The 144179-nt window shown below is 32.5% G+C and overlaps 6 protein-coding genes, 1 long non-coding RNA gene, 1 other non-coding gene and 2 pseudogenes across 8 annotated transcripts; 4 read left to right on the top strand and 6 right to left on the bottom strand.

Moving 5' to 3' along the window:
* The first annotated feature begins 34168 nt into the window (after positions 1 to 34168).
* On the top strand, positions 34169 to 35162 carry LOC144378355 (olfactory receptor 6C76-like; annotated as a pseudogene).
* An 8079-nt stretch (positions 35163 to 43241) lies between these two features.
* Positions 43242 to 44177, top strand: LOC144365056 (olfactory receptor 6C76-like). Its single transcript, XM_078015838.1, has one exon. It carries the CDS (start codon positions 43242 to 43244, stop codon positions 44175 to 44177), a length of 936 nt encoding a protein of 311 aa, XP_077871964.1.
* A 6172-nt stretch (positions 44178 to 50349) lies between these two features.
* Positions 50350 to 50454, bottom strand: LOC120888732 (U6 spliceosomal RNA). The gene has a single exon (XR_005732425.1). It is a non-coding gene; the product is annotated as a U6 spliceosomal RNA (small nuclear RNA).
* Positions 50455 to 53451: 2997 nt separating this feature from the next.
* Positions 53452 to 114338, bottom strand: LOC144378354 (uncharacterized). Its single transcript, XR_013440032.1, has 3 exons — positions 114250 to 114338; positions 86023 to 86102; positions 53452 to 53893 (listed from the first exon to the last, which is right to left on the bottom strand). It is a non-coding gene; the product is annotated as an uncharacterized LOC144378354 (long non-coding RNA).
* LOC144378353 (olfactory receptor 6C2-like) lies at positions 69919 to 70888 on the top strand. The gene has a single exon (XM_078052376.1). The coding sequence runs from the start codon at positions 69947 to 69949 to the stop codon at positions 70886 to 70888; it is 942 nt and encodes a 313-aa protein (XP_077908502.1). The 5' UTR covers positions 69919 to 69946.
* On the bottom strand, positions 75108 to 81671 carry LOC101971896 (olfactory receptor 6C70). Its single transcript, XM_005342436.5, is given in 3 exon segments — positions 75108 to 75564; positions 75567 to 76158; positions 81664 to 81671. Coding segments are annotated over 3 exon segments (948 nt in total). The 3' UTR covers positions 75108 to 75216.
* LOC106145566 (olfactory receptor 6C2) lies at positions 94133 to 95068 on the top strand. The gene has a single exon (XM_078052375.1). It carries the CDS (start codon positions 94133 to 94135, stop codon positions 95066 to 95068), a length of 936 nt encoding a protein of 311 aa, XP_077908501.1.
* Positions 111323 to 112258, bottom strand: LOC144378352 (olfactory receptor 6C2-like). The gene has a single exon (XM_078052374.1). The coding sequence runs from the start codon at positions 112256 to 112258 to the stop codon at positions 111323 to 111325; it is 936 nt and encodes a 311-aa protein (XP_077908500.1).
* Positions 114339 to 126289: 11951 nt separating the features above from the next.
* On the bottom strand, positions 126290 to 127225 carry LOC144378351 (olfactory receptor 6C2-like). The gene has a single exon (XM_078052373.1). The coding sequence runs from the start codon at positions 127223 to 127225 to the stop codon at positions 126290 to 126292; it is 936 nt and encodes a 311-aa protein (XP_077908499.1).
* Positions 127226 to 135842: 8617 nt separating this feature from the next.
* On the bottom strand, positions 135843 to 137396 carry LOC144365055 (olfactory receptor 6C2-like; annotated as a pseudogene).
* Between the last annotated feature and the right edge of the window lie 6783 nt (positions 137397 to 144179).

The following is a 144179-nucleotide window of genomic DNA, read 5'->3' as shown; positions in this document are numbered from 1 at the left end:
GTCCTGTGATTTGAAACCTAATTCTGATAATTTTCCGGTTGCCTTCAAATTTTTTTCTTGATTGTTTTTTGTTTCCTTTTGATTCAAGTTCTCATAATTTGCATACATTTTTGCTTAATTAATTATAATTCTGTAGTATTTAGGTAAAATTGTCCTGAGATTTACTTACAGAGTATTAATGGATTTTGTATTTGATTTTCTGCTAATTTTATTTTTATTTATTTAATGCATTTAAAAAATTTAAACAGTGATCCAGATAAACACTACTTAATGTATGAACATGAACGGGTGCCCATTGCAGTCTGTGAGAAAGAACCCAGCTCCATCATTGCTTTTGCTCTCAGGTATTGTTCTTGGGACTTTTTCCCCAATGGTTATATCTGTGTATTTTATGTATGTCTATAATCCTATTTGGGAGATTGTTCACATAAAGCATAACAAAATGATTAATAAAAATACTTTTTGTTTCAAAAAAAAAAAAAACAAACAAAAACAAATCATGTCTCAATAATAACCCTGACTGTTAATGGCCTAAACTCACCAATCAAAAGACATAGGCTAGCAGATTAGATTTTTAAAAGGACTCAACTATATGCTGCCTCCGGGAGACTTATTTCATAGAAAAAGACATACACATACTGAATGTGCAAGGTTGGGAAAAATCATACTGCTCACATAGACTGTGGAAGAAAGCAGGTGTTTCTATCCTCATATCAAAAAGTAGACTTCAAGCCAAGGTTAATCAAAAGGGATAAAGATGGACATTACATACTGCTCAAGGGACCATTCACCAAGACATAACAATTGTAAATATATATGCCCCAAACAATGGAGCATCTATGTTCATCAAATTCTTCTCAAGTTTAAAAGTCAAATTGACCAAAACACAATAATCTTGTGTGGTTTTAACACACCTCTCTCACTATTGAATAGATCTTGTGAACAAAAGCTGAACTAAGAAAGTGTAGAACTCAATAATACAATCAGCAACTTAGTCTTAACTGACACATACAGAATATTTCATCCTTTAACACACGAATATACTTTCTTCTCAGCAGCACATGAATCCTTCTGTAAAATAGACCACATAATATGCCATAAAGCAACTATTAACAAATACAAAAGGTAGAGATACTACCCTGCATTTTATCAGACCATAATCTAATGAAATTAGAAATCAATGACAAAATAAAAAGTAAAAATTACTCCAACACCTGGAGACTAAAAAATATGCTACTAAATGAACAATCAGTTGCAAAAGATATCAAGGAGGAGATTAAAAAATACTTAGAGGAAAATGAGAACACTGACAAAACATATTGAAATCTCAGGGACACTATGAAGGTAGTATTAAGAGGAAAGTTCATTGCTACACAAATAATTCCTTGGAATAGTTGAAAGCTCTGAAAATTACATGCACCTTATAAAATATCAAAATTGTATAAATGCTCATAATTTTATCAGTCTTATTTAATATTGGCAAATGAATACAATGCATTGAATTTTCATAAGTTTTCTTACATTAAAAGCATGGTATTCCACCCTTAATTCTTTTCTATTTATTTATTTATTTATTTATTTATTTATTTTTTATTGTTGGTCGTTCAAAACCTTACACAGTTCTTAATACATCATATTTCACAGTTTGATTCAAGCGGGTTATGAACTCCCAACTTTACCCCGTATACAGATTGCTGTATCACATCAGTTACCCTTCCATTGATTGACATATTGCCTTTCTAGTGTCTGATGTATTCTGCTGTTAGTCCTATTCTCTACTATCCCCCCTCCCCTCCCCTCCCCTCCCCTTTTCTCTCTCTACCTCTTCTACTGTAAATCATTTCTTCCATTTGTATTATCTTGTCTTACCCCTCCATTACATAGTTCTTGATATATCATATTTCACATTTTGATTCAAGTGGGTTATGCACTCCCATTTTACCCCTTATACAGCTTGCAGAATCACATCAGTTACACTTCCATTGCTTAACATATTGCCATCCTAGTGTCTATTGTCACCCTTAATTCTTGATTATAGATCCTCTGCTAGTAGAATTTCTCTAATTATTTTCTCTGGTCTTTGGAGACTTTCTGTAGAAATTTTAATTTTTTTATGTTCTCATGAACCCCTTCTGTACCTCTTGTCGTCTTCCTTCCAACCCCCTCTCACATTGCTTCACAGCTTTAATCAGTAGCAAAAAAGAGTGAGTCTTGGTATTATTATTATTCAAAAAAAATGTTACATTAATAGAAGTTTAAGAAAGAAATAGATACACAATAAACTTAAAACAAGTTTAAAAACAGCATTCATACTTTTTCACCATATAAAAATAATGTGAAATATATTCATAAAATAAAGGTCTCCCATATCAGTAAGTAATTGAAATTCCTTCAATAGAAACCAAAACTTGTTTATTTAATGAGAAGGTAGTTTGTCACATCAGGGTGTTTTGGAAAACTCCTGCTTATAATCACAAACTTTGAGGAGGTAAGAGTGACATTACTAGAGCAGGAGTAATGTAGCTTGAAAGGAAAATAAAAGAAATCTTAGAAAAATATATTTCTTTAAATTTATATATCAAGGAAACATAGTTTCCTTTAGCTGTCTTTTGTTTTAAACTTACTCAGTATAAGAAATTTGGATCAAGTATGTAAGATTGCTTTGCAATGTAAGTAATGTTGGAAAATACCTCTTGTAAGAGAATGATAAAACCTAAGTTTACTGTCCAGGCTGGCACTCAGCATAAAATAGAGAACTGCACCTGAAGGCAGCATTTGATTCAACAACAAACTCAACATTAATAACTAGATGAATGTTTCTTTTAAATTGACTGTATATAAGCCAGGCACTAGAAAACATTGAAAAATAGCCTTGAAAACCTTGTCCTAACTTTCAAGAATTCGCAGAATAATGCAATTTGCAAAAGATTTCAGTACAGTCTAATGGTTGGGGGGAATGTGTATCAGGTTCTAATGGCAAGTGTACAATCAGTATTATACCTAATGTGATGGAAAGAGGGATTTGGGTTGTCATTATAACATGTTACTTAAAATTCTAGTTATAGTGTGTGCATATATGTGTAAGCAAGTGTGTATTTGTCTGCAAGCTTCACAATTCCTTCCAGAAAGATTAATATTAATGAGGCTCTGGGAAGCAAACTGGGCCATGTAAACCAATGCTGAAATGCCATGAAAAACGTGCCTAATGTGCAATGACCAAATCCTGAATGAGGATGCCACAAAGCTAAGAAATCTTTTACCTAATAGAGATAGGTCTCGCATAATTAGGTATTTTCTACTCTGTTGTTATTATCCAATCTTCTTTGTATTAAATATATTTATTATTATTTATTAGGCTGAGAATATAGTTCAATTAGGTCTGAGAATATAACTGAGTTTGTAGAGTGCTTGCCTTGCATCTTGAATGCACAATGCGCTAGGTTCTAATCCCAGCACTACACGAAAAACAAACAAACAAATAAATAAAAACCCTCTATTTATCTAAGACATAGGCTTTTGTACAGGACAACCACCTAATGCCAAAGGGTTCTGGCTCAGTGGTTAGGGAATATTTTATGCATAGAATGAAGTCTCTACAGCTTTCATTAATTGTTAAATATATTTCCAAATCCTTCATATATATTAACTAAATTAATACTCACAAACAACCTTTGAAATTGACTTGTATACAGGAGAAAAAATATTTTTTTCTAGATACAGAAACTGAGCACAGGGAATAATTAATTTTCTGACCTAGAAAATGGAATGGATTCAAAACTTTATAGTCTCAATCTTTTCTACAAAAATATCTATGGCACTATGGGGTGCTTTATCAGTGAACTATCCACAGTCCTTTTTATTTTTTTAATTTTTTTAAATTTTTATACTGGGGACTCAACCCAAGTTCAGTTAGCCACTGAGCCACATCCCTAGGCCATTTTGTTTTTTATTTTGAGACAGGATCTTGGTAAGTGCTGAGGTTGACTTTGAATTTGTGATCCTCCTGTGTGAGCCTGCTGAGTTTCTGGAATTACAGGCATGTGTCAGTAAAATATTCTTTTTAAAAAATGAAAGCATATAAAATTATGATTTTAAAGAATAAATAATTAAAACAAATTTTCTCAAGATATGCTTATATATTTCCTTAAATGAGGATATCCTCAAGTATGAACAATAATAATAACATTTATCATTTTAACTAGAAAGAAAACTAGGTAGAATTGGCACAAAGGTCATACAACAACACTTAGGTCCACCAAAATATTATAAAATTTTGCAAGAGATTCACTTGATATAAACCTCACACTCCAGCCTTCCAGCATACATTGCTTTTTACTTCTTTCTCCCCTCTGTCTCTGACACCTGAGGTCACTCATGGCAATGGCTTCAGTATTTCTGACTTCCAATGGGTTAATACTAGGAGTGGAAAAGCTGATAAGTGGCAGTAAAAGTTGAGAGATAGGTAAGTACAAAGCACTCACTTTATAAAAATAATGCATCTTTCATATTTTTAATAATTCTGAAAATAATTTACTGTTTTATTTGCTTATTATAGTTGCACATAATAGTTGGGTTTATTTTGACAAAGTCATACCTGCAAGAAATTTATTTCATTCCACTTCAGTCCCCAGTGTCCCTTCTCCCTTTCACTCCCCTCATCCCTCCCTCATTCTCCTTCCTCTACTGGTCTTTCTTTCATTCATTTATTTATTTATTATTGATTTATACTTCATAGATATATGCAAAAGTGGAATTCACTGTGGTATATTTATACATGTACATAGTGTAATTTTGTCAAATACTGAACGATCAGTATTTCCTCTCGTTTCCTACTCCTCTTCCCTCTTTCTCTCTATTCCACTGATTTTCCCTTTATCTTTATGACCCCTTACCTTTTTCCCTTAATTAGCTCTAGCTTCTGCATATGAAAAAAACATCCAATTCTTGATTTTCTAAGTCTGGCTTATGTCACTTAGGTTGGTATTGTCCATTTACATTGATTTACTGGCAAATGCCATAGTTTCTTTTTTTTATGGCTGAGTAAATTTCATGTGTTTATAGATCACATTTTCTTAATTTTTTCTATTGTTGATCAGGGCTGCTTCTATACATGGTATTGTGAATTGCACTGTTAAAAAAACTGATGTGACAATACCGCTATAGTATGCTGATTTTAGTTCTTTTAGATAAATACCAAGGAGTGGGATAGCTGGGTCATATGATGGCTTCATTCCCAGTCTTTTGAGGAATCCTCATACTGCTTTCCAAAGTAGTTGTACTAATTTGCATCCCCACCAACAAAGTATGAGGGTACCTTTCCCCCCACATCCTCACCAGCATTTATTATTATTTGGATTCTTGATAATTGCCATTCTGACAAGAGTAAGATGAAATCTTCTTGTAGTTTTGATTTTCATTTTCTCAATCACTATAGTTTTTAAATAACTTTTTAAATATGTTGATCATTTGTGTTTCTTCTTTTGAGAAATGTCCATTTAGCTTTTTTTGCCAATTAATTATTTTATTTCATTTTTTGTGTTAAATATAATGAGTTATTTATATATTCTAGATATTAATCCCTTAGCAGAGGAGAATCTGACGAAGATTTTCTCCTATTCTTTAGGCTCTCTATTCATGCTCTTAATCATTTCTTTTGCTATGCAGAAGCCTTTAGCTTGAATTCATTCCACATATTTATTTTTGGTTTTAATTTTTGAGTTTTAGGGATTTTGTTAAGGAATTTGGTTTCTGCACAAATATGTTGCATTGTTAACCCTATGTTCTCTTCTAGGAAGTTGCAGAATTTTTGGTCTAATTCCAAATTAGGTCTTTTATCCACTTTAATTTAACTTTTCTTCAGGGAAAGAGATTGATATCTGATATCTAGTTTCATTCTTCTCTATATGGATACACAGTTTTCCCAGCACCATTTGTGAAACAGGTTATCTTTTCTCCAACATGTGTGTTTGGGCACCTTTGTCAACTGTCAGCAGCATAAGTGTATGGGTTTATTGCTGTGTCTTTAAGTCTATTCAATTGACCTTCATTTATATTTTGATGGCAAATCATAATTTTTTCATTAATATAGTTCTATAGTGTCATTTGAGATTAAGTATTGTGATGCTTCCAGCTACCCACCCTCTTTTCTTGTTCAGGATTGCTTTGACTATTCTAGATCTCTAATTCTTCCAAATGGATTCCAGGAGTGTTTTCCTAGTTCTGTAAAAAATGCAATGGTTATTTTGATGGGGGTTGCATTGCAATGAATCTGTATATTGTTTTAGCAGTATGGCAATTTGGGCAATATTAATTTTGCACATCCAAGAACGTAGAAGATCTTTCCATCATCTAACATCTTCTTAGAGTTTTTCCTCATCGTTCTATAATTTTCATTGTAGAGATCTTTCATCACCTTGGTTAGGTTAGGTGCAATTTTGTTTGTTTGTTTATATGATTTGGAGAGGTGGGTTGTTTATTTTGTTTTGCTTTTTATGTTACTGCAACTGAATAGTTTTCATAATCTTTTTCTTAGGAGAATTACCATTTGTCTATACTTAAGCTATAGATTTATGAATGTTGTATTGTATTCTGCTACTTGGAAAATTTATTAGCTCTAGAATCTTCTGGAAGAATTTATTTTTTTGGAGGTGGTGGTTCTAGATACAGGATCATGTAGTCAGCAAACAGAGAAGTTGACTTCATTTACTATTTGTAGCCATTTAATTCCCTTCTCTTGTCTGATTGCTCTGACGAGAGTTTCAGGAAATACACTGAATAGGATTTGGAAGATTGGACAACCTTGTCATGTTCCTGATTTTAGAAAACATTTTTTCAGTATAAAGGTGCTTTGGGTTTTTCATATATAGCCTATACAAAGTTGAGTTAAGTTTCTTCTCTCCCTAGATTCTCCAGAATTTAAAACATAAATGGGTGCTGGATTTTACCAAAGGTCTTTTCTGCAACTATTTATGTGATTGTATAATTCTTGTCCTTTTAAAAAGGAGATGTCTACACAGATAGGAGCAGTACAAAAGCGATTTTATTTGGAAAAAACTGTTGAAGGAACATTTCTGAAATGTTAAATATAATAACTGGAATAAGAAAACTCTGGCTACAAACCCTTGCCAAATATTGCAATCTTTGTAAAACTCAGCATTTTTACCTTTATAAATGCATTTTATTCATACATAAGCATTAGACAGACAGATTAATGTAATTCAGTATGATTTTCTATACATGCATATAGTTTGAGTTGACCACCTTTCTTCCATTCTCCCCCTCAAGCCCCACTATTTCCACTTTCCAATCAGTAGAAATCAGTAAATCAGTATTCTACTTTCAGGTTCACTTTTTTTTTTTTTTTTTTTTTTTTTTTTTTTTTTTTACTTTCCACATATGAGAGAGAACATGTGATACATGACTTTCTGTGTCTGGATTATTTCACTTAACATATGTCCTCCAGTTCCATCTATTTTGCTGCAAAGATTTTATATTTCTTCATGGCTGAATACTGCTCCATTATAAATATGCCACATTTTCTTTGTCCATTCATCTATAGATGAGCACCTAGGTTAAATCTATATTCACTCTGTGAATAGCACCACAAAAACAAGGGTACATGGGTATTTCTTTGGTATGCTGACCTCATTTCCCTTAATTATACCCCCAGGAGAGGAAAAGCTGGATCATCTAGTAGTTCTGTTTTAAGTTTTTGAGAACCACCCTGCTGTTCTCCCTAGTGGCATTATTAATTTACATTCTGACTTAAAATGTATTTGAGTCCTTTCTCCACATATTCACTAGAATATCTGTGGGGCAGGGATTTTTTATCTGCTTCTTTTGTTAAAAATAACCATTTTAATGGTGTGAGGTGGCATCTCATTGAAGTTTTAATTCAAAACTATTTCTTAATATGCCATAACTAAGGTTTTTCACTATAAACAGGAGGAAATTAAAGGATAATTGTCATTCTTAGGTGGCTTTCCATTTCCTCTGATGATGGAAATGATAGAATATTTAAGAATAATCCAGATCCAAACATGGATATTTATTAATTCTCATGTTCTTTTTCTTTGTGCTTTCTTCTCTAGGTTTGACAAAAGGAAAAGTAAGCAAAAAAAAAAAAAAAAGAAAGAAAGAAAGAAAAAGAAAAAGAAAGAAACCACAAAGAAGTAAAAAGTTTATCCTATGGGACTGTCACATGATCCCAGACTCCAGGAGGTAATATTCATCTTTTTCTTCCTCACCTACATGCTCGGCATCACTGGGAACCTGACCATCATCACCCTTACCCTGCTGGATCCCCATCTTCAGATTCCCATGTATTTATTTTTTTCAGGAATTTTTCTCTATTGGTAGTTTCATTCACAACTATCAGTATACCCAAGTTCCTAGGTACCATTATTCCAAGAGATAAAACCATTTGCTTTAATGGTTATATAGCTCAGTTATTTTTTGTCATTTTTTTGGGAGTCATAGAATTATGCCACCTGGCTGCCATGTCCTATGGTCACTGCATTGCCATCTGCAAGCCTGTGCATTACATGACCATCATCAATCACTAGTCTGCACAATGATTTTCTTTGCTTGCTGCCTTGTCTCATTCTTATTTGTCCTCCTTGTGCTCATGTTGCTGCTACAGCTTGATTATTGTAGGTCTAATATCATTGGTCATTTTACCTATAATTATTTCTGCTTATTCCACTTTCTTGTTCAAACATAAGAATCCTAGAGGTGATGGTGTTTGCTTATGCTCAGTTTACTCTAATGGTCACTTTGGCATTGATATTCTGTCCTACATATATATCATCAGAATGATTTTGAAGATTCCTTTTACTTGTCAGAGGACAAAGGCTTTTTCCATGTGTTCTTCCCACATGATTGTCATTTCCATCATTATGACAGCTGCATTTTTATATACATTAAACCCTCAGCAAGAGAGAGAGTGTCTTTGAGTAAGGAAGTGGCTGTACTAAAACTCTCAGGGCTTCCTATGTTGAATCCTTTTATTACAGCCTAAGGAATCAACAGGTCTAGCAAGGCTTCATGAACATGGCAAGGAAGATTGTGTTTTTCAAAAGTAGATGAAAAGATCTGGTGTCTTGAGGTAAAGGCATATTGATGGGTAATTAAAATATGAAAGAATAAAATTTGAGTATCTAATTCAAATCAGTGTTGCCCTCCATCTCATTCTTGTACATTCATTCTTTTTTTCCCTAACAGTTTAGGTGCACATTTGTTTAATATATTTTCACCCAAATAGAATCAGTTTTTTTCTGTTTTGCTGATATGCCACTCTTCCAACAGTTTTTTATTATATCTTCTTAAATAATAATTATTTTACAAAAAATGTATTTTATGTTGTGCTCAGGAAAAAAACATTATCCTCAGATATAGGAAGTTTGTTTTAATTACTATATATTGAAAATATAATTTTGTGATCTTTTACTTTTTACAAAAAGTTTCTTGAGAGTTTTGCAATTTCTCTAGGAAATACTTTAAATGTTATATAATTGAATTTAATGTAATTACTTTTTTCATTTAAAAGCTGGGATTTAACTGGAAATATTATTCAGTTATACTACTTCTTGACATTTATTCAAAGACTTAAAATTCGCATTCTATAGCTATATAATATATATATATATATATATATATATATATATATATATATATATACCCATACTTATTGTAGTGCAATTCACAATAGCATGTTATGAAACCAGCCTTGGTGTCTAGGATGTCAAATTATGAAACAAGCCTCAATGTCTAGATGAGTGTATAAAGATCATCTGGTATAAATACATAGTTTCATTTATTTAGCCAAAGAGAAAAAAGAAATGATCTCATTTGCAGGAAAACTGATAGAGAACATTATGTTAAGCAAAATAAGCCAGACTAAAAAAAGTTAAGTATCTTGATTCTCTCATATGTAGAAGCTAGAAAGAGAGAGAGAGAGAGAGAGAGAAAAAGAAAGCAATCTCATGAAAATAGAATAGAGGTTTGTAGGGCAGAAGAATGAGATGAGAGGATAAAAGTGGGAAGAGTAAGAAAGAGATACTTGGGAATTAAACTCATGAAATCATGTATGTGTAGCAGTATGACCCTGTCACAAGGAATCTTGCTATCTGTGTAAATACTAAACACCAATAATAATATAAAAGGGGCTGGGAACATGTCTCCATGATAGAACAGTTACCTTTGTTGAGGTTTTATTAATTTTGTATAGTATTTTCATCATTAACAAAATTAAATTTTTACTTATCTGTTTATAATACATTGTCTCTATATAACTTATGTGGATAGATGTCTGTAATTTTTCTCAGCTGCCATTTCAAATACATCTAAAACAGTTCTTGATATAAACTTTGTATTAAATAAAGAAACAAGTAAAAACAAACATTTTATTGTTTATATACAGAGGGAAACTAAAGACAGATTACTAAAAATAATGGAAATGAAAAAAGCAATATACTATTTGTGATTTAGAACAGGTATAGCCTTAAGTCATAGTTGGAATGGAAATTTTTCTTCACTAGTAGCCATTTTACAGGTATACATCCACTTGTTCCTGTTATCAAGAATCTTACAATTAGCCATATACAAGATTTTACACTGACTCATGTACTGTAGTTCGTAATGTATTGTGTAGTCAAGCATTTCAAAAGACAAAGTATCTGGTGCTTGAATGAGTCTTGCAATAAAACTAGATAATTTAGGTGTTTGTGTTCCATGTGACTTTTCAGCAAAGTACCCATATGAAGAGAAGATATATAAAAAATAAGAGGATACAATAACTTATTTTGCAAACAATGTTGTTACCCTGAATCATTCATCAAAATACTTAATAATGGACTCATGAAAAATTTGGGCATGAGAGATAAGATTAAATTTAAATATGAGTTACCCAGAGGACAAACTGCCAATAGCAGAGACCAGTGCTCATACAGCTCATATGCTAGAGGAAGAAACCAGAAACCTGACAGAAAATTATTTTTACACACACCCCACACTGCCTTCATGAAGGAGCTTACCATTTGCACTCAATGGAAGAGATACTTATTCAAAATATGCATTTGTTTTTGTTTCTCACAGTGCTTTTGCCAGCAACACCATCTTTAGTTTACCATTTTCTTTCATTACTGTCACAAGGAGCTAAATAAAATTGATACAGAGAAAGGAACTCATTTTACACTATAAGAGATTAGGCAGAGCTATGATGACTATTTTTCCTCATTTGTGAGAAATATGGCTTCTAATTCAACAACTGGAGAGACTAGGACATATCTAGGATCACCAAGGATCTTTCTGATAAGAACACACATAATGATAAATTAGAATCAAACAAATGTGGCAGATAGAGTGAGCATCTATGCAAGAAAGGGCATGATTACTCAAGAAGGAGCTATAGGTCACCACACAACCTCCAACAAAATAACTGGTTAAAGAAAAATAGTTATATATATATAACTATATATATAATATATATATATTACTCAAGTTATTGATTTTGATCATTGATAAATTTCCATGATGTACACAGAGTTTAATACAGGTGTTCTTCTATTTGATAGTTTCTTTCTTCCCTGTACACTCTGTATTTCTTACCTCTTTTTTTTAATCATAGCAATCTTTATGTATATATATATATATATATATATATATATATATATATATATTTATACACACACACATATATGTGTGTGTGTGTGTATGTATACTTATTTTTAGTTGTAGTTGGACACAATACCTTTATTTTAATTATTTATTTTTTATGTGGTGATAAATATCAAACCCAGGGCCTCACACGTGCCAGACAAGCGCTCTACCAATGAGTCACAATCCCAGCCCTAATCATAGAAATCTTATGTATTAAATAATTTCATGTCTCCCATAGAAACAATAATCAATCCAAATTTTGATTGAGTTTTATTTAGTTGATACATGGAGCCCTGAGTTAAATATCAACTAAATAAAACTCTAACAATAATGATGTAAAAGGAGTCTTTTCAGTTAAAACCAGTGTATAATAACGTGGGGAGGAATATTGTTTGCATTGGACTTGGATAAGTAACTCTGAGATTTTTATGTAATATAAAAATTCTTACTCATTTCAGTAAGAGTAAAAAATTAGATTTAATTCAACACTTAACAAATATACCAAATAATTACTAAATGAATCAATGGTAGTAATGATAATCATGACCAGATTTCTATTTTATCAGTCAGAGAAACTGTAAAAGATTAAAGGTAATCTTATATCTTTTATGATGTAGAATAATGGAGATTGTTTTAGGCCATTCTAAACCATCACAGTGAGTGCTTAATTTTTCCCTAAAATAGAAAAAGTAATGCCTTCACAGTTTTGTCTGTTGCTAGAGTGTTAATCTCTATTACTCTGTTCTTTTGTTTCTTCTCCTTGTGAAATCACAGATTATGAAGAAAATGGATATTATTCTAAGCCTTCCTAAAATTTGATTTCAGACCACTATCATCCAAGTATTTCATTTGAAATTGAACACTAATTTGGACTATTATTTAACACATATGGTCTGAGAACACCAGTCTCCATGGTACCTTTTGTTTATCTATTCAACTAATCCATGTGAGTTCATTGTAACTAAGGAAGACAAAATTAAGGCCCACCTGAATAACATTGCTTCTGCACAGAAGGTCACATCATTCATCTTGTCCATCAGGCTTGGGAAGACACTCCAATTAGCCTTCACTTTAACCTAACTCATGTCAAGTATCAAGATAATACTTGTTTAAGTGGCATGGGTAAGATAACCTGGTACCCTCCATCCTTTGAATATTTGGGTCAATGTATGCAAGTGGATTAATGTGTGCTATTCTTTGAACACTGTACGGGGCTCTTGAAATTGACCTTTAATAAATATTTTGGATGATTGGTTACAAATATAAAGTAACAGAGGAAAAGCATATTAAAAAGCTGTTGAAAAATTTTGACATACACATTTTTAGACAAATTAATAAGTCATTAGAAATGTCATTGACTAAACCAGTCATATTTACCAAAAAACTAAGTATATTTTAAGAGTATAATTTTTCTTTAATAAAACATACTTGTATTTATACAACCAATTTCTGTTATACACATTGTATATAATTAAAATGGAACCACACAAATTCTATGAAATATATAAGTGAAAGACAATTTCAAAAATGCTGTCAGTCAATAATATCATGTAATACTTTTTTCATTATAGCATGAATATTTAGTCACTGATAGGAATATATGATTTGTGTGTGTATGTGTCTGTGTTTATGTGTCTAGATATCAGGTTGCAATCATTTATACCATAGTCAATTCCAGAAATTTAAAAATAATGAAATCCAAAATAATAACTTGATAGTTTTTTAAGATAGAGCAGATAAGCTTTATATTTTAGTTTTGCTCAATATGAATTTTATGGAGTGTAGCACCCATCATATAAAAGTAGAAGGCAAAAATCTGTTTATCATATGAGAACAAAGAGAGCAGATAATGAAAAGTTGGAATATATGCCTTCCAGAACATTTATAGATAAAAATTGGGGTAAAATTGATTCGACTATTAAACCAGTTCACTGATCCTGAAGAAATGTTTTTCTGTTCTAGAGCACTGAAAAGTATGGAAAACATAGAAAGAAAAAGAAAAATAGAAGATGTGGGCAATTTGGATACTTAAGAATTTTAAAAATAATCTTATGTGAAAGTATATCTGAAAAAATGAAATAACTTTTAACATGAACAAACAAATTTTGTATAACACAGAGTGCAATGAGATGCAAAAGAAAATAGTTTTTTTCCCCCTCAAATCTTACCTTGAATATTGAACTATCCCATTCATCATTCACAAAAAAAGAAATAATATGGAAAAGTGCTTTGTTGTTTGGAAAAGAAGACAAATAGGAGTGTCTCCAGTTTAGAAAAGTAAAATTGGTGAAAATTTAAATTTAAATATGGCTTTATATAACAGAGGCCATTTTTTTTTAAAAAAATAATAATTTTAGTTGTAAATGGGTTTTTTATTTATTTAATTAATTTATTCATTTTTATGTGGTGCTAAGGATTGAACCAAGGGTCACACTAATGCCATGTAAGCACTCTACCACTGCACAACATCTCCTGCCATACCATTATCTCATACTGGAACTTCCTTAATTCACATTTCCATGAAACATTGATGATGTTCTAGATAATAAAAATACTCAACAAAGCAACATTCATCCACTGAACATTGAATCACTTGAAATTACAACAGGTGATGATTGGCTAAAACAAAATTATAATTATTAAGATCTGTCACTAGGGATCTAACTGGTAGAGCACTTGCCTAGCATGCCTGAGGACCTGGGTTTAATCACCCTTACTGCAAAAAAAAAAAAAAAAAAAAAGTGAGAGAAAGATACAGAGAAAAAAACAAGAGATTATCACCCATGACATCTAAGTAAGAATTATACAACCAGACAATTTTGGAAGAGTTTTAATTAAATGTGTGTCTGTATATGTACACTTACTTGGAAAGGTGAAACAAATAAAGAGATAATTTAATTAGAATATAAAAAGAGGATAGGAGTTATTTTTTAACCTTGCATGACATTTTTTGTCTTCTTTTCTACTTAATTAAATTCCTGTAAGTTAAGAATAAATGCCTTAATGTTTTTTTTCTTTTTTTTTTTTTCATTATTGCTTTACTGATACCAGGGATGAAACCCAGGGGCACTTAACCACTGAGCCACATCTCCAGTCCTTTTTATTTTTTATTTTGAGACAGGGTCTCACTAAGATGCTGAGGCTGACTTTGAACTTGTGATCCTCCTACTGCTGGGACTCTAGGCCTGTGCCACCACATCCATCAATATTTTTCTAAAATAATCTACTTATTTATGTATATATAAAAGTAAACCACATTTGTTGCCGCCGTCATCGTCTCCTCCTCCTCCTCCTCCTCCTCCTCCTCCTTCTTCTTCTTCTCCTTCTCCTTCTCCTTCTCCTTATTCTTCTTCTTCTCCTCCTCCTCCTCCTCCTCCTCCTCCTCCTCCTCCTCCTCCTCCTCCTCCTCCTTCTTCTTCTTTAAGAAGCAACTTGATAACTCAGGAATGGTGGTGGTATTTTCCAGTTCTATGTATCTACTTTCTATATTATATTTATACTTTCATAAAAATTATTTTTCTTTATCTCTAATCCACACAATGCTAAGGGAACTGATTAGGTGCAGTCATTTAATAATGCTATCTTCAACATCTTCCAAAATTAAAACAATTAACACCATTCAGTCTTTGAGGAGAGTGGCAGAAACGTGTGAATAATTGTAAAGAATCTCAAAGAAAGGAGACACAGAGACAAGATGCATCTCAGGGGAGGTGGCAGAGTGCCCCTGTATCCAAGTAGCCACATTTATTCATAACAATAGGTTACATTAGGCAATTTGTACCATAACCACATTATTGTTTAGAATATCAGTAAGGTTGCTTATTCGGCACTTACATTTCATAGTTACAATATGTAATGTTAAGAGGTTTGTGCAGTTCTCAACAAGGTCCATTGTCTGAAGTTACTTTTAGGCAAGTGGCTCCAGGAGAACCAGAGCATGGAAAAGCATTGTAGTTATCAAGCAAGGAAGTTCCTTTATTCCCAGGAATTATGTGCCTAAGATTAAGGTTGAAGCTGATAAGACTCTAGCTTGGAGAGCATTACCATAGAAACTGGGCATCCTATGTCTTTGCACAAAAACTATCCAAGGCACCAAGCATGCTACAGCCATCAGGGACCTCATTCCCAAACACAGAACCCCTAGGGCTCCCCTTTCTTGTTTTTTTTAAGGCCTTTTGGATGATTAATGTGTGTTTCCTTCTTAATGTTGGTGGAGGAAAAAAAAATAGGGTAGATATTGACAAAAGCAAATATAACATAACAATTCCAGTATTAGTAAACGTCCAGCTATGAATAAGTGCTTGACCTAAGCAAAGTTAGTCAATCCAATAAGTCTAAACCTTCATCACCTTGTTGGATCTTATCAATGATATCATTAAAGTAATTTAACTCCATTGAAATAGAATTACCATTATCACTTAAGTTAAAGCAACACATATTATTAAACTCTTGATATCCCTTATGATGTAATAATAACAAATAATCAATTGCAGCCCAATTGTCAAATATGGTTTGATGATGTTGTTTTTGTTCTTCATGAATCATATTAATAGCCATAGAGGTATAATTAATATTATTTGCTATAGCACAGCCCAGTTTTATGCTGGTTTTGAAATCCCCAACAGCTAGTCCAGGGTTACCCACTAAGGACAATGTCAAAGTTTCAAATTTTGTCTTAGAGAGAAGGCTTACTGAATCATCACAGTTTTTATCAAGGGGAATAGCCCTTTTATGAATCCATTATGCAGGATGGTGGCCTGTTAAATCCTGTAGGGATGGTAAGAACTCAGTTAGCCTGTTAAGACAACAATGGGTACCATGAGACATTTTTGTAGGTATATAACAATTTTAGCCAAGTAAACCCAGATAGTATAATGGGTTTTAAAAGTCAAGGAGTCTGACTGTACTGAATTTCCATAGCTGGGGTACAACAACTGAACAACATTATTGTTAAGACCAAACCATTTACAAAGTTCTGTGTGAGTTTAGCAATCAAAGTAGTAACTAAGTTTTCTGGAGTACATTTTAACCCCATTTGAGCCAACAGCTGTTGAGCTAATGTCGTTAATGATTTTGTATTTCCCCAAGTCACTGGAAGTCTAGTAGCTGTGGATCCTCTTTCAGTGTATCTTCTCTTTAGATGATCTTTGTCCTTTTGTTTGGTGATATTCTCTTTATCCACAAACAAAACTTGGGGATCAGATTGTGAAGTCCCTTATGTCCATTTATAATTAATGTCTCATGCATCATGCTGAATCCAAACCGGACACCTTGGCATAGAGATGGCAATTTATTCTTTTCTCCATGTGATCAGAGGCATAGGGTCTTGCCTCTTGGGTCTGGTGGAAAATCATAAATTATATAAATTATAAATTATATAAATGACTGGTGGGAATAAAATATCTATCCAAAGCAGATAATTAATTGTGAGTATAAAGTTTGTATTGCATGTTGAGTGTATTAACTGTAAATAAAACAATATTTAAAGCATTATTAATATGAGGGAGGCTAGATGCCCTTTTTATTTTATATCAAGAGGTAAGTTTTAAGAGTATGATATATTTGTTTAACCAAAGCTTGTCCAGCAGGATATGAGAAATTTTATGATTTAAATATATAGTTTAGTGATTACAAAGTTGTGTAAAAGCATGAGATATATATGTAGGGGGTATATCCATTTTTAAATGACTAGCTTGCTCATGGTGGCAAAACAATGAGAAATGTAAGTAGATACCTTATTAGACCTTTGGGCACTAGTCCAAATGAGCTTAGAATGATTTATCAATAAAAAACATGAAGAAGTGAGTAAGGATGAAAATAAGGGAAATGGGTAACCTCCATTTGTCAAAGTGTATTAGAAAGTGGAACTTGTGGATTTACAGATTTTTACATAGGGTCCTGAAGGATGAGAACAGTTGTTGACTATACCATAAGCCTGTTGAGAAGAGATGGAAAACAGCTCAGTTGGTAGAGCATGGGACCCTTAATCCCAGGGTCATGGGTTCATGCCCCAGGTTGGGAGCCAGTTGTAAACAATCTCAAAGAAAGGAGACACAGAGACAATGTGCAAAGGCGGGAAAGGTGGCAGAGTGGCCCTTTTGTACAAGCAGCCACTATAACAATAGGTTATATTAGGTCATGAGTACCATAACCACATTATTGTTTAGAGTATCAGTAAGGTTGCTTATTCTGCAGTTACATTTCATAGTAAAAATAAGCAATGTTAGGAGGTTTGTGCAGGTCTCAAGAAGGACCATTGTCTGAAGTTACTGTTAAGTGGGCAGCTCCAGGAAAACCAGAGTTTGGTGAAACATTGTAGTTATACAGCAAGCAAGTGTCTTTATTCCCAGGAGTTATGTGCCTAAGATTAAGGTCAAAGCTGATAAGACTCTAATATGGAGGGCATTATCATAGCAACCAGGCAACCTATACCTTTGCACAGAAACTTTCCCAGGCACCAAGCATGCCAAGGTCATAATGTCATCAGGGACCCCGATCCCAAACACAGAAGCCCTACAAATAACAAGGAAGGATTGCTGGGAAGCCCAGAAAATATATCAATTTCTCTATGAACAAGGTTTATTGTTGGACAATAAATGAAACTAATTGCCTTTTAAAGTACTATTTATAGAACACTGGACAAAGCATTATCTGTTTATTAGACTTTAAGTGGCCAAAAATACTATTAGACAAAGCTCTGTAAGAAAAGGATTACTATTAGGAACTATGCATAAGTTAGAAACTGTGTGACTATTTAATGGCATATTTAATTCCCTAAACTTTTCTCTTATTATTTTACACAGGATGTTATTAAAAAGCATTACATGTATTTTATAAAGAAATTATTGTTTATAAAGTTGAGTGGTGTGCTGATTAAGTTTCTAATATTAAGTACTTTGCAATGAGTCATATTTAGTCCAAATGAAGCAAAACTTTATATCATTAACCTGTGCCCACCATCCACAAATTTATTGAAATATTTTTTATTCAATAAGGAAGTAGATGGATGAATGAATGAAGGCTCAGAAAGCTGCTGTCTTTAGAAGGAGTAAATACAGGCCATCCTCAGCAAAAAGTCTTTCTTTCCAGATGCCCATGATCTGCTGCTAACTGTTATTTGCTCTTAGTTTTCATCTTCCAGAACATAGAGATCCACAAGAGTATGTGTGTGTGTGTGTGTGTGTTTAAATATATACATTATGTGTGTATACATATGTTCAAATGTTGCATATAAGTGAATAGATGTGTGTACATGCTTATAACTAGTGTATGCCCTCTAAAGTTTCAAGTGGCATTCCACTCCTGCATCCTAAATATTTAATAGTTGAAAAAAAACAATGTACCAAGGCAAATTTCAAAATACCAATATTCTTATGACCATTATTCAATAAAGAAGGATAAAAGAAAAAATCAAATTCTTCAGTTTCCTAGAAATAAACATACTCTAGTTACAAACAAGTACATAAACATCTATGCATTTAAATATATACATATAAATATGTAAATATTTGCATATAAGTATACACAATGACATTTATATATAATACACATATACATATAAAATCTTAAACACAATAAACTCTAATTTAATCCTTTTATTTGTACTTTTTTATTTTTTAAAAATATTTTACTGGTGAATTACAATCACTCATAATAGTAGGACTCACTGTGATATATTTCTACATACAGTACAATTTAGTCTATTTCATTCCCTCATGTATGCTCCAATCCTTCCTCTCCTCCTTCCCCCTAATCTTCCTCCTCTACACTACTGATCTCCCTTCTATTCTCATGAGATCCTTTTTCTCCTTTTTTCTCTCTAGCTTGCACATGTAAGAGAACATGGAACCCTTGACCTTCTGAATCTGTCTTATTTCAGACAGCATGATGTTCTCCAGTTCCATCCATTTTCTACAAATGACATAATTTCATTTTTCTTTATGGCTGAGTAAAATTCCATTGTGTATACATGCCACATTTTCTCTAGGTAAAAGATTGGAAGCAGCAAAAATATGTGCACACATTGTTTTTAGATGAATGGGAGGTTTCAGTACAATTTGTCGTTAGCTTGTGAAGGGAACAACTCATAGATATATTCTGTGAGTTCAACACTGGCATTACTATAATAACTACACAAATGCTATTCTGTCTCCATGCTGAAATCTAACACTAAAAATTGTTATTTTTTATTTAGAAATAATTGCTAAAATCACTTCTGAAGGCCAACTTGGGTTGTTTTTATTGTAATGAGCAGTCATTGAAGTATGCTAAGCAGATAGAAAAAAAATAACTCTAGTGGCAATGCACAGGACAACTAATAGAAGATCAGAGTTTTGCAATGATCCAAACAAGACCAGTAAATACAGAACTAAGATAGTATGCAAGATGGAAAAACAACTAATAAGAAGTTATTTTCAAGACACTTGAATCTTCCTTGAGGTAATATTGGAACCAAATATAAGAGTCTATGGTGGGATCCAGGAGATTTAAAGGACATGAAGGGATCTGACATAAGAGACATAATTCTTCATGGGCTTCTGAATGGAGATAGGAGATGTCAGCAGAGGAGAAAATAAGTACTACAGATAAGCAGTGAAAATGGCCAATTTGTCACTCTCCACTTTAGAATTAGTGACAAGAAATCTAAGGGTCTCCTAAGCATTTTGAAAAATGATTTCAGGTGAGAAATATTGAGGAATAAATTTAAATACATAAAATTAATACTTCCAATACTGGCTCTTAGCCATAATAAAAGTTAAATTTGTTATTCTCTAAAGACTGAGTCCCATGTTGCAATCTCTCTGCACATTTGGGGAATTCACTATATTCACATTTTTATTGACCTAAAAAAGAATGCTTTATATTAATTGATGGCTTGGTTCAAATGGCATGAGTATTTCAAAATTAATGAGGTTCAGTGGGTGTGGGAAACTGACTAGCATGTGACTGAGTCCACTCCTCTGCTGAACATGATCGTGTCTTGCATTGGCCACACTACTAGATAGCCCCAGTCTTCTAGGGTTCTAGTGTCTGTATTTATTTGCATGGGCATGCCTTCCTACATTCCCATAGGTGGAGCTATGCTCACCTGTTCCTTTGTAATATTACCCCTTGCCCTGTTTAGGATAGAATGTTCCATGGAAATGCCTTTTATGTGTCCCCTTCTCTTACTGTGCCCTTGGGTGTGGCCTACCTAGATGTCAGTCAACCTGTGACAGCAGACATCATGAAACTAGACTCAGCCCCTTGAAACCTGACCTCTTGCCTCATTTGAATAGCTTCTCCTCAAAAAAAGGGGTCAGCTCTTTTTCTCTCTTTCTGGGGACTCTTAAGGTCAGAGGAGCCGTCACAGCACCCCCATAGAAAAAAATATTTCTGTCTCTTGTATGTTTATTTCATGCAGCCCAGTTAGCCCAGTTTCCCTGGAGTGACCCCTGAGTGTTTTAGTTGCAAGCAACTGGCAAGTGAGAAGTGGGGAAAAGGGACTATCAGGAAGCAATGTCCTTTCTCAAGGACTGCTCCACTCACAGGAGTGTAGCTGCTTCTAGATCTCTTTAAAATACTAACCAAACAATTAATCTCTTACATAATGAAAAAGAGTCACAAAATCATCTAAACCAGCATCTACCATGGAGATTACATGCAAAATGCAAATTACATAATCTGAGTACATTAACCTTGGAACAAAATTATGAGGTCAATTCCGTAACTACACAAAGGACAATATTATTCATTTCCAAAGTTTTGTTTTCAATTTGATTGCAATAAACAGAAGCTGAAATGTGAAGGTGAATCAGGAGGATGATGATTCAAAACGTACTAATCCATATTCTTTCATTGAAATTAATACATATATTGCATACATATATATTATTTAATCTTTATAAACACCTTATTATCATCACTATTATTCAGGTAATTAAAATCAATCTTTCCTTTACCATACATTTGCCCATCAAGCACCAACATGGTAGTAAAATGTTTCTGTTGTCACACAGCATCATATAGTCCTTAAGGACCTAAGAATTTAATCTGGAAGGATTAAATTCCAAAAGGCATTACACTCCATAGAGAAGACCTAATCCCAAGGTGAGTTTTCTACACACAAATAATGTGTTCATATCTCTAAGTGAAAAGCAGTAACTTTCCAATTTTCAATTAATCATATGTAAAAATAATTGCAAAATAAAATGACACATTACAGTTTAACTTTACACTTAACTGTGTATTATAAACATAAAACAAAAATTAGATAATTTGGATATGGTGGAAAATAAACATTTTAAAATAAAACTCATGACACTATTTTTATTGTTCAATGAGTATTAGAGAAAGTATACAAAATCAATAATGCAAATTTCTATATAATAAGGAAAAATTATGCATAAATCCAGAATAACATACAAACACCATCAGTAACTGGATTTTCAAGTTTATATATTACCAAATATACCTATCCCCAAAGACTCATCAAGTTTATTGATATTGCTGTAGTTTTCTTATTCACACTATCAAAATTACCTCTTTGTTTTAGCTTTATCTTTTATTTTTGCTCAGGTAATTGTACAAATTTCATCCTTACACAGTTTTATGGAACATAAAAAATTTATGCAGTTATGTATTCACCAGCATGATCGAAATAAAGAACTCTTGCAGAATCCAAAATAAAAATTAAAAAGGGCTGAGGATTTTGCTCAGTTTCAAATAGTCCCTGGGTTCAATCCCCAGTATTCTTCCACCAAAAAAGAGAGAATTTCTGAGGAAAAAGCATAAGTAATCTAAAATACACCAAATTTAAGTAAAAAAGATTCAATTGGATTAAGAGTAAAGGAATGCAAAAGTTAATATTATTCTAAAACTAGTCCAAAAAAGCTGGTGTAGCAGTATAAAATTTACTGAAATTATAGACATTTATAAAATATTGCTAGAAGAGCACTTTTAAGGCAAAAACAAGAAGAATTAAGTAAGTAACAGAAAAAAAGCAAACATTAATGAAATTTATACTTAGGAAAAGAAGGGTAAATTGATAACACTGATAAATACTAATTAAATTGAACAAAATATGCCAAAAAAGGAAGATAAAAGTTAATGAAATAAGAAATCAGTGGTCATCACTACTGACTCAGTAAATATGAAAAGTAATAAAGCTTGATAATGAAAACTTTGTGCCCATAACTTGAAACTGCAGATAAAATGAACTTTTTGATTCCACACAAATACAAGCTGTCACATCCCACAGAGAGAATAATCTGAATAAGTCCATCTGTATTAAAGAAATTGAGTCTTTCATTAAAAGCTTTTCAATACAAAAAAAACTAGGTCCAAAGGATTTTATTGGTGAATTCAATTGGCTAAAGATGAAAACATATGAATTGCCTACAATTTTTCAGAATATAAAAGAAGAACGTACGTCTCATTATTCTATAATAACAGCATTAATCTGATATAAAAACAATGTGAATTCATTGAAAGAAAGGAAGGCTACAAATATCTCTCATGAACATAGTGACAGAATTTCTCAGCAAAATATTAGTAAATCATATCTAACGATATGTAAAGATAATTAAATGCCAAGAATGGATGGAATTTATTCTAGATATTCAAGTCTAGCTCAATTTTTAATGACAATTTTAAATAATCTATCACCAGGCTAAAAATTATCACCAGGTTAAAATACAGTATTGTTACTGGATAGCAAGTGATTTAGAAAGACAATTCTTGAGAGAGAGAGAGAGAGAGAGAGAGAGAGAGAGAGAGAGAGAGAGAGAGAGAGAAACAAAACCAGATTCATCTCAAAGTCTTAGTGATAGAAGGAAATCTTTTATAACTTAATAAGAATATTCACCTAATAAACAGAAAACTAACATTATACTTAATGTGGGTAAACTTGACACTTTTTCACCGAAATGCAGGACCACGATATTCTCTCTCACCTCCTATTCAACATCATCAGCAAAGTATTTAATCAAATAAGGCAAAAAAGAAAAATAAAACACAAGTGTGCCAATTAGAATGCCCTTGACATTTATTGGGTTTATGTTTTAATAAATCTTTTGAAAGTTAAAAATATCATATCAAAAATTCATTTAATACAAATAACCAACTGAACATCACAGCCTTGTCTTGCCTTCTTCAAAAGTACTCAGAACAATTACATTAGCTTACAGTTAGGTAACAAAGCCTCTTTTACACATGATGACCGTGTGATTTTTGTCGCTGACAGGAAGCTATACCTGGGTGCCACTGCCAGAGTCATGAGAGTATCATATTAATTTTGCTAGGTTCTAGGGAATGTATATCACTTTTATGCCTTCATAAAGGTAAAACATTATATGTCTAAACATCACAAGTAAGGAATTATCTATATTTCCATTTACCCTTTTCTTCTTTTTCTGTTATTCTGCCTTCTCTTGGTTTTAATGAACACATTATTTTTCTATTATATACACTCTGTTTATATAATTTATATCATGACATAATTTTTATTTATAAAGATTTCTTCACAGTGTACAATATACATTTTAACTACTCAGCATTTAACATCAAATGCAGGAGGATCATGAGTTTAATGTCAGCCTCAGCAATGGAAAGGCACTATGAAACTCAGTGAGACCATCTGTAGTAAAATATAAAATAGGGCTGGGGATGTGGCTCAGTGGTTGAGTTCCCCTGAGTTCAATCTCTAGTACCCAAAATAATAATAATAATAATAATAATAATAATAATAACAACAACAACAACAATAAACTATTTCTAGTGTACTGTGAGATTCTTGTAACAATATATCACCAAATCCTGTCTTTTATTCACTTTTAAATGTGTTTAAACATGTCACACAGCTTTACTAGCTATGTTTTAAAAAGACAGTTTTCTTTTAGAATAATTAAAATTCAAAACAGTTAATTTTATCTTCATATAATTCAATTACAACTATTTCTTTATAGAGATCCAAATTCTTACTAGTGTCAAGTTCCTTCCAGCTGGAGGGCTTTCCTTAACATTTCTTGTACAGTAGATATTTTGGTAAATAAAAACTTTAGTTTGTATTTGCATGATAAATTATTTTTTCCGCTTTAATGAATATTTTTGCTGTGTATAGAAAATATCTAAGTCAACTTGCCTTTTTTCTTTTGGAACTTAAAGATGTCATGACATTATCTTTTGTCTTTCAGGGTTTCACATGAGCATCTGCCATGATTCTTATCCTTGTTCCTTTGAAACAACTTCTGTCTGGCACCTGGTGCTTCTTCCTTTTGTCTTAGTTGTTGAGCAGCTTTCATGTAATATGCCTACGTCTGTTTTGCTCGACAGTTTTCTTATCCTTGGTATACTCTGAACATTTTAGGTCTGTTATTTTTTGTGTGCCATCAATTTTGGAAAATTATCAGCCATTAATTATTTGAATATTTCTTGAGGACATTTGCATAACCCAGCCAGGAGATGGGCTCTGCTTCAAGCTTGCTATTATTGTGGTTAACTTCAGTAACCACAAGAAAGGCATTACTTAGTAATACTTATATTTGGGGGGGGGGCAGAATATTTCATCAAAGTTATGTTTGGAGGGTGGGTGCAGATATATGCCTCCATTTGGGTTCTTTCTTCTCATTTGACTTTGGCTCTTTTCTTTGCACTGTTTCCAAAATGAATTTTTTTTTGTAGCTCTGTTGGCTGTATTTTACTATTATGACTACTCAAAGGATGCTACTATGCATGGGGTGGGGAGCCAAGAAAGGGGGCACTCTATGGTGTTCTGATTCTCTGATTCTCAGCCTTTAAAAAGGAATGTGAACCTCCATTTTAGCATTTGTCCTTCACAAGTGCTTCTGTCCCCATCCAGGTATAATGTGGTCCTAGCATGTACTTCAATCTCTTTTCCATAAACTCAGATACTTGCTTCTCCAAATCTTCTTTCAAAATTACAGAGATTTCTACTGAAACAATCAGCCTTAGTATTTGACAACTCATGAATGAAAAAGATTGTGTGTGTGTGTGTGTGTGTGTGTGTGTGTTTTTAACAACAAAAAATAATGAAAGGACATGATGTGATAAGCCGGAAAATGGATGGAATAAGAGAGTCATATCATGTGAAATAAGCCAAATACAAAAATTAAAGATCTCATGATTTCCTCTCATATGTGGAAGCTAGAGAGGAAAAAAAAGAAAAAATGGAGATCTCATGAAAATATAAGGAAAACTAGTAGGATAGAAGCAAAACAATGGGAGGAGGGAGGAGTGGAGGGTAAATGCAGGTACTGGGGAATGAAATTGATCAAATTATGTTATGTGCATGAATGAATATGCCTCAATACACTATTATTCCATAATATGGCATAATATACTATTATGTATAATTATTATGTACCAATAGAAAAATTTTAATATAATCAGTAAACAATCTACAAGAAAATAAGTTCAAAAAATAGGTCTATTTAAAAATGATAAACATTTCAAAGTTCCTCTTTTGTTAATGAAAAAATGTACAGCCAATTTTTTATCCCCATCTATTTTAATGTGAATCAGTGGTATTTTAGAACCTGATCACATATCTTCAAAACATACAGACACACTCATGAAAAGAAGAATAAAACTGCACATAATCGATGAGTACTGGTGGTGACTCATTGGATTCTCATAGATACAATACACACATACACAGGATGGGGGCTGGGGGGCACACACCATGTTGATGATTCTCTTGTTTATTGTTTTCCTTAGTTGTGGAGATCAAATGCATAAAGACATGGGATACCAGTCTATAGTATGAAAAAGTTGTAGCAGGAGCTATATAAAATACCATTACAAGATTATACCTTTATATATTTAACTGAGATAGAAGAGAAGCAAAGAAAAAATGTTTTAAAAAGGTGATAGAAAACGTACAAAAAGTGAGGAGAAAGAAAGTATATGGAAATATTGGTCATCCTAAATGCTCAAAAAATAAGAAAGGAAGAACAAAAACAGAAGGCAAGAGGGAAGAGAAACAGGAAGAGAAGATGGAAGGCAGGTTATTTTCCTGCAACATCACATATTTTAATAAAATATTAATATTGTGTTGCTAATAAAGCAATATTTCTTAGATATTGATAAAATGAAATAAGATAATATTTACAGAGTTACAAGTGAGTTTGTCTATTGTAGAAAACCATGTGTGAGATTTCTAATAAGAATTCATAATGGAATATTTTGATGAACAAAAAATCAAACAAAACATTTAAGTAATAAAGTGATTTGAGCAATTCAAGAAAGAATGCCATGGGGATTCATCAAGTTATTAAAAAGAATACCCAGAAGGACATCAAAGTCTCCTTATGGATGATTTTCATGACTGCCATAAATAAATTAAAGGGATGTGTTATAAAGATAGCTGGTACAGGCTGTAGTTTTCACTAATTTTCAGTAGTATGCTTTTACAAAAGCCAAAGCTCTTATTTCAAAGTTGTAAAGGTACATCTCTTTACTAGATCCCTCAGGGCTTGTATCACTTGCTTTATCTTAGAGAATAAATAAAAGGATTTAGTACAGGTGCAATGGAAACAGCGAGCATTGACACCCCCTTGTTTAAAGATATCCTTTCCTCTGCAGAAGGTTTGATATACATAAAAATACAACTGCCATAAGAGATGGAGACCACAATCAGGTGGGAGGTACAGGTGGAAAAAGCTTTCTTTCTCTCCTGGGCAGAAGGGATCTTCAGAACAGTGGTTATGATTTTGACATAAGAGAACAATACCAGAGCCAGTGTATTCAAGAGGGTGATAATGGCTAAAATAAAATTTGACAACTGTAAGTCATGTGTGTCTGTGCAGGAGAGTTTCAGGATAGGAGAGTAGTCACAGAAAATATGTTCAATAACATTGCCATCTCAGAACACCAGCATCAAACTCACAATAACTCCAGGGGAGATGGCTACCCAGCAGCTATCCAACAGGCAGCAACCAGCAGGTGGCTCACTCTGCTGCTCATAATGGTTGCATAATGAAGGGGTTTGCAGATGGCCACATATCGGTCATAGGACATAGCTGCCAACAGGAAAAACTGTTATACCTACAAGAAGAGTAAAATGTCCCTGTGCCAAACAAGCATCAAGGGAAATAATCTTTTCCTTAGTGACTATGCTGACCAGGTATCTAGGGATGCAGGCAGTTGTCAGTGTGATTTCTAAGAAGGAAAAATTTCTTAGGAAGAAATACATGGGTGTTTTGAGGTGGGGATCCAGCAAGGTCAGAAGGATGATGGTAAGATTTCCTGTAATACTCAAAAGATATGTTAAAAATAGGAAAAGGAAAACTACAATTTCCAAATTTGGGTCATCTGTCAGTCCTATAATAATGAAGTTTGTCACTAATGTGTGGTTTCTCATAGTTGAATTCTGTTAAGATGCCATCTGAACTGTAAGGGGGTGAAGGTGATAAATAATTAAGCAATATTAAGGATACATCAAGTGCAGATTTTGAACTGATAATAAAAAACCTAGCAACTTAGTAGATGTGTATGTGCTTTGTTTTCCTTCGAGAGTTTTCACATTTCATGTAGCACTGAGAACCACAGGCTAATCCCTCTTAGTCTTATCTCCTTTCTGGATACTCATTTTCCTAATTCTCTTTCATATATATATATGAAATACTTACTTTCAACAAATTCCCCAGGGGTTTTCTTTGCTGATGCATTGTGAAAATTTCTGTTTATTATGATCAAATATATATTAGCCATATCTTTACAAATGTATGGCTTTCTAATTTCCTGCTGGAAATATCTGCACACTTTATCTAGTTTTCCTAATATATGCAGACCTAACTCCTACAATCTCACCCATTAAACAGGAAAACATTTTTTAGGTTAATAAGATTAATCCCCTTATTGTTAAAATCATCTTCTGCTCAGTTTCTTTCAGAAAGATGTATATTCTTTGGATATATCTGCATTCCAAAATGTGTAGCTAATAAAAACTGACATTTTGCAATCAATCTTTTCTAAAGGATTATTTCCTGATGATATATGTATGGTTAGTTTTGAGGTTTTTGCTAGTGGCAACTAAAACTTTTTCAAGAAAAAAATAACTTTTATGAATTTTAAGACTAAATACAATATGATTTGCCAAAGTGGTAAATAAATGCACAGTTAAAAATTTACATGGAATTTGCAATATTTTTTCCCAATTCTTCAATAAGTTTCAAAGCATCATTAGCTTTATCTGTATAATAAATAATTTACATTCAGTAATATTAAAATATTAAATCCCTCAGCAGAGAAAATTGAATATGTATCAGTAACATTTTGAATATACATTTTTGAGAATTATTGCTCATGGTGCTACTCTAATAGAAAAATACAACTCTTTCAAATATATTCTTTGAATTTTTCATCATGAGTTACACAAATATTTTTTTTTGTATCTCTAAATCTGAGTTTAACTGACTCAATCTTATAGTCACATATTCAGAATAAATTGGTTTACATGAAAACTCTTTTGTGCACAAAACAACAAAATAGAAGAAATACTTACTTTCAACAAATTCCCCAGGGGTTTTCTTTGCTGATGCATTGTGAAAATTTCTTTTTACTATGATCAAATATATATTAGGCATGTTTTTTTAAAGTCTTAAATAAATTCATTTCTAACCCATACTTTTTTTTACTTCACTTTCAACAAAGACTATGTTCACATTAAAATCCAGAGATATTTAGAAACATACATGAACATTTGTATTTTTCTCTCCAGTCAGCATATGTGCCTCATTTTCAAACACATTATTCTGACTTCTCTAGAAATCAAATGATTAACCTCCAGTTTCAGCCTTACCTAAAACCTAGAAATCTAAGATGTTTGTTTTTATCAAAACTGTACTATTTTCTTATTGATGCTTATTTTAATGTTATTTTTAAAAAGTAGCTACAGTTTCTTATTCTGACTTGAATGAAGCAATTTTCTCTCCACATTGATATACATTATATTTCCACTTTTTATATAAAGAGCATATTTACTCAGAACTGGTATAGTTTCTTGGGGATTCTTATGGGAAAACATACTAATAAGTATTTTTATCATTAACTCTAGAAACAAAATATCAAAGTTAATAATAGCCTTGATGCAGGGTGTCTATAGGGGAAATAGAAATGTTGACTTTAAAATGGAGTCTAATTTCTATTGTGGTATTCAAATGATGTATGGAAAATTAAGTTGTGCCAAGTGTATGGGATATGGGGAGCCTTCTCATTCTCCCTTCCAAAAGAAGAATTCAGAGATGAATGTGTAGCTAGAATGTTGTTCACAATCTTTAATCACTGAAAATTCTAAAATTAACTCATATTATGTGATTTGCTGTGTCAAATGTATTTATCTCTTATAATATCCCTCCAAACTCAAAGTCTAAATTATTTACATGTGAATATGATAGCCAGAAATTAATGGCATAACCAAATTTTAGGAAGTAACTTAAAACAGAAATATAATTAAGCAAGATTTTTTAGTGGACATCCAGATATTTATATAAATGTCCTTTAAATCATGAAGAAGATTTATTCTTTTTTAATTAATTTTTTATTTATATACAACATCCCAATGCATTATATAGATCATAAGTTTAAGGTCAACCTGAGTTATATAGCAAGACTCCATATCATAAAAAATATTAATCACAGAAAATGAAATAAAAGGTATCAATCAAAGACTCAAAGCCCAATGAACATCAAGGGAAACCCATGCTTGGTTTCTCTTCAATGAAGCCAGGTGAAATATAGATCAGGTAAAATTATTGTAAGTTCTAAACCTTCAATATGAGTTTGGGTATCTCCCTGGCTAGTAAGTAAATATAGTTAGTTTACATCTGAATCAATGTTAAAGAGGAGATGTAGTACCTAATGGGGAGATTATGTATTAATACTACACTTGGTATTAATTATATTAATATTATTTAATATTATATTTTTCATAAGTTAGGGTGTATAAAGGAAAAGAGAAATATTGCTGGAACAAATTTTACACAGGGGATTTTTTTCAGGTTAGAAAAGGGAAAAGAGAGAGAGAGAGAGAACAGGAACATGGAGGTAACTCCAAGTTAATATATATCTGGTCACGGAGGAAGTTTGAAAAAAGGAATGTACACATGCATGGACCCTGAGGATGATAATGATAACATGACACTCATGCTATTTCCTTTGTCTCTTGGATTATCTATTCTGGGGAAAGAGGTGGATTCTCAGAACACAGGAGTTGGGAGTAGTTGATAGATGAAATTGGTGCTTTTGAAGTGTGATACTCTATGAATACTTTCAGTTCTTGGGAACTTAGTGCAGGGACCCCACAGAGTTAGCATTCTTATCTGGGAAGATAGAGCACTGTCTATTGTTGCTTACACAGCTAAGTCCTATGATAAAGCTAGCTCTATGAATGAGAACATAAGATGAAACCTGAAACCAATTCCTCTATGAAGTAATGTGCTTTTTCTAGGATCAAGCGACAGACACTCAGAATAAACAAAAAATGGATAAAAGGAATCCCTGTGTTGCCTTACACTTTCTAATTATTCTGTAGTGCTTCTCATTGTCAATGTCTATCAGGGACTTATTGCAAAGGAGATTGGGTATTACAGTTTACAGTGTGTCATAACCAAGATCAAATAAAAAAAAACTAAATAAATGCTGGCTTTGGTGCTGCAATATGATCCATAAAAATTAGGATGTTTTGTTTTCCAATTTTGATATTTTTTCATATTAATAACTATAGATATATATCTATGACCCTTTTGACTGTGAAATATAGAAGACTGTTGTATCATGAGTGAAAACATGTAAGAACCTTTGATTATGCTTTACCATGCTTTCCTTCTTTTAGTTACTCACTTAAACAATCTTAAACAGGTCCTGGATGAGCAAGATATGGAACCAGCTTTAGCCATTATATATTTGACAAGTCAGGAGAGCAATACTTTTAATTCCTTGAAATCTTGATATTAATAAAAAAAGAACACCATCTGTTTTAGTCAACTTTTTCACCACTGTAAACAAAAGACTGATAATAATAATATCAGTAGAAGAAGAGTTTATTTGGGGGCTGAGGGTTTTAGAGGTCTCAGTCCTTAGATAATGTATGTGACAAAGAAAGAAAAAAATAGATACAAACTGATAAGCTCATGAGGGTGTACCTCAAAAGGAAACTGCTCTCATTAAGAGGAAAAATAAGGAACTTAGTGCTCTAGGTTTCCAGGTACTAAAGAGCCAAAAGGAAATTGATGTCAAGCTTGCTGGATCTTAATGCTATTCCTTACAAAGTTTCCACTTGGGAGGTACAGTCAGGGATCTTCTGTAGTAATATCCAATGCCATGTAACTAAGTACTACAAATTCAGCACTTCAAAAGGACACACAGTAGAAATCTCACAGTGTCTGTGAGTAGAAAACCTGCAAGTTCTACAGCACCGCTGCCAAAGCCACCTGTAGCCTGGGTCCCTATGCTGAGGCTCAGCTGGGGATCATGAGTTCATTCCAGGATTACTCAGGCTGTTGCCAGGACATTTATCATGGTTTTGGAATTCCTGAAAGCTTGTTTCTCCAGAGACAGCAATGGAAAGATGCTGGAGAGCAACCAAGCTGGCAAGAATTATATATAAACAACATAATCAAAACATGGACAACAACCACAACAACAACAAAAAAGCTTTGCCATATTATTCTACTGGTGGAGAATACATTCTGAAAGAGCATGACCCCAGGGGTTTCCAGTCTTGGATACTTCAGTAGAGCCCACTTGCCAAGTCTTCTTCAAAAGCACATATTCCCCTACAAGCCCAGTGGAAATGTGGGAAAGAGAAAAGTTCTGAAATATACTAAACCAAACATTTACAAAATATTAGAAAACAAAGGAAGGGTACTTCTATTCTCTCTCTCTCTCTCTCTCTCTTTTTTTTTTTTTTTTTTGGTTAAAAAAGAGAGAAAAAGAGCCTGTCCCGTTTTGAAGTTTCTCTTAAAATAAGATGATCAACCTAAATTACCAATGTTTCTTCTCCATTATCTGCCATGGCAAATCCTGGTAAGCCAAAAACAATTAGAAGAAAAAAAAATTTAAATGAAAAATGTGTGCCAAACATACTGCAATCAAACAATTCAGTAGTTGAAACAATGTCAGAGACCCCAAATTTTCCAAGAGAAATAAGACAGAAAATAAAAAGAGTGCATAAACTGCCTGCTTTACTTCTACTGTGAGCAATACTTGGTGTCTTTTTTTTCCCATTTCATCAGCTCTATGTTCATATTACTCTCAATTGTCATTTTATCTTGCTGATGTGCCTATCTACTTTCTCCTGTCTAAAATAGACACTCAATATGTTTTTATCAATTCATAAAACATTTGAATTGCAAATTAAATATCACAAGACCTTTCCTCTTATTTTCTCAGTTTTTGTTTTTACAGTTCCCATGGCATTGGATTATATGACTTTGTCAGATATTTGTTTCAGCTTGAAAGAAAATGAGATTGACAATAGGAAGTTGAAAATAATTAAAGACTGTCATGTCCTCATTTTTTAGTATTTATTTATTTTGTGTTGTAGTTGGACACAATAGCTTTATTTTATTTATTTATTTTTACTTGGTGTTGAGGATAGATCCGAGGGCCTTGCACTTGCTAACCGAGCTCTCTACTGCTGAACCACAACCCCAGTCATTGTCATATTGACTTCACTGTTAATGCTGGCATTGCAAATCTCTGGCATTTAATGTTGAAGAAACATAATTTCTAAAAGAAGCCTAATTAAAATTACTTTCTTTACTTTAGGGGGCTCTCATTAGTACAATGTTCTCCAGAGACATTTTAATCCTGCTTTCTTTGTTTTTTAAATCAAGAATGAAGTTAGAGGTTCCAAAATTTCCAGTAATATCTAGAAATAGAATGTATTTTGACTGGAGAAAATGGGATACTATTTACACAGACCATGTTTAAAAGTTCAAAACATTAATTAGAATCAATTATCCAGGTTTTTTTGTTTTGTTTTTGTTTGTGTGTGTGCATGTGTGTGTATGTGTGTATGTGTGTGTGTGTGTGTATGTATGTGTATGTCAATAAAAAAGTACTACTGAAGTTAGGAGTGGCTATTTCTCAAGAAAGATATTTAGAATTTTCCTTAGAAAGTTCCATCGAGCACATGTTGCATGATCAAATAAGAATTTTTATTCCTAGAAAAGATAATGTAAGAAAAGCATAGTACCACTTATATATTAGCTAAATAATGGAACATTTGACAATTTGTGTCCAATAAATTTATTACTCAACAATAAATGTAAATGTAGAGACAGAATAAAATATAGCACAGTCATATTAAAATTAAAGATATACATGTATGATGGAATTATAGAAAGTGCGAAACACGCACACACAACCAAAGTCCAAACACACACACACACACAACCAAAGTCCAAAGTGCTTCATATCAAAATGCAAAAAATATTACTTCAAAAAACATATGCAAATATTTGACTCATCTGATTCACATTTTATTGTTTTCCAGATACATTTTTTATCAGGAAAATCTACCTGAAACCACCCGTTGGAAATGAAAAATAAAACATTAGTAACAGACTTCACCCTCCTGGGTCTAACAGATGATTCAGAGCTCCAGTTTGTGACTTTCTTCTTTATATTTCTCACCTATGTGCTGAGTGTTACTGGAAATCTAACTATCATCACCCTTACCCTGCTGGATTCCCACCTGAAGACACCCATGTATTTCTTCCTCAGGAATTTCTCCTTCCTAGAAATTTCATTTACTTCTGTCTGTAACCCTGGGTTTTTGATCAGCATCATAACTGGGGATAAGTCGATTTCCTACAATTCTTGTGCCGCTCAACTCTTTTTATTTATCGTCCTTGGATCAACAGTTTTTCCTCCTGGCCTCTATGTCCTATGATCGCTATGTGGCTATCTGCAAGCCTCTACATTACACTACCATCATGAGTAACAAGATCTGTTACCAGCTCATCATCATCTCTTGGCTGGCTGGTTTCTTCGTCATTTTTCCACCACTGACCATGGGCTTGCAGTTAGATTTCTGTGATTCCAATGTCATTGACCACTTCACCTGTGACTCTTCTCCTTTGCTGCAAATCTCTTGCACAGACACCAGTACTCTAGAGCTCTTGAGTTTTGTTTTAGCTTTGTTCACTCTCTTGATCACTTTGACACTAATAATTCTCTCCTACACTTACATCCTCAGAACAATTCTAAGAATTCCTTCAGCTCAACAAAGAACAAAGGCCTTCTCAACCTGTTCCTCACATATGATTGTTGTCTCCATCTCATATGGAAGCTGCATCTTCATGTATATGAAAATACCTCAGACCTGAAAACTTTCATTACTTTCTGAGTTTGACTATTTTCAGGATGTGGATGGAGCCAAGGCATTATTTGCCATTCTATGACTGGCTTTTATCTTAGTATGTCTTCCAAGTCCAAGTATGTTGCTGCATATGGAAAAAATCTCATTATTAATTAGGTCTGAATAATATCCTAATGTGCATGTGTGTGTGTGTGTGTATATATATATATATATATATATATATATATATATATATATATATATATCACATTTTCTTTGTTTACTAATCTGTAGATGTATATTTGAAGGATTGCTTTCATATCCTTGGTATTGTGAATAACGATGTAGTAAACATAAGCATTTGAAAATCTCTCGAAGATCCTGGTTTCAATTCTTTTGGGTGCATATAAAAAATTTTGGTTTTCTATATCATGTGGTAGTTCTATTTGTGATTGTTTTGAGGAACAATAGTACTGTTCTCTGTATTGGAGGTGCCATTTTATATCTCCATCAACAGTGTACATGAATCTCAATTTCTTCTCTCCTGGCTAACACTTGTTACTTTTAGTTTGGAGGATTGTAGTTTTTACTTTTATTTATATAATCACCATCATAAAAGATGTGATGCTTCACTGTGGTTTTAACTTGCACTTCACTGATATAAGTGATGTTGATAACCTTATACATTTGTATATCATCTTTGGGAAAATAACTATTCAAGTCTTTTTCTAATTTTTTTCAATTGCATTAGTTGTTTTTTCTGTCAAGTCTACGGAGTTTCTTATATTTTGGATATTAATCCCTTACCATGTTTATGTTTTATAATTTTTTTCCATTCCATGGGATGCCTTTTCTTTCTGTTGTTTTCTTAGCTGTGTAGAAGCTTCTCAATTTATAGTGCTGCCAGTTGTCTATTTTGGGTTTTTTACCTGAAGTTTTGGTGTCATTGCTAAGACTAATGTCATGAAGCTTTCCACATATATTTCTTCCTAGGAGTTTTACTGTCTCAGATGTGTGTTTGTATATATGTGTGTGTATCTCTGTGTGTGTGTGTGTGTTGTCTCAGATCTTATTTTTAGTCTTTAGTATTTTTCCAGTTCATTTTTGTGTATAATGTAAGATAAGGCTCCAGTTTCATTCTTTTGCATGAGAATATATCCTTTTTAAATTCTATTTATTGTATGTACTGTCCTTTCCTATTGTGAATTCTTAGCACCATATAAATATCAATTTTCTGTACATGCATGAGATTTTTACTGAGCTCTGTATTCTGCTCAATTAGTTTTTCATGCTTCTCTCTATATAAATGCCATACTGTTTAATTATTGTAGCTTTGTTAGATATTTAGAAATCAGTAAGTGTTACATGTCCAGCTCCATTCTTTTTCTCATGACTGATTTGGCTATTCAGACTCTTAAGGCATTCTATTCGAATTTTAGACATTTTTTTCTTTCAGTAAAAAACTGCTATTGAAATCTTGATACAGATTGCATTGAATGTGTAGATAACTTTGTGTAAAGAACAAGTGAACAAAATTAAAACTTCCAATCCAAACACAAGGAATCCATTTATTGATTTTGTCCTTTATATCATTTTTCACGTTTTAGAGTTTTTACTATGGAAGTATTTTCTCTATTTAAGTTTATTTTAAGTATTTTATTCCCTGTTATTGCAAATTAAAATGTTTTCTTACTAATTTTTCAAATATATGTTATTAGTATGGAGATGCAGCTAATTTTTGTATGTTGGTTTGGTATCTTGTAACTTTACTTGTTCCTTGGTTCTTACAGTGTGTGTCTGTGTATGTGAGTGTGTATTTTTCAATGTTTTTCTCGTAGAAAATCATGTCATCAATACAGAAAGATAATATGATTTCTTTTCCAATTGAATATCTTTCATTTCTTATTTTATCCAATTGCTCTAGCTTTAACTTTCAGTTCCATATTGAATAAAAAACGTGGTGAATATGGGAATATTTGTCATGAATTTGTTCTTTAAGTATCAAGTTTTCCATCACTGAATATGATGTTTGTGGTGGCTTGTTATACACTGTCTTATTACCTTGGGATTAATTCTTTCTAAAGTGTTTTGAGAATTTTTAATCATAAAATAGTAATTTATCCCCAGAATGCTCAACATGGGAAAAATCAATTTTTTAGATAAACTACATTAACAAAATGAAGGATAAAATCACATGACCATCTCAATAGATACAGAAAAACGTTTCAAAATTCAATACTATTTTGTTATAAAAATACAATTCCTTACTTTTTATTCCGTATAGAAAGGCAAGAGATTCATCACCATTGATTTAAATTAAAGGATTGATTGGATAGTGATGATTCACAATCCTTTGAATAGGTGCAAGTTTCTGAATTATCTCTTTGATCCAAGAGGATGAGTTATATGTTTCATAGCAACAGTGTGCTGGTTAAGTGTATGAGTGCTGGAATGAGGTTGCCTGGCTTTGTATGCTGACCTTGTCATTTACAACCTTGACACTTTGAACAAACCATTACCTTCTCTGGAATTCAGATTTGTTCATTTGTTGTTAAGGAGGAAAAATAATTGTATTGAATGCATAGATTACTTTGTTCTGATTTTATGTAGGTAAACATTTAAAATACTGCAAGAAAACAAGTTCTCAGTAATGTTAACAATTATCATTATATTTGGTCCATCTCAGTGTAGCGCTGGTCCCAGCAGACTGTGGGATCAAAGCACTATAGATTGAAACCTCTATAACCAAGGCATTTTATTCTGACCAACACTGAATTTATGCTGATCAACACAAGCTGCAGAATTGGGGCAAACCTATACATGAATCACCTTCTAGTGCTGAAACAATGAACTTGTCAATAACAAGAGTGCAGTAAACCTGGTCTTAGGACATTATCTAGTATTGAAATGGCAGAAATGACTAAAGACTCAAAAAAATAAGCACTTAAAATTCCTAGAAAGAAAGCCCTAAACAAAGACATAATATGAAGATTGGAATAAACACTCAGTTTTTTAATAACATTGAGCAGCAATAAGCATCAAGAACTTTCCAGAAAATACTAATTGTCACAATAAGGTATATGAAGCCAACCAGATAGTAACCAATATAGATGAATTCTTATTATAAATATTATAATATATAATATATATATATATAGAGAGAGTTAGTTTAGGTGGACACAATACCGTTATTTTATATATTTTTATGTGGTGCTAAGAATTGAACTCAGTGCCTCACATATACCAGGTGATTCCTCTACCACTGAAGAGGAGAGCAAGTACAGGATGCTTCATGGCAATCACAGGCCTAGAGCAGAGCTCATCTTGAACTCATGCACACAATAAAAACAACCAACAGACATGACATGACACCTCCTGTTAGTCAGTCACAGGCTCCTGAGCTGACAAACCAGAATCAGCTGGTGGAAGATCCATAGCATCTTGGAGAGTGTCTCCTGTGACCCAGCTCCTCTGGAGGGATCCAAAACCAAGAATGATGAACATCTTCTAAATGTTCCAAATCCTACTAAAATCCAAGCCATTTTCAATGAAAATTTTCTTCACTTTTCAGTGTTTACTATAAATAACACTTCAACTTAATTATACATATTAATACATATTACTCTCTGTCTGGAGAGTTAGTTGTTACCATAATAGCTGACATTGTATCTTCAACACATTTCAATGTATTTTTTCTAATCATTTAAAGCATTAATTAGAATTTTTCTATGCTTTCCCACCCTTGGTTTATTGTTGCTCCTCTTACTCCTAGTCTCCCTCCAACATTATCTACTATTATCTATTATATTACTGCATCAATCCCACCCCATCTATATTTTTCTTCTTTTCAACTTGGTGTGTATTATCCTTTCCCACTTTTTTTCTTTTTTTCTCTCATTTGCCCAGTCTTTCTCTTTTCCCCTTTCAGCCCCTATATAATGCTTTAGAAAATTTTCTATATTTAAAAAATAATGAAAAATCAGTCTTATGTAAAAATGCAGGGAAAACAATGTTTATAGCACCACAATTAACAATAACAAGCTGTGGAACCAACCTAAGTGCTCTTCAACAGATGAATGGGTAATGAAAATGTACGTATACATTGGCGTATTACTCAGGTATAAAAAAGAATGAAATGATGCCATTTGCTGATCAGTGGAAGCTCAATAGAGACAATCATGCTAAGTGAAATAGGCCAGACCCTAAAGTCAAAGGTCAAATGTTTTCTCTGATATGTAGAAACCAGTCCAAAATAAGGGGAAAAAGAAAAAGCAAAGAAAATGAGGGGTTCCATCCCAATAGAAGAAAAATCAATCAATTAGAAGGTGGAATTGAGGAAGACAGAGGAAGAACAGGTAAGGGAAGAACAGTGGGACAAACTGACCTATTTTTCTTATGAATGTAGGGGAATGTACCAGAGTGAATCTCACCATTATGCATATCCACAAGACAATAATTTATAAGCAAAAACTATAAGTAAAGGTAGAAAACTCAGTAGAGGAAAGGGAACAGGGGGAGTGAGAAGAGGGGAAGGGGATATAGTGGGGATTGAATTAGAGCAAATTATATTCCATGCTTTCATGCATGCCATAGTGAGTCCTAGTGTTATGTATAACTAAGGGAATCCAATTAAAAAACACAAGAAAGGGGAAAGATACTTTTTTTTTTTGGTTAAAAAAATTCTGTCCTTCATTGACCATTCTCTGAAAATCAGACAGTCAACCTAAGTCACCAGTATTTCTCCCCCATTTTCATAGATTCATCTGCCAAAGCACATCTGGATAGATTCAATACAATTCTAAGGACAAAAACAATTCAAATTGAGCATATATATCATACATACTGTACTCAAAGAATTCAGCATCTGAAATGATGAAGCAGACCCTAAATTGTCCAATGGAAAAAACACACATAGGAAAACGAAATCAGGATATAAACTAGGCTTACTTGGTTTATAATGTGAAAGGAACTATATATTTTTTATTTTTATTTGTTCTTTTGGATACATATGTCAGTAGAGTATTTTTGCATTATTTATGCAAACATGGAGTATAGAAGTAAATGAGGGCTGGGGCTGGGGCTAAGAGGTTGGAGCACCTGCCTTGCATGTGTGAGGCACTGGGGTTGATCCTCAGTACCACATAAAAATAAATAAATAAAGATATTGTGTTCATCTATAATTAAAAAATTTAAAGAAAATAAGTAAATGATATATGAGGAATTTTTTCAGATATATATATTTCATGAGTTTTATGTTTATATTGTATTCTCAATTTTTATTGTAACTTGCTGATGTGATTATGTACTGACTTTATCTTTCCTGAAATATGTATAAATATTCTTCCTATCAAAAAATAAGAACATAAATAGCACAGTTAATATGTTATGGTTTGGATATGGAGTGTCCCTCTAAAGCTCCTGAATCAATTACAGAAATATTCAGAGATAAAGTGATGAGGTTATGAGAATAGTGAACTAACCAAGCCATCTTAAATTGAATGTATTAACTGTGTACTTACTATATAAGTGGGAGGGGTGTGGTTGGAGAAAGTGGGTCACTGGAGGCATGACTTTTGAGTTTATATTTATCCTCAATGCCTGAGGATGATAGATAGATAGATAGATGATAGATAGATAGATAGATAGATAGATAGATAGATAGACAGACAGACAGACCTATTGGTCTTTTTGTTTGTCATGAGTTTATCAGCTCCCCCACACACTTTCTGCCATGATGCTCAATCTCAGCTCAGACCCACTGCAATGGAATTGACCATCCATGGTCTGAACCTATCAAACAGTCATCCAAAATAAATATCCTATTTTCTAATTGTTTTGATCAGAGCAATGAAATCATAACTAAAAATATTCTATGGCCTCTCCTCTTTCTATTTCCTGCTTTTTTACATGTTCCCATGAAGTGGTATTATATCACAATATCTTTACTTATTTATAATAAATAAATATTACTTTGGCAAGTGTTTGTTTCTGGTTGAAAGAAAATAATATTAACAATATGAAGTCCAAGATAACACAAAACTGTCATTTCTTCCTTGTTGGGGCTAGAATGGTACATTTTTTTGTTATTTCATATTGAGGAAAAAAGCACAATTTCTAAAAGTGCCTAATTAAAATTACTCAGCTTTTCTCTAGGGTGCTGTCATCAGTACCATGCTCTCCAGAGACAGTTTAATTCTCCTCTCCAAAAAGAATCCCCTGTGTCTGTTTGCAGGAGGGGAAAAAGCAGATAAGACTAGCTTGTTTACTTAAAAAAGAATATTTATAAAGCCAAGTTTTCTAAAAGGAAGGTGAGCAAAGCAATAAAAAATACAGCCCATCTTTATTTAAACCATACTTACTGAGGGCCAAGTAAAATGTATTTCAGGGTTCCTAGCACCTAGGGTCAGGACTTTGTTCTTTTTAAAGAAATTTTGGGACACAAGGTATGTCTTGGATCATACAACCTTGGATATTCCTTTACTATTAATCATCTCAACAATTTTAATTCATATTCATAATAGCTTACCTCTTTTCCATTGTTATTGCTCCTTGATTCTTATTCATGAAATGAGCCTTCTCTTGATTAGTTTCAGTTGATTCACAAACAAAATATACACGTTTATCAAGTCTATTTATCTGTAAGTATTACCCCAAAACATGTAAAGAATTCCATTATTTTCTTTCCTGCTTTCTCACCTGCCCTTTTTCTTCCTCTCTCTCTCCCGTTATACCTTCCAATATTCCTTTCTTCCTTCTTTCCTTTCTTCTCTCCCTCCCTCCCCCCTCCCTCTCTCTCCCCCCCCCCTCTCCCTCTCTTATAGCTTTTCTACATTCCATGAAAGCATGATCTCTGGCTCTGAAATCCTTCCCTGTAACCAGTTCTAAACTGTCCATTTTTCTACTGCCATCTCCAATTCCAAACTCATACTTCTACTCGTAAATAATAAGTTGAAACACTTTTACTCAATGACAATTTTGAAAAGCTACCTGAGGTACTCAATTTCAGACTTAACAATGAATTGATTACTTGGGACTGCCCTTAGAGCTTCTGCCACCGCCCAGAATACCAGATTTCTCAAGAGGTCACAAGCTTCTTCCCAGACTATAAACAGCAGAACTTCTTGGATTCTTTGCTCAGGTCTGGTTATAGGACCCTCTGCCAGTACTTGAGGCCATGTCCCAATTCCATTAGGGCCTCTGTGATGTTAGCAATGTGTTTTTAGTGGAGCATTCCTACAAGCAGGTTCACTGTACATAGCAAGCATCATCAGCCCAAATCCATCCATATGCTACATAAGTTTGTCATTATGCAAGAAAATCAGAGACAGGCACAGATTGCGAAGTGAATATAAAGATCTGAAAGCAGAGCATCAAACATTGTCACTCAAGGAAAAGTAACCTAGCATATGGGTTTCAGCATTAAACTACTACCATGTGGGATTATCTCAATGTAAGTGCATTTTTAAATTGCTTGCTTCATTTATGCTTTTTCCTTTCTAATTATTGTATAACCTACATCACTTAACTTTGGCCCCCAGAAACTCATCTATACAGTGATAAATTATTATTGAATTCAAAAAGGAAAAATTTTAATACATTGTAAAATTCTGAGTTTGCTTCTTTAGAATTATGTAAATAATACTTTTCGTTGTCCTGATTCATGTGAAATTATTAATTCTCCATACCAGTAAGAATGACACTGAGTATCATGGAAAATTAAGAAACACACTTCAAAAGGTTTCACGTTCAGAAATTCAGAACATGTGCTAATTGAAACAGTATTTTAACAACAAATATTTTATATTTTAAGATTTTCTTCTTAGTTTTTACATGCATATGGTCAGATATTTAAAGGAAAGTAGGGCACATTTGACAATATAATTTTCTTACGCAGATGCACTTATTGAACCTTTGAAGAGACTAACTTGATATTAAATAAATAGAGATATACACTGCAGGTAACAGACATAGATTATTTGCTTGTGCTTTATGTATATTTTCCAAATTTAGTACATCTTCTTTTTCGAATATATTTGGTTGTGGTTGAACACAGTGCCTTTGTTTATTTATTTCTCTGTGGTGCTGATGATCCATCCCAGTGCTCTACCACTGAGCTACAACCTCAGTCCCCAAAGGTAGTATATCCTCATGATTAATTTAGTGTTTCTTTAGAGGCCTTTTATGTTTTCTAACTCAGAAAATGTGATCAAAAGTCTGTCTTATTAAATAATTGGTTTTTATTTTCATCTTTAGACCTGGAAGAAAGGAACAATAGGAAATGAAAAACCATACATCTGCAACTGAGTTCATTCTTCTGGGATTAACAGATGACCCAAAGCTCAATATTTTCATTTTTCTCTTTCTACTTTTCACCTACATACTGAGCATTACTGGAAACTTAACAATTATCACCCTCACTCTGGTAGACTTACACCTAAAAACACCCATGTATTTCTTCCTCAGGAATTTCGCTTTCCTAGAAATCTCATTCACCACAGTTTCTATTCCTAGATACCTGGTCAGCATAACAACAGGGGATAAGACCATTTCCTATAGTTCTTGTGTGGCCCAGGTGTTTTTCTTCATATTGCTTGGCTCAACAGAATTTTTCCTTTTGACTGCCATGTCCTATGACCGTTATGTGGCTATCTGCAAGCCTCTGCACTACACAACAATAATGAACAGCAGAATCTGCACCCTGCTTGTCCTTGGTTCTTGGCTGGCCGGCTTCCTCATCATCTTTCCACCTGTGATCATGGGACTACAACTGGATTTCTGTGACTCCAACATCATTGACCACTTCACCTGTGACTCCTCTCCTTTGCTCCTGATCTCCTGCACAGACACGTCCTTACTAGAGCTCTTGGCATTTATCCTGGCAATATTCACTAACATTACAACCTTAACATTAGTGATTCTGTCCTATGTGTTCATCATTACGACAATTCTGAGAATCCCCTCTGCTGAGCAAAGGAAAAGGGCCTTTTCCACTTGCTCCTCACACATGATTGTTGTCTCCATTTCTTATGGAAGCTGCATTTTCATGTATGTCAAAACTTCAGCCAAAGAAGGAGAAGCATTGACTAAGGCCATAGCTGTGCTCAATACCTCTGTTGCCCCAATGTTAAATCCTTTTATTTACTCCCTAAGGAACCAGCAGGTAAAACAGTCTTTTAAGAACTTGCTGAAAAAATGCTGGTCAAGTAAATTTTAATGATAAAGAAATGTGGTGCATGAGTATAAATAGAACCTGATATCTAATGCAGTACTAGTATTCTTCCATTTGTCCATTGTCTTCCAAAATCAACTTCTTTTTCCAGAATGTTTTTTTCCTCAGGTTTCTCATTTTGATCTTCATTGGCACAGCTACTGTTTTACATTTATGTGTGCTGCAAATCCTCAGCATGTGTTAATGTCACAAAAATGAGAATGAGAGAACAATGATATTTAGTATTAGTGCTAGAATTTTGATTTAAGTGTCCTTGAAGAACTTTCTTTGAGAGTACCATGTCAAAGCAAAATAAATGTTATTTCAAGCAACCTTGGAAATTATTTTTCCAAGTGCGTAAGTGTTTAAATAAGTTTTTTTTTTTGGTGAGTTAGTGTCTTTGTGCACTTTTATATTTCTCCTCTTGTCTTCTATTATTTTTGTATCATAAATATCATTCTAGGGTTTCAATACATAGGTATTATATCTTCATGATGCATTCCATCTTTCATTGTTATAATGCATGTTGCTTCATGTTTTTGACTTTCATTTCAAGATTATCAAAGGATTATCTTGGTATTTCTGGAAGACTCCTGCTATCTCAACATTAAGCTTCTTTAACAAACTTTTATAATGATTGGTTCTTCACTAATTTTTTTCCATTTAGTTTGCTAACATTGAGCCTTGACTTCATCTTAGACTTCTTTGGAAAGATCCTGTCTTGCCTTTAGTTTCACTGGATCCAATGCCCTCTTTGTCTATTTTTTTGGCTATATATATATATATATATATATATATATATATATATATATATATATATGTAAAATGTGCCCTTTCTCTCACCTTGTTCTCAAAATACCTGATATGCTCATCATATACCAAATTATTTTCCAAGTTTTGTGTGGTTTTACTCTTTTAAAAGATAGGGGTGACTTTGGAGACTTAGGAATGTGGAGGGGGGTTAAGATTATTTAAAATATCCACACTCCTGTAACAGTAAAGTCTAGCTCCTTCAATGCATTTGGAAAGAGGAAAATAATGTTCTGGTAATTTTTTAACAACTAGTTTCTAATAAAAAATGTTCAGACATAAATTTTACAAATGCAAGTTATAAATAATAATAATAAAACATACCTTCATCTTCACTGCAAATTTTATACACCCAGTTCATTTTCACAGAATGTTTTTATCAAATTCCAATCTATGAGGAGAAAATTTTGCAGTTCAACATCAGTTTGACAAAGTCAAATTAAATTATATTTAATCCACTTTTTCCTTTTGATTTATTGTCACTAAGTCTGAGAAGCAATGTCTTATTTAATTAATTTTAAATATAATTTAATTACATTTGTATAATTAATATTAAAATTCATGGCATTGTTTAATAACTTCCTCTCAAGATTTTTAAAATCTTGACATGGTGGCATTACTTCCTTTTTCCAAATTAAGGACAAAAATTCTATGTTAGGTTATTGATTACAATTGCATTTGACATACACCTCTAGGATTTTCATTATGCACATTGTTACAATTTCCCACCTGTCTTTATATTTTTCCATTATATAGCTTTATTTTTATTTTATTATTTTTTGTTTTATTAGTACATTATGTTTGTATATGATAGTGGAGTTCAGAATAACATATTCATAAACACATGTAACACAATTTTTTTCATTGCTTGACTTTAGTACCTAATATTGACTCCCCGTTTTTTACTGTAGTGGTCTTTTTTCTATTTTTATTTTTTTATTGTTACATTGGTTTTATTTTTGTTTTATTGTTTGTTTTCATACATATTGTGAACCCAGGAGAACTTTATCACTAAGCTACATTCTCAGCCCTTTTTATTCTTTGTTTTGAGACAAGGTCTAAATTGCTAAGGCTAACTTTGAACTTGCACTCCTCCTGCCTCAGCTTTCCCATTCGATGGGATTAGAGGCATGTGATTCCAAGTGTCTTTGCTTTTTAATTGGTGAAAAATAGTAATTCATAAAATTGGAATTCATTGTGATATATTCATACATGTACTCAGCACAATTAGGTCAATTTCATTACACAGTTTCTCCTCTTCCCCACCCCTCCTTCCTTCTTCTCAATTCACTTTCTCCATTCAACTGTTCTCACCCCCACCATTTTTCTTACCCTTTATTTCTCTCTTCCACTCACATATGAAAGAAATCATTACACTTTTGACTTTGAGTCTGGCTTATTTAACATAATAGCATGATGATTTCAATTCTGTCCATTTATCGGCAAATGACATAACTACAGACTTCTGTATGTCTGAGTAGAACCCCAGTGTATACATATCACATTTTCGTTATCCATTTATGTCTTGGAAGATACCTGGGCTGTTTCCACCACTTGATGATTATAAACCGTGCTGCTATAAACATTGGAATGCAATTATCACTAAAATATGCTTATTTTAGGTATTTTGGATAAATGCCAAGGTTTGGAACAGCTAAGTGGTATAATGAGTCTATTTCTAGTCTTCTGAGGAATCTCCATACTGCTCTCCAAAGAGTCTGAATTAATTTGCAGTGCCACAAACTGTGTATAAGTGTACCTTATTGTGTACATACTCCTCAGCATTTATTATTATTTATGTTATTGAAGCTTGCCATTCTACCCAGAGCGAGATTAAATCTCAGTGTACTTTTGATTTGCATGGTGCTAATGATGTCGAACATTTCTTCATGTATTTGTTGTCCATTTGCATTTTTTTTCTTTTTAGAAATGTCTGTTGAGTTTATTTGTGCATTTATTGAGTGGGTATTTTTTCTGTTAAGTTTTTTTTCTTCATATATTTTGGATATTAATCCTTTGTCAGAAGAATAGCTGACATTGATTCTCCCCCATTATATAGGTACCCTTTCACACTCTTAATTGTTTACTTTTCTGTGCAGAAGTTTTCAAATTTGATTTCATCCCACTTATTAATTGTTGGTTTTATTTATTGAGCTCTGGGACCTTATTAAGGAAGTCAGTGTCTGTATGTATATGTTGGCATGCTAATCATACATTTTATTCTAAGACCTGCAAAGTTCTTCCTCTACTTTTTATATCTTTGATCCATTTTGAGTTGACTTTTAAACAGGGTGAGAGAGCAGGATCAGGTTTCACTCTTCTAATACAGATATCCAATTTTCCCAGCACCATTTCTTTAAAATGTTGTCTTTCCTCCAATGTATGTTTTTGGTGCTTCTCTGTATCTGTGTAGTATTGTCTCTGTGTTTCTATTTTGTTCCATTGGTCTTCATGTCTGTTTTGATGTCAGTGCCATGCAGTTGGTGGTACTATTTCTCTTCAGTAGAATTGAGACTCAGTACTGTGATGCCACCAGCCTTGTTCTTACTGGTCAGCATTACTTTGGCTCTTCAAGGTCACTTATTCTTCCATATAAATTTTAGAACTGTGTTTTTCAAGTTCCATGAAAAATGTCATTGGTATTTTCATGGGAATTGTATTAGATCTCTGCATTACTTTTGGTACTATGGCCCATTTGAAAACATTATTTATGCCTATCCAAGAACGGGGGGGGGCTTTTCCATCTTCTAATGCCCTCTTCAGTTTCTTTCCTCAGTGATCCACAGTCTTCATTGCACAGGTCTTTTGCTTCTTTGGTTAAATTTATTTTCAGTATTTTGTTTGGGTATTTGTTTTTGTTTGTTTGTTTAGGGTGTTGAGAATGGAATTGTTTTCCTGATTTGTTTCTCAGCAGATTCATTACTGGATTAGTGAAGTATAGGAAAGCTATTGACTTTTGGATTCTGATCTTGTGTCCTGCTACTTTGCTGCTACTTTATCAGCCCTAGAAGAATCCTGGTCAATTTTCTGTATATGTATAGAATCATATCATTTGCAAATAAAGATAATTTGATGTTTTCCTTTCCTATTTGTATCCCTTTAATTTCCTTTTCTTAAATGATTGCTCTGGCCAAAATTTCTAGAACTATTTTTATAGGTTTGGTGAGACTGGACACCTTCATGCTGTTCTTGATTTTAGAGGAAATGCTTTCAGATTTTCCTCATTCTTTATGATGTTTGCTTTAGGTTTGTCATACATGTGCTTTATGATGATGATGTAAGTATCTTCTATCCAAACTTTTTCAGTGTTTTTTAATTAAACATTTCTTTTTTAGTTGTAGGTGGACACAATACCTTTATTTTATTTTTATGTGGTCGAACCCAGCGCCTCATGCATGCTAGGCAGGCATTCTACCTCTGAATCACAATCCCTAATGGAAACCAATGCTAAGTTGTGTCAAAATCTTTTTATGTATCTATTTAGATGATCATGTGGTTTTCAATTTTATTTCTATTTCTGTTATGAATTATATTTACTGATATATATATGAATTATATTTACTGATATATATATATATATGAATTATATTTACTGATATATATATACATATATGTATGTATGTATATATGTATATATGTATGTATGTATATATATATATATATCTCCAAACTTGTATCTCTTGGATGAAACCAACTAGAACATCGTCTACAGTCTTTTTAATGTATTTTTAAATGTGAACCTCTGATATTTTACTAAGGACTCCAGGGTCTACATTAATCAGTGATATTTTTCTGTAATTTTTTCTCTTAATGTGTCTTTATCTTTATTTGGCTTCAGAGTGATACTAACTTTATGAATGAATTTGGGAGTGTTCTTTCTTTTTGTGTTTCACAAAATAATTTGAATATATTAGCATTTATTTCTTCTTTTAAGATCTGGTAAAATCTAGCTGAGAATTCATCTTATCCAAGGCTTTTCTTTGTTGAAAGTCTTTTTAGTCTTGCTTTAATATTATTCCTTGATACTGGTCTTTTTAGGTTTTCTGTATTCTCTTGTTTCAATTTGGGTAGGCCATAGTATCTAGAAATTTGTCTATATCTTCAAGATTTTCTCATTTATTTGAAAATATATTTTCAAATAGTTTCTTTTTCTTTCTTTTTTTTTTTTTTTTTTTTGGTAACAGGGATTGAACTTAGGGACCTTTAACCACTGAGCCACATCCCCAGACTTTTTTGTATTTTGTTTAGAAACAGTGTCTCACAGAGTTGCTTAAGGCCTTGATAAATTGCTGAGGCTGGCTCTGGATGTGTAATCCTACTGCCACAGCTACTATAGCTGCTGGGATTAAAAGAATGAGCTACCTTGCTCAGCTCAAAATACTTGTTTATACCTCTGGATTTCAGTCATGTCTGTACCTTTTTTTTTTTTAATCTTTAGTGTTTTTTGGGGGGGATCTTCTCTTTATTTTGCTTAGTTTGACTAAGGTTTGTTCTTGTTTATCTTTTCAAAGAATTAACTTTTTGTTGCATTGGTCTTTTGAATTTTTTTTATTCTAAATTCCATTAATTTGATCTCTGATTTAATGATTTCCTGTTGTCTATGGGTTTTAGAATTGGTATTTTTAAATTTCTCACATGACCCATTCCTCATCTAAAGGGTATTATTCAGTCTCCACATGGCAAAATGATTTGTTTATTATTGTTTTATCAATTTAAAATTCATCCTATTATGATAGGTTGAATACAAGGAATTATCTCTAATTTTTTTGTATTTTATAAGACTTGATTTGTGCCCCTAAATATGTTCTATTTTTGTGAAGATTCCATGTACAGCTGAGAAAAAAATAAATTCAGTTTTTGAGGGATAAAATAGTATATAGAAGCCTGTTAGATTCATTTTGTTTATATCATTTTTAATGTCTATAGTGTCATTAGTTTTTGTCTGAATAATCTATGTGTTAGAGAGAGAGGTATATGAAAAAATCATCTAGTATTATTGTATTAGAGTATATCTGAGTCTTTAAGTAGTATTTTATTTATGTAACTATGTTTGGGGCATAAGTTTTTAAAATTGTTATATGCCATCATTGGATAGTTCCCTTTACCAATGTAAAGTGACCTTGACTCTTCTGATTAATTTTGGCTTGATGTCTGCTTTTTTGGACAAGAGAGTAGTTACTCTAGCTTACTTTGATTCTCTTTTCATGGCATATCTTTTTTTACCCTTTCAATTTCAACCTGTGGCTGTCTTATGAACAATATATGATTGAGGCCAGTTTTAACCGCCTGTCTTCTAATGGGAGAGTTGAGATCATTGATATTTAGTGTTTTTATAAAAATGATCATTTCCTGCAATTTTATTTCTTTAAAAAGTATGAAACACTTTATGAATTTATATGCCATCCTTTCACAAGGGCTATATTAAACTTCTCTGTGTTTTTGAAAATTTAATATATGTGCTGCCAAAGTGAACATTCACCCATCTTTCTTTAATAATATAGTCTTCCCAATAAACATTTTCAATGGTTTTTGACCTATAGCTAACAACCTTATAATTTAACAGAGTTTTTCTTAAAACAGCAAATTGACTGTTGATAATTTAATCCACTGTACCTTATACTAGTACAAAACTATAAACCTATCATTAATTTGTCTATGAATTTCCTATTGTTGCACAAAACTCACAAAGATATGAAACAAGACATTTTGTAAAAAATTCAAGCAAAAAAGCAAAAGAGAAAATAAGAGATGTGGACAAAGCATGTTATTATGGTTTGGATGTGAGATGTCCCCCAAAAGCTCCTGTGTGAGACAATGCAAGGTTTGGAGGAGAAATAATTGAGCTATAGACTTAATCTAATCACTGAATTAATCAGTGATATGCTTAATTGAGTGGTAATTGGAGGCAGGTGGGGTGTGGCAGGAAAAAGTGGCTAATTGGAGGCATGGTTCTGGGGTATATATTTTTATGTGGCATGTGGAGACACTCACTCTGCTTACTGATTACCATGAGAGTTGGTTCCCTCTGCCAAACTCTTACACCATAATATTCTACCTCACTTTGAGCTCTCAGAAATGGAACTGGCCTTCTGTGGACTAAGACCTCTGAAACCATAAGCTCTTAAATAACATTTTATTCCTCTACAATTGTTCTGGTTGGGTCATTTGAGTCACAGTGGTGAAAAGCTGACTAAAACACATGTAAATGTTAAATTATAGGATAAATGTTAACTTTATACGATCATACATAATTAATATGGATACATAGATACATAGAGGGTAATGGTAGATACTGAAGGTAAATAAAGCAAAATTATAAAATATTATTCAAAACTTACCTGAAGATGGTTGTTCTAAAAGTAAAAAATTGGAAATAATTGAAAATCAATGTAAACCTTTCCTGAGTAAAATTGTAAGAAAATACAATCATTTATAAGTACTGCTGTATTGAGAACCAGAAATTGGGTGGCTCTAGACATTGGATTTTAACCTATTCTTTGTAGTTTTTTGAGATTTTCCTAACTGGAGTTTATTGAATCTCTAACATATGTAAATCCATGTCCTTCCTCAAATTGGGGAATTTTAACAAGTTATTTCTCCAAATAGTCTCTTTGCTCTTTTCTTTCATCCTTCTGGGCTTCCCAAAATGTATACACTGCAAGTCCTATAGGCTCAGTAACTTTTTCTCTGTTCTTTTTTATTTCTGTATCCTCTAAGTACATAATATCAATTTTCCTACCTACATTCAAGATTTTCCCTTTCTCATAGGCACTCAAAGCTGCTTTTGAATTCCTTTGCAAGATTTTTGTTAGCTCTATACTTTGCAAGTTGAAATTTCTATTTGATTTGCTGTTGTAATTTGTCACTATGTTGATATTTTTCATTTATTTATTTTTTTGGTTTTTAATAGTTTTTAATAGTTCATACTTCCCATTCTACCCTACCTTTTATTGGTGAGCAGGGAAGTTGAGAGCCATTTCAACCAACTTTGATTTCAGGCCACTCCAGTCTTTGATGCCAGTACACCAAAGGAGGAAATGTTAAATACATTATTTATTTATTTTCATTTATTTATTTTTCATTTTACCACTTCCTTTATTTGTCCACAGTTACATTCAGCTCTTTGAATACATTGGATATGAAGTACCTATCGAATATGTCCATTCTCTGCATGTTCTGAGGATCTTTTCTTGACAATTTTTCTTGTGTCTTCCCCATTTCCAAACCCCATTGACTAGGCCATACTTTTTTAATTTTTTGGTAAGCTGTTAATGTTATTTTTTAAAAACTGGACATTTTTAATATTTTAATTTGGTTATTCTGGAAATTAAATCCTTTTTTTCTTGCTGAGTTTTCCTGCTATTGTTTGTTGAGGACTGCAGTCATACTGATTTAGAGACTTTACTATTTTTTATAAGACTCCTTCCATTATCAGGTGCAATCACAATGGTCTCTATTTTTTTAATTTTTTTTTATCTCTGTACTCAGACAGTGACACGTTAGAATTTTTTTTAAACATCTGTAGTGTTCTAGCCCCCTAAAAAATAAAGAAAAAATAAGTAGAAATCTTCTGGTCTTATGACCTGACTCAAAGAAAGGGGACTCCTTCAATGCTAAGTCAGGCTGTTTACCACTCTGCCTTAATCTTCAACTACTGCTTTCATGAAGCTCACACAACTGCCACAAGTAAAAGCCTATGTTATTCTAAAGGCTTTTCCAACAAATTCCTGACCCTGGGAAGGTATATTTCAGGCTGGCTTCCATGATATATGAGATGGCCCTTATGAGGTGCTTTTGCCCAAGAAAGTTTTGTCAACTTAAGTCAACTTTAGTCAAAGAAGAGCTAATAGGGTCAATTTAATATAATGCAAGAGAAGAAGGATTTTACTGAATTTCCCCCAAATATAGCATTTTTATTTGATCTTTTTTTCTGTAACTGTAGATCAAGAATTATTTTTAAAATTGTTGACTTGCAGCTCAACAATGTTTTCCAATAAGACATTGAACTTATGTTTTATGGTCATTAACTTTTCAAAGTTGCTACTTCTTTTGATGACTTGTTTCAACTTCTTCAAGCACAATAAAGCCAAGTAGTTGTAATTATTACTCATTTTATTACTATTTATTTAAAAAAAACTCCATTCTGTATATTAACTAAGTAACCAAAAACATGAGAGAGAATTATCAAAACTGAGGTTTTTAAGTAATTGGATATAGATTAATCCTTTCCCTCCCTAACACATTCTGATATGAGCTTTACTTGAGGGGCAGCTGTGTTGCTACTTCTTATTGAATGTGTCTAGTGATATTCTTTATGCAGAATAAGAGCACCAAAAATGTATAAGAAATTTTATATGAGTTGACATTCACTTTTGCTTTTACATGTAGAAGTTTCAGAATTCAGAGCATAGCCATGCCAAAAGAAATATTAGTTGGAGAATTTATTCTTCTGTACTTACAAGTGGCTCAGAGTTATAAGTTGTAATATTCTCTTTTAATAACAATACCAGCTATACACACTACATCCAAGGCAGTTGGTCATCCTGCCAAAAAATAGATTTCTTGGTGGGGGTGGTGTCCCGAGATTCAGGTGCCCATCAGATAATTGCATCTCTTTGGCCTCAGGGATGTGTTAAATATCTCTCCAAAGTAGGTACCTCCCAACAAATTCCCAAAGTTGCGATCAGAGCTTGACCCCAGCCATAGGAAGTTCCCATTTAGAACTCTACTTTGGGAATGCATTGATCTACTCTTTCTAGAAAAAGTTTTCAATTGTTCATACTTCCCATTCTTTAATGGTGAGCAGAGAAGCTGAGAGCCATTTCAACCAACTTTGATTCCAATCCACTCCAGTCTTTGATCCCAGGACACCAAAGGAGGAAATGTTAAGTAATTTGCTGGTCTTGTCATCTCTAAAGGGCACACAATCCAATAAAAATGGAAATAAGAGCAGTAAGGCATATATAACAAATATCTCTCCTTGTCCATACTTTTGGCCACCTCAGTGTACATAATTCTTTCATTTTTCATTAAGAATTTTTGTTCATTCCTATTGCGTTTGCAGATTAGTTCATGCATACGCAAATACATACATGTTTGTTCCTTTTTTAGTTTCATCTTTCTTTTTTGTTTTTAGTATCCTTTTGTTTTTTTGTTCCCTGATAGCTGATGAGTTTTCTCTTTTGCTTTGCATTTAACTGTTGTATGGTTTGGTTTGTCATACTTTCTTTCCTTTTCTCTTCAATAGTTAAAATGTCTTGTTCTTTCTTTCTGTTTCTGTCTCCTCACTTTCTCTCTCTGTGTGTATTATATATAAATGTATTTTTATTATTATTTTTTCTTTACTCTATGGCCTTCAGTATCTTCCCTCTCCTGCTGTTTCTCATTTTACATTAACAATATTCTAAATTTTCTTTGCCTTCTTTCCCTATTTTCTTTTCTCCTAACTGTGTTTTCACTGTTTAAACTATTTAGTTTATATAATTATTTACCCACCTTTCTTTTTTTTGTTATTAGTATTGTGGATGTTGTTGACAACTGATGTTTATATTAATGCACTATCTTGTTCACAACTCTTTGTTGTTCGACCTGGTGTTAATTTCTGACCCTGCCATTCCTGTTTTTGTAGTTATTAGTGTAATAAAGGTCATGACATACGAGTAGTATTTGCTGTAATGCTGTATATTGTTCACTGCTATTGTTATTATAGTTTATTTCCCCTTTTTATAAGGGACTGAGAATTCAGTTCGATGATAAGCTCACATTATGGACACTCTGTTACTGAGGTACACTTCAACCCAGTAAAGAGACATTGAACCTTGATGCACAACATAACCAAATTCAAACTTCAGCAATACTTCAACACAAAAAAATTTAGGAAACAAAAATCCCAAAGCGATGACAAGACCTATATAAGAATGGCTACAGGGGGACATAGGTCCAACTCATAGAATTTTGCTCCTATACCAACAACAGGAAATCACAATACCTTATTTCATATATTTTTATGTGGTGCTGAGAATTGAACTCAGTGCCTCACATGTGCTGGGTGAGCGCTCTATCACTGAGCCCCAGCCCCAGCCCTCATGGATGAATTTAAAAGAATCAGTTGATAGCTTATTAGAAGAGATAAAAGCAATAAGGGAATACACAAACCAATAAGGGACAAATATCCATATATAGGAAACTTAATGATCACCAGACAGACTTAGCTTGACCAAGTCTATTTCAAGATACACTTAAATGAAGTAATGAAATGTGAAAGATAAAGAGAAAAGAAGATTCTTAAGGTGGCAGGAGAAAAGAAACAACACATAAGTGTGTCTCAATTAACATGACAACAGACTTTTTAGCAGAAATATTAGGGGTTGGAAAGAGTGGCATGAGATTTTTAAAACAGTTAAGGGAAAATAAATTATCATTATAATTATCATAAATTATTATTTTGATTTGTACCAATCAAAGCTATTCCTTGAAATGAAAAAGAGGAAAAGGTGTGCTTAGCTAAATGCTGGGAGGATTAGTCACCACCAGAACTCAATGCCAAGAAATGCTAGAGGGAGTTATTTAAAATGAAAGAAAGTGATTGAAGAGTAAGAAGGAAAAATGGAAAGATTTAAAACTCAATAGTGAGAGTAATCATACAGACAAATTCACAATGCCTTAATGTTGTACAGTAGTGTGTATGAAGATGATGAACAAAAGAAGCCAAATAAGTACATTATATGTTTACATGAAAGATGTGAGGTGAGATATTAAAAATTCAAAATATGAGGAGGAGTGGAATACAAATGTACTGTTTTTATTGATATAGCTTCTTTTTTTCTTAGCTTTATAATCATGCTACGTTGTAATCATTTTTAAATAAGTTGTTATACTCAAAGATGTCTTTGTACCCTCAGAGGAAAAACAAAAAAAAAAAAAATCTGTAAACAAAAAATAATAAGCAAGAAATCAAAACACTGTCACAAATGAAGTAAATCACTTAATCAGAAAAGGAGACTGTAAGAAAAGTGGAAAGGATAGGAAGGAACTACACTAAAACCAGAAAAGAAGTTACAAAATGGCTCTAGTAAGTATTTGCATATTGAGACCTCTACAGGGTCAAGGCACACAGCAGGCCTGGTACACCCCTTCCCAGGTGGGGCAGACACTTGCCAGAGCCTGGTCTATAGTGCAGGACCACCCCTTCTGACCAATGAACTACCGTGGGAGCTGAGATCCTGGCCAGAGTGCCCATACCAGCCCACCCAGGATCCAAGATCTCAGTAGACCCAGTTCACCCCTCCCCTGCTGGGGAAGACACTCACCAGAGCCTAGCCAAGGTGCAGGACCACTCTTTCCCACCAGCAGACTACTGCAGTAGGTCAATCCCAGCAGCCCAAATCCACCCACTCCAACTTAAGCAGGACCCAGACCCAGGATGCAGTAGCATTCACTGAGGGACACTGGCATGGTCTGGAAGCCCAACATCAAGGTGAGGTACAGACAATCTGCATGAGTACTATAAGAATATAGGGAATAAACTGTAATGTCAGACCCACAAAGCAAAAAAAGGAAGACACATAGACAACATGAAAAAACAAGGGAGGAAAGTGCCCCCAAACAAACCAGGACACTATAATAACAGAACTTATGAACAGCAAAGTTGATGAATTGTCAGAGAAGGAGCTCAGAAGGTTCATAAATAAAATGATCTGTGAATTAAAGAATGACCTAAATTTGCAAATACAAACAAAGATTGATCACTTCAACAATGAGATAAGAGAGCAAATATTGGCAGCAAAAGATTACTTCAAGAGAGACAGAGAGATTCTGGAAAAAAAAAATGGAAATCCTTGAAATGAAAAATAAATAAAACAAAAAACTCAATAGAAAGCATAACAAGCAGACTAGTTAACTTATAAGGAAAAATGTCAGAAAGTGAAGACAAACCATATAATCTGTAAAATATAGTTGATCACAAAGTGAAGATAGTTAGACACCATGAACAGAAAATCCAAGAATTATGGGACAGCATCAAAAGACCAAATATAAGAGTTATTGGGATAGAGAAAGGCATAGAGTTTCAAATCAAAGCAATGCACAATCTCATAATATCAGAAAATTTCCCAAGCATGAAAAATGAATTGGAAAACCAAATACAAGAGGCTTAGAGGACACCAAATGTACAAAATTACAACAGATCTACAGACAAACATAGTGAAAATGTCTAGCATTCAGAATAAGGATAGAATCTTAAATGCTGCAAGAGAGAGTAATCAGATCACATATAGGGGGAAACTACATTGAATCTCTGCAGATTTTTCAACCCAGACCCTCAAAGCCAGGAGATCATAGAACAACATATGCCAAGCTCTGAAAGAAAATGGATGCCAACCAAGGATCTTATATTCAGTAAAACTAAGCTTTAAATTTGATGATGAAATAAAAACCTTCCATGATAAAAATAATGTTAAAATAATTTACAACTAGAAAGCCTGCACTACAGAACATCCTCAGCAAAATATTCAAGAAGAGGAAATGAAACACAATGATGAAAATCAGGAGAGGGAGGTATTACACGAAAGGAAAATCTTATCATAGGAGAAACCAAGTCATGTTAAATACCAAAAATAAACAAAAATGGTTGGGACTACATATTATTTCTCAAAAATAACCATGAATATTAATGGCCTAAACTCACCAATCAAAAGACACAGACTAGAAAACTGGATTTTTTAAAAAAAAGACTCAACAATATGCTGCATCCAAGAGACTCATCTCATAGAAAAAGACATTTATAGACTGAAGGTGAAGTGTTGGGAAAAATCATACCAATCACATGGACTGTGGAAGAAAGCAGGAATTTCCTTCTTCATATCAAATAAAGTAGACTTCAAACTAAAGTCAATCAAAAAAGATAAAAAAGGACACTACAAACTGCTCAAGGGAACCATATACCAACAAGACTTAGCAATTATAAATATATATGCCCCAAACAATGAGCAGCTATGTTCATTAAACAAACTGTTCTCAAGTTCAAGAGTCAAATAGACCACAGCACAATAAATTTGGGTGACTTTAACACACCTCTTTCATTACTAAATAAATCTTCCAAACAAATGGTGACCAAAGAAAAGATAGAACTCAATAATATAATCAATAATTTAGACTTAACTGACTCATAGAGAATATTTCATTCTTCAATGAGAGAATATACTCTCTTCTCGGCAACACAGAGATCCTTCTCTAAAATAGACCATATCCTATGTCACAAAGCAACTCTTAGCAAATACAAAAAAGTAGAGATACTGTCCTGCATTCTATCAGATCATAATGGAATGATATTAGAAATCAATCATAAAATAAGAAATAAAATCCACTCCAACACCTGGAGACTAAATAATATGCTACTGAATTAACAAAGGGTTACAGAAGACATCAAGAAGGATGTTAAAATATTTTAGAGGTGAATGAGAACACAGATACAACATATCAAAATCTCTGGGACATGATGAAAGCAGTAGTAAGAGGAAAGTTCCCTATATGAAGTTCATTCCTTAAAAGAAGAAAAAGTAAACAAATAAATGACTTAACACTACATCTCAAAGCCCTATGAAAAGAAGAACAAATCAACAGTAAAAGAAGCAGAAGACAAGAAATAATTAAAAGCAGAGTGGAAATCAATGAAATTGAAACAAAAGAAACAATTGAAAAAATTGACAAAACAAAAGTTGCTTCTCTGAAATGATAAATAAAATTGAAAGACCATTAGCCATCCTAATGAAGAGAAGGAGAGAGAAAACTCAGATCACTAGCATATATGATGAAAAACAAAATATCACAACAGACACTACAGAAATACAGAAGATAATTAAAAATTATTTTGAAAACATGTACTTCAATAAAATAGAAGATATCAAAGGCATTGACAAATTTCTACAGTCATATAATTTGCCCAATTTGAATCAGGTTAATATACACAATTTAAACAAATTGATTTAAAGTAATGAAATAGCAGACACCATCAAAAGTCTACCAACCAAGAAAAGCCCAGGACCGTACAGTTACACAGCTGAGTTCTACAAGACCTTTTAAAAAAGAATGAATAGCAATACTCTCCAATTTATTTCAGGAAATAGAAAAAGAAGCAGCACTTCTAAACTCATTCTATGAGGCCAATATCACTCTGATGCCAAAACCAGTCATAGACATATCAAAAAAGAAAAAAAAAAGAAAGAAAGAAAACTTAAGACCAACATCTCTAATGAACATAGATACAAAAATTCTCAGTAACATTCTGGCAAATCAAATACAAAAACATATCAAAAAGATCATGCCTCATGGTCAGGTGGGATTCATCCCAGGGATTCAAGATTGGTTCAACATACAGAAATCAATAAATGTAATTCATCACATCAATTGACTCAAAGATAAAAGTCATATATGTGATCATCTCAATAGATGCAGAAAAAGCATTTGGCAAAATACAGTACCCCTTTTTGTTCAAAACACTATAAAAAGTAGGGATCACAGGAACATATCTCAACATCATAAAGGCTATCTATGCTAAACCCCAGGCCAAACATCATTTTAAATGGAGAAAAATTGAAGGCATTCCCTCTAAACACTGGAACAAGACAGGGGTTCTCTCTTTCACCACTTCTATTTAACATAGTTCTTAAAACACACTGGTCAGAGCAAATAGACAGATGAAAGAAATTAAAGGGATACATATAGGAAAAGAAGAACTCAAATTGGCATTATTTGCTGATGATATGATTCTATACCTGGAAGAACCTAAAAGTTACACCAGAAAACTCCTAGAACTAGTAAATGAATTCATCAAAGTAGCAGGATATAAAATCAACACCCATAAATCAAAGGCATTTCTGTATATCAGTGATAAATCCTCAGAAAGGGAAAGTAGGGAAAAAAGATTTTCAATAGCCTATAAAAAGAAAATACTTGGGAATGAACTTAAAAAAAGAGGTGAAAAAGATCTATACAATACAAATTACAGGACCTTAAATAAAGAAATTAAAGAAGACCTTTAAAGATGGAAAGATCTACCTTGTTTTGGATAGGCAGAATTAATATTATCAAAATGACCATACTTCCAAACGCACTATACAGATTTAATGCAATTCCGATCAAAATTCCAATGGCATTCCTCATAGAAATAGAAAAAGCAATTATAAACTTCATCTGGAAAAATAAGTGACTCAGAAGAGCTAAAGCAATTCTTATCAGGAAGAGTGAAGCAGATGGCATCACTATACTAGACTTTAATCTATACTACTGAGCAATAATAACAAAAACAGCATGGTAATGGCACCAAAACAGACTGGTAGACAAACAGTATAGAATAGAGGATACAGAGACCAACCCACAAAACTACAGTTATCTTATATTAGACAAAGGTGCGAAGAACATTAATTAGAGAAAAGATAGCCTCTTCAACAAATGATGCTGGGAAAACTGGAAATCCGTATGCAACAAAATGAAATTAAACCCCTCTCACCATTCACAAAACTCAACTCAAAATAGATCAAGGACTTAGGAATACAACCAGAGACCCTGTGTCTAGTAGAAGAAAAAGTAGGCCCTAATCTCCATCATGTGGGATTAGGCCCCAACTTCCTTAATAGGACTCCTTACAGCACAAGAATTAAAACCAAGAATCAATAAATGGATGGACTCAAACTAAAAAATTTCTTCTCAGCAAAAGAAACAATTTGTGAGGTGAATAGAGTGCCTACATATTGGAAGCAAATCTTTCCCCCTCACATATCAGAGTACTAATCTGTAGGGTAAATAAAGAACCCAAAAAACTAAACAGCAAAAATCCAAGTAACCCAATCAATAAATGGGACAAGGACCTGAAGAGACAATTCTCAGAAGAGGATATTCAATCAATCAACAAATATATGAAAAAATGTTCATCATTTCTAGCAATTAGAGAAATGCAAATCAAAACCACTCTAAGGTATCATCTCTCACCAGTCAGAATGGCAACTATTATGCATATAAAAAAAGAAAGTGTTGTCGAGGATTTTGAGAAAAAGGTACCCTCACACACTACTGGTGGGACTGAAAATTGGTGCAGTAAATATGGAAAGCAATATGGAGATTAATTGGAAAATTGGGAATAAAATTGCCATTTGACCCAGCTATCCCTCTCCTCAGACTATACCCAAAGGACTTAGAAACAGCATACCACAGGACACAGCCATATCAATATTCCTAGCAGCACAATTTACAATAGCTAAACTGTGGAACCAACCTAGACATCCTTCAATAGATGAATGGATAAGAAAAAGTGGCATATATTCACAATGGAATAATACTCAGCAATAAAAGAGAATAAAATCATGTTACTTGCAGGTAAATGGATAGAGAAGATAATGCTAAGTGAAATAAGCCAATCCCCCCCACAAAAAAACCCCCACAAATGCTGGATGTATTCTTTGATACAAGAGGCTGATTCATAATGGGATAAGGAGTGGGAGCATAGGAGGTATAGGCAAATAGGTAAAATCTAGATAGGACAGAGGGGTTGGAGGGGAAAGGAGGAGGCATGGGGTTATTAATGATGGTGGAATGTGATGATCATTATTATCCAAAGTACAGGTATGAAGACACGAATTGCTTTGAATATACTCTGTATAAAAAATTGTGCTCTATATGTGTATTAGGAATTGTAATGCATTCTGCTGTCATATATAAATTCAAAAAAAATAATGAGGAGAAAAGTCTTTCCCTATTGATAATTTATTTAAATGTAAGCAAGTTAAATTCTCTAATAAAAGATGTGAAGTATTTAAATGAAAAAGAAAAGAACCAACTATACATTTCTGACAAGAACTACAATTGACCTCTAAGACTCACAGAGACTAGAAGTAAGGGTATGTAATAAGATGTTCCATGAAAATATAATCTAAAATAAAGCTGGAGTATCCACAGTTACATCATGAAACCATACCTTAAATAAAAATCTATATGGCCAGAGGTGTAGGTAGTGCTAAAGTGCTTTCCTAGAAAGTGTGAGGCCCTGAAGTTAATCCCCAGCATCACCAAGACTAAAAAAGGGGAATAAAAAATAAATTTAAAAAAATGATACAAGGAAGTAATTAAATAGTTATAAAGGGTCAATTCTGCAAAAGGAAATAATAGTTATATATGCTTCCAATATTTGAGCACACAAATAAACAAAGTAAATATTAATAGATGAAAGGGAGAAATCAACTCCAAACCAATAATAGTATCGGACATGTACACTGCACTTTCAATAATGCACAGAATTGTTCAGGCAGAAAATCAACAAAGAAACAACAGAATTAATTGTCTGTTGACATCTACAGACCTTCCATCCAACAAATGAAGAATGCATGTTCTTCTAAAACCATGGAATAATTTTCAAAATAGATCATATTATAGGATACAAGACAAATCTCAATAAATATTTTAAAAATTGAGATCATATTCATTTATCTTTTCCAAACATAGCATGACATAATAAAACAAGAAATAAATAAAAAAAACTTTATATAAATCCAGGGAAATTAAACAAACTCACTTTTGAATAACCAATAGTAAATAAAGTTTAAAAGCTTCTTGAAACAATAGAAATTGGAAACACAGCATACCAAAATCAATGCTATACAACAGAAGCAGTACTAGGAAGAATGTTCACAGCAGTCACACCTGCACCAAAAAAGTAAAGACCTAAAATAAAGAACCTATCTTTGCATCTCAAAGCAGTAGAAAAAGAACAAACAAAATTCAAAATTAGTAAAAGGAAAGAAATAATGATCTAAGACAAAATGAGTGGAACACAAAATTTAAAAAACACAAAAGAAAAGTTAAATGAAGAGCTGTTCCTTCAAAAAAAAAAAAAGAAAGAAAAGTGACAATTACCTAGTAAGACTATTGAGAAGACAGAGAATATTCAAACAAACTAAATCAGAGATGAAAATTAAATTATTATAATTGGCACTGAAGAAATACAGAGAAACCTTAGATATTATTATGAACAACTATACCACAATTGATAAGCTAGAAGAAAGGAAAACAAATACCTGTAAATGTACACCTTGCCAAGATTTAATCATGAAGAAATAGAAAAACTGAACAGCCAATGGTGATAAACAAGGTTGAATCAGTAAACAAAATCTCCCTTCAAAGAAAAACCCAGGACTACATGGCTTCACTATGAAGTTCTACCAAATATGTAAAATATGTTATTTTCATTTTTAAGTGGTTCCATAAAATTGAAGAGGGGGAAATTTTCCAAATTTCTTCCCTCAGGCTAGCATTAATTTCCCTGATACCAGAACTAGACAAGAACTTAACAAAAAACAAAGCTACAGGCCAATATCCTCAATGAATGTAGATGCAAAAATTCTCAAAAACAACTAGCAAACTGAACTGAATCAAATGACATATTAAAAAGAGAATGCACCATGATTAACTGGGAATCATGCCAAGGATGCAAGGATGGTTCAAAATATGCAAATCAATAAACAAGTTATACAGCATTATCAAAATGAAAGACAGAAATATATAATCATCTAAATAGATGTAGAAGAGGCATTTGATACAAACTCACAATCCCTTCATGATAAAACAGAATAAGTATCTCAATAAAGTGTATAAATGGTAAGTCAACAGTTGCAACCAAACTGAATGGAGAAAAGCTGGAAGCTTTCTCTCTAACATCTGGAATACTAATGCTATTTCCACCACTTTCATTCTAGCAAGAACAATCAGGCAAAAGAAAGAAATAAAAGGCATCTTAATTGATAAGGAGGAAATCATATTGTCATTGTTTGTAAGACAATATGGTCTTAGGTAGAGAAAATCCCCCAAACTCCAATGAAAAGCTATTGGAACTAAAATTAATTCAGCAAAGTACATGATACAAAAATCAACTTACAAAATTCCTTAGTGTTTCTGTACACTAATAGTAAATTGTCTGAATTAGAAATTGAGAGAGATTCTTCAGCTATAAAAATAATATCAAGTGCCAAAATGGATATAACTAGAGAACAATATGAAAAGTAAAATAAATCACATGTAGACAAATATTATCTATTCTTTCTCATTAATGGATGTTTAAAAAATTGATCACATTGTACAATAGCAATAATATTCTCTAGAAAAGGGTCAACTGTAATTCATAATAACTTATTTTGTATTTTATAAATAACTAAAAGACAGAAGCTGGAAGTCTCCAAACACAAAGCAATAAGAAGATGCATTGTTTTCATATAGAACAAATAATGTCCACCTTATTTGTTTTCTTGCTTTCAAATGTAAATTCAGATTAACAAAATGATGGATATTATAATAACTTTGTGTACATAATAATCTTTATCAATTAAAATTTTCACATGTAGTAGATATACTACCAAACATTTTATCATGGAGGATTCAATAAAATATTTTATTAACAGACAGAATTATATCCTTAGACATTCTAATGGAGAGAATGGGGAGTTGAATGTGACTTGTGTTTTTTTTTCATTTTCATTAAGATGAGCACCTGCCCCCTAGCTTATTCTTGTTTGCTATCTTACTGTCTCAAAGGAAAATGTCTCTGCTGCTGTTTATTTTAGTTGCTTTGCCAAGGCTAATTACACAGAGGGCTCTGTCTGAACCTGGGCACTAAGGATACATGACTATTAATTCAGGTAATCCCAGGGTGCTTTCCAGAGATAGAGCAGAAAACATAAATATCATTATTTGGGGAGTGAAAATATTAACTGTCTGCTCAGAAAGATCAGAGCATCACTCTTTGCAACCCAAAGAAAATTCTTTTTTTTCTTCTTTCTCTCAGATTTTCTTATCAGAATGTTAGAGAGCAAAGAAAATGTTTCCAATATTCAAAGTAAAAGTTTCTAAAATATAACATAACTACGTGAAACTTGGAAACTAGGAAAATTCACGACTCTTCAAAATATGTGTGCAGAGCAAATTTAGATGATGATGCTAGCCCTGGACAAGTCACATCTTCCTTAACACATCACAGTTAAACCCACTAAGGAGCTGCCAGCCAAAATGATGAAAAATTATCAGGAGTAAGTAATGTAAGGTAGACGTGAGAACTGCTTTCTCTTTTGAGAGATCAGGGGAAGAAATATTTGTTCCTGTATTTTCCTGTAATTTTTTAAGATTTGCTTCAACTTTTTAATATGGAAAATTGTAAGAAACCTGTTTTTAAATTATTCACCAGATTTTTGACAATACTAACTAATTGGTCCTGGCATATTTAATTATCCTTCTAGTAATTTATAGTTATCCATGCTGTGTAATTTAAAAGACACAGTGAAATATGCCTTCCAAATCCTTGGAAAATATACCACAAAGAATATTAGATTACTTAAAATTTCAACATTTTCTAAATTTTAAATATTCTTTTACTGTGAAAATTTTCAGTAGAAATGGTCCAATATTTCCTATTAGTTTAATGAAATCGTTCTCTTAATATCTAAGTGAGACATATTACTGTTTATTGAGAGAACTTTTATTTTTTCCTCATTCACTGCACAACATTATCAAGGCAAGGATTTTCACCAAGACCTTTTTTGCCTGGTATGCATACAGAGCGGGAGGTCTGAGGGATGAGGTGACAGAAAAGATGTCAACTTTTATTGACTTTATACCTTATTCCACTCATTGCACTTTTTGTGGTCTTGAAGTAGTTGAGAGACAATTAGTTCTAAGATAACTAAAATCAAAGAGCTAGTTATAGTAAATCATACCTGTATAAAAGAGAAACCATTAAGACATTGATTTTTATCTATCAAAGTCAAAATATGATTTGCATTTAAAAAGATTGAACTCATATGGAAAATCCCAGGAACTTGAAAACAAGAGCTCTGTTTTGTTTGTTTGTTTGTTTGTTTTGTTTTGTTTTTTCCTAAAATAAGCTCTTGGTTAGCCTGAGAGGCTTTCAGGGACCAATCTTGAGATGGGGGTGGGATATCATCAAGGGGAATAGATTCCGTTTTATGGATGTCTTCAAAAACCTTGCGTCTCACTCAGAAGTAAATGCACGTGATGCACGATCATTGGACAATATTGTTCAGTGTGCTCTGTTAGCATCTTCATCTAAGTCATACCAGGTCTGTGCCATTTCCCTTAGTTTTCTGCCTATTTTCCTGTGATGATAACCTGAAAGCAAGCTGAGTCTTGCCATATATACCACGTGGGATTTTCTAAGGCACATGGCCATAGGAAGGAAGAATTAATTTTTCTAGACCCCAGGACTCATGTTATTTGCAGGAATTTTTAAAAAGCAAACTGAGTTAATAAAATAAAATCATTTTTAAAACAAACTGTTATCTCCTGCAGAAACAACATTTCATTCAATGATAGGGAAATACAAGAAGCCCAAGAAACCGTGTTTCAGATAGTGTATATGTTCATTGCCAGCATTATAAATAATTAGGGCTAGCTGATTGGGGCAATCGTTACTCTATAAACAGAAGTACAATCTGTTCCTCTACATGAAGACTACATGTAAAGATCAGGGGTTACATCAACAAAATAAGGCGAATAATGCTGGTAAAAGGAACTCTATTAATATTTTATTTATCCTTCATTTGTGTCTACAGTATAATGCAAATATACTAATTAAGTAATGGTTTATGGCATAAGGAATAGTACTGATGGAGGGGTAGATGACAATGGCAGTGTTGAACAATAAACTTTAATTGCCTAGGTGATTCTCAAACATTACTATGTTTATGAAACTCTAAATCATTGTATTACAATTATTCTGCCTTCTAATTTCTCCACTAGCATCTGACTTCACTCCCCTATTTCTTGGTGAAAATTTATTAGATGCATTTAATTCTCATGAATCTATTTTTGAGAAAAATTACTTTGATAATTCTAATTCAAAAGATGAACGTTACAGATTATAGAAAATGACAGTGAGACTTTTAATACAAATTAAATGATTTTCTTGATATGAAACCTATCCTGGTGCCTGGGAAATAGCAGATGCTACTTGGAATAGATTTGTTTTACATAGCTTGCTTGATGTTTGCCAATAGCCAAGGTCAATCAATCCCTGAAGCAGAATTAATAAGAGCGAGGGGGCTGAAAACATCCAGAGCACTTCATTCCTTGGGAAGACTAGGGCCAAGAGAATGTCAGAGTGGCGCACTCTGGCAGAAGGACATTGGAAGTTTGGGAAGATGAGCATGGAGAATGGACACTATGAAGCAATCATTACCTTAACACAATTTCCCCTAGCCTGCACTGGTGGAAAGATGTCTTAGAGGACAAAACTCAAAAATATTAGGAGAATTAAGAGGATTCTTTTCTTATAAAAAAGGAGAAGACATATTTACCCCTACTCAATAAAATATAAGACTGAAAATAGAAATGAAAGTGATATTGTGTTTCTGAGAAAAACAGGTGAAATTTGAAGTTTGGGTAAAGGATCACATGAAAGACTATAAATGTACAGAAGGAAAAACTATAAGTCAAATAATTAAGGAGGCAAATGTTTACTTTAAGACACTCTAGATAAACATCCTAGGTCTTTTCCAAATGATACAGTTTACTAAATGACTTCAGATGTGGTTCACCAATAGCCCATTCACTAGGGACAGAGATCAGTGGGTATGGGGCTAGATGCCATTTGGCAGAGTATGAGGCATTCTGTTCATAATTATGGAAGTGAGAATTCATTTAGATAGTGTAATTGTCTTCAGCATGTGTTTCTTTTTAACAGCTTTATTGAGGTATAATTTGTAACATAAATTTTATATATTTGAAATACTCAATTTGATGAGGTAGGACATGGTCATACCATGAAGACATCATCACAATAGAGAAAATGAACATATATCCTTCAGCTTCCCAAATTTCCTTGTTTCCCTTTTAGGTTTTGGTTTCATTTGTTTGTTTATAACTGTTGTTGTTTATTTCTTTGTTTTGGTAAAAACACTTAAAAGGACATATACCCTCTTAAAATTTTTTCAGTGCCCAAAATAGCAGTGCTAATAATGGCACCATGTTGCACAGCAGATCTCTAGACTTACTTTTCTTCAATACTGAAATTTCATAGCCACAGAAAACTCTCCATTTCCCTTTCCTTTGCTCCTGGCAACCACCCTTCTGAATCACTGTTTGTTTCAATTTGACTATGTTAAATACTTCATGGAAGTGGAATCACGGAACATTGGCCCTTCTGTAACCCATTTCACTTTGATAATATCTTTCAGGATTTTCATGATGTTGCATATTGCAGGGATTCTTTCTTTTTATAGTTAAATAATATTTCATTGTGTGTGTGTATGTGTGTGCTCATGTGCATCACATTTTCTTTTTATCCATTTTGACATCTGGGTTGTTTCCAAAGCTTTGCTATTTTTTTCTGCAATGAACACAGGAATGCAGATTTTTCTTTGGGATACTGTTACCTATTCTCTTGGAAGCATGACAAAAAGTGGGATTGCTAGATTATACAGCCAATCTATTGCTAGTTTTCTGAGGAAACTTCATAATGTTTTCTTCAGTAACTATACCAGGTTACATTCCCACCAAAAGGTGCACAGATTTCAATTTCTCCAAAACACATATTTGCTGCTGTTAATAGATAACATAAGAGATATAAAGTAACATCTGCTTGTACTTTACAACTTAATATGAGCTGTTAGAAAGATGAATAGTCAATTTTTTTAACTGTAGACTCCAAACACCCAAGATTTCCAGTGTAACAAAGATTGTAAGCCATGAGCACACCTCCTGGGGGATAGCAAAATCACCAGAAAAGAGAAGTTAAAAACAAACAACAAACAACTTCAATTTTCCTACTCACTCAGCCTTGTCTTCATCTTGTACCTGGTTTCTGTTTACTGCCAAAGAAGAATTCACTGCTATTATGTTCCTTACCTCAAAACTGTTTGATCCTAAGAAATTTATAATTTAATAATATTTTAGGTGAATCAATAGACTAGAAGAATGGAGAAAAGAGAAGGAATCCTGGCCAGGCAAAAAAAAAAGTGGAATTACGGTTTTTCAGACTGTGACTGTTCTGGGCCATAGAATTGTGATGACATTATTTTTCCCTTTCAAAAGGTAGGTTTATTTATTTATATCTATTACAAGCATTTTTCCTCTAGAAACACTACCACTGAATTTGCTTATGAAAAATACAGAAAACTGGATGGCTAAATAAAAATTCTAATATGGATATGAAGAGATGAGTAGAATTTATATTACAAAGATGAAAAGGCTCTATCACTAATTACATTTGGTTATTTCACCAAGTGTCCGTGTGACAGAAATGGTTTTGGGATATAGATAGGAAAGTAAATTAAACAAAGAAGAAAAAATAAAAAAACTACCTTAGTTACAATCAGGATTTCACAGCAATTCTTCTCTTCCAGACATTGCAGTAAAAGCCTTTTAGCTATGAGTATTATCTGAAACATTCTCTACTTTTTTAAACATTGAAATACAAGTTACAATTATATAAAGGTACATTAAATAATTTCTTCAAAAATTAGTGAACATGTGTTATGTATTAGACACTGTTTTTGTGGCCACAAAGGATATAACAGAAAAAGAACAATTCCTCCTTTTTAGAGTACATTTTCTATCCACTCTAACAATCTAATAATCTTGAGATTTCACAGAAATGGAAATCCAGACCACATAATGATTCCTATGTGACAAATCAACTACATTTGTAAATTCTGAGGGCAACAAAAGATCAAAGAAACAGTTGGATTGTTTTACAATAATATGGTCCCTTAAGGAAATCTCCACTACTTGTAGACATAAAATTCAGTAAGCCTACTGGAATAGTACAAATATTGATTATGATGTAAAAGGAGAAGATAAATGTAGTCTAATTTGCTGATCTTCTATAAGCACACCTTTTTGTTGTAGAATTTGAATATGTTTTTTCTTCAAAAATCTTGATTTTTAAACAAGGATTAGGTAAATATCAAAGTTCTATGATGAGAAACCACACAGCAGTAACCACTTTCATCCTACTGGGACTGACGGATGACCCAAAACTGCAAATTGTACTTTTTATCTTTCTGTTGCTCACCTACATGTTGAGTGTAACAGGGAACCTGACTATTATCACCCTCACATTGGTGGATCCCCATCTGAAGACACCTATGTACTTCTTTCTCAGAAACTTTTCCTTCCTAGAAGTTTCATTTACTACTGTCTGTATCCCTCGATTCCTGTACAGTTTATCAACTGGAGACAATACTGTTACCTACAATGCTTGTGCAACTCAAATATTTTTTGTTTTTCTCTTTGGAGCAACAGAATTTTTTCTCCTGGCAGCCATGTCCTATGATCGCTATGTGGCCATCTGTAAACCCCTTCATTATATGACCATCATGAACAACAGAGTGTGCACCTTATTAGTCCTCTCCTGCTGGGTAGCTGGCTTGATGATTATTGTCCCACCCCTAAATGTAGGTCTCCAGCTTGAATTCTGTGATTCTAATGCCATTGATCATTTCAGCTGTGATGCAAGTCCCCTCCTAAAGATCTCGTGCTCAGACACATGGGTACTAGAACAGATGGTTATCATTGTGGCTGTATTTGCCCTCATTATTACCCTAGTCTGTGTGGTTCTGTCCTACACATACATCATCAGGACCATTCTGAGATTCCCCTCTGTTCAGCAAAGGAAAAAGGCCTTTTCCACCTGTTCCTCCCACATGATTGTGGTTTCCATCACCTATGGCAGCTGCATCTTCATCTACATCAAGCCTTCAGCAAAGGAAGAGGTGGCCATAAATAAAGGAGTTTCAGTGCTTACTACTTCTGTAGCACCCTTGCTGAACCCTTTCATTTACACCTTGAGGAACAAGCAAGTGAAACATGCTTTCAATGACTCCATAAAGAAGATTGTATTTCTCTCAAAGAAGTAGAAGTTTTGTTGAATCAAAGGAAAATAAAACATTCTCCACCTGCTTTACTGCTGCTTCTCACTTCATTGTTTTCTTCTACATTTTAGTCCAATTAGCCTTCTCAATGACATTTAACATTTCATCCTGATCTCCCTTTTATTAAACTCTTTATTACTTCAAATAAAATTCATGCATTGTGTTTTCCTTCAGTGAGAAACTAAAAAAAGTATAATTTCCAATAAATTAAGTTTTTCTCAACTTCTGAGTTAGGGAAATGGAGAAAATAATAATGCTCTTGGGAAGAAAAGAAAATAATATTTTAAATTGTGTAAATTATCTATGTGTTAAATTATATGACAATAGTGGTAGCTACTTTCTTACTGTAATATGAATTATAAAATTAATAGCATAAAGTCAACAATGAAAATTAAAAAAAAAACAGAATCCAAAAACTGCAGAGACATGCTAAAATATATTAAACCAAATAAGGCACACCAAGCTTATTACAATATTGGGAAAGGAAATATCAACAGGAGTTTATGATTCACCAGAATTGAGGATATCTTCACAATCTTTGGTAAGATTTAGTTTCTATTTTCTTATATAGCAGACCAACACCACTTAAAAGATATATACTTAATTTAAAGCAATATAAACATTAAATCACTTATTATGCATTACTAATTCGGAATAAATGCATGAACCTTAATTGGAACACAAAATTCTAAGTTCCCACAAATAGGAAAACTAGTTAAATCAACAAATTTTTTATAAGTTATCAATGATATATAATGAGAAAAATAGAAATAAATAAGGAAATAGAAATGGTAATATAGATTTAAATTAAGATCAAGGGAATAATGCTTAAAATACTAAAAAATTAAGAGGTTAGAGTTTGAAGCTATCAACAGTGTGCTTGTCACTGAAAGAAAAAGGAAAGAAAACCCCAACTATATGCTGTGTACAAAAGACACACTTCTGAGGCAAAGCCTTCCACAGGCTGAATTTAAAAGGACAGAAAATTATATTCCATGGAAATGGAGCCTGAAAGAAGCAGGAGTAGCTGCTCTCATATTCAGCAAAGCAGACTTCAAGCCAAAATTTATCAGAAGAGACAAAGAAGTTTCCTTCACAATGTGAACAGAGCAATTAAACAAGAAGATACCACAATATTAAATATTTCCCAGAAGTTTTCAAAAATAGTAACTAAAGAGACTCTGGATTCCACTGATGTTTGTGGTGATATGTACTTTTTCATCTATAATTGTATGTCTTCTCTCATCTCTCATTTTATCTCATCTCTCCTTTTTTAGTTAGTTTGGCTAAGGGTCTATCAATATTGTTTATCTTTATAAAGAACCAAATATTTATTAAATTTTATTGTGCTTTTAAAATTTTCTATTTCATTAATTTTATCTCAGACCTTAATTATTTCCTCACTTGATTAGTTTTATAATTAATTTGTTTTTGTATTTCTAGGAGCTTGAGATGCATCATGAGATTTTTTTATTTGGGATCTTTCTGAATTTTAGGTTTGTTTATGTTGTTGTTGTTTTATATAGGGCACTCACAGTTATAAACTTTTCTCTTCAAACAACCTTTGAAATGTCCCAGAGACTCCATTATGTTATATATCTATTCACATTTGATTCTAAGAATTTATTGATTTATTTAGTGAAAGAACATTCAAATAGCAATTCGCATGGAAACTAACTTCTTGCTCCTTATTCATCCTGGCAACTTCTATTGATGATTCAATCCTGGGTGTAATGTGTATGCATATGTGTTTGTCAATAGCAAGGAACAAGAGCAGGTTTTGCTTGTTTACCATCTGTGTTTCAAAACAGATTTTTGATATCCAGGTTGCTGGAATCATGGGAAATTATCTACCCATACAAGTACAGAACTTTGTTGCTAATTTTCTCTAGAGTCTGTTGAAATAATTCCAAACTCTCCAGGTAATTGCCTTGATAACAATAACTTATGAAAAAAGAAAGTTGGGCCAGAGTTGTAAGCAATTGTATGTGAAGAGGGAAGCAAAGACTTGCTGAAATAAGTTCATTAAATGGAAAATTACTGAGGAAGAAGGAAGGATGTAAATTAGTTAAATTTTTCTAGATGGAACCATTTTTCCTTCTTTTCTCCTCATGCTGAAAACATTTCTTTTTCAAATAGTATGGTTACTAGAGGTTGAAGATCCATGAACAAATACAATTACATGACAAATCTTGCTACAGATAATACATGCTGGTCTTTGGGGGTATTAACATCTTTGAAATAAAATGTGTATTAACAAAAAGTCCATACTGGTGATACAAGTTAATTGAATTATTATGTTGTGATAAGATATTGCAATTAGCACATCTCACTGTTAGGAGATCTCAGTTTGGGTATCCAACTAACTCAGGTCTCCAGACTCCTTGCTTGCATAGGATGAGGTTTCAGTCTGCTTCCAAATTGACTTCATTCACAGTTACCTATCTCACTTAGTTTTTGCAGTCCCACTCCATCGGGAAGCCAGAATAGAAGAATTCTTTTTTTGTGTGCTGGGGATTAAACACAAGCACCCTAACAACTGAGCTATATCCCCAGCCCTAGAAGAAATCTTAAATATGAATTTTATACACTGGTTCTCAGAATTCCCCAGTAGGATTAGTCTACTTGTACTCAAAGGGGTATTTCATTATAAACTCAACTGCCTTGCCTTTCTTGTTTCACTGTCTTGAGGTCATTATCTTTCTTGCAGTGTGTGAGAGAGACCTGGAGATCCATTATGAGTTTGCAAGTTAGAATTCACAGTTTCATAGTTTGAAGTCTTTTGTTTTGTGACTCTATAGACCTGTAATTTGGAAGTTCAAGGCCTTCCCTAACCATTGCTTCTGTTTTCCTCCTTATTTCTTTGGTCCAAGTGCCTGTTTTCCTCCTGAATTCCTGGATTCTTCTTCAGAACACTACTATTCCTGTAATGTGCTTCTGAGCCTAAGAAGTTTTTAAAAATATTTTTTCCTGATGTTCTTATGATTCATTCATCATTCAAAAGTGTATTACTCAATCTCTAGGTGTTTATGTAGTTCCTGTAAGATTTTTTTCCTGTTCACTTCTACTTTCAGACCACTATGATCTGATAAGCTTCAAGAGATTATATCTTCTTATTTTTAGATTTTTATTTATATATTTGCATTTTGTAAGACTTGTTTTGTGACCCAACATATGGTCTATTTTGGAGAAAGTTTCATAAGTACCTTAGAAGTGTAAGATCTGTTTTGGGATGAAATATTCTATAAACATCAGTTAAGTTCATTAATTTGTAATACCCGTCTTAGGCAGTAAGCATCTTTGCTAATTTTATGTCTGGATGACCTATTGGTGAGAGAGAAGTGTTGAATTCACTTAGTGAGAGAACAAGACAAATAACAGAGGTCAAAATAAGTAAACTTATTTGAATAAACTGCAGAGATTTCTAGTCTCCTATTGAGGAAATCCAAATGGAGACTTTAAGCTGTCGCTACTTCCTCATTTTCAGTGAAGAGTGTTGGAACTTTTCTCCAAACCAGCTCAGCTCATCATATCTGCTCTAATTTTTTGCTCAGATTATGATTTTGTTGAACGCCACTCCTGTTTGTCTGAAACTCAGTGAAAGAATTTCTTTTGGCTCCTTGGAGAGGAGCTTCTCTTCCTCCACTGAACCACTATGTGCCCAGAACTGCTAGAATCTGTTCATGTTATTAATTCTCATTCTTTTCTAGAAACTGCTACTTCTGGTTTGCAGCTCTCTAAGTTGTCTGGCATCATTTCCCCCATAGAGTTAATTCCTAAATATCTTGGAGCACTGTTGTTTTAATTCAGTTTCAAGGAGCTGTTATGCTCTTGGGGAGGTTCCTCTAATTCACCATTTCTTCATATTGTGCATGATTTTTTAAAAGAGTATACATATATTTTTAAGTTTCCCATATGCTATTCTAAGAACTCTTAATAATACTGCAAATTTTTGATTGTCTCAGATTTTTAAAGAAAGTGGCTTTTAAGCAAAACAAAATATATTTTAAAAATTACTTAAGAAGTCCAGTTTAATTAAAAATATTTTACATGGTATTATACAACCAAAGATCCTCTTATATTTTATTTTAATATGATTTTAAAGAAAATCAATTTTGAATTTTATATTTCTAACACTACAGTTTTCTTATTGAAGAACAAAAAGTTAAATTTAGAAAGAAATAATTTCAAATTTCTACCCAGCTTAAGTACATAAATAATTATATATTAGCTACTAATTCTTAAACTAGATGGATCAAATTTATTTTTGACCAAAGTTTCATTATATTCTCTTGTTATTTCAATAAGTTGTATTATTTTTCTAAAGCAGTAAGTATCTTTTTAAATCCTGCTCTGAAGGCTTGTTTCACTTGCTGATTCCTTAGAGTGTAAATGAATGGATTCAACATAGGGGCGACTGAAGTGTTGAGCACAGCTATCCATTTGCATAAAGTAACTCTTTCATTTGATGATGGCTTTATGTAGATGAATATGCAGCTGCAATAAGTGATGGAGACAACAATAATGTGAGAAGAGCAAGTGGAAAAGGCTTTTTTCTTTTGCTGAGCTGAAGGGAATTTGAGAATTGTCTTGATGATGTGAGCATAGGAAAGAATCACTAATAATAGTGTGACAATGAGTGTTATCATAGCTATGAAAAAAAAGCTATCAGTTCTAGTAAATGTGTGTCTGAGCAAGAAAGTTGTAATACAGGAGAAATGTCACAAAGGAAATGATCAATAATATTTGAAGCACAGAATTCCAAGTCAAGACCCAAAATCAGAGGAGGAAAAACAACCAGGAATTCTGTTGCCCAAGAACCCAGGACAAGCTGAAGGCAAACTTTGTTGTTCATGATGGATGTATAATGCAAGGGTTTGCAGATGGCAACTTAACAGTCATAGAACATGGTAGCCAGAAGAAAAAATTCGGTAGTCCCCAAGAATATGTAAAAAAACAACTGAGTTATGCAATCATTATAAGAAATTGTCTTTTCCCTAGTTACAATGGTGATTAGGAATTTGGGGATGCAAGTAGTTGTGAATGAAATTTCCAGGAAAGAGAAATTATGGAGGAAAAAGTACATTGGAGTCTTGAGATGGGAATCCAGCAGAGTGAGAACAGTGATGGTCAAGTTTCCCATTATACTCAACATGTAATTTAGAAGTAGAAATAAGAAAATCACAATCTGTGACTGTGAATTATCTGTCAATCCCAGGAGGATGAATTCTATCTGTCTTGAATGGTTCTCATTTCTTTTTTAATTTTTAATCAATTTTAGAAATAAAAAAATATTACAACCAAAAAAATGAAAAGTTGTTCTCCATTTCTGTACAGTGAATTGAAATGCATTCTGCTATCATGTATAACTAATTAGAACAAATTTAAAAAAAATAGAAACTACTTGAGTAGCTATATATCCAGAAGAAGATCCATGAAAGATCCATATTCCCACTGAAGGGCCAATATTCCATAGTTGTCGAAGGCATAACCTGAAACTAGAAAACACAAACTGTTCATTTGGATTTTAAAAACATTGTAGAAGTCAACTTTCTTTTGGAAATTGATCTGCAAAACACATAATAGCTGATTTTTTTTCACCCTTCCATTCAAGCTCAGTTAACTGTAACGAATTACAAATATATCCAGTTGATAAAATAATTTCATAAAAATATTGCTTCAAGAATAAAAAGAATTTAATTAATTTTTAATTTCATCTGAAAACAATTATTCCAGTATAGTGAATGAAGATCTACAGTTAAATTCTGAGTCTTTAAATTTCATATTAAAGTGACATTTCTAAGACCCTTATTGTACCTCTTACAACTTCTCTATGACTGATGAAAACATGGAAATTTCCCAAGAAAAAATGAAAGAAAATAAATATAAGTAGAATCTACGAAAATTTAAAAATTTTAAGTATGTATAATCCTAAAGGTGTGATATGGGCTCTATGACTCTGAAATCTGCTGAGAAATATGAAGCCTATGGATAAAATAAAATGTCCCACTTTTATTATGAAATCAATTACATAACGAACCTGTGTCCAATCCTCAGCAACACATAAAAATAATAAATAAAATAAAGGTATTGTGCCCAACTACAACTAAAAACTAAATATTAAAAAATTAAAATGCAATGAAAGAAAAATACAAGAGAGAATTGTAAGATTGATCAAATATGCTATGTGCATGTATGAATAGAACATAATAAATCCCACTATTTTGTATAATTATTATTAACCAATAAAAACGGGAAAAAAGTAAAACATAGAACACTACGTATTTGAAAATAAGCAATTGTTTCAATAAATTTACTCATTTGGATACTAACACATTTTGAAGTGGATATATATTCTTATAAAAGTATTCCAGTATATTTTAGATACAAAATTACAAAGTTTTTATAAGAATCCTGTAATTTATAAAAACCTACATATAGTATTCATAGCTATAACTTATGCAAAGTTATACAAAAGTAATAGCACTTTAAAACAAAATTATTTTGTAGAGAGGAATTATATTACAATGCACTTGCATTTTTTAAAACATGCAGTTACTAGTAACTCTTCTATCAAAGGGAATGATAAAATACAATGGAAACTTTTTCAAGCTTACTTATTTAATAATAGCAACAAGCAATTATAAGTAAATTCAGAAACTGTGTAAAGTCATGTTTTCAATTTTTAAAAAATGGTGTATTTCATTTTCCTCTTAATCTGAGCAAAGTTTTGCAGTTGATTTGTAAAATGATATTAACAAATGAGCTTAGAACATCAACACTGAAATAGGAAAAAAAAACATTTTATAATATAAAGTGTTTTCTTCTTTTAAATCAAAATATTCAAAGTAAATTTCTTCCCATCAAATTTTGTAAATCAGTATCTTTGCCTATTCTGAAGACTTTTTAAAAAAATTATTACTGAATGTAGAATATTTTCCTTCTACATGATTTAGTTTATTACTTATATGAATTCAAGAAGCCAACTTTACATCATTTATCATTTTCATTTTTTAGTAACTTTTTTCAGTTTGTTTTACTCTGATTCTTCTCTCTTGTATTAATTTTCCAATTTACAAGCTTGTGATGGGAATGGTGGATCATAGAGAGAGACACACACTAATCTTTGACTTTCTTCTTTGATTTCATCTCATTTGGTATTATTCACTTTGTTACTGTGCCTGTGTACTAATATCTGCTTTTTCTGCAAAACATATTGAGCATTTCTGAAGGTTAAATTGGAGTATCAGAGTAATTTCAAAACCAGGAAAAAGACATTTTTTCAACAAGAGAAAATTATTCAATTAGCATTTATTAATTAACTTTCAAAAGAGTTATGTTTTCCTATTTTAAAAAATGAATTAAAATTAAACATGTGAAATCATACTTTAGAAAAAAATATCTTTCAACTTTGTTATGTTTAGTTGACTTCAAAAATTTCTTAGATTTTCTTTATCTAGACAGTAAATAAATAATTACCATTTCCTTCATAGTTCTCCAGTGCAATGTTTGGTTTGAACCACTAAAGCATTAGAAATGCAGTGGTAAGTACATAAGTGAAACTTCTTGTACTTGCATTCATGGATTCATTAATATAGCAAATAAAGAATTATTTATGTTTTATAAAAATAGAAGTGATAAAATACCAAGTTTGAATAGCTATTTCTTATTTCTGTGTAATTTACATTGTATGTGTAGTCATTCCTAAATATTTGAAAAAGAAAATCACTATTTTACATACCTTTATCAGTATATAGTGATATATTTTTTTTCTCTATATTACATGAGTAGCCACAATGAAAGATAAATATACTTATTAAAAACAATATTTAATTTTGTTGGCAAAAATTAACATAAAATAATATCTCATGTTAATTCATATTTCATATTTCATATTTTATTAATGTAGTTTTTCTTCACTAACTCCTGTATATGAACAGATAAAAATATCTATGGAATGGATAATAAATATTTCTAATAAGATCTTCTTTTTAACACCAGATAAATTATAAGATAATATATAGTTCCAATTAATCCCACCTCAGAATCCTTCATAAAGATTATCAAAACTGAGATAGTTCTCTGGAAATTAGCAAATACTAGTTTCCAATTATTTAAAAGGCATAAATGCTTCTCTGTGAGGACTCTAAGGGGACAGGGTCCCTAAGGAAAACAGGAACGATTTAAAAACATTCAAAACAACCTACAAAACACCAGTAGTTCTTTTATCTTTATTATTTAATAAAAGTAGGTTTACTGTTCCAAACATTATAACATTATTATGTTACTCACATTAAAAATAATCATATCAATACAGACATGGAGATATTGAAAACTAGCAAGCTGTTTTGGATAGATAATACATATGTTCCAAGATATCAAAATAAGTCTTTCAAGATACAATTCCTTTAGGGATGTATTCATATTCCCAACATATGACTATATCCCTAAGAGAAAGGCATCCAAGTACCTAACATAAATATTAACTCTACCTAATTTTTAAAGGTGATTGTTCAACATTATAAAAAATAAAATGTCTGCCTAGTTTTGCCATTTGAGAATGAGTGCAACAGTATTTTCCTCAGTGAATTGAAGATTAACAGCTAAATTCAACCTTTTTGAAGTATCACTAATTATGATGCATTAACTTATCACGTGTGAACATTTAATATACCTGAAACACCATGCTAATTATTAATAAAATGTATTTAACTTAATCATCATAATAGAAAAGAGAAGCATGATTATGAACAGTTTACTGTTGAAAAAATAAAATTTAGGGAAATTATTTATGTACACCCATGACAGTTTAGAAATTATAGAGACTGGATTGCAAGTATACTTGATTGACTATTATACCATACTTCCAACAACACAATTGCTGCCAGTCCAACTGCTCACTACATAAATTCCAATACTCAGGAAATGAGAGTTGGTGGGAGGCTGGCTAGGGGCTATTCCCATCTCTGAATAAAGAATGGCTGCTATCCCAATCATGCCTCACTTCTTCATTCAGCTGCTAGAGCCCTGAACCTCTTAACCTTGCTTCCTGGGCCTGAGCCTCAGCACAACAAATGAGAAAGACAGTGGCGGTGGGGCATGGGGAGGGAAATTATCCCATAAAAACATGAAGCAAGTTGGATCAGATGGATGGGGATATTGTTTCAAAATCAAGACCATCTTAAGGGGCTCCAAATTATGACAAAGAAGAAACATTCCCATAAAGATTATTATTAGAGAGAAATTTGAATATGGAATATAATTTTTTTCAATTGCATTATTTAATACACAGGGATATGAAACTGTTCAGTAAATATTCATTGAAAGGTAACACCTCATTTTACTTCAAATCATTACACCGGAGGGAGTGTAAACAATGAAGGCTAATTGGTTATGATTTGGAAGAGATCACTCTTTGCTTTAAGTAGGGAGATTTGTATAGAGTTTTTACAAAAATTAAAATATTTTATTAATATGTCTATTATTAATAAAATATTAATACAATATATGCTATTGGTTCCAACTTGGTGCACCAGCCTTGTTACTGTCTTATAAAACTATGTTTTATATATTTATAATCTTGGACTCCTTTTCTATGAGAAAAAATACTGGAAATTAAAGGAAAAATTGCATAGAAAGTCAAGCTTTAAAAAAGAACTGAAATTGGTACTTTGAATAAAAAAGTCTTCATGGATATCAGCATTTTGAATAGTTCCTTTGGTACCCTTAGGATTTCACACTGTGGGTCCTGTGTTATAGTAATAGAGCAAGGCTGAGGTTGAGTGAGAAGAGAGCATGTCTTTCATAATGTGGGAAAAGAACAATTGTGAAGACAAATTAAGAAAGATCAGTCAACCACAACTGAATCCTTATGCATTTTTAAAAAGAGAATATAGAGAGGTAGAATATCCAGAAGTTGTATCGTGACTTCTCTCCTTGAACATAATATGCATAGTAAGGTAGTAGGTAATTCAAACATGAAGAGACAGTGTTGATTTTTTTAAAAAATTTCTGGGGAGCAGGAGGGAATATGTTTTATTTTTTTATGAGATATTCTCTCTCTATGTCTCTCTCTCTCTCACTCTCTCTCTCTGTCTCATCTGTTGTGCTGAGGCTCAGGCCCAGGAAGCAGGGTTCAGGGGTTCATGGCTCTAGCAGTTAAAAGAAGCTGTGAGGCATGGTTGGGATAGTAGCTTTCTTTATTCCGGGGTGGCAATACCGGCTAGCCAGCCTCCCAAGCCATTTCCAGAGCACTTTTTACATGCGGGCCTAAGAAAAAGCTCAATGCTAACAGGTTATGTAAGTGAGCACATGATCACAAGAAGATATTTATGACTTTGAGTACATACATGGAATTAGAATTTGTATGACTTTGACTACACACTGAAAACACAGTCCTCCACAAGTTTGGTAAGGGAGCCAGGCTACAGCCATTTTGAGCTTCTCCCTATCTCTCCACTCTCTCTTTTTCTCTTTCCACCAGAGATCTAAAAACATGAGCAGTCTACCTGCCTGAAGTCCTTTCTTCATTTGATTGCCATGATAACCACAGTCACCTGGTATTCCTCCCACCCACCTCTCTATGTGCTTTTCCTACTTATTTTCTCATTTCTCCTTATTCTGATTTTGCATATTACATTGGATCTCTGGATTCAAACTCTTGTCTTCCTATACTTAGTACCACATGTCCTCATTCTGGATCATGTCTTAAAGCCACTGTAGAGTCTTAAATATTCCCAATTTTAATCTCTAATTCATACCTCTCCATAATACTCCAGACCTGTCTGTATAACAAGCTATGTAGCTGACAAAACAAATCCAACTGCTCCAAAAGGAACAATTTATAATAAACAATTTTGTTTACTTTAAACTCTCTTCTCACAAGATACTAGAGCCAAACACCTTCATTTTATCCTTAATTTCTTTCTTTAGCAGTAGAGTGTATTTTGTTGGAAAATAGTGTTAGATCTTTCTTCAAAATATTTCTGGAATTTAACCACACCTCATCTTTCTCACTGCCACTCTTCTGTTTATTACCACTCTTCTTTTTTGAAAATTTAAGAAAAAGTTTAGTAGACAAAGAGGTTGCTATTGAATTCATATCATAATAAACTAGAATTCTCACTAGAATGAGTGAGAAGAGAGCATGTCTTTCATAATGTGGGAAAAGAACAATTGTGAAGACAAATTTAAAAAGAACAGTCAACCATCACTGAATCCTTATGCATTTTTAAAAAGAGAATATAGAGAGGTAGAATATCAAAGGTATGATAATTATATTCTTTTTAACATGAGTTAATATACAGAAAAACATTAGCATTTTAGGTGAGATTTGAAAACATATCACCACAGATTTTTCTTCTTAGAGTTTTATCTTTCTCAACCTCCAAAGAAAATAAGCCTATAGACTTGGTGGAGGTGAAAAAAGGGTGATGTGAAGAAAATGAGAAGAGACCAATGAACAAAGTGTTGGAAGCCAAAGGAGAAGAAGAGAAAAAAACATGACTATCAGGAATGTGCAGCACATGTGAAAAAATACCATTAAGAGTATATTTAAGAGGTTTTATGAAATATCCCACTAGATCATTAGTTACACTCCCATTGTTTTATTTCAAAAATTTAATCAGCTTTTAATATTAATACTAAATACATCTGTCTCTGAGACTTTCTGTACTATATAAAGATGTCAGGGCAAAATTGATCCACATGTAACTTGACTTATACTTCAATTACATCTAATAAAAATTTAGTGTCTTCATCCATTTCTGCTACTAGAACAAAATACCTGAGACTGGATAATTTACAGTGAGCACAAGTTTATCTTCTCACATTTCTGAAGGCAAGGAATTTTAAGACCAAGGTGCCAGCAGTTTCAGTTGTAGAGTGAAGCCTGCTTTCTTCTTCATCCAGGCACCTTGTGACTGCATCTTTCAGAGGGGAGGAATGTCAGCTCCTCACATGGCAGAAAGGGGAAAGTGAGAGAACCAAACACTGAATAAAGCCTCTTTCATGAGGACCTCAATCTCATTCAATGGAGAGGAGCTCTCATGACCTACTCACTTAAATGTCAGACTCTTTTTTTAATATTTAATTTTTACTTGTAGTAGACTACAATACCTTTATTTTATTTATTCATTTTTATGTGGTGATGAGGATAGAACCCAGGGCCTCACACGTGCTAGGTGAGTGCTCTACTGCTGAGCTACAACCCCAGCCCATAAGTGTCACTGTTATTTCCACATTAACCATTAAGTGTCAATGGCTGAATTCGGGAGAGTAAAAATTCAAGCCTTAGCAACTCATATTTTTTTACTTTTTCAAAATTTAAATAGTTGTGTTCATTTACTTCAATATTCTATTAGTTGTGATTTTTAAAAAATGTCTTGATTTTATCCCACAGATATTTTAGATCTCAAAACTTTCTTTGATATGAAAATGATGGGAATGTAGGAGCACCACAGTTTTTATTACTCTTCTGGAAGTATGAATGAATTGGAACTTTTAATAAATTAATCATTTCATCTATTTGATATTTTTAGAAAGTCCAATTCTAGACTCATCTAATTTCCACTTCTGTTAACAGTCTTCTACTTATTACCCTTTTCATTCAACAGAGCATGTGGATTACAATTACTCAATCATTTCTTGCTTTTATCATGAGCCCCATTCTCTCTTTTGTTGTTTTATCATACTTCTTTGATGACACCTCCCTCCTCTATAAAGCAATCCAGTTCCACTGGCAAATTAACTTTTCATTCTTGTCCCTATTGCTTAATATTGGACAAGTAGTAATTCAACATTATGTGTCAGGAATCCTTTCTCTTTTCCCATCCAGTGGATCTATTAATAAGATGATAAAAATATGGAGTGAAAGTGAAGCAAGGAAAGATAGGAAAATTATAGACTGAAGATGACACATTTTCTTCCTTTCCAAATGAAGAAATAGGGTAAGTTCTAAAAAAAAATTGAAAGATGAGAAAAAAAATTAACACAATAGTTGATTCTTTATTAAGTCATAAAATGACTAATCACTTGGGGGAAAATTATATATCCTTTTACCTTACACCAAAATATAATTCAGATAAAATGCAGATGTAAATATAAACAAAGCAAATAATAAAATTATTGGAAGAAAATATAAGTAACACATATGTTAAGATCAGGGTTAAAAGAAAAGCTCAAATAATGGTAGTAAATTTAGAAATCATCAGTCATAATCAAGAACATACTTTATATTACTTTTTAAAAGCTATTAGCTATTATCTAACAAATTCTTCTAAATATCAATACTATAATTAGTACAAATATTAAATCATGAAATAATATTTCTAATATGTAAGATTTGCAAAGACTTAATAACTGCTAGATATTGAGGATGTGAAAATATCCTGGGAATGATAAGAATTCAGCAAATACTTTTAATCAAAAACAACTAGTGGGTAGTAGTATTGTATTAGTTAAGAATAAATTACCAGTACATATTGAAGAAATTTCTGTATTATTAGCAATCAACAAAATGTGAATAAAATAAACAAAAACCCAAAATATTATTTAGATCGTTATTTTTTGGCAAAGATATAATACACTGATGATGCATCTTGACCTTGGTACTATAATGCATTTTTATTCTCCAAGGACACTATCCTAATTCCTAGTTAGTTTTAGTTAGCTTTTGTCAATAACATAAATTACATTTTACCTTCATTAATGACACTGAGGAAGGGACACCAAGGACATTTGTTGTTTTACAGTTAGTTAATCCTTCCTGATACAGGATGACCATATAAAAATTCTCCATCATGCCTGTGGTGAAACTCTTAAAGGACTCATCCTATTCCTATCCTGTTGAGATCGAACCCTTTGGTATTAAAAATCAAAGAGAAATTCTGGTTCTCCCCAGCCAATTTATTAATCTTCTTTTAAGCCACACTGATTTGCAGAAATAGTTTCCTTTTAACATCTAACTTGAGATTGGGAATTTTGTTAATTATTAGACATCAGAATATAAAATTTGAGGTAACCTGGCATATGCATATTTCTACTGCTCCCATTGAGGACCAGTTCAATAAGAAAACACAACTAGATTATATCCACATCACTACTAATAAATTTTACTTAGTTGTAAATTGCACTAATGAGTCTGTGGATAAAATGAAACTAACGCCTGAGTGACAGACTAAACCATAAGTAGTTTTCATATTTCTTAAGTCAATTTTTCTTTTATAAATTTGGTTAAATAAAATATTTTCTGTCACTATTGGATAAAGTAACATAAATATTAATATTAGTATGTGTGTATGTGTGTTTTGATTTAGTTTTAAGGGTAGAGAAATTAATTTCATTTCTTGAATGTCATTTATTTTTTGAGATTATTAACCACAGGCATAAATTAAGAAGACTTTAAACCCATTTATGAATTGGGAAAATATATGGGCAGTAAAATGTTTATATAGAAAAAGTATCCCCACAAAATTATGAGACTAAATAAATACAATACTGTGGAAAAGTTATTAGTTAATATCTGCAAATTTTTAAATAGCTCATTATCTTAATTTTATTATTTTTTCACATGGTCCATATTAGAAAGAATTTAAATCAAAAGCTCTGAGGCCAGTTGAGCTGATGAGATGCCTTGTCTGAGTAATGATGTCATAATGCTCAAAGATTGTACTGAAGTGTCAGAGAAACATAGCACCTCTTCTTCTATTGTAGGAACTATCTTCAGTATGAGTATAGTAACTTCTGTGTGGACCACAGGAGTAAAGGACTTTTCTCAAGTAAAGAATATAACCTGGTGTTTGTCAGTATCTATGATATGATCATTCATATCCTGAGAATTGTATTCCAGGAAATAGATTAAGATATACATCATATTGTATAACATAGGGTCTGATCTCAAAAATATCACAGTTTAAGGAGACAGAATATTAAATAAGCAATACAAAACAGCTCTGAAATAGGGATGATTGTAAGGATTCTGGCTGTGGAAATATACTAGGCAGCATTCCTTTGGTGTGCAAACTTCTGGGGGGTAATGGACACCTTGTTTTCCACACTTGGAATATTCTGCAGTTTCTCCCAGCAGTTAGTAAGATAACTAGTACATGTGCACTGCCTACCTGCTATGGTAATGTCTTTCAAGTGAAGGCTCTGTGGTAGGGTCTAATCAGCCTTGACCTTGATCTCAAACACTCAGCTCCTGGGAACAAAGGAACTCTCTTGTTAGACAATCAAAATGTTTCACTGAGCCTAAACCTGACCACATAGCATTAACTTTATACAATAAACTCTCAAGAGAGCTACACAAAGCTTTACACATTGCAACTTAGTTTGTAACTGAAGAATAAGCTGCATAATGTTGCTAAGTCTGTAACCTGCCTAGTAATACAATGAACAATATGTTCTAATGATGCCAATGACCTAAAGTAACCTATTTATGTAAATAAAGCCAGCAGCTCAGGCAAGCAGATTATGCTTTTCGCTTTGCCTCTGTACCTTGTTTCTGTCTCTTTTTACTTTCCTTCCAGATGATGACTCTAAAAATGCAGTGGAGTATATAGTTACTTCTACAGAAATTGAGATGGTATGTTAGAATGTAATCTGGATGCAGTATGAAAAATGGATTAAAATGATCAGAACAGGGTCTCCAGTTAGAGAATTAATGTTTCCTTCTGAGTATAAGATCAAAATAATAGAAGTGAAGTAAAAGCATGAAATTGAACATATCAAGCATCTTAACAATGTAGAGCCCAAAGAAAATGGGTATTATTCAGATATGCACAACCAGGTTGAAGTTCTTTTGGGAAAAATCAAGACACTCTTGGCTTTGGCAAGATGAATGAAATTAATGAGTAGGCAAAAGTAGTTATTGTGGGCTAGTAAATAAAAAAGCCATGTTTGTTTGTCTCAGCAAGTAACAGCCATCATAATTAAACACAGGAAAAAGTGTAGAGAACTATAGACTGCACAGAAATTAAAAGGGTGTATATAGGGTATACAGTAGTAGAGTACATGCCATCAGGCACAGGCCCTGGATTTGACACCCAGCACTGAAAAAAAAAAAAAAGAATATATACACACATTGACAAGGTGAATTCATGATCTGATTTGAAAGCTTTATATAAATACCATGTCCTTTTAAATACAGTGATTGAGTGCATGTAAACCTGGGCTACACTAAATCAATATAACTTATGCAAAGCATTTTATTTACTATTTTTCTGTGTTTTTTTATTTATATACTGCAACAAAATATTTATATCTAAAAAGAATTTTGTACATTAACTGTTACTAAAAAGTATATAAATAAGGAAATATTATGAAATATTAAAGAGTCAGATGAAAAGACCAATTTCTAGAATTTGTATTTATAGTTATTAAATTAAAAAATATATATTTTTATTTTTTTATTAACACATTAATTGTACAAATTAAGGAGGTTTTGTGTAATAGTTGAATGATGTATAGAGTATGCACTAATCATATCCAACCTCCTTTTATCTGCCCTTCCATCCACCCTTCCAATTTTCACTAATCACTATTCTACATTCAGGTTGACAATTTTTGGCTTCCATGTGTTAAAACATGTAGTAATTGTTTTCCTGTGTCTGGATTTTTTCACTTAACATAATGCTCATCCATATAGTTTCATTAAGTTGGGACTCTATGCCTTCCTCTATCCCAATAATTAGTAAATTTGGTTTCTTTATGTTATCCCATAATTCTTGAATGTTCTGCTCATGGTTTCTTACCATCTTTACTGTGGAACTTTATTTTCAAATTATATTTTTGTCTTTATTGTCTGAGGTTCTGTCTTCCAAGTGGTCTAATCTGTTGGTGAGGCTTTCTACTGAGTTTTTAATTTGGTTTATTGTTCCCTTCATTTCAAGAATTTCTGTTGCTTTTTTTTCAGAACCTCTATCTCCTTATTGAAGTAATCTTTTGTTTCCTGTATTTGCTTATCTAGCTCTTTAAAGAAATGACCTTTTTCTGCCTGTATTTGCTCTTATATCATCCTTTAATTCACAGAATATTTTATTTATGTACATCCTGAACTTCTTCCCTGACATTTCTTCTGCTGTATTGGCCATGGATTGTAATAATGTGGTGTCTTGTTTTGTTTGGGGCACTTTATTCCCTTGTTTTTTCATATTCATATATCTTCCTTTCTAGCACTGCAGATCCAAGCTGATAGAGTTTTTACCCTATGGGCTTACTGTGTCCCTGCAGGATTACAATACCTCTCCTTTAAGGGGGAGAACAATTTTAGTAGATCCCAATACAAACAATATACAGTTTTAAACCAAATAGTTGCTATTAAGAGATTTATGGTATTTTCACATTATACAAAAATGGTGAGCTAGGCAGTGTGTTCAGAGATGCAGCTCTGTGGCATGCCGTGTTGTGGCTGGTGGCTGTCTCCAGACTCTGTCCTGTGTCCCCAGCTGCAGGCTACCATGTATAAGGGACTATGGCAGTGGTTGCAATATCCCAAGATGGAGGTGACTGGGTGTGCCCCACATTGGCAGACAGGGGTCCATTTGGGAGTGGTGGCTGGAGATTCTGTGTGTGGGGAGCAGCCAGGTATCTTGCAAGGGACTGGTGTCTGGATCCTGTGTGGGCAAACAGCTGGGAATCCTGTGCTGACCCCCACTTTCAACACTCTTATTTCACACAGTAATGAAGTCTTAGAGCAATTAGGCAAGAAAAATAAAGGGCATCCAAATTAGGAAGGAGAAAATTAGATTGTCCCTGTTGGCAGATGATATAATCTTATGTAGAGAAAACCAAAATACTTTACTAAAAAACATATTTAGGCTGATAAGCAAATTTTGTAAATTTTCAGGATAAAAAATTAACATACAAAAATTAGCATATCTAAAATCTAACAACTTAGTTGAAAAAGAAATCAAACAGTCCTATTCACAGTAATTATTAAAAATATAGAGTAGTTGAGCTGGGGATGTGGCTCAAGCGGTAGCGTGCTCACCTGGCATGTATGGGGTGCTGGGTTCAATCCTCAGCACCACATAAAAATAAAATAAACATGTTGTGTCCACCTAAAACTAAAAAATAAATATTAAAAATTCTCTCTCTCTCTCTCTCTCTCTCTCTAAAAAAATATATATATATAAAGTAGAAGGAATAAACTTAACAATAGAAGCACAATATCTCTTTAATGAAAACCATAAAACAAGAATGAAATAAAATGAGAAGAACCCAAAACTGGAAGAATATTTTATGTTTATGGATTTGAAGAATAAATATTGTTAAAATGCAGTGCTATCCAAATAATTTACAGATTCAGTGCAGTCCCCAAAAAGGAAAAAATACCAAAGATATTCTTCACATAACTAGGGGAAAAATATTCTAAAATTTATAAGGAAACAGAAAAGGTATCAAATAGGCAAAGCAATCTTAAGCAAAAGGAGCAAAACTGGAGCCCACAACTAATTTCAAAACATAATACAAAGCTATAGAGACAAAAAAAAAATAGTCTGGTTCTATACTCAAAGTACCACTGTGTTGCACAGACCAATGCAACAGAATAGAGAGCATAGAAATAAATCTACACATACATAGCCAACTATTTTTCATCAAAATTTCCAAGAATACACAATGGGTAAAGGACAATCTTTTCAACAAATACTGGTAGGAAAAACATTATCCACGTGCAGAACAATAAAACTAGATCCCATCTCTCCAGCTATATACAAATATAAACTCAAAATGGATTTAAGAGTTAACTGTCAGACTCCAAATTTTGAAACTATTAGAAGACTACTAGAGGACTAGAAATACTTTAGCATATTGGTTTAGGCAAAGCCTTTTGGATAATACAAAGAGAACAGGAAACAGAAAAAAATAAACAAATGGGATTATATCAAACAAAAAATCCTCTGTACTGCAAACAATCAATCAACAGAACTAAGTAAACCTGCAGAATGGGAAAAAATTTTTCAAACTATTCATTCAACATGGGATTAACAACAAAAATATACAAGGAACACAACTACTGAATAGTAAAAATCCAATTTTAAAGTGAGCAAATGGTCTGAATAGAGATGTCTCAGAAAGAAGACCTACAAATGGCTAATAAGTTTATGGAAATTCAATCAACTTCAATAATCAACAGGGAAATGAAATAAAACCACAATGAGATCCCATTGCATCCTAGATAGAATGGCTATTAACCTCAAGGCAAAAAAAAAAAAAAAAAAAAAAAAACAAAAAAAAACGGACAAAAACTCATGAGGCTGCAGAGAAAAAAAAAAAAACTCTCATACACTGTTGATGGAAATGTTACTATATCCATTATGGAAACCAATGGAAGTTCCTCAGAAAACTGTAGAACTACCACATGATCCGGGAATCCCACCACTAGATTATTTCCTTTGGGAAAGGAAATAAGTATGTGGAAGAAATATCTGCACTCCTGTGTTTACTGCAGCATTGTTCACAATAGCCAAGATATGAAATCACCCCAGGTTTCCATGAGCAGATACAAGGATAAAGAAAGTGTTTACACACTCACACCCACATACACACGTTTACATAATTGAATACTAACTCAGCCATAAAAATATTGAGAACCAGGAACAGAAAGACAAATGCTACATGATCTCACTCATATATAGAATGTAATAATAATAATAATAATAATAATTATTATTATTATTATTATTATTATTATTATTTCATATAAACCATGAATAGAATAGTGGTAGTTGAGGGCCAGGAGCAGTAGGGTAAAAGAAGAGTAGAGAGAGGTTGGTGATTGAAGTCCAAAATATAGTTAGAAAGGAGAACAAGTTCTACAGTTCTGAAGCACAGTAGGGTGACTATAGTTGACAATAAGTTATTGTATATACAAAATAACTAGAAGAAAATATTTTAAATGTCATGAAGATAAAGAGATTATTAATGTTTGAGATGATGGACATGGTGATTACTCTAATTTGATCATTATACATTATATACATGTATCAAAATATCACACTATAGTCCACAATATATATAATTATATGTCAACTAAAATAATTTTTAAAATAAAATAATTAATTGCAATAAATAATTCATATAATATTACATATATATTTATTTGGAGTACATTTAAAAGTTTAAGAACATTTGGCACTATGTTATGAAATTATAAAAATTAGGTTGTTAATGTTTATTTTAAAATCGCACTTATAAATATATTGATATATTTGTAGAAAAACTAGAATTATAAATAGCATGGGTTATATAATTTTATATATTTTCCCTGCATAATTTATATTTCCCAACTATAATTTATAATTTATGTAAAAATCCGTTAATGAGAAATGGGGTTTCTTATGATCCTTTCTCAGCTTATGTAAAGTGAAAAATTTTTAAAAGGAGCTAAAGTTGTGTTGTATTTCATAATCAGATTCTTCTGTTATTCTGCTGGCTTTTATCCACAGCCACAGCTTTCTGTCTCTAAGGACACTTTTACAAAGAAGCCAAAGTTACCATACTTCTTTTAACCTCAAATTTGGTTACTCTGAGGATTCATTAGTAACCATTTGTAGGTCACCAGGGACCCTGTTTTTCATTTAGTTGCATTTTTTTTTCAAACAGAGCAAATGTTAAGCTAGATACAGCAAATGTGCACATTGTCCTGAGAAGTCAGAATAGCAAGTATCCTAAGGTGCAGATTCCTAATATTCCACTGTCTTCATATTAAGATGTTTTCTTTATTTCTTTTATTTTAAAGGTATAAAACAGTGCAAGTCCATGGAACTGGCTGAAGATAGATACCTCTGAGATATTTGTGCAACTTAGAGTTGGCATGAATTTGACAGTGGATTCATAAGCAAATGTGACAAGAATTTCTTATGAAAATCATCTGAATTGCCTTTTCCAGTTTAGAAATTCTAAGATTTTGTGTATTTCAACGACCAATAGAAACTATGACAGTTAAAATAGTAAGTGTAATAGCTTCTCATTTTAATTTAATTATATTTACTTTCATGAAACTTAAATTTTATTATTGCTGGGAGAGAATTTATCTATCTCTTAAAAAGAAAAAAAATGTGAGTGATAACTTTTATATTTAGTAAAGCATACTTTTTTATTTATAGAATCTGCTTTCCTGGGATTTGTAATGCTAATGCATTTAAATTTGACATTTAAATGTCAAAATTTGATTGTTACCCAGAAGTATATTACTTATATTATCAACCACACATGAAAAACTAAGGTATGTGTACATATAACAACCCATCCCCTCAAAAGAATGACAAACTGCAGACATTGCATCACCTGTTTAGAGATCTATGTCCTCGTTTCAAATTTACACTTTGAAAACAGAATAAACAAAAACAGTCTCATTTAGGGGATGAGCAATATCCAATGGTGATAGGGCTGATTAAGTTTACTCAGTGATCACTGTTACCTGAGAGACAAGAGGGGCAACTGGAGGTAGGAATTATACCTGAATATCTGGCAAATAAAGGCAGTTTCTCTATTATGAGCTGTGAAGGTAATAAACAAAAGCAGAAAAGTTGATCTCTTAAAACCAAAAGTAAATAAGAAATTTAACAGTAGTTCAAAGTCACAGACAATTTAAGTAAGCAAAGTTAATGTCAAAACTTTTAATTAAAAGTCCAGATAGGAAGGAAAATAGCTTTTAAGGCATCTAATTGAAAAACATACAATAGATGAATTTATTTAGGAACATTTGTTAGAAAATTGAAAATGTGGATAGAGCAGTGTAAATTGTTAGGACTGTGATGATATAAAAGACACATGCAGCCTGATCCTCCCCCACCAAGTTAGTATTCTTTCTTAAGTGTCAACATAGTAGCACATACTGTTTTCTATGAGAACACAGTGAGTACACTCATAAGACTTGCAGAGAATTTTCCAGAGAGCTTGAAACTGAAGTTTAAACCAATGAGTAAATAGTAATTACTCAGGTGACTTGAGGACAGAAAACTCTTGTTCTGTGAGAAGTATTTACCAAAAAACTATCACATGGAATGTGTTCAAAACATGTAGTCTATTGTGTCAGGTTGCAACTGACAATAAGAAAGAGTCTCTAAAATGTGATATTCAAAACATAAGACTTGATGAAAATACAGATGATATTTGAGTATGGTGAAAAGTGTAGAGTGATAAAGAAAATATTAATTGACTTTGATATTTTTTTCAATGAAATAACCCAAAATTTTCAAGCAGAGGCCCTCATTACCTTATAACTAGCAGAAGAGACATTAATTCTAACTGAATATTCAACTACCCCTCCAAATTTGATTAATGTTGCTTATTCTGATTTCATAACTTCATTTTCAAATGATTCATTCATTCATTCATTCATTCACCTAATAAATATATATATATATATACATATATATATATATATATATACGTATATATATATATACGTATATATATATATAGTCAGATAATTTTCCATGTTCTTTTTTCCATGGCTTTTTTTTCTAGGTTAAGATTGGTCTCCATAAGCCAAAAATAAAATAGGATGTGCTTGATAGGATAAAAAGAAAACAGCAACGAGTTAAATGGTCAGGGAAACATGTCATCAGTATTATCTTTGAAGTTTATTCATCAGGGTATTTCACAAAAGTACACATAAGTGTATTGTGTACTAAAGAATTGTGTATTATGTACCACCATGAATAGTAAGTAAGTTATTACTTAGGGCCAGAGAAACCTCAGAAGGAGTCAGTGTCAGGAGGGGATCTGGGATGTGTCTCTGTGTGTGCATACATGCACATGTGGGTGATGTGCACATCTGTACATGTACAGTTAGGAGGTTTTCTGGAGAAAACTACACATGTGCAATAAGCAAAAATAGAAAACGAAATTTTTTAATCATAAAGCCAGAATAAATCATTAAACTAGAATGGAGACCTCAAGTGACTACAATGTACATAAGTAATCCCAAGTTTCCTGGCATATACTAGCACTTAAAAAGGAACATTTCAAGCAAATGCATTAAACAGAATTGTTAAGAGTCAAAGGATATCTTTTCTTCCAGTGAAATGACAGAACCATAGGAGTGCAAAGTAACCTTTACAGAGTATGCCCTTAATTGTAATGTAATAAATGTTAAAATGTAATAATTATTAAAACTATTTGTGAATAAGAAAAACCTGAACGGTACAGTTAAAACTAATAAATAATCCATAACAAAGTTTCTCTGTTACATGCAGATTTAATAGAAGCCAGAAATCAACAATGAGGAACAATACTGTAACAGTTTTCATTCTACTGGGACTGACAGATGACCCACAACTGCAGGTTCTGATTTTTCTCTTTCTGTTTCTCACCTACGTGCTAAGCATAACTGGGAATTTGACTATCATCTCCCTCATCTTAGTGGATTCTCATCTTAAAACAGCCATGTACTATTTCCTACAAAATTTTGCTTTCTTGGAGATCTCATTCACATCTGCATGTATTCCCAGATACTTATATAACATAGCAACAGGTGACAAGATGATTACCTACAATGCCTGTGTCAGCCAAGTATTTTTTACTGACCTCTTTGGTGTAACTGAATTTTTTCTCCTGGCTGCCATGTCCTATGATCGCTATGTGGCCATCTGCAGGCCCCTGCATTATGTGACTATCATGAGTAGCAGTGTCTGCAAGAGAATTCTCTTTTGTTGTTGGGTAGCTGGTCTGTTTATTTTAATCCCTCCACTCAGCCTAGGCCTAAATCTGGAGTTTTGTGATTCTAATATCATTGATCATTTTGTTTGTGATGCATCTCCCCTCCTGAAAATCTCTTGCTCAAATACTTGGTTCATGGAACAGACCATTATCATCTGTGCTGTACTGACCTTCATTATGACACTCATGTGTGTAGTGCTGTCCTACATTTACATCATCAAGACAATTTTAAGATTCCCTTCTGCCAAGCAAAAGAAAAAAGCCTTTTCTACCTGTTCTTCCCACATGATTGTGGTTTTCCTCACCTATGGCAGCTGCATCTTCATCTATATTAAACCTTCAGCAAAGGACTCAGTGGCCATTAATAAGAGGGTGACTGTCCTCACTACTTCCATTGCTCCCATGCTGAACCCCTTCATTTACACACTAAGGAACAAACAAGTAAAACAGGCCTTCAAGGACTCAGTCAAAAGAATTGTAATATTTTCCAAGAAATAAGGGAACATAAAGTTAGTATTTGGTGAATTTCCCAAACTCCCCTGGCAAGTTAACTTTTTCAAAATGCTTTCGCTTGCTTGTTCTCATCCAGTGGCATCTTCTCCACAGCCTCTTTTAAAATCACATCATTCCATAATAAGCGTGTTAATAGTTTTTTAAAATTTTAAATCCTTGCTTCAGTTTCCAATTAAGAATACCAAAAGAGAAAATACAACAAAATAAGATAAACTTCTAATCACTTTTTACATTTTCAGGGATAAGAGAACAAATTATTTTCACTATTGTTTCTTCCAATCTTAAACTTTCAAATGATTCATTCATTAATTCACCTAATAAATATATATTGGGTACTTTCTTTAGGGTAGATAGGGTTTTAGGTTCTGAAAAAGAACGACAAAACAATGTCAGAAAAACAAAAAACAAAAAAACTCCTCCAATGCACTCTAGGAGGTAAAAAAGAAAAAAAAAGAAAGAAAATAAACGGAACAAACAAGCTAAGTGATCATCAACTAAAGAATGCATAAAGAAAATGTGGTATATATACACATTGGAATACTTCTCAACCATATAATAAGATGGAATTCTGTCATTTTTCAAGAACATAGATGGAAGTGGAAATCACTACATTAAGAGAAATAAGCTGGTGCAGTGTTGCATGCCTGTAGTCCCAGTGGCTCAGGAGGGCGATGCAGGAAGATCACAAGTTTGAGATCTGCCTCAGCACTTAGTGAGATCCTAAGGAACTTAGTGAGACCATGTCTCCAAAAAAAAAAAAAAAGAGCTGGAGATGTGGCTCAGTGGTTAAGTGTTTCTAAATTCAATCCTCCATCCAAAAATAGATGAGAGAGACAGAAATACACCAGGCACAGACAGAAAGGAAACTCACTTAAATGTGAAATATAAAACACAGTTGAAGTTGATTGTAGAGTGGTGGTTACAAGAGGCTGGAGAAAGCAGAAAGGGGAAAAGTTAATTGATGAGTAGTAAGTTTCAGATAGGAGTATGAAGTTCTGCTGTGCTGCTTCCCAGAAGAGTGACTTCATATAACAATAATGTATCATATATTTCAAAAAGCTAGAAGGAAGGATCTTGAATGTTTTAATCATAAAGAAGTGATAAATGTTTGAGAAGATAGTTTGTTTTTACCCTGGTTAGAATATTACACAATGTATACACGTATTGAAAAATTATGTTGTACCCCATAAACATATATACTTTTTATGTTTTTATGTGTAAGTTAAAAAATAAATTTAAATAATAAAAACAAAAGGCTTACTTTGCACCAAAATTAGTGTTTTTGTCATGAAAGGGAATTATAAATCTTTCAATTTGAGAAAAACCTCTAAAATACTAAAACTTAAAAATTGTAAAATTTTTAAATTATATCAAATTTATAAAGCCAAAATTTTAAATGTGATAGGTTTTTCTCAAAAAACATGGAAATAAAAAAATAAGGTAAAAAATTGGCTATTTTGAGAAATTTAAATATTTTTGTGCTGCAAAAAATTTGCCAGATGTGGATAGTTATATTAAAACTTCTACACAAAATGTTACTAAAACACGCAAACACACAGAGAAAAAATTAAAATGAAGAAATTAAGGAAATAAAAGCAGCCCAGTATATGGGATCTTTAAAATTTAGATAATTTTCCAAAAGGAATATGAAAAGCTATAAATAATAGTACTGAATTTTTAGGATATAAACAGCAATACAAATAAAAGTAACAATTGTTTACCACATTTCCCCTTCAAAAAGCTCATAAGGGTCATCATCTGAAACTAATTCCCCCATTCCAATGGCATTTGAATTTAAGCTTTCCTTCTCTTTCTGTGACTTTTCCATATAATGTTTACATGTCAAAAATTTTTCTCCTCATTCTTATGCCTTCGTTCTCAAAATAAAATTCACTTCTGCTGAGAAATTTTTCCTGTCCAATCCTACATGCCCCAAACGTGAAAGATCACCTTGTAGAAATGTCCTCTATATTACTATAGCATTTTCTCTTCATCTCTCTGCATCTGTTAGTAGATTGTCAGTACTTAAAGCAGAAACTTTGTCAATATTGTTTCTGTCCTTGAGTATGAAAACTTTTAAATATCTTAAAAGCACACCTTTATCAGCTATAAAAACAACATTAGAAGTATTTGAATTGTTATAACAGAAAATAAAAGGGAAAAAACATTTTCAACAAGAGGAATTAAATGTATCAGAATGTTGAAATCAAAGATAAATTCATGCTATGTTGATTATAACATAAATATGCTTCCTACATTTCATTTTGCTGCTGCTTTCAATGAATATATATTCAACTTTATCACACACACATACATGTATTACTTTATGTATCATTTTATTGATTTTATTGTATGTATTTAAAGTATACATCATGATGTACATTGTAAACATTATTACAGTCAGAAAATTAATATACCCATCATTTCAAAAAGTTACCTTTTTGTGTATAGTAAAAGCACTGGATATCTCATAAATTTTTCAGTATAAAATACAATATTATTAATTATAGTGCTGCTGATGTAAATGTCTCTATATTTATTAATTTTGCATAACTGCAAGTTTGTACACTTTGACCTACATTGCATAGATTGGTTGAATATCAAACATTTTATTTTCTTAACAGATGCATCCAGATTCTACCCCATTGGTTGGATGTTCTCTAGTAAAAGATCAATGATCCTGAAGATTTTCAAAATTATTCACTGTTTGAAAAGTTAACCTTGAGGTAATAATATCTAAATTTATATTCTGTCATCACTCTACCAGCTGTGATATTTTGACCAACTCACCCTACTTCTTTTTTTAATTTTTTTATTCCAATTTGTTATATGACAGTAGAATGCATTAAAATTCATATTACACATATAGAACACATTTTTTGCATATCTCTGGTTGTACACAAAGTATACTCACACCATTTGTTTTTATTCATGTACTTAGGGAAATGATGTCCATCTCATTCTTCTTTTTTAACACCCCCTGTCCCCTCCATTCCCCTCCCTCCCTTTTGCCCTATCCAGAGTTTGTTTAATCTTCATACGTTTCTCCTCCCAACCCTACTATGAATCAGCTTTATTACATCAGAGAAAATTTTTGGTATTTGGTTTTGTGGGATTGGCTAACTTCACTTAGCATTATATTTTCCAACTCCATCCATTTACCTCAAATGCTATAATTTTATTAACTTTTAATGTTGAGTAATATTCATTTTGTATATATACCACAATTTCTTTATCCATTCATCTACTGATGGGCATCTAAGGTGGTTCCACAGTTTAGCTAGTGTGAATTGTGCTGCAATAAACATTGATATAGCTGTGTCCTTGTAGTATGCTGTTTCAATGTCCTTTGTGTATAGACCAAGAAGTGGGATAGCTGGGTCAAATGGTGGTTCCATTCGCACTTTTCCAAGTTCCATTCACACTTTTTCCAATCTTCATACTGCTTTCCATATTGGCTGCACCATTTTGCAGTCCCATCAGCAATGTATGAGTATGCCTTTTTTCCCACATCCTTGCCAACTCCTTACTATTATTTGTATTCTTAATGGCTGTCATTATGACTGGACTGAGATGGTATCTGAGAGTAGTTTTGATTTGCATTTCTCTAATAACTAGAGATGTTGAACATTCTTTTATATATTTGTTTATTGATTGTATATCACCTTCTGAGAAGTGTATTCAGTTCTTTGGCCCATTTATTGATTGGGTTATATGTTAAATCATTTTTCTATTCAAGCACTTACTTCATTTTTAAAACACAGCTTTATTAGTACATCAAAATACTATAGTGTACACTTTAAATATACATAGTAAAAATAATAAATTCACTGTTATTAATATGTAATTTATATACAATACAGTTGAAGTTTAAATTATGAATTCTACAATTAAAATACAAAATAAATTATTTTGGGTATATTTACAAAGTTGTGCATACCTCATCATAATCTAACTTTGGGACATTTTTATCACCCCAAAAGGAAGCTTGTACCCTTCAGCCATCACTTTTCATCATTTCTCTGCACACTTTTTTCTCAGCCTGACATAACCAATATACTTTCTTCTATTGTTGGTCAAAAAACAGAGTTTCAGTTAGACAGGATAAAGATGTTTTTGAGATATGTTGTACATGAGGGTGACTATGCTTAATAATATATCAAATATTACAAACAGATAAAATAAGTTCAAGTTTCTAAGCACAAAAACATGAGAGGTGATGGATCTGCTAATTAGTATAATAGGATCATTTCACATTGTACACTTATATCAAAACATATTGTATTCCATAACTGCATACAATTATAGTTTGTAAAATTGATAATAATAATGAAAAAATATATATTTTATGTGAGCTTCAAGTATTCTTATACTTATTTATATTATAACATAAATTTGCTTAACTCAATAATATTTCCATGCAGTAAATTCTATTATATTTCTATTCCTGGAGGAATTATAAAGTTGATTTTATAAAAAAAAATAAATTTCAAGTTGTGAGGATCTTTCAGTGCATTTGAAGCCACAGAAGTTCTAGGGTACTAAATTTTAACATAATTTTAAATAATAAAATATGTTAGTGAACAAAAAGTAATTGACATTTCTGCTTTTAGAATGTTCACATATTTCATCATATTTGATGAAACTATTTATTTTGACTGAAGAATTTTTATGGTATGTGTAATAAGAATAATATTCTGAAAAAATAAAACTGATTAATATTCTTAAATCTTTATGAATAATTTATAACAATTATAACAATTGATAAAGCAGATTTTTAGTTAGTTACCTTCCATACTAAGAATTAATTAAAAGAAACTGAAATAGGTGTTGCATTTAATGTGATTATTAAAGTTATCCTATGAGTCTCTTAATGATCTGAATGCTTTCTCTTGTCTCTAAAGTCCATGATCCCATTGTTACTATGATAGGTTTGATTGTTTTTACTCAAGTTCATTACACAATGATTCATTAGTGGTTTTTAAAACTGGGTCACCAAGGATTTTTTTGTGTATTAACTTTGTTCTTTGTTACAGATTTGACAAATAAAATAAATATCTAGCTTCAAATTACAAAACACAAAGTGATGAATTTTATTCAGTTAAACTTCAAAGGACTAGTGAAATGACATACCAAAACTTGTGTATTATCAAGAAAGAAAAACTGCTTTTTAGTCTTTAACTTCCTTTTTGTTTTGGGGGCTGGAATACTGGGGATTGAACTCAGGGGCACTCAACCACTGAGCCACATCCCCTATTTTGTATTTGATTTAGAGACAGGGTCTCATTGAATTGCTTAGCACCTCACCTTTGCTGAGACTGGCTTTGAACTTGTGATCCTTCTGTCTCAGTCTCCCAAACTGCTGGGATTAAAGGAGTGCACCACCCTACCTGGCCTTTAACTTCCTTTAATTTTCCTCTAATTTATTCATAAAACAGGATAAACAATTACTACCTTAATATAGATTATTCTCCAGTAGAATTGCAAATTAATATATAAGTTCTCTGACTAGATAGTCTGAAAAAAAGGAGTACTTCTTCTTGCTTGAAGCATAACTGAGCAGCACTGCATAGCTTTATTTGTACATTGTTTTGTTAATGTTAGCTCAACCCTAGTTACCACTGTTTTTTTTTTTTTTTGAAGAGATGATGATGATGATGATGATGATGATTTTTTTTTGCATTCAGACTTGGTGAAAGTAAGAGCACCACACAAGACTGACAGTGTTCATCCTGGTAGGTTTGACTGATGACCCAGAATTGAAAGTTGTGTTATTTGTCTTCCTGCTTCTTACCTAGTTGCTGAGCATCACTGGTAATCTGACCATCGTCACACTTACCCTGGTAGATACGGACCTGAAGACCCCCATGTACTTTTTCCTTCATAATTTCTTGGAAATTTCCTGTATTACTAAATTGCTGGTTATTGTGGCAACTGGGGACAAGACCATTTCCTATGTCAGTTGTGCTACCCAAGTGTTTTTTGCCTTCCTACTTGGAATATCAGAATTTTACTTGTTGGCAGGTATGACCTGTGATTGGTCATGTGGCCATCTGTAAGCCCCTTCATTACATGACCATCATGAACAGCAAAATCTGCATTCAGCTGGTCCTCAGTTGTTGGCTTGCTGGCTTGTCATCTTCTCACCACTCATCTTAGGTCTAAATATTGACTTCTGTGCCTCCAACGTTGTTGATCATTTCCATTGTAACACTACACCCCTCATGCAGATCTCCTGCAGAGACACACAGCTCCTGGAGATGATGGGATTCATCTCAGGTTTGGTGACACTCTTAGTCACATTGGTTCTAGTGATGGTATCCTACACCTATATCCTCCTGACCATTCTAAGAATCCCTTCAACTAGTCAGAGGAAAAAGGCTTTTCCACATGTTCTTCTCACATGATTGTGATATCCCTTTCCTATGGCAGCTGCATCTTTATGTATCTAAAACCTCCAATCAAACAAAGAAGATATTTTTCCAAGGGAATCCCTGTCCTCAATATCTCAGTTGCTCCACTTTTGAACCCTTTCATCTATACCTTATGGAATAAACAGGTGAAAAAGCCTTTGTTAATCTGATACATAGGATTGTCTCTTTCTCAAAGAAATGAATATTCTACTTCCTTATACAAAGCATATGAAAGAAGGAGGCCCAGGTAGTATCAGCAGCTTCCAGGAGATAGTTTCCTCCTTTTCATTTTATTTCATTCCTCTGATATTTAAATTTATGTCTTTTGAAAAATATTTCTTTCTCAAAACATTGGCCTGAAATGCCAATTTTCCTTTTAATCTCCATTAAAACTGCCTTTATTTATAACTTATTTTCCCCCTTCTCTTAGTTTTCTTTCTATGGACATAGAAAATGCTAAGTATATATTCTAAATACATGAGTGCATAAATTTATAATAATGCTTGGAAAATGTGTTTAGTATTTTTAGTAGTTACTTTAAAAGATCTAAATATTAAACATGAGAAAATGATTAAATTAAATGATCTATATATGATTGACTATGACTTAGAAATTAAATGACTGAAGTATTGCCTGGTGGAGGAAGAGTATAATGGTGGAAGAAGACCCTCCAGTGATCCTTTAATCACAGATACATCAATTTGAACAACTATTCACACTTGTAATTAACCTTCACAGTATCTAAGGAAACCATATAAGAGATGACAGCACCTGGTTTTAGCATAATAAAAAAAGATTCATTGAAGAAAGCAGGAAGAAAAAAGTTTCCTATTTTAAATTTCCCACATCAACAAAGAGTGCAGTGTGATAGGAGATATCTACAAAGATAGAGGGAATTAATAGAAGGATGAGAGAGAAGGGGACAGAGAGAGGTAATTAATAGCAGGTCTTAGACTTAGAATCCAGTACCAGATCTGTCAGAGTTAGATAAGTTAATCTGTCTTATCATAAAATTTAAAAATCCTGAAATCATATTGAGTATCATTTCTGACCATAATGCAATAAAACTAAGTCATTAGGGAAATGCAAATCCCACCTCACTTCCATTAGAAGGGCTATTGTCAAAAAGACAAAAAAAAAAAAACAAATGTTGGAGAGGATATGGAAAAAGTGAACCCTCGCACATTGTTAATAGCGTGAATTTGTACAGCCATTATGAAAAGCAGTACGGAGATGTCTCAAAAATTAATAATAAAAAAAGAGTGGAGCAATTATAGGTTCTAGCAATCCTATTACTGGGTATATATTCAAAGGAAATAAAATCACTATGTTGAAGACACATCTGTACTCCCAAGTTGATTGTGGTACTATCCACAATAGCATAGAATTAAGATGAAACTAATTACTAAACTGATGAGTGAATAAAGAAAATGTGATAAAAACACACAAGGGAATACTATTCAGGCATCACAAATGGTGAAGTCCTCTCATTTGTGGCAACATGGATGGACCTGGGGGACATAATGTTACCAAGCATTAGAAACATAAATATTGCATGATATCACTCGTATGAAATCTAAAATAGTTGGTCTCAGAAGTAAAGGGCATAATGGTGGTTACCAGAGTCTGGAGAGGATCAGGGGATGATGGGATGAGGAAATGTAGGTCAACAATTAACTATATGACACTTAGATATAAAATATAAATTCTGGTGTTTTATTGCATAGTTGGGGACTCTTAGGCAAAAGTAATGTATGATATATTTAAAATGGCTAGAAGAAAGTATTTTGAATGTTTTCATCACAAATAAATGATAAGTGTTTGAGAAGACAGACATATTTATTTAGACTTGAATGTAACATTATGGATACATGTATTGAAACATTACATGGTACCTCCTAAATATGCACAATTTTTAATTTTTATTAAAAACAATTTTTATTTTTTTATTAAAAACAAAAAAGATGTTGCCAGTATAATGACTTGAGTAACTATCACAGACATAATGTTTAGTAAATAAATCTAGAGCTAAAAGTGTGAACATTATGTACAGTATTTCCTCCCTAATCCACAGGCCTTACAGTCTAAGTCCACCAGGTGATTCTTGAAACTGTGAATAGTACTGAACACTATAAATACTTTAAAAAAATTCATCTAGAGCACATTTTTAACTAAAGTAAACTCTTCATGGTTTCTTTTTGGCATATCTGAATTTTCAGCACTGACTACTCTTGCATTTTGGATTAATTACTAGGCACAATATGCCTTACTAAAAGCAAGAGTTACTGAAGCAACAATGTTACTACAAGCTGAGTATTGCATAGAATGTAGATATGGTTTACATAAGGATGATCAGGGCTGGAGTAAGATATAGTGGGATGGTGTGTGAGATATTACTGTGCTACTCTGGAAGGTGTGCAATTTAAAATTCATAATTTTTTCTGGAAATTCTTATTTAATATTTTTGAACTACAGTTGATTGAGGGTATTTTAAAAAGTGGACAGTAAAACTTCAGGTAAAGAGGGAGAGACTACTGCCTTTCTATATAATGAGCATGACAAAACAAACTAATTTCAGATTAGTTAGCACAGCAGATTTATTTGGAGGGGCATTAAAGAGATTTCAGGAATGTTGAAAATGAATCTGTGTATTGGTAACATTATAACTACATTTGTAAATATTCATTGAAATATATACATTAAATTATGTTTCTTACATTAGGTTAAGTATTAATATTTTAAAAATATTTATATCTCAACAAGGTACAATGGCACATGCCTGTACTCATAGTTACTCAGGGGGCTTAGGCAGGAGAATCAAACTAATTTCAAAATCAGTTTGGTGACAGTCTCAGCAACTTAAAAAAAATATATATAAAGGGCTCAGTGGAAATGTAGCTCAGTGATAGAATGTTCCTTGGGTCAATCTCCAATATTTCAACAAAGTATTTATAAATTAAAATATATACCCTAAAACATTACATATGAAATAATAAGAGTATCCATTTCAAATGATACAGTAAGCATTGGTGAAATGGAGATAAAACAAGATTGGAGATAAAACAAGATTGGTGATCATGAGGAGAAATAAAAAAAATTGCAGGGGGCGGGGTGGGCTGGAGTTATAGCTCAGTGGTAAAGTACTTGCCTAGTGTGTGAGAGGCACTGAGTTTGATTTGGAGCACCACATATAAATAAATAAAATAAGGTCCATGGATAACTAAGAAAATATAAAATAATTAAAATTCTTTGAAACAAATAAAAACAGAGACACGGCATTGTGGCTCAGTTATAGAGCACTTGCCTAGTACCTGTGAGGCACTGGGTTCGATCCTTGGCACCACATAAAAGAAAGAATAAATAGATAAAATTAAGTTATTAAAAAAATCTCTGGGATGTTATAAAGACAGTTCTAAGAGGAAAGTTTATAGCATTGAGCACCTGCCTTAAAAAAAATCCCAGATAAACAATCAAATGTTATACTTCAAGGCCATATAAAGAGAAGAAAAAGCTAATTTCAAAATCAGTAGAAGACATGAAATAATTAAGATGAGATCCATAATTAATAAAATTGAGAATAAAAAAAACAATAAAAAGGATCAATGCAACAAAGAGTTGGTTCTCTGAAAAGATAAACTAGGTTGATGGGTCTCAGCCAAACTAACCAAAAGAAAGAGAGAGAAGAACCAAACCAATAAAATTAGAGATGAAAAAGGAGATATTGCCATACACACTTCTAGAACACAGAATATAATTAGAAAGCACTTTGAAAAGTTTTACTCCAATAAGCAGGAAAATATAGAAGACATCAACAAGTTTCTAGATATATTTGACCTATTTAAATTGAAACATGAAGATATAAAAAATATAAACAGACCAATATAAAGCAATGAGGATGAAGTAGCAATGAAAAACCATCCAATCTAAGTCCAGGAACAGATGGATTTCTACCAGAGTTTTAAAGACAAAATAAAAAAATCTTCTTCAAATTATTCTATTAAATAGAAAGGGAGGAAACACTCACAATTTATTCTATAAAGTCAGTTTTACACTGATACTAACACCAGATAGAGAGACACATCAAGAAAAGGAATCTACAGAGCAATATGCAGGGTGAACATACAAAAATCCCTAAGGTAAGAAGGGAAAGACCAGTGCCTTGGCAAGCCACATTCAAAAAGAGATTAAGAAAATAGCACACCATGACCAGATGGGTTTCATCCAATGGTTGCAAGATTGTTTCAATATGTGCAAATCAATAAATGTAATTCACCACATAAAAGGAATTAAGGGCAAGAATCACATGATCAACTCAATAGATTAAGAAAAAAACTTTGACAAAAGCCAGCATCATTCATGTTAAAAAAGCTGGAGAAATTAGGGGCAGAAGGAATTTATCCCAACATTAGAAAACTATATAAGACAAACCCAAACCCATCATACTGAACAGAGAAAAACTGAAAGCATTTTCTCTAAAATAAGGACAAGACAAGGATGGTCACTCTCACCATTGCTATTCAATTATATTTCCTGAAACTTTACTAGAGCAATCAGGTAAGAGAAGGAAATTAAAGAAATACAAATAGGAAAAGAAGAAGTCAATTTTTCTGTGTGCTGATGTCATGATCCTATATCTAGAAGGTCCCCAAAACTCTACCAGACTTCAAGAGCTGATAAAAAAATTCATCAAAGTAGCATGATACAAGATCAACATAGCTAAATCAATAGTTTTCATATAGTCCAATAATGAATCTACTGAGAAATTTAAAAAATCATTCCATTCACAATAACCTCCAAAAACAAAAACAAAAACAACAAAAATCCTTGGAAATAAATCTAACCAAGGAAGTGAAAGACCTCTACAATGAACTTTAGAACACTGTAGATAGAAATTGAAGAAGACCTTAGAAGATGGAAAGATCTCCCATATTCTTGGAAAAGCAAAATTATCATTGTCAAAATGGCCATAATAACAAAAGTGTCATGAAATCCCCATATAAAACAGTGACATTCCTCCCAGAACTAGAAAAATTAGTCCTAAATTTTATGTGGAAGAATAGCCAAAGGAATAGCCAATAGCCAAAGCAATCCTGAGTAAGAGGAGCAATGCTGGAGACCTCACAATATCTAGTCTCAAAGTATGTATGCTATAGAGCTATAGGAACAAAACCAGAATGACATTGGCATCAAAACACACATGTATTCAAATTGCATAGAATAGAAGACGAATAGATGAATCTACAGTCATCTGGTACTTGAAAAAGGTGCCCAAACCATACATTGAAAAAAAGATAGCATTTTTAACAAATGGTGCTGGTAAAGATCATCATAGGTACATTAATAAAAATAAACCTCTATCTTTCACCTTGCACAAAAGTCAACTCAAAGTGGAACAAAGACTTAGGAATTATACCCCAAAGACTGCAAGTTCTAGAAGAACACATAGGGTCAACACTCCAACTATTTGGGTCAGGCACTGACTTCTTTCATCAGACACACAAAGCTCAAGAAATAAAACCAAGAATCAATAAGCTTCTGCAGAGCAAAGAAAACAAAGGAGTGAAGAGAAAGCCTATAGAATGGAAGAAAATCTTTCCCAGCTACTCCTGTGACAGGGGATTAAAATTCATAATATAGGAAGAACTCAAAAGACCATCAAAAATAAAAATAAAACAAACAAACTAACAACAACAAAAAAAACCCCACAGTCAATAAATGAGCTAAATAACTAAGGAAATTAATCAAAATAAATGCAGATGACCAACAAATACATTGAAACATGTTAAACATCCTTAGCTATCAGGGAAATGCAAATAAAAACTACCTTGAAATTTCATCTCACTTCAGTTGGAATGGCAATCATGAAGAATACAAATAATAATCAATGCTGATGACAATGTGGTGAAGAAAGAATATTCATACATTGTTGTTGGGCCTGCACATTAATACTAATACTTTGGAAACCGCATGTATACTAGGAATGGAACCACTATATAATAATAATGGTTATGTGTAGCTATTTCTTTGGATATTCTTCCACATAAATTTTAGAACTAATTTTTCTATATAACCATTATTATTATATAGTGGTTCCAATCCTAGTATTTATCCCAAAGAACTAAAAATTGCACTGATGTTCCCCTTGGTATTTACTCCAAAGAACTAAAAATCAGCATATTATATGATATGGGCACACTAATATTTGCAGTAGTGCAATTCACATAAACAAGTTCTGGAACCAGCCCAGATACCCTTAAACTGAATAATCAATAAGTAAAATATATATATATATATATATATATATATATATATATATATATATATATATATGGTTTCTCAGCTATAAAGAAGAATTAAATACCAGAATTTTCTTCTAAATGGATGAAAGTGGGGAACATCATGCTAAGTGAGGTAAGCCAGAATCAAAGCAACAGTAGTTAAATATTTATTTCATACACAGAAGCTAGACCAAAATAAGGCAGTGTAAAGAGGGGTTTTCTATGAGGATAGAGAAGAGACTAGGGAGTACAGAAAGGAGAGATGGGAAAAGGAAGGAACTCCAGAATGAAATTGAACATTTATGTTTTGTACAAAAATAAATATATCATGGTGAATTTCCCATTTATGTATATCTATAGAGCACCCTCTTAATAAATTATAAAAGAAAGGCCAGTATAGTATGGGATGAGGAATAGGGGAAGAGGAGAGAGGAAGTTAAATAAAGCAAATTATTTTTCATGCATGTATTATTATGTCAAAATTAACTGAATATTTATATAGTTATGATGCACTAAAAAAAAACATTTCAAGACTGGTCTTAAATTGATAACTTCTTGATACTGACATGGAGGTGTTCCTTATGAAACTGTATCTATTTCTCTAAATATAAAATTAGTAGATATAAAATGCTTAGCACATGACCTGGTATAGCGTAAGCTTTCAAGATTAACATTTTTTGGACATTTCAAGAAATTTAGGATACTACTGTGAAAAAAGGCTCCAAATATTGCCTGCTGTTGCTTCTCAGTCTGGGCCATTAGATCTGTTCTAAGTGAACCTAAAGCTTTACATGACTTTATTACAGGTCTCCTCCACTGTCTTGATCTCAAGATAGGTGAAGAGCATTATTCCAATCTAAGTATTTTTTTGTTTTGTTTCGTTTTGTACCACAGATTGAACCCAGAGGCATTTTACCACTGAGCTATATCCCCAGTCCTTTTTATTTTTTTACTTTGAGACTGCATCTTACTAAGTTGCTTAGGGACTTGCTAAGTTGCTGAGATAGGCTTCAAACTTATGAATCTCCTGCCCAGGCCTCTGAGTTGTTGGGATTACAGGTGTGCACCACTGTGCATGCTGCAATCTAAACTTCTTGAAACAGAATTTCTAATAACTCAGTAGTCACTAAATTCACTGATTTCCATTCAGAAACACCTAGTGCTTGTCATATCAGGGATTTAGAACAGAAATAATATAAGTAATAGTGTTAATTAATCTTGGAGTTAGGTCATGGACCGGGTCAACTAAAAAATGTGGGAAGTTTGGACAAAATTGCAAAAGTGATGATAAGAGAAGTCACTGGAATCAGAACTGGAGACCAATGGAGTTAGTGTTGTTGAACAACTGAAAATATTAGTGGCCTCAAAATGCCTGTATTAGATAGAGCTTCTCCACATCCCTAATGCATTTTACTCTATTCCCCTTCTTGCCTGGTCAATATTACTAGGTGTTGCTCTAAGAAGTGGCACACTTTACATATTTGCATTTCCATTGTTTATACTGAATTATATATGCAAAATTCAATTCTTTTTCAGAAAATCTCAAATTATGCTAGTGGGTCTCAACATTTAAATTTTCATCTAATAGTTCCTTTAGTTGTTAACCCATAGGTAAGTTTCATTTGCATAGTATGAATCTTATATTGATAAGATGCATTGACAAAACATTTTTTTAAAGTTTTAATAGTTGGAAATGTTAACAGCCAGGTATTTTGATCATTATACAACTTATGAATATATTAAAAATTGAATTATTACGTTATATCTCATATAGTTGTACCATTAAAATAATAGTTAATAAAAAGGTATGTTGCATTGAGATTCTTTCATTATGGCTGTTAAAAACAGTGAGGTGTTTTTAATTCTAGCCACCCTGGAAGTTGAGGCAGGAAATCCACAATTTTTTGCTGCAGCGTGGCTGGCTGGGCAAAATAGCTAGGGGTGACGAAAAACTTGTGTACATTGATACAGCATGAGTGGGAGCCATTTATTGTAGGACAGGAGGGGTTTTTATACATTCCACACAGCTTATCTTAATTAACATAAACTAGATACAGCAGTCAACTAATAAGAAATCTCCACACTTAATGGCTCCCTGGCTTTACTTCACAAGCCACTCACTCTGGCAAAATGCCAGGCGCCATCCAGACTTGTTTACAGACTTTAACATTAACCACTCCCTCTGGCAAAATGCCAGGCACCATCCAAACTTGTTTACAGACCTTAACAATTTTGAGGGAGCCTTAGCAACTGAGCAAGGTACTAAGCAACTTAGTGAGACACACTTTCAAAATAAAAAAGGGCTTGTGGATGTATTCCTTGGTAAAGTGCACCTGCGTTCTCTCCCTGTTACAAAAAGAAGAAAAGAAGAAGAAGGAGGAGAAGGATAAATCAGATAACCAAATCAATAAAGGGGCCAAGGGCCAGAAAATACACTTCTTAGAAGATGATGTACAAGCAATAAATGAATATATGAAAAAATGTTCCTCATCACTAGCAATTAGAGAAATGTAAATCAAAACCACTCTAAGATTTCATCTCACTCCAGTCAGAATGGCATCTTTAATGCATACAGACAACAATAAATGTTGGTGAGGATGTGGGGTAAAAGGTACATTTATACAATGCTGGTGAAACTGCAAATTGATGCAGCCAATATGGAAAGCAGTATGGAGATTTCTTGGAAAATTGGGAATGGAACCACTGTTTAAACCAGCTATCCCTCTCCTCAGTCTATACCCTAAGGACTTAAAAAGAACATACTATAAGGGCATAGCCACATCAATGTATATAGAAGTACAATTCACAATAGTTAAACTGTGGAAGCAACCTAGATGCCCTTCAATAGAGGAATGGATTAAAAAATGTGAGATATATACACAATACAATATTACAATAAAAGAGAATAAAATCATGAAATTCGCAGGTAAATGCATGGAGTTAGAGATGATAATGCTAAGTGAAGTTAGCCAATCCGCAAACCACAAATGCTGAATGTTTTCTTTGATATAAGGAGGCAGATTCATAGTTGGATAGGGAACAGGGGCATGGGAGGAATAGATAAACTCTAGATAGGTCAGAGGGGTTGAGTGGGAAGGGAGAGCACATGGGGTTATAAATGATGGTGGAATGTGAGGAACATTATTATCCACAGTAGAGATATGGAGAATATCTGTGAACATACTATGTGTACAACCAGACATATGAATAATTGTGTACTATATGTGTAATAAGAATTGTAATGCATTCTGCTGTCATATATAAATAAAAAATATTAGAATTGAGAAAGTCTATCAACACAATTACTCAATCCCAAATATGTGGTAAATGCATTGATTCTGGGGTTTTTTTGCAGTTTCTTTTCAGATTTTCTATTTTCTTTTCAGATTTTCCTTTAGTTGCCTGGAAGTAGGTTTTCTTTTTGAGAACACTTATCCTGAAACTCTTTCCTTGCAAGGAAAGGAATGATGTAAAAAGTCAAAGATACATATTTAGAGATCAACAATCTTTTCAGTACACTTAGAATACTTTTACTATAGAAAATTCACTTACTTATTTAAAAACAATGCAATTCTTTTGACTGAATCCTTGAAGACCTGTTTTACTTGCTTGTTTCTCAGTGTGTAAATGAATGGGTTCAACATGGGACTGATGGATGCAACAAGGACTGACACCCCCTTGTTAATAGCCACTGAATCTTTTGCTGCAGGCTTAACATAGATGAAGATACAGCTCCCATAAGTTATGGAGACCACAATCATATGGGAAGAACAGGTAGAAAATGCTCTTTTCCTTTGTTGGGCAGAAGGGAATTGCAGAATAGTCTTAATGATGTATACATAGGATAGAACTACACATATGAGAGTCATGATAAAAGTTAACACAGCACAAATTATAACCATCTGCTCAATGAGCCATGTTTCTGTGCATGAGATTTTTAGGATGGGTTCTGCATCACAGACAAAATGGTCAATAACATTAGAGTTGCAGAATTCCAGATTCAGGCCCAGGCTAAGTGGTGGGAGTATGACCAACAAAGCAACTGTCCAGCAACAAAGGATGAGTCTTCTGCAGACCCAGGTATTCATGATGGTCACATAGTGTAGAGGTTTGCAGATAGCTATGTATCGGTCATAGGACATGGTGGCGAGGAGAAAAAATTCTGTTACAACAAAGAGATCAGTGAAAAATATCTGAATGGCACAACTGTTATATGTGATGGTCTTATCCCCTGTTGATAAGCTGTACAAGTATCTGGGAATACAAGCAGTTGTGAATGAGATTTCTAAGAAGGAGAAGTTTTGTAGGAAAAAGTACATGGCAGTCTTGAGGCGTGCATCCAGCAAGGTGAGGGAGATGATTGCCAGGTTCCCAGTTATACTCAGCATGTAGGTGAGAAAGAGAAAGATGAAAACCACGACCTTCAGTTGTGGGTCATCTGTCAGTCCCAGCAGGATAAATGTTGTTATTGTGTGATTTCTCATAAGTGGATCCTGACTTCTACTTAATTTGCATTTAAACTTCAGAGATGTTTGTGTAGGATAGTAATTCACAGAGGAAGAACCTGGAAAACGCATTCACATGTATTTAAATATTTTGTCTACAAATATTGTCATTCACTGGTAGCATAGGTTCTACAATCATATATTTTTGGTCATTTCAGAGTAGATTAAAAAATCAAATTGCATTATCTATACCAATTCCAAAATGTTATGGTTGCTTCCTTATTATTGCATTCTGTTCTTATTTTTTATTTTACCTGCATCTCAGATTTAATTTTCCCAAGGGTTAGATTTGACTACTAGTGTTTTCTGAGATTGATTTTCCTTACTCATACTGTGAACCCGAAAGCTGAACCTTAAACTTTCTTTTTCATATTTATGTTTGCTTGAAGTCTTGTTATTAACACAATTATATCACTCAGACAGTTAATTATACATGCTCTCCTTCTGTGGCTGAGGATGTCAAGTATACATGTCTTTTCTGTAAACAACTACTTCCTTACTTATTCCCCTGATTTTTCCTCATCATTTTCTATTTAAAATACTGCTTTACTATTGCCATACATAAGAAATAGTATTTTCAGAATGAATTTATTGTATATGGTGATAATATAAGTTAGGTATGGAATATATACCTGATAAAAATCACAATTGTTTTTTTATTTTTTAATGTCTATAAGTGTGAAGTACAGCCCAAAATACTGTATTAGTATCCCAAATTCCAAAGTATATCAGGTTTAAACTATTACATATTTCTTCAACCATGATTTAATTTCACTGTGTCAGTTTCTTAGAGTAAAATGGAAAATCAAATATTACTCTTTATCCATATACTATGTGATAGTATATCATATAAAATATTATTAATGTACCTAATAATGAGTAATAAATATAATTTAACTACTTCAGTGCCCTGGTTCATAATTATTTTCCTTTCGTTGTTTACCATACATTCAATTTTTTTATGCTGAAATCATGTTTTTCCCCCATGTTTTTAAATATATGAATTACTTGACAGTTTCTCAAATACCTCCCTTCTTCTGTTGAAGTGTAGGAAATTTCTACTATAATGTTATAATGTGAGTTTTCTTTATTTGCTTTTCCTAATTTTGAGACAGGTTCTAACAAATTGCCCAGGCTGGACTTGAACTTGTGATTCTCCTATCCCAGCCTCTTCACTTAATAACATTTTAGGAGTGTGCCACCCTTCCCAGCTCAGAAGTGTTTTCAACCACCCAGTATTTCTAGTAGCCTCTGTTAACTTGCTTATTGTTACATACATGTTGAGCCTGTCACCTTTTGGTTTGTCATTTTTAGACATTTATTTTCTTGCTGCTGTCTCTTATGTTGATAGTTCTTAGTGCTTCATTATTTCTTTCTGATATATTATTTTCCTGAATTTCTCAGCTCTAAAAAGTTATTGCTCTTTATGATCTCAGTCGTATAATTAGATGTACCCTAAACACGACCAAAGTGAAAAATCATGATTTTCCACATCCCTTTTTACTTCTCACCTTGTATTCTTTATAGTCAAATTAGTATGTTCTAATTATTAAACTTTACTATAGACTAGACATTGAAATAAACACTTCACATGGATTATCTGGAGTAATCTTCTCTTCAATGCTCTGAATTTCTTCATTTTATCTTTGTCCCACAGTATCCAATTTTAGTGGAAATGTGCATATCAAGCCATTAGTTTCTAGTTTTTAGTTTCAGAAATTTTTGTGGCAGATGTTACTACTTTTCACATGACACAAATTATGCTACCTTTTTGTTGTTGCCTGATATAATCTTATAAATATCTGTACAATACACAAGATTAAAGCACTCTAAAAATACTGTTTAGTTAATACCACATTAATTTACATTTCTAGATTTTAATGAAATCAGGAAAGATTTATTTATTAGAGTCACATATGACCCAATTCTCAAAAAGGAATTGAACAAATGACAGAATTTATTTTACTTACCCTTCTGGCAATTAATCATAACCTTCCTCTATTAGTTGTTTACATGTATTTTTACAGACACAACTTGAAAATGTTGAGAATAAACTTGATAATTTTTAGCCACTACTGATTGAATTTGGTCACTACCACACTAATACTATCCTGGGAATATGTGATTTTCTTGGATTTTCTCTTTTATCAATTACACAAACTTTCTCACAATAGATACAGTTCTATCATAAGCCCAGGAAATTATTTTTTATTTTTAACTATCATTGAAAATCTGTTCAAGAGAACTCTTGTTACCTTTAGAATAATTGATGTTCAGAACTCTTTTGCTCAGAGAAAGGGTTTTCCAATTTGAAGCTAGATATTTATTTTATTTGCAAAATCTGCAAAAAATTAATGAAAAAAAAAGTCTTCTGTGACCCAGATTCAAAAACCACTAATGAATCATTTGTGTAATGAACTTGGGGAAAACCAATCAAACCTACCATAGTATCAATGGGATCATAGACTTTAGAGACAAGAGAAACCATGTGGATCATTAAAAGAGACTTGTAGGACAACTTTAAGAATCTCATTAAAAACAAAATCTAGTCCAGTTTCTTTTAATTAATTGTTAGCAACAAAGTAGCTACAAGATCTCTTTTTCTGCTTTACCAATTTTTATGCAAAAAATAATTTATACATAAAGATTTTAAAATATTACTCAGCTTTACTTTCTCAGAATGTTATTCTTATTACACAAAACATAAAAATTCTTCAGTCAAAACAAATAAATAAGTTCAGCAAACATGCCTACGTTCAACTGTGAGCATTCTAAGAGAAAGCAGAAATGTCAATTTCTTTTTATGCACTAACATATCTGATATTTTAAATTATGTTAAAATCTAGTACCCCAGCATTTCTGTTACTTCAAATCCACTGAAAGGTCTTCACAACATGAAATTGATTCTTTCATAAAATTGATTTTATAATTCCCCCAGGAATAGAAATATAGTAGAAGGCATCAAAATATTGTTAAGCAAATTTCTTATAATACCACTAAGTATAAGAATATTTTTAAAGCTTATATACAATAAATATATTTTTATTAGTATTAATTTGACAAACCATAATATATGTAGTTATGGCATGCAATATATTTTGATATATGTGTAAGATGATTTCTGATCAAAGTATGCAAAATAGTGTATTCATTGAAGGGTTATGGAAAATAATATTTCTCCCCACAAGAGAGCAAACCAAGAAAAAAATGAAGGGACAGTATAGCTTGGGAGGAGGAAGAGAAATTAGCCAAACATTAAGAACAGGCCTTGAGGGAAAAAGTAAACTTTCATCCTTTCCAGGTTCATCACCAGCATCTCCACCCAAAGTAAACCTTCATCCCTTCCCAACAACAATGGATCCTGAAGGAAGGAGGCAAATACCAAATGCTGAGTCCTGAACTTTTATACTTTCCCATTGCAGTGAGTCTTGGAAAGAGAAAAGCAAATAGTGAAGCTCTAGGTAAGCTCTAGGTGGGTTCCAGGGATAAGCAGTGAACAGTTGAGTTGGGAGCTTTTTCCAGTGACAAGAAGTTTAAACCTTTTTACAATTGCCTTCCCAAGTTAAAATTTTAACCTGCACAACTAGGTCCCTGACTGTCCAAACTGCACATCTGCAGTCTCCATTGATTAAGACCCCTCATTGTAAACTATAAAACCCAAACTTCTTCTGTAACCCAGAGGGCCATTTCCTGTACTCAGAAAATGAGCCCTTCTGAGCCTGATCAATGGACTTTGCTGCAGAATAGAGGAAAGCCATGTGCTTCCATCCATCACCTCCCATGACTTTGTGCTTAGAGATTTGAACTTAATTTCAACTGTTTTGTAATATACAATATACTGTTATTCAATATATTCACCCTGATATACAACAGATCTCCTAACTGAAATTCTGTGTTCTTTGACCAGTAAGTGAAGAAAATATATTTGCTGTTTCAGGCTATGAAGAAATATGTAAAGAGATAGATGAAAAGTGATGGCTGAGGATAAGAGGGTTCCTTTTGGGATGATAGAAATGTTCCAAAGTTAGATTAGGGTGAGGTATGCACAGCTTTGTAAATATAACAAAATAATTTGATTCTATATTTAATTGTACAATTATAATCTATACTTCATATACTTATATGTATATAAGTCACATATTAATAAAGTTCTTTTATTACTTGTTACTATGTATATTTAAGGTGTACTCTATGGTATTTGATTTACTAATACAGCTGTTTTATTAAAAAATTGATAAAGTGCTTCAATCACAAGGAAATGACTGAAGTAGGGTGAGTTGGTAAAAATCTCATGGCTAGTGGAATGATGACAGGATCTCTATTTAGATACTATTACCTCAAGGTTAAGTTTTCAAAGAGTTAACTCTTTTGAAAAGTTTCGACTCATTTGAAAAACCCCAGAATCTCTGATTTTATATCTTACTAGAGAACATGCAACTAAGTAGGTAGAATATGGATGCATCTGTTAGGAAAATAAAATGTATGATATTCAACCAATCTATGCAATGTAGGTCAAAGGGTACAAACTCGTAGTTATGCAAAATGAATAAATCTAGAGACAGTTTACATCAGGAGGACTATAATTAATAATATTTTATTTTATACTGAAAAATCAATAAGAGATATCAAGTGCTTTTACTATACACAAAACAAAGACTTTTTGAGATGATGGGTATATTAATTTTCTTAATTGTAGTAATCATTTCATCATGTATTTCATGTTATTTACTTTAGATACATACAATTAAATCAATAAAATGATACATAAAATAATAAATATATGTATAATAAATTGGAAATATATATATTCACTGAAAGCAGCAATCAAAAATGAAATGCAGAAAGCATATTTATGTTATAATCAATATAGCATAAATTCAACTTTGGTTTCAACACTGATACATTCAATTCCTCTTGCTGGAGTTATTTTTCTCTTTTATTTTCTGTTATAATGATCCAAATATTTCTTGTGTCATTTTTATTGTGGAAAAAGGTGTACTCTCAAGATATTTGAAATTATTCATACTCAAGGACAAAAACTAAACTGACAAAATTTTTCTTTCAATACTGACCATCTACTAAAAGATATACACAGAGAGAAAATGTTATAATAGCAGATATACAGGATGTTTCTGCATGGTAACTCTTTAGGGCTTGAGCATATAGGATTTATTTGGACAGGAAAAATTTCTTAGAAGGAGTAAATTTTATTTTGAGAACCGAGGCATAAAAAATGAGGAAATTTTTTTTGGACATATAAACATCATCTGGAAAAGATGGGGGACAAAAAAATTAGAAAAATGTAAATTCAAATGCCATTGGGATGGGAATTAGTTCCAGATGATGAGCAACATGAGCTTTTTGTGGGGGAATCTGATAAACAACTTATACTCTTATATTATACTGCTGTTTATGTCCTAAAGATGTAGTACTGTATTTATAGCTTTTCACATTCCTTTTAGAAAATTACCTAAATTTTAAAGACACTATATATTTTTATTTACTAGATTTTATTTACTAGATCTTATTTACTGCTTTTATTTACTAGATTTCTTTTTACTTTATTTTTTTCCATGTGTGTTTGCATATTTCACTAACATTTTGGGTAGATATATTAATATAGCTATCTATATCTAGCATAATTTTTTGTAGTAAAAAACATTCAAATTTCTCAAAATAGCATTTTTTAACCTTATTCCTTTTTTTATTGAGAAAATCCTATCCTATTTAAAATTTTGGCTTTATTAATTTGATACAATTTAAAATCTCACAATATTCAACTTTTAGTATTTTAGAGGTTTTTCTCAAATTGAAAGGTTTGTAATTCCATTTCATGACAAAAACACTAATTTTGGTGCAATCTAAGCTTTTTATTTTATTATTTACATTTACTTTATAAACTAACACATAAAAAAATAAAAAGTATACATATTTATGGGGTACAACATGATTCTTAAATACATGTATACATTGTATAATATTCTAATCAGGGTGAAAAAAATCTGTCTTTGCAAACATTTATCATTTCTTTATGACTGAAATATTCAAGATCCTTTCTTCTAGCTTTATGAAATATCTTAATGTTTTCTGAAGTCACTCTTCTGGGCAGCAGCACAGCAGAACTTCTTACTCCTATCTGTAACTTAGTACTCATCAATTTACCTTTCCCCAGTCTACTTTCCCCAGCCTCTTGCAACTGCCACTCTACACACAACTTCAATGAGATGTACTTTTTTATATTTCACACATAAAGTACTTGTCTGTCTGTTCCTGGCTTATTTCTGTTTGTGTCTCTCTTCTTTTGGACTGAGGATTGAAGTAGAAGCACTAAAACACTGAGCCACTTCTCCTGCCATTTTTATTTTATATTTTGGAGACATTGTCTCTCTAAATTCCTGAGGGTCTCAAAAGTACTAAAACAGTTCTCAAACTTATGATCCTCCTCACTCAGCCTCCTGAGTCAATGGGATTAGAGACATGTACCACTGCACCAGCTTATTTCTCTTAAAGCAATTGTTTCTACTTTCATCTATGTTCTTGCAAATAACAGAGTTTTATTTTATGTCTGGGAACTTTTCCAATGTGTATATATACCATATTTTCTTCGTCCATTATTCAGCTGATAATCACTTAGCTTGCTTGTTCCATTTCTTGTTTTATTTCTTAGTGTGCATAAGAGGATTATTTTATTCTGATTTTTTTTTGTCCTCTGTTTGTAGGACCTAGAACAGCACCTACCCTAAAGAAAGTACCAAATACATATTTATTAGGTGAATTAATGAATGGATGATTTGGACATTTTGGATTGGAAGAAACTGTGGTGATGATTATTTGTTCTGTAGTCCCTGAAAATGTAAAAAATGACAAGATGTTTATATCTATTTTATTTTCTTTTATCTTATTTTTTGGTCTTAAAATTTGAAAATGAAACAAGGATTTAAAATTTTGAAAGCTATTAACATGCCTATTATGAAATGAAGAGATCTTAAAAGAAGCTTTTGAAGAATATGCCACTGGATGTGGATGAGTAAGAGCGTATTGAAAACGTTAACTTGCCAGCAGACTTTGGGAAATTCATCAAACTTGTTCATCAACTTCATGTCCCTTATTTCTTGAAAAATATAAAAATTCTTTTGACTGAGTCCTGGAAAGCCTGTTGTACTTGCTTGTTCCTTAGTGTGTAATTGAAGGGGCGTTCAGCATGGGAGTGATGGGAGTAGTGAGGAGAGTCACCCCCTTATTAATGGCCACTGAGTACTTCGCTGAAGGTTTAATGTAGATGAAGATGCAGCTGCCATAGGTGAGGGAAACCACAATCATGTGGGAAGAACAGGTAGAAAAGGCTTTTTTTCTATTGCTGGGCAGAAGGGAATCTTAAAATTGTCTTGAAAATGTAATTGTAGGACAGAACTACACACATGAGTGTCATAATGAGGGTCAGTACAGCACAGATGATAATGGTCTGTTCCATAAACCAAGTGTTTGTGCAAGAGATTTTCAGAGGGGAAATGCATCATGAAGAAAATGATCAATGACACTAAAATCACAAAACTCCAGATTTAGGCCTAGGCTGAGTGGGGGGATTAAAAGAAACAGACCAGCTACTCAACAACAAAAGACAAGCCTCCTGCAGACTTTACTACTCATGATAGTCACATAATGCATGGGCTTGCAGATGTCCACATAGGGATCATAGGACATGGCAACCAGGAGAAAAAAATCAGTTACACCAAAGGTCAGTAAAAAATACTTGACTTACATAGGCATTGCAGGTAATCATCTTGTCACCTGTTGCTATGTTATATAAGTATCTGGGAATACATGCAGAATTCAATGAGATCTCCAAGAAAGCAAAATTTTGTAGGAAATAGTAGATGGCTATTTTAAGGCAATGATTCACTAAGATGAGAGAGATGATAGTCATATTTCCACTTATGCTTAACATGTAGGTAAGAAATACATTTATGAGAGTAAAATGAAAGTAGGTTGCTCAAGCTGAATAGCTAAAAGAAAATAAATAAATGGGATACCTTTATCAACTGAATAATTGGCTCTGGGTACATTGATTATTTAGACAGAGCCATCAGGAAAACCTAGATTCTGATTCTGACTTACTTTTGGTAACACTTTGAAACAATGTAATTTTCCTGGCCTCAATTTCTGCATCTATAAAATGGCAGAAAACAGAAATGAAGAGACAATTAACTTTATAAGTAAATGAACATTCAATGAGTATATAAGATGGGAATAAAATTAAGCAGTTTCCAACATAAAACATCCCTTCTCTTGAGGACAGTTCGCCTCCTTCAACAGTTACAAGGTTGCACTAGGCTATGGTGGGAATGGGCACAGAATCCAATGTTTGAGATAAAACCTACTGTCCAGGACCAAAACTTTCAAAGACTACACAGCCTATAAACAACCAAAGATATAGCATAACTGAGGTAATACTACATACAATAAAATGGTCCATAGATTAATGAAGTTTGTAATGGGTTAAAAAAATGACAGGAAACACTTAGACTGATCCTCCATGATTTACTTTGTCCCTCTTACAGAATTAACCCCCACCCAACAATACCTTTAAAAATTCTTAAAGCAAATGTTTTTCCTTTAACTCTTCATCCTATTGAAAATATAAAACAAATACCTCCCCCTCTTAGGTACCTTCCATGGACAAAGACCTATAGCATATTAAAAATGCATATTCTAAATGTGCCATAGAAACAACTGCATTTCAAAATGACAAGATTGAAGTGTTCAAGTAGGAATGGAGAGCCCACTGCTTCTCTCCTGAAGATCAGAAGAGCGTCATTTCTGTGGCTTATTCTCTCCAGGAAGTTTCTCTGAGACTTGCCCAGAAAAGTTTGGACCTGCTGTTGCCTCAGATCCTGCTGCTACAGTTGGATACTGAGGGGCAGAGGCAGGGAGGAGTGGCAGGCAGTAGGCTTATTCATAGATAAAGACTGTGTTAATAAGAAGTCTTCGTGTTCAAGGGTCCTTTGGAAATTCTTCATGAATATGACCCCTCCTTACTTTTGCTTATAGGCTTGAGTTAATCATTCTAAATTTATTTAAAATGAACACTGGCTTGTTCAAGGAAAAAAACAAATAGAAAGATTAAAATCTGAACCTCCAGTTTTGGGTCATCTGTCAGTTCCAGTAGAATGAAAATTGTTACAGTATTGTTAGCATTGCTGATTCCTGACTTTTGTTAAATCTACAGGTAACATTCAGAGACAGTTTGCTACAGATTATTTATCAGTTTTACCTCTATCACTTAGGTTTTATCTTATTCACAATGGTTTCAAAAAATATTTCATGTTTACATTTGAGAACTATTTACCTTTGAAGTGTGTATTTAACTGTTTTATGTGTGTATTTGTATATATGTGTATATCTATGTATATAGGCATATGCTCTAAAATAATAAATCACTTAATTTTGAGATAAAAGACATTATATTTCTAAATGAATTTTATCATGATTTAAAAAAATGTGATAATCACAATGGTTTTTTTGAAAATTAATAATGAAACATATTATTTGATGTTATCAAACAACCCAAACTTTCGCTAATCAACTTGGTATATCTCTAAAGCAAATTCTAAGTGATTTGTGAATCGCTGTGAAGTAAGAAAAATACTAATTCTGTTTTGTTTTCAGATATTATTTGTCTGACCTATGTGTCAGATCTACATGTAAAGCGACACTGTTCTACTTAAATTATTTGGTTAGCTATCATTTATTGTGAAATACTTCATATATTAGTTTTTCTGAGCCCTCTCAAAATATCACTTTTATTAAGTACCTGTTTCCTCATTTCAAGTCAGAGTTATCAATCTCTTCCCTGTGCTATTTCAGCATAACACATTTTTTTTTAGTAACTCAATGCCACCTATCCCTCTAAAGTCATTATAATTTCCCAGTAATTTACCCATTAAATAACTATTTGAATTAACTTTTTTCCAAAATAGATGCTTATAGTTATACACTGCCATTCTGAGATTGCATACAGCCATGTATTTTGTACTCATAAAATTAATCTTTCTGAATTGGAATAAATACTTAAAAGTGAAAGACTTTTATTTATTACTCAAAAGAAAACTGTTAGATTGTTCATTATTTTTTAAAAAATATTTTAGTTATCAATGGACCTTTATTTTATTTAATGATATGTGGTACTGAGAATTGAGCTAAGTGCCTCACACTTGCTGGGCAAGAACTCTGCCAATGAGCCACAACCCCAGCCCAGAATGTTCATTATTATCTCAAAATAAATTTCTTGAAATTTTGGTCAGATAAATAATAATACAAAATCCTTAATCCCCTAAATAAATAATTTTATTTGTACATTTTAATGGAAATATATCTTCATTACTTTTTTTAAGATAATAAGTAATTTTACATTATGTTGGCAATTGTCTGTGATTAGACTGTTTAAAAGGTCACTATCATTTACACATAAAATAAGTTCTTAAGCAGAATTTTGCAGTCTTTTTCTGAATAAATGAAAATATATTGTTTTCTAAATTTTATATTATTTATCCTTACTTTTCTCTTTCCCCAAGCATGTCATGATCCCTACATTCAGATATTCTTACAAATTTATATTCATTTTCTTAATATATTCATAACAAAATTTTCAGTTACAGATTCTCTTTTACAAACTTATTTGTTGGGTTACTTTTACATTCAGATCCTGAATTTCTATTGTGGTCAAAGTACTTGATATATTATGGCTTTTGATTCAGAGTGATATCTCAGAAAATGATTTTGTAGGTGTTCCCTGTATGTATTTTTTTTCAAAGAGTTGAAAAATTGGTATTAATTCTTCCATAAGTTTTTGTCAAATTCATCTTCAAAATCATTTTACCTTAGGCTTTTCTTATTTTAGGGACTTTTTGACTACTACTTCCGTCTAATAGTAATTAGTTTGTTCAGACTATTCTTGATTCAGCATTTGTAGGGTACATACTTCTAGGAATCTGTCCAGTTCCTCTAAGCTATTCCATTTTGGTGGCATATAATTCTTCATAACAGTTCATTATGATATTTTTCCTGAGGTGTCTGTCATAATGTTTCCTTTTTCATTTCTGATTTTATTTATTTCAGTCTTCTCTCCTCTAATTCTTAATTAGACTGCCCTAGAATATGTTGTTTTTGTATTTTGAAGAAAATAACTCTTTGTTTGAATAATGTAAAACATTGTAATACTCCCTACAGGTAGAAAGGAACAACAAACTCTTTCTTGTGATTCAATAGAATTATTCTTTATAAAATGATGAGATTTCCGTTATTTTACTAAAAGTTTAATATGATTATAGATAAATCATAAAAGCAAATAAATATATAGATATATAAATATTTGCCTTGTAAATACAAGTTATTCAAGAATTTTGGGGGCTGGGGTTGTAGTTCAGTGGTAGAGCACTTGCCTATCATGTGTGAAGCACTGGGTTCAATCCTCAGCACCAATAAAATAAATAAAATAAAGATCCATGAAAACTAAATAAAAATTAGAAACAAAATTTTTAGCATCTTACTTCATGTAAATTCTATTAAACTTAGTTCATTAGCACTGTGATTTTCAGAGTATTCAAACCTGTGCAATTTCATGTTTTATAATTCAGTTTCCATGTTGACATGAATATTTATATAGATGTTTATTAAACATTGAAATGCATCTGTCTTTTAGTTGTTATTTTTGTGTTGATAATTTACATGTAAGATGTTTTATCATGTTTTTAATTCATTGGTTCCATAAATCCATTAAAACACTAGATTCAAAAAGACAGGAAATTAGAGGGTTTTCTATTTAATTCATCTCCACTGCCTGAAATGGTGCCTTGCTTTACAAAAGGCTTTCAATATGAGAATTTTAAAAAAAATCAACACCCATAAATCAAAGGCATTTCTGCATATCATTGACAAAACCTTCAAAAGAGAAACAAGGAAAACAACACCATTTTCAATAGCCTAAATAAAATAAAATAAAATACTTGGGATAAATTTAATGAAAGAGGTGAAAGATCTATATAAGGAAAATTACAGAACCCCAAATAAAGAAATCAAAGAAGACTTTAGAAGATGGAAAGATCTACTTTGTTCTTGGATAGGCAGTATTAATATTAACATAATGACCATACATCCACAAGCACTATACAGATTTAATGCAATTCCAATCAAAATCCCAATGACATTCCTCATAGAAATAGAAAAATCCATCATGAAATTTATATAGAAAAATAAGAGACTCAGAAAAGCTAAAGCAATCCTTATCAAGAAGAGTAAAGCACATCACTATACCAGAACTTATAGAGCAATAATAACAAAACAGCATGGTATTGGCACCAAAATAGACTGGTAGACTAATGGTACAGAATAGAGGGCACAGAGACTGACTCACAGAACTACAATTATCTTATATTAGACAAAGGTGCCAAGAACATGCATTGGAGAAAAGATAGCCTCTTCAACAAATGGTGCTGGGAAAACTGGAAATCCATATACAATAAAATGAAATTAAACCCCTATCTCTCACCAGGCACAAACTCAAAATAGATCAAGGACTTAGGAATACAACCAAAGACCCCACGACTAATAGAAGAAAATGTAGGCCCTATTCTCCATCATGTGGGATTAGGCGCCAACTTCCTTGATAAGAGTCCTGTGGAACAATAATTAAAATCAAGAGTCAATAAAAGGAATGGACTCAAAAAATTTCTTTTCAGTAAAAGAAACAATGTAAGATGAATAGAGAGCCTACATCTTGGGAGCAAATCTTTACCCCTCACACATGTGATAGAGCACTAATCTCTAGAGTATATAAAGAACTCAAAATCTAAACACAAAAAATCAGATAACCCAATCAATAAATGGGCCAAGGGCCAGAAAAGACACTTCTCGGAAGATGATCTACAAGCAATAAATGAACATATAAAAAGATGTTCCTCATCACTAGCAATTAGAGAAATGCAAATCAAAACCACTCTAAGATTTCATCTCACTCCAGTCAGAATGGCAGCTAATATGCATACAGATAACAATAAATGTTGGTGAGGATGTGGGGAAAAAGGTACATTCATACACTGCTGGTGGACTGCAAATTGATGCAGCCAATAAGGAAACCAGTATGGAGATTCCTTGGAAAATTGGGAATGAAACCACTGTTTAACCCAGCTATCCCTCTCCTCAGTCTATACCCTAAGGACTTAAAAAGTGCATACTACAAGGACATTGCCACATCAATGTTTATAGCAGTACAATTCACAATAGCTAAAATATAGAAGCAACCTAGATGCCCTTTAATAGACAAATGAATTAAAAAATGTGAGATTTATACACAATACAATATTAAAATAAAAGAGAATAAAATCATGAAATTCGCAGGTAAATGGATGGAGTTGGAGATGATAATTCTAAGTGAAGTTAGCCAATCCCAAAAACCCAAATGCTAAATGTTTCCTTTGAAGGAGGCAGATTCATAGTTGGATAGGGAACAGGGGCATGTGAGGAATAGACGAACTCTAGATAGGGCAGAGGGGATGAATGGGAAGGGAGAGCACATGAGGTTATAAATGATTTTGGAAAGTGAGGAACATTATTAACCAAAGTATAGGTATGAAGACATGAATTTGTGTGAATATACTATGTATACAACCAGAGATATGAAAAATTGGGTTCTATATGTGTAATAAGAATTGAAATGCATTCTGCTGTCATATATAAATAAAAATATTAGAATTGGGAAATTTTATCAACACAATTACTCAATCCCAAATATATGGTGAACACATTAATTCTTTTTTTTTTTTTGGAAGGTTCTTTTCAGATTTTCTATTACTTGAAGTCATTTAGTTGCCTGGAAGTAGGTTTTCTTTATGAGAACACTTATTCTGAAACTCCTTCCTTGCAAGGAAAGGAATAATGTAAAAAGTCAAAAATATATATTTAGAGATCCACAAACTTTTCAGTACACTCAGAGTACTTTTACACTAGCAAATTCCCTTACTTATTTAAGAACAATGCAATTCTTTTGACTGACTCCTTGAAGGCCTCTTTTACTTGCTTGTTCCTCAGTGTGTAAATGAAAGGGTTCAACATGGGACTGATGGATGTAACAAGGACTGTCACCCCCTTGTTAATAGCCACTGAATCTTTTGCTGCAGGCTTAACATAAATGAAGATACAGCTCCCATAAGTTATGGAGACCACAATCATATGGGAAGAACAGGTAGAAAATGCCCTTTTCCTTTGTTGGGCAGAAGGGAATTGCAGAATAGTTATAATGATGTATACATAGGATAGAACTACACATATGAGAGTCATGATAAAAATTAACACAGAACAAATTATAACCATCTGCTCAATGAGCCATGTTTCTGTGCATGAGATTTTTAGGATGGGTTCTGCATCACAGGCAAAATGGTCAATAACATTAGAGTTGCAGAATTCCAGATTCAGGCCCAGGCTAAGTGGTGTGAGTATGACCAACAAAGCAGCTATCCAGCAACAAAGGATGAGTCTTCTGCAGACCCTGGTGTTCATGATGGTCACATAGTGTAGAGGTTTGCAGATAGCTATGTATCGGTCAAAGGACATGGTGGCGAGGAGAAAAAATTCTGTTGCACCAAAGAGATCAGTGAAAAATATCTGAATGGCACAACTGTCATATGTGATGGTCTTATCCCCTGTTGATAAGCTGTACAAGTATCTGGGAATACAAGCAGTTGTGAATGAGATTTCTAAGAAGGAGAAGTTTTGTAGGAAAAAGTACATGGCAGTCTTGAGGCGTGCATCCAGCAAGGTGAGGGAGATGATTGCCAGGTTCCCAGTTATACTCAGCATGTAGGTGAGAAAGAGAAAGATGAAAACCACGACCTTCAGTTGTGGGTCATCCGTCAGTCCCAGCAGGATAAATGTTGTTATTGTGTGATTTCTCATAAGTGGATCCTGACTTCTACTTAATTTGCATTTAAAATTCAGAGATGTTTGTGTAGGATAGTAATTCACAGAGGAAGAACCTGGAAAACGCATTCACATGTATTTAAATATTTTGTTTACAAATATTGTCATTCACTGGTAGCATAGGTTCTATAATCATATATTTTTGGTCTTTTCAGGGTAGATTAAAAGATTCAAATTGCATTATCTGTACCAATTCCAAAATGTTATGGTTGCTTCCTTATTATTGCATTCTGTTCTTATTTTTTATTTTACCTGCATCTCAGATTTAATTTCCCAAGGGTTAGATTTGACTACTAGTGTTTTCAGAGATTGATTTTCCTTATTCATACTGTGAACAGGAAAGCTGAACCTTAAACTTTCTTTTTCATATTTATGTTTGCTTGAAGTCTTGTTATTAACACAATTATATCACACAGACAGTTAATTATACAGGCTCTCCTTCTGTGGCTGAGGCTGTCAAGTACACTTGTGTTTTCTGTAAACAACTACTTCCTTACTTATTCCCCTGATTTTTCCTCATCATTTTCTATTTAAAATACTCCTTTCTGGGCTGGGGATGTGGCTCAGGCGGTGGCGCGCTCGCCTGGCATGCATGCGGCCCGGGTTCGATCCGCAGCACCACATACAAACAAAGATGTTGTGCCTGCCGAAAACTAAAAAATAAATATTAAAAAAATTCTCTCTCACTCTCTCTCTCTCTCTTTCTCTCACTCTCTCTTAAAAAAATAAAATAAAATAAAGTACTCCTTTCCTATTGCGGTACATAAGAAAGAGTATTTGGAGGATGAATTTATTGTATAGGGTGATATTATAAGTTAAATATGGAATATATACCTGATAAAAATCACATTTTTAATTTTTTTAATGTCTATAAGTGTGAAGCACAGCCCAAAATACTTTACTAGTCTCCCAAAGTCCAAAATATATCAGTTTTAAACTATTACATATTTCTTCAACCATGATTTAATTTCACTGTGTCAGTTTCTTAGAGTAAAATAGAAAATCAAATATTACTCTTTATCCATATACTATGTGATAGTATATCATATAAAATATTATTAATGTACCTAATAATGTGTAATAAATATAATTTAACTACTTCAGTGCCCTGGTTCATAATTATTTTCCTTTTGTTGGTTACCATACATTCAATTTTTTATACTGAAATCATGTTTTTCCCCCATGTTTTTAAATATATGAATTACTTGACAGTTTCTCAAATATCTCCCTTCTTCTGTTGAAGTGTAGGAAATTTCTACTATAATGTTATAATGTGTATTTTCTTTATTTGCTTTTCCTAATTTTGAGACAGGGTCTAACAAATTGCCCTGGCTGGACTTGAACTTGTGATTCTCCTATCCCAGCCTCTCCAGTCGCCTAGATTATAGGAATGTGCCACCCTTCCCAGCTCAGAAGTGTTTTCAACCACATATTATTTCTAGTAGCCTCTGTTAACTTGCTGATTGTTACATACATATTGAACCTCTCACCTTTTTGCTTTGTCATTTTTAGACATTTATTTTCTTGCTGGTGTCTCTTATGTTGATAGTTCTTAGTGCTTCATTATTTCTTTCTGATAGATCATTTTCCTGAATTTCTCAGCTCTAAAAAGTTATTACTCTTTATGATCTCAATCGTATAATTATATGTTCCCCAAACACAACCAAAGTGAAAAATCATGATTTTCCACACCCCTTTTTACTTCTCACCTTGTATTCTTTATAGTCAAATTAGTATGTTCTAATTATTAAAGCTTTACTACAGACTAGACATTGAAATAAACACTTCATATGGATTATCTTGAGTAATATTCTCTTCAATGCTCTGCTTTTCTCCGTTTTATCTCTGTCCCATAGTATCCAGTTTTACTGGAAATGTGCGTATCAAGCCATTAGTTTCTAGGTTTTAGTTTCCAGAAATTTTTGTTGGAGATGTTACTACTTTTCACATGACACAAATTATGCTACCTTTTTATTGTTGCCTGATATAATCTTATAAATATCTGTAAAATACACAAGATTAAAGCACTCTAAAAATACTGTTTAGTTAGTACCACATTAATTTACATTGCTAGATTTTAATTAAATCAGGAAAGATTTATTTATTAGAGTCACATATGACCCAATTCTTAAAAAAGAAAATGATACAAATGACAGAATTTATTATACTTACCCTTCTGGCAATTAATCATAACCTTCTTCTATTATTTGTTTACATGTGTTTTTACAGACACAACTTGAAAATGTTGAGAATAAACTTGTATAATTTTTAGCAACTACTGATTGAATTTGGTCACTTCAACACTAACACTATCCTGGGAATAAGTGATTTTCTTCGATTTTGTCTTTTATCAATTGCACCAATTTTCTCAAAATAGATATAGTTCTATCATAAGCCCAGGAAATTATTTTTTTATTTTTAACTATCACTGAAAATCTGTTCAAGAGAACTCTTGTTACCTTTAGAATAATTGATGTTCAGAACTCTTTTGCTCAGAGAAAGGGTTTTCCAATTTGAAGCTAGATATTTATTTTATTTGCAAAATCTGCAACAAATTAATGAAAAAAAATTCCTCTGTGACCCAGATTCAAAAACCACTAATGAATCATTTGTGTAATGAACTTGGGGAAAAACAATCAAACCTACTGTAGTAACAATGGGGAACATGGACTTTAGAGACAGGAGAAATCATGTGGATCATTAAAAGAGACTTGTAAGACAACTTTAAGAATCTCATTAAAAACAAAACCTAGTCCAGTTTTCTTTAATTAATTGTTAGCACACAAGGTAGCTAAAAGATCTCTTTTTCTGCTTTACCAATTTTTATGCAAACAATAAATTATACATAAAGATTTTAAAATATTACTCAGGTTTTCTTTCTCAGAATGTTATTCTTATTACACAAAACATAAAAATTCTTCAGACAAAACAAATAACTAATTTCAACAAAGATGCCAAGATTCAACTGTGAGCATTCTAAAAGAAAGCAGTATGTTAATTTCTTTTTGTGCACTAAATTATCTGATATATTTTAAGTTATGTTAAAATCTAGTTCCCCAGCATTTCTGTGACTTCAAATCCACTGAAAGATCTACACAACATGAAATTTATTCTTTCATACAATTGATTTTATTATTCCCCTAGGAATAGAAATATAATGCTTGAAAATATTGTTAAGCAAATTTCTTAAAATACCACTAAGTATAAGAATATTTTAAAGCTCACATACAATAAATATATTTTTATTTGTATTAATTTGACAAACCCTAATTGTATGCAGTAATGGCATACAATATGTTTTGATATATGTGTACAATGAGGACTGATCAAAGTATGCTAATTAGCGTATCCATTGAAGGGTTATGGAAAGTAATATTTCTAAAAGAAAGCACCCCAAGAAAAAAATGAAGGGACAAGTGGCTCTGGAGGAGGGAGAGATATTAGCCAAACATTAAGAATAGATATCAGGTGCTTTTACTATATACAAGACAAAGACTGTTTGAAATGATGGGTATATTAATTTTCTTGATTGTAGTAATCATTTTATCATGTTTATCACGTTGTTTACTTTAAATACATACAATAAAACCAACAAAACGATACATAAAATAATAAATATATATGTATAATAAATTAGAACTATACATTCATTGAAAGCAGCAATTAAAAATGAAATGCAGGAAGTATATGTGTGTTATAATCAATATAGCATAAATTCAACTTTGGTTTCAACACTGATACATTCAATTCCTCTTGTTGGAGATATTTTCCTCTTTTATTTTCTGTTATAATGATCCAAATATTTCTTGTGTCATTTTTATTGTGGAGAAAGGTGTACTCTCAAGATATTTGAAATTATTCATACTCAAGGACAAAAACTAAACTGACAAAATTTTTTCTTTCAATACTGACAATCTACTAAAAGATATAGACAGAGAGAAAATGTTATAATAATAGAGAAACAGGATGTTTCTGCATGGTGACTCTTTGGGGTTTGAGCATGTAGGATTTGGATTGGACAGGAAAAATTTCTTAGAAGGAGTAATTTTATTTTGAGATCCGAGGCATAAAAATGAGAAAAAAAAATTTGAACATATAACCATCATATAGAAAAGATGAGGGACAAAAAATTAGAAAAATGTAAATTCAAATGCCATTGGGATGGGAGGATTAGTTTCAGATGATGAGCAACATGAGCTTTTTGTGGGGGGAATCTGGTAAACAATTTATACACTTATATTATACTGCTGTTTATTTCCTGAAAATGTAATACTATATTTATAGCTTTTCATATTCCTTTTAGAAAATTATCTAAATTTTAAAGATATATATTTGGCTGCATTTACTTCCTTGATTTCTTTTATTTTATATTTTTTCCCTGTGTTTTTGTTAATTTCACTAAAATTTTTGGGTAGATATATTAATATAGCTATCTATATCTGGCAGATTATTTTGTAGTATGAAAACATTCAAATTTCTCAAAATAGCATTTTTTAACCTTATTTCTGTTAACTTTCTTTTTATTGAGAAAAGCCTATCCTATTTAATATTTTGGCTTTATTAATTTGATATAATTTACAATCTCACAATATTCAACTATTAGTATTTTAGAGGTTTTTCTCAAATTGAAAGGTTTGTAATTCCCTGTCATGACAAAACAATAATTTGTGATGCAATTTAAGCTTTTTGTTTTTATTATTTAAATTTACTTTATAAACTAACACATAAAAACATAAAAAGTATACATATTTATGGGGTACCACATGATTCTTCAATACATGTGTACATTGTATAATATTCTAATCAGGGTGAAAATAATCTGTCTTTGCAAACATTTATCATTCCTTTAAGACTGAAACATTCAAGATCCTTTCTTCTCGAAACACTGGCCAGAGCAATTAGACAGACGAAAGAAATTAAAGGCATAAAAATAGGAAAAGAAGAACTTAAATTATCACTATTTGCAGATGACATGATTCTATACTTAGAAGACCCAAAAAGGTCTACAAAGAAACTACTAGAACTAATAAATGAATTCAGCAAAGTGGCAGGATATAAAATCAACACGCATAAATCAAAGGCATTTCTGTATATCAGCGACAAAACTTCTGAAATGGAAATGAGGAAAAACACTCCATTCACAATATCCTCCAAAAAAATAAAATACTTGGGAATCAACCTAACAAAAGAGGTGAAAGATTTATACAATGAAAACTACAGAACCCTAAAAAGAGAAATAGAAGAAGATCTTAGAAGATGGAAAAATATACCCTGTTCATGGATAGGCAGAACTAACATTATCAAAATGGCGATATTACCAAAAGTTCTCTATAGGTTTAATGCAATGCCAATCAAAATCCCAATGGCATTTCTTGAAGAAATAGATAAAGCAATCATGCAATTCATATGGAAAAATAAAAGACCCAGAATAGCAAAAGCAATTTTAAGCAGGAAGTGTGAATCAGGCGGTATATCGATACCAGATTTCAAACTATATTACAGAGCAATAGTGACAAAAACAGCATGGTACTGGTACCAAAACAGGCGAGTGGACCAATGGTATAGAATAGAGGACACAGAGACTAATCCACAAAGTTACAACTATCTTATATTTGATAAAGGGGCTAAAAGCATGCAATGGAGGAAGGATAGCATCTTCAACAAATGGTGTTGGGAAAACTGGAAATCCATATGCAAAAAAATGAAACTGAATCCCTTCCTCTCGCCATGCACAAAAGTTAACTCTAAATGGATCAAGGAGCTTGATATCAAATCAAGATGCAGATAGAAGAAAAAGTTGGCTCCGATCTACATATTGTGGGGTCAGGCTCCAAATTCCTTAATAGGACACCCATAGCACAAGAGTTAATAACAAGAATCAACAAATGGGACTTACTTAAACTAAAAAGTTTTTTTCTCAGCAAGAGAAACAATAAGAGAGGTAAATAGGGAGCCTACATCCTGGGAACAAATTTTTACTCCTCACACTTTCCAGATAGAGCCCTAATATCCAGAGTATACAAAGAACTCAAAAAATTAGACAATAAGATAACAAATAACCCAATCAACAAATGGGCCAAGGATCTGAACAGACACTTCTCAGAGGAGGATATACAATCAATCAACAAGTACATGAAAAAATGCTCACCATCTCTAGCAGTCAGAGAAATGCAAATATAAACCACCCTAAGATACCATCTCACTCCAGTAAGATTGGCAGCCACTATGAAGTCAAACAACAACAAGTGCTGGCGAGGATGTGGAGAAAAGGGTACTCTTGTACATTGCTGGTGGGACTGCAAATTGGTGTGGCCAATTTGGAAAGCAGTTTGGAGATTCCTGGGAAAGCTGGGAATGGAACCACCACTTGACCCTGCTATTGCCCTTCTCGGACTATTCCCTGAAGACCTTAAAAGAGCATGCTACAGGGATGCTGCCATATTGATGTTCATAGCAGCACAATTCACAATAGCTAGACTGTGGAACCAACCCAGATGCCCTTCAATGGATGAATGGATAAAAAAAAAAAAGTGGCATCTATACACAATGGAGTACTATGCAGCAATAAAAAATGACAAAATCATAGAATTTGCAGGGAAATGGATGGCACTAGAGCAGATTATGCTTAGTGAAGCTAGTCAATCCCTAAAAAACAAATACCAAATGTCTTCTTTGATATAATGAGAGCAACTATGAACAGAGCAAGGAGGAAGAGCAGGAAGAAAAGACTAACATTTAACAGAGTCATGAGATGGGAGGGAAAGGGAGAGAAAAGGGAAATTGCATGGAAATGAAGGGAGACCCTCATTGCTATACAAAATTACATATAAGAGGTTTTGAGGGGAATGGGAAAATAAACAAGAAGAATAATGAATTACAGTAGATGGGGTAGAGAGAGAAGAAGGGAGGGGAGGGGAGGGGAGAGGGGATAGTAGGGGATAGGAAAGTTAGCAGAATACAACAATTACTAATTGGGCATTATGTAAAATTGTGGATGTATAACCGACGTGATTCTGCAATCTGCATTTGGGGTAAAATTGGGAGTTCATAACCCACTTCAATCTAATGTATGAAATATGATATGTCAAGAGCTTTGTAATGTTGTGAACAACCAATAAAAAAATTAAAAATTAAAAAAAATAAAAATAAAAATAAAAATAAACTTAGAAACATTATCATTTAAAAAAAAAAGATCCTTTCTTCTAGCTTTTTGAAATATCTGATATATTAATGTTATCTGAAGTCACTCTTCTGGGTAGTAGCACAGCAGAACTTCTTACTCCTATCTGTAACTTAGTACTCATCCATTTACCTTTCCCCATTCTACTTTCCCCAACCTCTTGCAATTGCCACTCTACACACAACTTCAATGAGATGTACTCTTTTATATTTCACACATAAAGTACTTGTCTGTCTGTTCCTGGCTTATTTCTGTTTGTATCTCTCTTCTTTTGGACTGAGGATTGAAGTAGGAGCACTTAACCACTGAGCCACTTCTCCTGTCATTTTTATTTTGTATTTGGAGACATAGTCTCTCTCAATTCCTGAGGGTCTCACAAGTACTGAAACAGGTCTCAAACTCATGATCCTCCTCCCTCAGCCTTCTGAGTCACTGGGATTACAGGCATGCACCACTGCACCAGCTTATTTCTCTCTCTCTTTTTTTTTTTTTTTTTTTTGAGAATAATGTTTTTATTCAGACCACAATTTGGAAAAGTTATAGTCTTTAAAATATTCCAGAGTCTACTATGAGGAGGAATGAGTACTAGGTAATAAACATTGAAACAACAACATATAATGCTTTGGTGTGTTATGCTAAATAACTTTTTATTTGTTTCATTAAATCCATCTTTTTTCCATTTGGGCAGAGTTTATAGTAAATGATGACATTTGTTGTAAGGGTGGTTGGTTAAATGGGAATGGCTGTGCTTCTGAACCTTGCTCACATTACCTTCTAGGCTTCACGGAATACTTAGATATTCTAATTCTCTTAATGCAATTGTTTCTACTTTCATCTATGTTCTTGCAAATAACAAGAGTTTTATTTTTTGTCTGGGAAGTATTCCAATGTGTATATATACCACATTTTCTTTATCCATTCTTCAGCTTATAATCACTTAGCTTGCTTCTTCCATTTCTTGTTTTTATTTCTGAGTGTGCATAAGAGGATTATTTTTATTCTGATGTTTTTGTCCTCTGTTTGTAGGACCTAGAACAGTACCTACCCTAAAGAAAGTACCAAATACATATTTATTAGTTGAATTAATGAATGATTCATTTGAACATTTTGGATTGGAAGAAACAGTGGTGATGATTATTTGTTCTGTTGTCCCTGAAAATGTAAAAAATGACAAGAAGTTTATATCTATTTTCTTTTCTTTTATCTTATTTTTTGGTCTTCAAATTTGAAAATGAAGCAAGGATTTAAAATTTTGAAAGCTATTAACCTGCCTATTATGAAATGATGTGATCTTAAAAGAGGCTTGTTGAGAAGATGCCAGTGGATGAGGATGAGCAAGAGCCTTGTGAAATAGTTAACTTGCCAGCAGACTTTGAGAAATTCAACAATCTTGTTCATCAAACTTCATGTCCCTTATTTCTGGAAAAATATAAAAATTCTTTTGACTGAGTCCTTGAAAGCCTGTTGTACTTGCTTGTTCCTTATTGTGTAAATGAAGGGGAGTTCATCATGGGAGCAATGGAAGTAGTGAGGACAGTCACCTCCCTATTTATGGCCACTGAGTCCTTCACTGAAGGTTTAATCTAGATGAAGATGCAGCTGCCATAGGTGAGGGAAACCACAATCATATGGGAAGAACAGGTAGAAAAGGCTTTTTTCTATTGCTGGGCAGAAGGGAATCTTAAAATTGCCTTGATGATGTAAATGTCAGACAGAACTATGCACATGAGTGTCATAATGAGGGTTAGTTCAGCACAGATGATAATGGTCTGTTCCATAAACCAAGTATTTGTACATGAAATTTTCAGAGGGGAAATGCATCATGAAGAAAATGATCAATGATATTCAAATCACAAAATGCCAGATTTAGGCCCAGGCTGAGTGGGGGGATTAAAAGGAACAGATGAGCTACTGAACAACAAAAGACAAGTCTCCTGCAGACTCTAGTACTCATGATAGTCACATAATGCAGGGGCTTGCAGATGTCCACATAGGGATCATAGGACATGGCAACCAGGAGAAAAAAATTCAGTTACCCCAAAGAGGACAGTAAAAAATATTTGACTGACACAGGCATTGTAGGTAATCATCTTGTCTCCTGTTGCTATGTTATATAAGTATCTGGGAATGCATGCAGAGGTGAATGAGGTCTCCAAGAAAGCAAAATTTTGTAGGAAATAGTAGATGGTTATTTTAAGGCAAGGATTCACTAAGATGAGAGAGATAATAGTCATATTTCCACTTATGCTTAACACGTAGGTAAGAAATAGAAAGATTAAATCTGAACCTGCAGTTGTGGATCATCTGTCAGTTCCAGTAGAATGAAAATTGTTACAGTATTGTTAGCATTGTTGATTGCTGACTTCTATTAAATCTACAGGTAACATTTAGAGACAGTTTGCTACAGAGTATTTATCAGTTTTACCTCTATCATTTAGGTTTTTTCTTATTCACAATGGTTTTAAAAAATATTTCATGTTTACATTTGAGAACTTTACCTTTTAAGTGTGTATTTAAATGTTTTATGTGTGTATTTGTATATATGTGTATATCTATGTATATAGACATATGCTCTAAAATAACAAATCACTTAATTTTTAGATAAAAGAGATTACATTTCTAAATGAATTTTATCATGATTAAAAAAATGTGATAACCACAATGGTTTGTTTTGAAAATTAATAATGAAACATATTATTTGATGTTTTCAAACTCCCCAAACTTCCTCTGAGTAACTTGGAATATTCCTAAAGCAAATTCTAAGTGATTTGTGAATCACTGTGAAGTAAGAAAAATATTAATTCTGTTTTGTTTTCAGATACTATTTGTCTGACCTATATGTCAGATCTACATGTAAAGCAACACTGTTCAAGTTTGGCTAGCTGTCATTTATTCTGAAATACTTCATATATTAGTTTTTCTAAGCCCTCTCAAAATATCACTTTTTTAAAGTACCTGTTTCCTCATTTCAAGTCAGAGATATTAATCTCTTCCCTGTGCTACTTCAGTCATAACACATTTTTTTTTAGTAACTCAATGGCACCTATCCCACAAAAGTCATTCTAATTTGCCAGTAATTTACCCATTAAATTAGCTATTTGAATTAACTTTTTTCAAAATAGATTCTTATAGTTATACACTTCCATTCTGAGATTACATACAGCCATGTATTGTATACTCATAAAATTAATCTTTCTGAATTGGAATAAATACTTAAAAGTGAAAGACCTTTATTTATTATTCAAAAGAAAAGTGTCAGAATGTTCATTATTTTTTAAAAAATATTTTAGTTATCAATGGACCTTTATTTTATTTATTGTATGTGGTACTGAGAATTGAACCAAGTGCCTAACACTTGCTGAGCCACAACCTCACCCAGAATGTTCATTATTATCTTAAAATAAATATCTTGAAATTTTGGTAAGTTACATAATAATACAAAATCATTTATCCCCTAAATAAATAATTTTATTTGTACATTTTAATGGAAATATATCTTCATTAATTTTACTAAGATAAGTAATTTAAGATTATGTTGGCATTAGTCTATGATTAGACTTTTTAAAAGGTCAATATCATTTACACATAAAATATGTTCTTAAACAGAATTTTGCAGTCTTTTTCTGAATAAGTGAAAATAAGTCTTTTTCTAAATTTTATATTATTTATCCTTACTGCTCTCTTTCCCCAAGCATGTCATAATCCCTACATTCAGATATTTTTACAAATTTATACTCATTTTCTTAAGATAGTCATAACATAAAATTTTTAGTAACAGATTCTCTTTTATAAACTTATTTGTTGGGTTACTTTTACATTCAATTTACAGTATTATTTATTCAAAGCTGAATTGGGATTTCTATTGTCGTCAAAGTACTTGAGATATTATGGCTTTTGATTCAGAGTGATATCTCAGAAAATGAATTTGTAGGTGGTCCCTGTACTTATATTTTTATCAGAGTTGAAGAGTTGATATTAATTCTTCCTTGAGTTTTTGTCAAATTCACCTTCAAAATCATTATATAGTGGGCTTTTTTTTTTTAGGGTAGTTTTGACTACAACTTCCATCTATTTGTAATTAGTTTGTTCAGGCTATTCTTGATTCAGCATTGGTAGAGTACAAATTTTTCTAGGAATCTGTACAGTTCCTCTAAGTTATTCCATTTTTGTGGCATATAATTTTTTATAATAGTTCATTATGATTTTTTTCCTGAGGTGTCTGTTTCCTTTTTTATTTCTGATTTTATTTATTTCAGTCTTTTCTCCTCTTATTCTTAATTAGACTGCCCTAGAATATGTTGTTTTTCTATTTGGAAGAAAATAACACTTTGTTTGAATAATGTAAAACATTGTACACAGTCCCTAAAGGTAGAAAGGAACAACAAACTCTTTCTTGTGATTCAGTAGAATTATTCTTTCTAAAATGATGAAATTTCTGATATTTTACTAAAAGTTTAAAAAAAAGTAAATAAAACACCTAGAAGATTTTTCTCAATGGATATAATTAAAAATGAAAGCATTGATATAGATTATATAATATGTGAAATTTTTCATATAATAAAAAGATGATCATAGGAAAATATAAACTTTTAAATATATATTACTGGGCAAATTGATAAACAATTTGGAAAGTTAAAATTAGTTCATTTCTTACACCTTACATAACAATCAACTCCAAATGGCTTAGGGAATTTAAATGTAAAAAATGAAAATAAATGGTATAAAAGAAATTGTGAGCAAATTTGTTTTTGAATTTCTATCTGATACTTAGAACATAAATGTTCCATATATTTATAGAATGTGATCTGAAATATTGGTACTTATATTATGAAATATTTAGGTAAGTGTAAACACATAAATCTCCTCAAATAGTTTTCATGTCTTTATGATGAAAACATTCAATAACCTTTTGTTCAGATTTTTGAAATTACATTGCATTGCTGTCATCTGTATTCACCCTACTGTGCAATAGCAAAGAACTTCTTACTTCTATCTAAATGTGTCTTCATTCCCAATGATAAACCAGTCCTCATCCCTCCTTCTTCCTTATTCTTCCCAGTTCTGTTAATTATCATTTTACTCTGGTTTTCATGAAATAAATGTTTTTAGATTCCGTATTAGTGATATCACATAGTACTTGTCTTTCTGTGCCTCGCTTTTTCCACTTAACAAAATGACCTCCTATTCTATTCATGATTTTTCAAATGACAAGATTTTATTCCCCCGCCCTTGAGGTTGAATAGTTTTCTAGTGTGTGACTACGCCACATTTTCTTTATTGTGCATCATTTGATGAACACCTAGGTTGTTTTCATTTATTGGCAAATGTGAATTGTCTCCAATAAACATAGGAGTACAGATGTTCCTTTGACCTACTGATTTCATTTCCACTGAATATGTGCCCATCAGTGGGATTGCTGGAGCATATGACATTTCTATGTCTAGTTTTAGAGAATCTTGTATACTATTTTCCAAGTGTCCTAATTCACATTTCCATCAACATGTACAAAGGTTCTGTTCTCTCCACATCTTCAGTAACATTTGGTGTCTTTTGTATTTTTGATGATAGTAAGGTAATATTGTGGTTTTGATTTACAATATACTAATAACTATGTCATCATATTGAAGGACAAAAATATAATAATTTCAATACATACAGAAGAGGCATTTGATGAAATTTATTATCCCTTTATGATGAAGACTCTGAACAAATTAGGTTTTGAAGGAAAGTAACGCCAACATAATAAAGGCTGTGTATAACAAGTCATAAGCTAACATCATTGCCTATGGAGAAAAGCGGAACGGTTTCTAAGATCTGGAACAAAATGAAGATGGCTATTTCCCCGATTTTATTCAAGTCGGAGTCAGAGCATTTGGCAATAAAAGAAGTAAAGTGCATCCAAATTAAGAAGGAGGAAGACAAATTGTCTATTTTGGCAGATTACATGATCTTCCTAAACATTCCACCAAGAAACAAATAGAATTAAAGAGTGAATTCAGTAAAATCAATATATAATACAGTTCAATTTCTATAGGTCATTGGTGAATTGTCTAAAACCAAGAGACAATTTCCATTTGCAATAGTTAGAAAAATACAAAATATATAAGAATAATCTCACAATAAAAACTACAAACATTAATGAAAGAATCAAAGATGAAAGACACAAAAATGAGAAGACATTCCATGCTTTTGAATTAAATGAATCAAAAGTTAAGATGTTCATATTACCCAATGTGATCAATAGACCCAATGCAATTTCTATCAAAATATCAATGACATTCTTCATAGAATTAGAAAAAATTCCTAAAACTCACATTCAACCACAGAAGACCCTAAATAACCCAAACACTCTTGAGCAAAAGGAAAAAATCAGGAGACATTACATTACCTGACTTTAAAATACACTGCAAAGCTATAGTAATCAAAAGAGCATGGTATTTGGAAAAATAAAACAGATGCACAGACCAGTGGAACAGAATAGAAAGCCAAGTAAAGCAACCCACACACCTACAGCCACTGATTTATGACAAAGATGCTAAGAACATGTGTTGGAGAGAAGATACCCTTTTCAATAAACAATGCTGGTAAAATTTAATATACAAATGCTGAGGAATAAAGCTAAATTTCCATTTCTTATCAATCCTAAAAACTAAGTCAAAGAGAAAGAAAGATTTAAATGTGAAACCTGAAATTAGAAAACAACTAGAAGAAAATATAGGGGAAATCTTTAAGTCATTGGAATGGGCAAGGATTTTTGGACAAGACCCAAAAGCATAGGACATTAAAGCAAAAGCAAATTAATGGAATTATATTTTTAAAAAAGCTATTCAACATAGGAAACAGTTAATGTGGTAAATTTCTTTTTATCTTTGATATAAGAAAGTGTTTTTACCTGTTTATCAAATACAGGCACAATAAAAATGATCAATACATTTAAAGAAGCTAAAATAAAGTGTTTTTTGTTATTGTTTTTTAGTACAAGCACATAGACACAATCTCATAAACAGATTCAAATCACATTCAACATAGGAGAAAATACTTGCAACATTTCAAGGATACAAAGATGGTATTAATGATACATAAATAACTCTTAAAAGGTGTAAGAAAATAAAAACTTGGTAGAGAAAATTAGCGAAAGATGTATATAAACAATTCACAATTATATAGGAAATGACTTTTTGACTTGTGAAATGATATTCAATCACACATATAATTAGAGAAATGCAAAGTAAAATAATTTTCTGTTACCATGTTCAACCTGTAAGATTGCCAATACTTTATAATGACAAAAACCTCATCTGATGTTAAGGTTATTGAGAAACAAGAACACTAATAACAGACTGTTAATGGGAGTGGAAACACTGTGTGTAGAAAATGCTTTAACATTGCTAACTGAAAGTGAATGGCATTTACTTTTGACTCAGAAATTCCAATTTTAGAAATTTATACTGACATTATGACCTCCAATATTATATAATTTTTTAATTAAAAATTATAAAAATGCATGTCCATGATTTTATTCATGGTTGCACTCTAATTGACAATATTGAAAACAAACTATTAGCTAAAAATGAGAACAATTAAATATGTTATGACAGATCCTTATAAAGAAGGACGATGCAGCCATAACAAATTTGAAATATCTCCAAGAATAGATGTGGTGTGTTTGACAGGATATTGTTATTTAGTGAATAAACCAAAAGAAATCATCATATCTGTAGTATATAAAATTTAGCTTGAATTTAGTTGGTTTACAGAGGCTATATTTTTTTCATTTTATATTCTCAGTTTTCACATCAACTTAAAAATATTTTTCTTTCTGTTTCTAAATCCTAAACTATGTATCTGGGAATGGGTGAGTACTAGGCAATGAACTAGGAGAGCAATGTACACAGAATTCCTGGAAGCAAAATTAGAACATATAAAAGTGTGTGTGTGTGTGTGTGTGTGTGTGTGTGTGTGTAGAAAACACTTCTGTAATTCAAAAATTGGCAATCCCTTAGGAAATAACGTTTTGGGATCTCAGTTACCCTGAGAGTTCTTTGTTCTTGTTAGATGTTTTCCTGTAAGAAGACATAAATCCTTCACAGTATCAAAAGATGGTTAATTTTCATATTTCATTGCATATCACATTTAGGAAGGGTCAGATAGTGGGTTATAGCAAATTTTAGGAAAGAAGGTAATTTGATAAATTTCCTGAAAACATATAGTACATGAAACAAAAATAATCTTTCTTAAATAACATTTAAATCAATAATGTTTTATGTAGATTTAAGTGCTTAGGGAGAAAAACTGATCATCAGTGTTCTCTGCTCACCAAGATGCTGAGTTAAGTATGGAACTACAGTGGGTTGGTCCAGATAATGTATACAATAATCTGTATTAAACTATTAAATGGTTAGTGTTTTAACTACTAACTATACTTTAACTTGTAGATATTGGTGAAATATTATAGATAAGATAAATAATGACTTAAAACTGATAAGCCTTTTAAATTTTAATTTTTATGTGGTACCCACTATTTTCAAAAAAACTGAATATAATTGCATTTATTGGTCTGTGTTCACATGCTCTTATATTATTTTCCCTCATAGCATATGTTGTAAAATACATGGTATGTGTGATTGTTGAATCAGGACAAATAAACAATTTAATATGAGGAAATTCTATTTTATTATATAATTGAACATTTATACCAGTGTTCTCATTGGGATCATTTGTATAAATGAGATAATTTTATAATATATACTTTCACAATCATCTGATTTTGATAAGGAATTCTGGACATGGATCACTGCTCTTTCCATTGCTTTATACTTTTATTAAGATGATGAAATAAGGGAACTCTAAATACTCTTTTTAACCAAATTATCTTGGAGCCATTGCTTTTCTTTGGCTTTTATCTTGCTTCATCTGCCTCACATAACTTGTCTCATTTTTTCATCTCCTTCTAAGGCCCATGTAAGAGGCAAACACTTAGATATCTCCTTCTTTAAATTCCTGTAGAGAACACTGGGAAGACCTCTCATTTTTTGTTTAGTTTTTTTTTTTTCTGTATGAGTATCAATAATTCTTTTTAAGATGAGTGTCCATAATTTAATCTTCTAGTTAAAACTTATATGAAAACTCGAGAGTAAATCTTTTAGACAACTGTGTGATTTTAAAGCTATAACTTCTGAAAATAATCTCTATTAATCTGACCCCTTGCACTGAATGTAAGCCTGGGCAGAGTTTTTAGTGTTTAATCTCTTTTGTTCTACAGAACAAATGCAGAACATTGAGAATAGTAATTGTTACATTTATAGTTCTCAATAGGCCCAAAGTTACAGTTATTAACATAGTTGCTTGTTTGCCTGACATTTTCATATCATTATTTTGAGAAGGCTGTAGATGCTATCCAAAATTTATCTGAAAACCAGTCCAACAATGCAGTATAATTTTGAAATTCATCACATATTTTCTCCCTCTAGATCATTCTGACTTAAAGTATACTCATGATTGCAGTCTACACATTAGGAAATAAGCAAAAAGGTATGTTTTAATAATATAAGCATATTATTTTTAAAAAATTCTTCCCTTATTACTTCTCTATATAATTATCTTTCTGAATTTTATTGATCCATTTTTTTCCTTAAAATCATTCATCTAACTTTTAAAAAGTGTCCTTTGCCTTTAGGTTTCTATAACCCTTCTATTCTAATCATGATGTAGTTCCCTTCTAATGACATATCACAAACACCTTTATATATT

This window comes from Ictidomys tridecemlineatus, chromosome 6 (genome assembly GCF_052094955.1).
Source record: "Ictidomys tridecemlineatus isolate mIctTri1 chromosome 6, mIctTri1.hap1, whole genome shotgun sequence".
Lineage (NCBI taxonomy): Eukaryota > Metazoa > Chordata > Mammalia > Rodentia > Sciuridae > Ictidomys > Ictidomys tridecemlineatus.
The sequence above is the reverse complement of the archived record's forward strand: the minus strand, read 5'-3'. Positions and strand labels throughout refer to the sequence as shown.

What these genes read in the sequence shown, in the direction of transcription:
- LOC144378351 (XM_078052373.1), bottom strand. Translation starts at nt 127,225, where the DNA reads ATGAGAAATCACACAATAACAACATTTATCCTGCTGGGACTGACGGAT.
- LOC106145566 (XM_078052375.1), top strand. Translation starts at nt 94,133, where the DNA reads ATGAGGAACAATACTGTAACAGTTTTCATTCTACTGGGACTGACAGAT.
- LOC144378352 (XM_078052374.1), bottom strand. Translation starts at nt 112,258, where the DNA reads ATGAGAAATCACACAATAACAACATTTATCCTGCTGGGACTGACAGAT.
- LOC144378353 (XM_078052376.1), top strand. Translation starts at nt 69,947, where the DNA reads ATGATGAGAAACCACACAGCAGTAACCACTTTCATCCTACTGGGACTG.
- LOC144365056 (XM_078015838.1), top strand. Translation starts at nt 43,242, where the DNA reads ATGAAAAACCATACATCTGCAACTGAGTTCATTCTTCTGGGATTAACA.